Below are 142,598 nucleotides of genomic sequence, written 5' to 3'. Positions count from 1 at the left end.
ATTTGCCAGGCCTCAGCAGATTTAAAACTCACTTTGGCCATCTATTCCAAGGACATTTCACTCATGTGGCTCACTTGATTGCAGCACGTTTCACATTCACGGGTGACCTGTGTGATAGCCTCCGTGGTCAGGCCGACCCCTCAATCACAAGCTCGTCTGTAGGTTGCATTTTTTCCTAGATGCCCGCATGGTTCATGGGCCCATGAGGCTGTAAAGAGTTCACACTTCTTCTCCCAGTCTAAGTCTACCTGAGCTATTTCAATTTTGGCAGCCTTAGCTGGCTGTTCATTCTTCTGATGTTCCTCAGTGGCACGACTTTGGGGCATGTAAGCATCTACGGGACGTTCCTTCAGAGCCATCGTTTCTACCCGTGCAGTGATGTCCTGCCACAACACAGCAGCCCACATGGGTTTAGCCCTGCACTGCCAATCGGTCTTCTTCCATTGCTGTAGCCACCTTCATAGGGCATTAGCCACCATCCAGGAGTCAGTACAGAGATACAGCAGAGGCCACTTTTCTTCTCCTTCAGCGGCCTCAACGACTCATTGTGTGGGACTCCACACAGCAGCTTTCCACCTCTGATGGTTTCCTACCACAAGGCAGGATCCGTCAGAAAAGAGAGCATGGCCTCTTTCATCTTCTGATAACTCATTATATGGTGGTGCTTCTTGAGCACGAGTGACCTTTCAAAGAAATTCTCCAAAACCTCTGCCTTTTTTCATGGATTCTCGGGCAATTGGGTTCCCCCAGTCAAGCTCGTTGTGTGATCAGTGCTGCTACCCACCCACTTACTCCACGCAGCACTGTTTGCACAATGTGTCAAAAGGATGCTTCCTTTGAACATCTAGTGTAGCACAGGAAATTGCAGCGCCAAGAGGAGACACGCTTCTTTCCCAACAACAACTGAGGATGCTCAAACCCCCTCATATGCTGCTAATATTTCTTTTTCAGAGGGAGTGTAGTGGGCCTTCTGATCCTCAATGACCCCGGCTCCAAAACCTTAATGGTCCACCTCGGCTTTCTCTTGATGTTCTTTGCCAGAAGCTCCAAGTGAGATCATGCTATCCAGCTGCAGTGTAGAGTATATTTTGCAGGGCTGGTCCAGTCTGAACAGGCCCAAGAGCTACCACAAAAGCTACTTCCCTGTTTGATCTGCTCAAAGGCCTGTTGTTGCTCAAGGCCCCATCCAAAATGGTTCTTCTGGGTCACTCAATAGAGGGGCCTCACAAGCTGACTGTAACGTGGAATATGCATTCTCCAGAACCCCAGGCGGCCTACGAAAGCCTGTGTTTCCGTCTTCTTAGCTGGTGAAGACATAGTTGCTATCTTGTTAACCACATCCATAGGCACACGACGACGGCCACCCCACCATTTGTGCGCCCAAAAACTGGATGTCCCGTGCAGGTCCCTTGACCTTGCTTTTCTTTATGGCAAACCCAGCTATCAGAACATTCTGAACTATTCTTTTTCCCTTCTCAAACACTTCTTCTGCCTCACTGCCCCACACAATGATGTCATGAACGTATTGTAGATGTTGCGGGGCATCATCCATTTCCAGTACACTTTGGATCAGTCCATGAGAGATGGTAGGGCTGTGTTTCCACCCCCGGGGCAGTCGATTCCAGGTGTATTGGACACCCCGCCACATGAAAGCAAACTGTGGTCCGCACTCTGCTGTCAAAGGAATTGAGAAAAATGCATCGGCAATGCCAAGTGCAGCATACCACCTGGCTGCCTTTGACTCCAGTTCATATTAGAGCTCTAACATGTCCAGTACAGCAGCACTCAGTGGGGGCGTTACTTCATTCAGGCCACAGTGGTCTACTGTTAACCTCCACCCTCCATCAGACTTTGGCACTGGCCACATGGCACTACTAAAAGGTGAGTGAGTCTTGCTGATCACTCCTTGGCTCTCCTCACCCACCTTTTCTTTCTCACTTCTGGGGGCCATTACTGTAGTTATTGTTTGGGTCCCTATCTCAGCCATAGTGTCCTCAAATGCAGTTTGGGTCCCTGCCTCAGCCACACTCTTCTGACAGTACTGAACTGTGGCTCAATAGGCATAGGCCAGGCCCTCGTACAGGGCAAGAAGCTGCTGGGTTTCATCAGGGTAGGTAAGGCACCCTTCTATCAGGTGACGCGTCAGTTTGCCAGGCTTCTTTACCTATTTAGGTGTAGAGTCCCAGGCAAGGGGAGGTCATAACCACTCTAGGAACCTGCTCAAATCCTTGCACACGCACTGCCATCCAGCGAGCTGCCGCTTCAGGGCACATTTCAGTACCTCCTCACCTACAGTTTGTTTTGTCTCACAGCAGGATGACACCAGATTCCACAAACCCCATAGGGTGCCAACAGTATTAGTTAATAGTAAAAATAGTATTCAACAGCTTACATAAGGATGAACAAGGAATGCGGCAGCCTGCATTCTAAAACAATCTACATCAGTCCCAGATAGGGAGAGTGAGTCCCTCATTGTCCCCAGAAAGTAGCTCCCCTAGCACAACAAAGCCATCAATGTCACAGCAAAGCACAGAGCCACTGTTTGTAGTAACATGTTCCCAAACTCAACAAAACAAAGAGATAAGCAGCGTACCTGACAAACTCCATGTCCCGCACAGGAGCTTGCTACTCAATAACTACTATTACTATACCATGCAAGATATATAAGGGCCAGTGTCTCAGCCCACGTTAGGAACCAAAAAGGACTGGTGTGGGTTTATCTTGGCTGGATGCCAGGTGTTCACCAAACAACTCTATCACTCCTCCTTCCCAGCTGGACAGGAGAGATGAAAAACAACTTGCAGACTGAGATAAGGTTGTTTACTAAAGCAAAAGTGAATGTTTGTGCGTGAACAAGGAGAGGGAAAAAAACCAAATTGATTGTCTAGTTTCGATCAGCAAGTACTGTCTAGACACTTCCTGGGAAGCAGGGCTTCCGCACATGTACCAGTTTCTCTGGAAGGCAAACACTGTAAATAAGAAATGCTCCCCTTTCCCCCTCCTTTACTTCGCTTTTATTTCTGAGCTGACATCATATGGTATGGAATATCCCTCTGACCAGTTTGGGTCAGCTGTCCTGGTTGTAACTCCTCCTAGGATCTTGCCCACCCCCAGCCAGCTGATGCTGGGGCAGAATGTTGGAGAGACAGCACTGATGCTGTGCCAACACTGCTCAGCAGTAGCCAAAACACTGGTGTGTTATCAACACCTTTCTAGCTACCAATGCAAAGCACGGTGTGGGAAAATGACTGGGGACCCTGTGGACCCGTAACTGGGGATTCAATTAGAGGAAACTTAGGAGTTATATTAACATCCTTACAGGCGTTATAACAGTACGGGAATTATAGGGTAAATCACAGTTGCTGCTCCCTGGATGGAATGCAGTTGGCATGACTTGAAACCTATTCCGTGATGATTCCCCATACACACGCACCTGCTAATGGGGATGGAATGGAGGGTGGAGCGGAGCAAAGGCCAGGCTCTGCAGAAATCCTTGCGGGGAAGGGAACTCGATGGTACTTTGCAGCTGATAATCCGCATACCACCTGTCAGCCACGGGAGATAGGGGAAGATGTCTTACTGCTGAGCCAGCAACTGTGGTGAAATCTCTCTCCTTCGATGAACTTGCTTCGTTAAAGACCAATAATAATATTAACGCACACCTCCATCCCAAAGTTACCCACCTCCAAAGTGCGACCACCCCTCACTGGGCATGCGCTCTATATTCTTTCTGACTGTACCTTTAAAAGCAAAGCAAGAGAATTTTACACCAATCAGTAACAAAGGTATGCATGAATAGAGTCACTCAAGCTCCACCTAAACACACAGAAATACTATAAAAATAAGTCGAGAATGGGGAAAAGTTAGGGAAGACTCCATCGACTCCATCGTAGCTGCTGGGATCAGTTGATGGGCTGAACCTGTCTTCTCCCTCATAGAGATGCCTATTGGATAAGAATCATACTCTATGCATGCGGAACATTTTATTGGGGATTAGAGCTTCTCTGCATATTCCTTCAAATATATTTTTGCAGACAGACACTATTACTGACAATCTTTGAACCTTAACCTGTCACAACTTATATTAACAAAGAGTGTTCTTCCATAAACTGCTAGCGTGAATCCTTGGCGGACGCTACCAGTCGTCAGCGGCAGGTAACACAATAGGTAAAGGGGAAGACCTGCTGAGGGGCCTCCCTTACACTGTTGGTGTGTTTCCCTAAGTCAGTCGAACCACCCTCTGATCCAGTACGACTGCTCAGCGAAGGATCCCCCCAACGGGACGCTGACAGACTGGTCGGGCACAACGGCCGCGGCTTTCCCGAAACACAGACAAATTAAACACTAAAGACTGAGTAAATCTCCCCACACTAAGGGTCGAGGAAGCCTCCCTTTTTCACGTGACCCACGGCACTGTGAGAGCTGCTATGGGGAAATGAACTCCATCTTGGCAACACCCAGACCAGCATCATTGGGGCCTGATTCTCAGCTGTCCTCTGCTGCTGAAATTGCAGTTATAGAAGACGGATTGGTACCTGCCCTTCACTCAAATCAACATTCAGCCCCTAATTCATCTTCCTGTTCCTAAAATCTCTAAACCACCAACCCCCTTCTACATGGAAGAATATGCCTTTTAGGCTTTATGATGTCAGACCTTGGCTGGCCGCCAGGGGCCCAACCAGCTGTTCTCTCACCACCCCTCCTCAATAGGACAGGAGGAGAAAATAAGATGAAAAAGTTCCTTCGGGACATAGCCACCTGCCAGATCTAAGGGCAGCAGGGAAATACCTGCCCCAGACAGCGCTTTACCCTTTCTTAAATATGCTTACACAGGGGTGCCACCAGCTCTGCTGAGTTGCTCAGCTTTGGCTCTCAGGGAGTCTGGTGCCTAGTTGGTGAAAACTAGCTGTGTCTCACACAGAGCAGACCCTGGCCTCTTCTCACAGAGCCCATGCCTGCAGGCCAAGCTCTGTGTCCAGTTCTGGTCCCCAGACTTCAATAAAAAGAGGCGGACAGACTGGAGAGGGTCCCAAGGAGGGCCACAAAGATGCTCAAAGGGCTGGAGAACCTGCTTTTGCTGATACCTTTCCCGGCGATTCTTTAAGCGACCTAAAACACCCACTTGCACCAATTGGCATAGTCGGAGGGATGGCAAGAGATATCACTGAATACTTACAGAAGCAAGGAATAAGCCTAAGTCCTAAATACGCGGACAAATGGGCTCAGCATGATCCAAAAGCTGTGGAGGAACATCTGAAAGCAGACAGGGGCTGCATGAAGGCTAGCAATGACAAAGGAATTAGATGCAAAATGTTACGCACCTGCCTAGGCTCAAGGAGAACCTCCTCACAGTATTCTAGTACTTCAGGGGAGCCACATGGAGAAGACAAGGGACAATGGGCACAAGTTGCACCAGTCCCCGTTGCTGGAGGTTTTCAAGATGCGATTGGACGGGGTGCTAAATAATCTCATCTAGGCTCCCTTTCCCGCAAAAGGCTGCACCAGATGATCTTGCGAGGTCCCTTCACACCTGGGCTGGTCTAGGAACCTACAACTCTCCAGCGGATCTGGGTTTCATAACCCTTGGCTCTCTTCGGCTTGGAGCTAAGCATCCAAAACCTTGCCTGCGAGGCGAGACATAAAATTCCACCAGGTGCCAGAGACTTCTAAAACCTATGGCAATCACCCAGCATGCTGGTTCAAATGTAAACCGTCAGGAGAAATCAACCCCACACATCTGCCTCAAGAGAGATTACAGGTCGGAGTTACAATTTACTAAACAGGTTACAATAAATACAACGATACAGAGAGAACTGGTTTTAACCCACAGAGTATAAACTGGCACCCTGCTGGTCAGAGTGATGGTCACAGTCCTGTTGAAGTAGTGGTCGCAGTCCTGTTGAAGTAGTGGTCCTCCTTCGGATCTGTCGAGTGGTGGTGCCCAAAGTCCCCAAACCCAAAGATATCTATATCTATATATCTATATAGATATAGATATATAGATATAGATATATAAGCACAGGTTCAAGTGGGAATGCTCAGTACCTCCCCCAGGACAGGGAGTTTCACAGTGGAGGAATGTAATACTGTGAGTCATGGGATATTTTGGGAGTCTTTGATGGTCTAAGTCACTGCAGCTGCCTATGATCCTAGTGCCATTGAGTCCATTATGGCCCATTAGCAGAGATGACCCCTCAGGCTGGGTGGGAATGTGCTGGTGCTTCCCCAGAGGAAGCACTTATCATGGCTAAGTCGTTTGTGTGAAGAAAAACACTACCCTGCCTGGGAAGGGTTGCCTCTTCCCCCTTATCTCATTTAACACCCATCTTGTAGCCTCAGGTGTTGGGTGTATAATAGGCAGCTACTGCAAGTGATCCATCGTTAGCAGGTCATCAGGAATGACACAGAGGGTGGTACAATACAGTTGGCTTACATGCACACAGTGCTAAACTGGCACCCTACTTATGTAACCAGGACACCCAGGTGCAACAGGAGGTAGATGCTTCCAACACAGTGCACCATGCTGAATCCACCCTTGGAAAGCACGCATGTAGCCTCACACACAGTATCTTCTACACTTTTAGCAGCAGCCTACATAGGGGCTTTCTGTACGTTGGCGTACCACTGCCAAAGAGCTAAGACTTTGCTTCCTACAAGACGCGAGAGACTGCTAAGCAGCGCTTCCAGCTTCACGCTTCAAACAAACAGGCAAATCATCATCTATCTCTGAAATGCTGTTATCTGGCTGAAACATTCCACATACTTGCATTTCGGGGAGACACCGTTTGAACTTGCAGAACTACTTCCCCTCAGTAAGACGCGCAAGACGGAGATGATATCCCCATGACAAATCTTTATTGTGCAACTGCTGCTCAAAGCTTTTGTTACCTTCCACAGACGCACGGCAAAAGAAAAATTACACATCAAAAGCCGCTAGATTGATGGGCAACAGACGAAATCCATTCAGCGGCGATTTGTACACGTGCAGCAACTCTTGCGGTGCCAAAAACTTAGCCAGGCGGCCAGCCCAACTGACCGCCACCCAGAACGGGTAGATGCATGCGAGAGACAGACTGCCCACCCTCGGGCCCTTCATCCACAACCATCCGGAATCCATTGGTCAGGCCCAGGTGAGCAACACACATCTCGCCAACAATCACGACATGCCCAAGAAGCTGGAGAAGGAAGTACAAACCCATAAATAAGTAAAATAAAAAGAATGAAGGAACAAGAGGGGAGAGAGCAGGAAGGGAAGGAATGAGAGCAGAGAACCACCCAGAGAAAGCAGCTAGCCAATTCCTAGCAGTTCAACCATTGCATGGCCAAATTAACGGCCGTCCAAACACTGGCAACTAAAGCTTTCCAAGCAAAGCTACAAAGACCAATTATGCACGCTATAGGGGCAAAAGAGAGCTAGGCAATTTTTCTCAAGATAGACACCAAAGGACTACAAAACAGCCACAGAAGCTGACTATGTCTCCGCGTTAAAGCCCCCATTGTGTCTTCAGGCAACATAACCAATCCGGCTGGAAAATAAACTTTTGGCTGCCTTTTGCATGGGTTTACAGTGTCTTTGAACATGGCTTTCACAGCTTAAAGCAAAACATCCAGCACCTCTCAACCAGCTTTGCCCTTCCTTGCCCCGGACCTGCCAAAAACCCCAAGCCCTCTTCTCCATGTTAGAAGGACTACTACTCTGACTCTAAACCACGACAATAGGCACCAGACTGCACTCCAAAACAACATGGCGCTTTGCACCAGAAGTACACACCCAGGGACCAGCACTGCTTTATCGCACTGCTTTTAGTCAAAAAGCTCAACTCCATTACAAGCCAGAGACAAGAGATGATAGCGCCAGAAAACCCAAAGTAGCCTACTGTGCCCTATCAAGGGGGAAAGGGGGGATGGGAAAGAGTCTAGTAAATGAGGAACTATCTACAGGTACAGTTTAGCACACAGAAAACTCCCACAGTACTTACAGATTCACCAGAATCTCCTGCTCCAGACAACTCGATAATTGGCTCCTTAGGCATGACTAGGAAAAGTGTCGCGTCTAGGGGCAAAACGATCAAGGAACGAATGGCACTGGAGGAAGAGTAAACACTTAAAACATAACCGGCTTCAGAGAAAGGCAATAGCTTATGCAAACCCATCTGCCCCGCTGAACTCCTACAGAAGCAGATTACCAGATACCCCAAAGACAAGCCAGAACATTGATTTTTCCTGCATGATTATTATGCTTTCTGTACCCAAAATACAGTATATTTACAGAGCCCCCTCTAGAAGTGAGATTCGTCATGCAAGACCATGGGGGAAGGAGACAGGCCACTATTTGCGATTAACAAGCTCCAGTATGTTTTAGTTGGGACCGATCCTTTCCTGAGCAGTTTTTCTACTGGATGTGGTCCACGCAGAGACTGAAGACAAATGGCTTAACTGAATCAGCAAAGAGTTTAGTGAAGTGGAAGAGCAGCGGCCATTCATTTCCCACAGGACAGGGAGCTCAAGCATCGAACACACGCATAATGCCAGGAAGCCTGCAAGTGCATGGGACGAGTCTGTCTTCTATACTGCATGCAAACCCTACCTTCAAAAGCAGAAAGAATCCCTAACTGCTAACTTTCAGCATTTTAGGAACTAAATCACATGGGATATTACCTTAAAGTTAACATCCCATAGGCAACGCCTGCATTGTTTTTCCCCCGGTCTAAGCAGCTCACTCCAGTTTCCAGTACCAACACTCGTGACCCTTGCAAGCATGCTGTTATCACGGTCTTATTTCCCCACAGAAACGAGTTCTGGAAAGCTATTGAAGCCTGCAGGATGACCACCTCGTAATTTTTTTGCTTTTTTTTTTTTTTTAATTAGAGAAAGATGTAATTCCTTGCCCTCATAATCCAGTTTGGGGGATGCTGTTAGGAGACACATTGAGACCAAGTTACCGTCGGAGGTCCTTCTCTACGCGCGCACACACGACACGGTGGGGGTGGGATACGAGGCGAGTCCGGACAACACCTGCAACCCAGTACGCCCGCGGCAGCCGGAGGGGTGGGGGTGCGGCACAGAACAAGCTATGGGGACGGTGCAGTAGAGAGCGCCACAACCCAGAGAGGCCCCGTCCGTCCCGCGTCCCTGCACCCACCCACCCGCAGCAGCAGCGCCGCCGCGCGCCCTGCCGCGCGCCCGGGTACCGCGCACCGGGTGTCCTCGGCTCAGATGCCCGCAAGCGCGGGAGGAGGGGGAAGGGAAGAGGAACCGCGCACAGAGAGCAAAGCCGAGGCTACCTCCTAGTCCTCGTCGCTGACGAGACCACAGAAACGCCTTGCCGATAATCTTTCCGAAGACGGTAGTGGCGCCACCAGGGCGAGAGGCCAGCACCCCGATACTCTCGTCAGCCAAGGACAACGCCCGTGTCCGCCCCGACACTTCCTCCACTAAGCCCGGCCCTCCGCGGCGCCCATTGGGCCGACGGATCGTGGCCCGCGTCTCCATTTGCTGTCCCGCCTGTCTCTTTCGCTTTTCCCCGCCCCCTTGGCGAGTCCTCTCTCGTCGACCTGGGGCCCTCGGGGCGCCGAGGGACCTGCCCCGTGTAGTGCTGCGACCCTGAGGGCGGGCTACGAGGTCGCAGAAGAGGCTGTAGTAGCTACAAACACTATTTCTTGTTATTTGTTACCGCATCAAGTCCACCCCAAAGGTGCCTGTGCCTTTTTGGTGCTGCTCCCTTCAGTCAAATGACTGCTTTGGCCAGGGCAGGGCAGGCCTGCCCTTAACTTCTCGGGACATTTTGAAAAACCAACAGAAGTTGCTCTACACTGTTTGCTGAAAGCCCCACTTCCATTGCAGACGTTTCTAAGCTGCACGTCTCCTGGAAGCAAATAAAATACAAAGCGTGCGTTCGGCACTGCTGGCTTGAGGGTTCAAGATAGTAGGATTTGCGTTAGGCTGGATAGGAGGCTTTTAGAAAAATAGGCAGCGCCCTCAAATCTGCCCAAGGGTGGTCTGCTGTGCCCTGCAGCTCCGGGCACAGTGAGCACCTTGAATGGCCCACACATCTATCTTGTAACATATATAAACCCTGCTTTCCTCGATATTGGGCTAAGGAGATCCTTGGCCGCCTTTGCGGCAAGGGCACGTCGTCCTATTTTGCAAAGCTGCTTTCCAGCCGATCGACCTCCAGCATGTACTGGTGCATGGCGTTGTGCCTCCCCAGGTGCAGGACTTGTGTATCCACAGGTTCCTCGGGTGGTCTCAAAACAGATTGTTTCCTATGATGGAAGGGACTTTGGTCCCCAAGTCCCTGCCTTGAGGTTCAGGGTCTCAAGAGGTTTGGTAACCGTGCCAGTGAAAACAGAGGAAAACGACTCGCCGAGTATCACAGCCTTCTCCATGTTACTGGCCACTAGACCTCCTGGCTTATTTATCAGCGGGGGCAGGGGGGGAGGGAGGAAGGGAATGTGGGTTGGCGTACGCTTTCTTTAGCCTTATTTTTCTGACCAATGCACCTGTGGAAGCCCATCTTATGATTCTTTACATCCCCTGCCAAATTCAGCTCCAGCTTTGCCTTAGCTTTTCTGATCCCATCCCTACAGACCTGGGCGGCATCTTTAGATTCTTCCCAGAATGCGTGTCCCTGCTTCCAATACCTATGCATGTCCACTTCATGCTTCAGCTCAACCAGAAGAGAAGGCCCTTACTCAGCAACGCTCATGTCCCGCCTAACTTGCCTGATGTCTTACGTCGACCTCATCCTCTTAATCTGGTGGCCTATAGTAGATACCAAACACAAGGTTGGCTTCTTTTGTTGGCTTGTGTGGGATGATGACCATGGAGTCAGGAAAGGGCTAAGGCTTACTATATATGGCCTAAACCGTGTACCCTCCACATTATCTTTCCTGATGGAGATCCACATAGCTGACGTCAAGAAAGGACAATATGGCCGAAGGAGGAGTTCATGGGCAGCTAGGAAAGCCGTTTCTTGGCTCTGATGAACGGCATGAAATGGAAAGAAGTCTTAAGAGCGGAACTCTGAAGGACACCAAGGCCAAAGAAGTAACCTTTGCCCGATTAAGGGTCATTTAAGTATTAAAATGCACACTCATGCATATGCTAATAAGCTTACTGAAGTACATGCTACCACGTATATGATTATATTACTCAGCTCTCCAATTAGATCTTGCTATACGTAAGGAGGAGAAGATTGGGCTGTATATAAGGAGGGTAGAAATTTCAGCTAGGTAGCAGGAATTCCCAAGAGATGTCAGAGACAGTTGCCGGTCTGTTCTCTTCTCCCTCCTCCAAAGCGGGGACGCCCTCTTGGGAAGCTTCTGCATACCATTGCTATTATTAGTATTGCATGGGTTAGCATGATGTTATTAGACTTCTACCACAGCTAGTGCATTTCTCAATGGCAGTTCCAAATCTCTAGTTCTGTAACTTCAGAAAATCACTCTATTCCTGAATCTGCGCTCACAAAGGTTCTTAGAGAACGCAACCAGATTCACAGTGCTGAACTGGTTGTAACCGGAAATTAGGCCTAACCCCACCCGGTCCCTCTGATGTCTGAGGAGCAGCTGGAGTGCAAGGGGCTTTATTTTCTGCCAAGTTTCTTACTCTTAACGCAACAGCTTGGCCTCTAATTTTCACCCATAAGCTCTCAACCTGTTCATCGCTGTCTTTCAAAGACAGCTCTGTACAGAAAATCCCTCTTATTTTGAGTTCACACAGAGGACCACCTCTGCCTCTCCTTCCTTCTGACCACTTTATAGCCATTGACTGGGGAGCTCCAGTCATTGAGTTGTCCCAGCACATTTTTACTCTCGTGATTACATTGTTAGCTTTCCGGCTGCCCAGTGGTTTCCAGCTCCTCTTGCTGGTGCCCACAGAGTCGTTCTATCACTCCCCCTTCTCAGCTTGACACAGAGAGAAAATAAGATGGAAAACAACTCACAGGGTGAGATAGGGCAGTTTACTAAAGGAAAAGAGAAAGTTTTCGCACAAAAAAGGAAACAGGAAAAACAAATATATCCTCTGGTTCCCATCAGCAAGCACTGTCCGACCACTTTCCAAGAAGCAGGGCTTCAGCACAGGTAGGGGTTGCTCCGAAAGGCAAACGCTGTAAATAACTAATGTGCCCCCTTTCCCCCTCCTTAACTTAGCTTTTATTTCTGAGCTGAAGTCATATGGTACAGAATAGCCCTCTGGCCAGTTTGGGTCACCTGGTCTAGTGGTGTCTCCTGCCAGGATCTTGCCCACTCCCAGCCTACTTATTGGGGGCAGAATGTTGGAGAGGCAGCGCTGACGCTGTGCCAACATTGCCCGGCAGTAGCCAAAACACTGATGTGTTATCAACACCTTTCTAGATACAAATGCAAAGCATGGCACTGTTGGACGCTATGGGGAAAGTGAACTCCATCTCAGCCACAGCCAGTACAGTCTCCACCCCTTACTTCGCACCATTTGCATCATACTCAGATCCCACAGAATTTTTTATATATATATCTATATCTGGCTTCTAATTCTTCCATTGTATTTATGTCATGACTGAAATCCCTTCTTACCAACACTTACAACTTAAACTCCATGCTTAAACCATCTTTATGTCCAACACACGTATACATTTTCATTAACTACCGTCCCCCTTCCTTTCAAAGACAGATATTAGTTTCCCATTTGATGGGTTTCTTCCAGCCCTCCAGATGTTTAAAAAACAGGCTGTGACTTGGGCTCCATTCCATCAAGATGGGTGCTCGGGACAGAAGCGACACACTCGACCGTTCGGCACCGACACCGGCCCTGCCTGGGCTATCCTCGCACTCTCCTCGCTCCTCGTAAAATTCACTCATCGTCGGTTCATGTCACTCCTGCTACTTTACTTCCTGCAACATACAGTTTGCACTCATTACTTTTCCCCCAAGGTTAAATCTCCTTGAGGCACACGCCGGGTCTCCCCATCCTTCTGCACTACCCACCAAGTACACCCAGGTCCTTGAGCAAAGACAATCCCATTAATAGGTTTGCCTTTTCCCATGGGAGGAGAATTCCACAGCCACTTCCCTGTGTGTAGTATGGGGACCTTATCTCCTCCCACAGTATGTAGTGGTTTTGTTTGGGCAGGACCAGGGCGGTTAGCAGATCTTCTGGTGTTAACCAGCCAAGTGGCTTCTGCTAAATTTGCATCCCAATGCTTCCATGCCCGATTGCCTAACCCTCTTGACATAGTCATCAGCAGTCCATCATACCTCTCAATCTTTCCAGAGGCTTGTGGGTGATAAGGGATGTGATATATCTACTCAATGCATGTTTCTTTGCCTAAGAGTTTATGAGGTTATTTCATAAATGAGTGTCTTGGGTTCAATGCAAGATGTATTCTATTCCCATCTGTTGAAACTGGTTGGGGAGGTGTTTCTTTCTTTATCTCTTCTATGACCCATTCCTCATGGCTCCGGGGGGAAGGGGGCAGGTGTCTTCTGTTAATGGGCCAGCTGTTAAAACCAGGTGGGGCAGTGTTCCTATCTCTTCCCTGACCCATCCTCCTTCCAGGGGGATATCTGCTGTTAATGAGCCATTAAGGCTCACTGCATGACTGATAAAATGGCATCATCCCATTGTGAGATGCTCCACCCAGTGGGAGGAGCCAAGCTTTCCTACCTGGATAAAACCTGAGATTCAGAACACCAGGACAGCCTGTTTTCCACTGGCTTCCCAGAGGAAGACCAGACTCATCTCGCCACCGCTGGATCCTTCCACGGGATCATCTCTACTCCAACAGAACCACATCTGTCACTCCAGGAGGACTTAATTGGACTGCTACCAACACCCTGACCAACAGGGTGTCAGGTCGTGTTCTGACTCTGCCAGTGTTTTTCTTTTTTGTTCGTTTGCTTTTTTGTACTACTTCGTTTTTAATATTCCTAGTAAAGAACTGTTATTCCTATTCCCATATCTTTGCCTGAAAGCTCCTTAATTTCAAAATTAAAATAATTCAGAGCGAGGGGGTTTACATTCCCCATTCCAAGGGAAGCTCCGGCTTTTCCCTGGCAGACACCTGTCTTTCCAAACTAAGACAAGGAGACTCATTGATTCCATTCTTTCTGGGGTACCATGTCACCACAAAATGTCTCTCTTAAGGCCTAAGACAGCGTTTCGAGCAATAGCATGGTTTACAGGGTATTTTTACAGCCAACCAGTAGTTGCCTCTACCACGATGAGCATGTAAGCTCTTGCCTTGGTGTGTTCATGGCAGTGGTCCAATATAGTCAATTTGCCAGGCCTCAGCAGATTTAAAACTCACTTTGGCCATCTATTCCAAGGACATTTCACTCATGTGGCTCACTTGATTGCAGCACGTTTCACATTCACGGGTGACCTGTGTGATAGCCTCCGTGGTCAGGCCGACCCCTCAATCACAAGCTCGTCTGTAGGTTGCATTTTTTCCTAGATGCCCGCATGGTTCATGGGCCCATGAGGCTGTAAAGAGTTCACACTTCTTCTCCCAGTCTAAGTCTACCTGAGCTATTTCAATTTTGGCAGCCTTAGCTGGCTGTTCATTCTTCTGATGTTCCTCAGTGGCACGACTTTGGGGCATGTAAGCATCTACGGGACGTTCCTTCAGAGCCATCGTTTCTACCCGTGCAGTGATGTCCTGCCACAACACAGCAGCCCACATGGGTTTAGCCCTGCACTGCCAATCGGTCTTCTTCCATTGCTGTAGCCACCTTCATAGGGCATTAGCCACCATCCAGGAGTCAGTACAGAGATACAGCAGAGGCCACTTTTCTTCTCCTTCAGCGGCCTCAACGACTCATTGTGTGGGACTCCACACAGCAGCTTTCCACCTCTGATGGTTTCCTACCACAAGGCAGGATCCGTCAGAAAAGAGAGCATGGCCTCTTTCATCTTCTGATAACTCATTATATGGTGGTGCTTCTTGAGCACGAGTGACCTTTCAAAGAAATTCTCCAAAACCTCTGCCTTTTTTCATGGATTCTCGGGCAATTGGGTTCCCCCAGTCAAGCTCGTTGTGTGATCAGTGCTGCTACCCACCCACTTACTCCACGCAGCACTGTTTGCACGATGTGTCAAAAGGATGCTTCCTTTGAACATCTAGTGTAGCACAGGAAATTGCAGCGCCAAGAGGAGACACGCTTCTTTCCCAACAACAACTGAGGATGCTCAAACCCCCTCATATGCTGCTAATATTTCTTTTTCAGAGGGAGTGTAGTGGGCCTTCTGATCCTCAATGACCCCGGCTCCAAAACCTTAATGGTCCACCTCGGCTTTCTCTTGATGTTCTTTGCCAGAAGCTCCAAGTGAGATCATGCTATCCAGCTGCAGTGTAGAGTATATTTTGCAGGGCTGGTCCAGTCTGAACAGGCCCAAGAGCTACCACAAAAGCTACTTCCCTGTTTGATCTGCTCAAAGGCCTGTTGTTGCTCAAGGCCCCATCCAAAATGGTTCTTCTGGGTCACTCAATAGAGGGGCCTCACAAGCTGACTGTAACGTGGAATATGCATTCTCCAGAACCCCAGGCGGCCTACGAAAGCCTGTGTTTCCGTCTTCTTAGCTGGTGAAGACATAGTTGCTATCTTGTTAACCACATCCATAGGCACACGACGACGGCCACCCCACCATTTGTGCGCCCAAAAACTGGATGTCCCGTGCAGGTCCCTTGACCTTGCTTTTCTTTATGGCAAACCCAGCTATCAGAACATTCTGAACTATTCTTTTTCCCTTCTCAAACACTTCTTCTGCCTCACTGCCCCACACAATGATGTCATGAACGTATTGTAGATGTTGCGGGGCATCATCCATTTCCAGTACACTTTGGATCAGTCCATGAGAGATGGTAGGGCTGTGTTTCCACCCCCGGGGCAGTCGATTCCAGGTGTATTGGACACCCCGCCACATGAAAGCAAACTGTGGTCCGCACTCTGCTGTCAAAGGAATTGAGAAAAATGCATCGGCAATGCCAAGTGCAGCATACCACCTGGCTGCCTTTGACTCCAGTTCATATTAGAGCTCTAACATGTCCAGTACAGCAGCACTCAGTGGGGGCGTTACTTCATTCAGGCCACAATGGTCTACTGTTAACCTCCACCCTCCATCAGACTTTGGCACTGGCCACATGGCACTACTAAAAGGTGAGTGAGTCTTGCTGATCGCTCCTTGGCTCTCCTCACCCACCTTTTCTTTCTCACTTCTGGGGGCCATTACTGTAGTTATTGTTTGGGTCCCTATCTCAGCCATAGTGTCCTCAAATGCAGTTTGGGTCCCTGCCTCAGCCACACTCTTCTGACAGTACTGAACTGTGGCTCAATAGGCATAGGCCAGGCCCTCGTACAGGGCAAGAAGCTGCTGGGTTTCATCAGGGTAGGTAAGGCACCCTTCTATCAGGTGACGCGTCAGTTTGCCAGGCTTCTTTACCTATTTAGGTGTAGAGTCCCAGGCAAGGGGAGGTCATAACCACTCTAGGAACCTGCTCAAATCCTTGCACACGCACTGCCATCCAGCGAGCTGCCGCTTCAGGGCACATTTCAGTACCTCCTCACCTACAGTTTGTTTTGTCTCACAGCAGGATGACACCAGATTCCACAAACCCCATAGGGTGCCAACAGTATTAGTTAATAGTAAAAATAGTATTCAACAGCTTACATAAGGATGAACAAGGAATGCGGCAGCCTGCATTCTAAAACAATCTACATCAGTCCCAGATAGGGAGAGTGAGTCCCTCATTGTCCCCAGAAAGTAGCTCCCCTAGCACAACAAAGCCATCAATGTCACAGCAAAGCACAGAGCCACTGTTTGTAGTAACATGTTCCCAAACTCAACAAAACAAAGAGATAAGCAGCGTACCTGACAAACTCCATGTCCCGCACAGGAGCTTGCTACTCAATAACTACTATTACTATACCATGCAAGATATATAAGGGCCAGTGTCTCAGCCCACGTTAGGAACCAAAAAGGACTGGTGTGGGTTTATCTTGGCTGGATGCCAGGTGTTCACCAAACAACTCTATCACTCCTCCTTCCCAGCTGGACAGGAGAGATGAAAAACAACTTGCAGACTGAGATAAGGTTGTTTACTAAAGCAAAAGTGAATGTTTGTGCGTGAACAAGGAGAGGGAAAAAAACCAAATTGATTGTCTAGTTTCGATCAGCAAGTACTGTCTAGACACTTCCTGGGAAGCAGGGCTTCCGCACATGTACCAGTTTCTCTGGAAGGCAAACACTGTAAATAAGAAATGCTCCCCTTTCCCCCTCCTTTACTTCGCTTTTATTTCTGAGCTGACATCATATGGTATGGAATATCCCTCTGACCAGTTTGGGTCAGCTGTCCTGGTTGTAACTCCTCCTAGGATCTTGCCCACCCCCAGCCAGCTGATGCTGGGGCAGAATGTTGGAGAGACAGCACTGATGCTGTGCCAACACTGCTCAGCAGTAGCCAAAACACTGGTGTGTTATCAACACCTTTCTAGCTACCAATGCAAAGCACGGTGTGGGAAAATGACTGGGGACCCTGTGGACCCGTAACTGGGGATTCAATTAGAGGAAACTTAGGAGTTATATTAACATCCTTACAGGCGTTATAACAGTACGGGAATTATAGGGTAAATCACAGTTGCTGCTCCCTGGATGGAATGCAGTTGGCATGACTTGAAACCTATTCCGTGATGATTCCCCATACACACGCACCTGCTAATGGGGATGGAATGGAGGGTGGAGCGGAGCAAAGGCCAGGCTCTGCAGAAATCCTTGCGGGGAAGGGAACTCGATGGTACTTTGCAGCTGATAATCCGCATACCACCTGTCAGCCACGGGAGATAGGGGAAGATGTCTTACTGCTGAGCCAGCAACTGTGGTGAAATCTCTCTCCTTCGATGAACTTGCTTCGTTAAAGACCAATAATAATATTAACGCACACCTCCATCCCAAAGTTACCCACCTCCAAAGTGCGACCACCCCTCACTGGGCATGCGCTCTATATTCTTTCTGACTGTACCTTTAAAAGCAAAGCAAGAGAATTTTACACCAATCAGTAACAAAGGTATGCATGAATAGAGTCACTCAAGCTCCACCTAAACACACAGAAATACTATAAAAATAAGTCGAGAATGGGGAAAAGTTAGGGAAGACTCCATCGACTCCATCGTAGCTGCTGGGATCAGTTGATGGGCTGAACCTGTCTTCTCCCTCATAGAGATGCCTATTGGATAAGAATCATACTCTATGCATGCGGAACATTTTATTGGGGATTAGAGCTTCTCTGCATATTCCTTCAAATATATTTTTGCAGACAGACACTATCACTGACAATCTTTGAACCTTAACCTGTCACAACTTATATTAACAAAGAGTGTTCTTCCATAAACTGCTAGCGTGAATCCTTGGCGGACGCTACCAGTCGTCAGCGGCAGGTAACACAATAGGTAAAGGGGAAGACCTGCTGAGGGGCCTCCCTTACACTGTTGGTGTGTTTCCCTAAGTCAGTCGAACCACCCTCTGATCCAGTACGACTGCTCAGCGAAGGATCCCCCCAACGGGACGCTGACAGACTGGTCGGGCACAACGGCCGCGGCTTTCCCGAAACACAGACAAATTAAACACTAAAGACTGAGTAAATCTCCCCACACTAAGGGTCGAGGAAGCCTCCCTTTTTCACGTGACCCACGGCACTGTGAGAGCTGCTATGGGGAAATGAACTCCATCTTGGCAACACCCAGACCAGCATCATTGGGGCCTGATTCTCAGCTGTCCTCTGCTGCTGAAATTGCAGTTATAGAAGACGGATTGGTACCTGCCCTTCACTCAAATCAACATTCAGCCCCTAATTCATCTTCCTGTTCCTAAAATCTCTAAACCACCAACCCCCTTCTACATGGAAGAATATGCCTTTTAGGCTTTATGATGTCAGACCTTGGCTGGCCGCCAGGGGCCCAACCAGCTGTTCTCTCACCACCCCTCCTCAATAGGACAGGAGGAGAAAATAAGATGAAAAAGTTCCTTCGGGACATAGCCACCTGCCAGATCTAAGGGCAGCAGGGAAATACCTGCCCCAGACAGCGCTTTACCCTTTCTTAAATATGCTTACACAGGGGTGCCACCAGCTCTGCTGAGTTGCTCAGCTTTGGCTCTCAGGGAGTCTGGTGCCTAGTTGGTGAAAACTAGCTGTGTCTCACACAGAGCAGACCCTGGCCTCTTCTCACAGAGGCCATGCCTGCAGGCCAAGCTCTGTGTCCAGTTCTGGTCCCCAGACTTCAATAAAAAGAGGCGGACAGACTGGAGAGGGTCCCAAGGAGGGCCACAAAGATGCTCAAAGGGCTGGAGAACCTGCTTTTGCTGATACCTTTCCCGGCGATTCTTTAAGCGACCTAAAACACCCACTTGCACCAATTGGCATAGTCGGAGGGACGGCAAGAGATATCACTGAATACTTACAGAAGCAAGGAATAAGCCTAAGTCCTAAATACGCGGACAAATGGGCTCAGCATGATCCAAAAGCTGTGGAGGAACATCTGAAAGCAGACAGGGGCTGCATGAAGGCTAGCAATGACAAAGGAATTAGATGCAAAATGTTACGCACCTGCCTAGGCTCAAGGAGAACCTCCTCACAGTATTCTAGTACTTCAGGGGAGCCACATGGAGAAGACAAGGGACAATGGGCACAAGTTGCACCAGTCCCCGTTGCTGGAGGTTTTCAAGATGCGATTGGACGGGGTGCTAAATAATCTCATCTAGGCTCCCTTTCCCGCAAAAGGCTGCACCAGATGATCTTGCGAGGTCCCTTCACACCTGGGCTGGTCTAGGAACCTACAACTCTCCAGCGGATCTGGGTTTCATAACCCTTGGCTCTCTTCGGCTTGGAGCTAAGCATCCAAAACCTTGCCTGCGAGGCGAGACATAAAATTCCACCAGGTGCCAGAGACTTCTAAAACCTATGGCAATCACCCAGCATGCTGGTTCAAATGTAAACCGTCAGGAGAAATCAACCCCACACATCTGCCTCAAGAGAGATTACAGGTCGGAGTTACAATTTACTAAACAGGTTACAATAAATACAACGATACAGAGAGAACTGGTTTTAACCCACAGAGTATAAACTGGCACCCTGCTGGTCAGAGTGATGGTCACAGTCCTGTTGAAGTAGTGGTCGCAGTCCTGTTGAAGTAGTGGTCCTCCTTCGGATCTGTCGAGTGGTGGTGCCCAAAGTCCCCAAACCCAAAGATATCTATATCTATATATCTATATAGATATAGATATATAGATATAGATATATAAGCACAGGTTCAAGTGGGAATGCTCAGTACCTCCCCCAGGACAGGGAGTTTCACAGTGGAGGAATGTAATACTGTGAGTCATGGGATATTTTGGGAGTCTTTGATGGTCTAAGTCACTGCAGCTGCCTATGATCCTAGTGCCATTGAGTCCATTATGGCCCATTAGCAGAGATGACCCCTCAGGCTGGGTGGGAATGTGCTGGTGCTTCCCCAGAGGAAGCACTTATCATGGCTAAGTCGTTTGTGTGAAGAAAAACACTACCCTGCCTGGGAAGGGTTGCCTCTTCCCCCTTATCTCATTTAACACCCATCTTGTAGCCTCAGGTGTTGGGTGTATAATAGGCAGCTACTGCAAGTGATCCATCGTTAGCAGGTCATCAGGAATGACACAGAGGGTGGTACAATACAGTTGGCTTACATGCACACAGTGCTAAACTGGCACCCTACTTATGTAACCAGGACACCCAGGTGCAACAGGAGGTAGATGCTTCCAACACAGTGCACCATGCTGAATCCACCCTTGGAAAGCACGCATGTAGCCTCACACACAGTATCTTCTACACTTTTAGCAGCAGCCTACATAGGGGCTTTCTGTACGTTGGCGTACCACTGCCAAAGAGCTAAGACTTTGCTTCCTACAAGACGCGAGAGACTGCTAAGCAGCGCTTCCAGCTTCACGCTTCAAACAAACAGGCAAATCATCATCTATCTCTGAAATGCTGTTATCTGGCTGAAACATTCCACATACTTGCATTTCGGGGAGACACCGTTTGAACTTGCAGAACTACTTCCCCTCAGTAAGACGCGCAAGACGGAGATGATATCCCCATGACAAATCTTTATTGTGCAACTGCTGCTCAAAGCTTTTGTTACCTTCCACAGACGCACGGCAAAAGAAAAATTACACATCAAAAGCCGCTAGATTGATGGGCAACAGACGAAATCCATTCAGCGGCGATTTGTACACGTGCAGCAACTCTTGCGGTGCCAAAAACTTAGCCAGGCGGCCAGCCCAACTGACCGCCACCCAGAACGGGTAGATGCATGCGAGAGACAGACTGCCCACCCTCGGGCCCTTCATCCACAACCATCCGGAATCCATTGGTCAGGCCCAGGTGAGCAACACACATCTCGCCAACAATCACGACATGCCCAAGAAGCTGGAGAAGGAAGTACAAACCCATAAATAAGTAAAATAAAAAGAATGAAGGAACAAGAGGGGAGAGAGCAGGAAGGGAAGGAATGAGAGCAGAGAACCACCCAGAGAAAGCAGCTAGCCAATTCCTAGCAGTTCAACCATTGCATGGCCAAATTAACGGCCGTCCAAACACTGGCAACTAAAGCTTTCCAAGCAAAGCTACAAAGACCAATTATGCACGCTATAGGGGCAAAAGAGAGCTAGGCAATTTTTCTCAAGATAGACACCAAAGGACTACAAAACAGCCACAGAAGCTGACACTGTCTCCGCGTTAAAGCCCCCATTGTGTCTTCAGGCAACATAACCAATCCGGCTGGAAAATAAACTTTTGGCTGCCTTTTGCGTGGGTTTACAGTGTCTTTGAACATGGCTTTCACAGCTTAAAGCAAAACATCCAGCACCTCTCAACCAGCTTTGCCCTTCCTTGCCCCGGACCTGCCAAAAACCCCAAGCCCTCTTCTCCATGTTAGAAGGACTACTACTCTGACTCTAAACCACGACAATAGGCACCAGACTGCACTCCAAAACAACATGGCGCTTTGCACCAGAAGTACACACCCAGGGACCAGCACTGCTTTATCGCACTGCTTTTAGTCAAAAAGCTCAACTCCATTACAAGCCAGAGGCAAGAGATGATAGCGCCAGAAAACCCAAAGTAGCCTACTGTGCCCTATCAAGGGGGAAAGGGGGGATGGGAAAGAGTCTAGTAAATGAGGAACTATCTACAGGTACAGTTTAGCACACAGAAAACTCCCACAGTACTTACAGATTCACCAGAATCTCCTGCTCCAGACAACTCGATAATTGGCTCCTTAGGCATGACTAGGAAAAGTGTCGCGTCTAGGGGCAAAACGATCAAGGAACGAATGGCACTGGAGGAAGAGTAAACACTTAAAACATAACCGGCTTCAGAGAAAGGCAATAGCTTATGCAAACCCATCTGCCCCGCTGAACTCCTACAGAAGCAGATTACCAGATACCCCAAAGACAAGCCAGAACATTGATTTTTCCTGCATGATTATTATGCTTTCTGTACCCAAAATACAGTATATTTACAGAGCCCCCTCTAGAAGTGAGATTCGTCATGCAAGACCATGGGGGAAGGAGACAGGCCACTACTTGCGATTAACAAGCTCCAGTATGTTTTAGTTGGGACCGATCCTTTCCTGAGCAGTTTTTCTACTGGATGTGGTCCACGCAGAGACTGAAGACAAATGGCTTAACTGAATCAGCAAAGAGTTTAGTGAAGTGGAAGAGCAGCGGCCATTCATTTCCCACAGGACAGGGAGCTCAAGCATCGAACACACGCATAATGCCAGGAAGCCTGCAAGTGCATGGGACGAGTCTGTCTTCTATACTGCATGCAAACCCTACCTTCAAAAGCAGAAAGAATCCCTAACTGCTAACTTTCAGCATTTTAGGAACTAAATCACATGGGATATTACCTTAAAGTTAACATCCCATAGGCAACGCCTGCATTGTTTTTCCCCCGGTCTAAGCAGCTCACTCCAGTTTCCAGTACCAACACTCGTGACCCTTGCAAGCATGCTGTTATCACGGTCTTATTTCCCCAAAGAAACGAGTTCTGGAAAGCTATTGAAGCCTGCAGGATGGCCACCTCGTAATTTTTTTTCTTTTTTTTTTTTTTTAATTAGAGAAAGATGTAATTCCTTGCCCTCATAATCCAGTTTGGGGGATGCTGTTAGGAGACACATTGAGACCAAGTTACCGTCGGAGGTCCTTCTCTACGCGCGCACACACGACACGGTGGGGGTGGGATACGAGGCGAGTCCGGACAACACCTGCAACCCAGTACGCCCGCGGCAGCCGGAGGGGTGGGGGTGCGGCACAGAACAAGCTATGGGGACGGTGCAGTAGAGAGCGCCACAACCCAGAGAGGCCCCGTCCGTCCCGCGTCCCTGCACCCACCCACCCGCAGCAGCAGCGCCGCCGCGCGCCCTGCCGCGCGCCCGGGTACCGCGCACCGGGTGTCCTCGGCTCAGATGCCCGCAAGCGCGGGAGGAGGGGGAAGGGAAGAGGAACCGCGCACAGAGAGCAAAGCCGAGGCTACCTCCTAGTCCTCGTCGCTGACGAGACCACAGAAACGCCTTGCCGATAATCTTTCCGAAGACGGTAGTGGCGCCACCAGGGCGAGAGGCCAGCACCCCGATACTCTCGTCAGCCAAGGACAACGCCCGTGTCCGCCCCGACACTTCCTCCACTAAGCCCGGCCCTCCGCGGCGCCCATTGGGCCGACGGATCGTGGCCCGCGTCTCCATTTGCTGTCCCGCCTGTCTCTTTCGCTTTTCCCCGCCCCCTTGGCGAGTCCTCTCTCGTCGACCTGGGGCCCTCGGGGCGCCGAGGGACCTGCCCCGTGTAGTGCTGCGACCCTGAGGGCGGGCTACGAGGTCGCAGAAGAGGCTGTAGTAGCTACAAACACTATTTCTTATTATTTGTTACCGCATCAAGTCCACCCCAAAGGTGCCTGTGCCTTTTTGGTGCTGCTCCCTTCAGTCAAATGACTGCTTTGGCCAGGGCAGGGCAGGCCTGCCCTTAACTTCTCGGGACATTTTGAAAAACCAACAGAAGTTGCTCTACACTGTTTGCTGAAAGCCCCACTTCCATTGCAGACGTTTCTAAGCTGCACGTCTCCTGGAAGCAAATAAAATACAAAGCGTGCGTTCGGCACTGCTGGCTTGAGGGTTCAAGATAGTAGGATTTGCGTTAGGCTGGATAGGAGGCTTTTAGAAAAATAGGCAGCGCCCTCAAATCTGCCCAAGGGTGGTCTGCTGTGCCCTGCAGCTCCGGGCACAGTGAGCACCTTGAATGGCCCACACATCTATCTTGTAACATATATAAACCCTGCTTTCCTCGATATTGGGCTAAGGAGATCCTTGGCCGCCTTTGCGGCAAGGGCACGTCGTCCTATTTTGCAAAGCTGCTTTCCAGCCGATCGACCTCCAGCATGTACTGGTGCATGGCGTTGTGCCTCCCCAGGTGCAGGACTTGTGTATCCACAGGTTCCTCGGGTGGTCTCAAAACAGATTGTTTCCTATGATGGAAGGGACTTTGTTCCCCAAGTCCCTGCCTTGAGGTTCAGGGTCTCAAGAGGTTTGGTAACCGTGCCAGTGAAAACAGAGGAAAACGACTCGCCGAGTATCACAGCCTTCTCCATGTTACTGGCCACTAGACCTCCTGGCTTATTTATCAGCGGGGGCAGGGGGGGAGGGAGGAAGGGAATGTGGGTTGGCGTACGCTTTCTTTAGCCTTATTTTTCTGACCAATGCACCTGTGGAAGCCCATCTTATGATTCTTTACATCCCCTGCCAAATTCAGCTCCAGCTTTGCCTTAGCTTTTCTGATCCCATCCCTACAGACCTGGGCGGCATCTTTAGATTCTTCCCAGAATGCGTGTCCCTGCTTCCAATACCTATGCATGTCCACTTCATGCTTCAGCTCAACCAGAAGAGAAGGCCCTTACTCAGCAACGCTCATGTCCCGCCTAACTTGCCTGATGTCTTACGTCGACCTCATCCTCTTAATCTGGTGGCCTATAGTAGATACCAAACACAAGGTTGGCTTCTTTTGTTGGCTTGTGTGGGATGATGACCATGGAGTCAGGAAAGGGCTAAGGCTTACTATATATGGCCTAAACCGTGTACCCTCCACATTATCTTTCCTGATGGAGATCCACATAGCTGACGTCAAGAAAGGACAATATGGCCGAAGGAGGAGTTCATGGGCAGCTAGGAAAGCCGTTTCTTGGCTCTGATGAACGGCATGAAATGGAAAGAAGTCTTAAGAGCGGAACTCTGAAGGACACCAAGGCCAAAGAAGTAACCTTTGCCCGATTAAGGGTCATTTAAGTATTAAAATGCACACTCATGCATATGCTAATAAGCTTACTGAAGTACATGCTACCACGTATATGATTATATTACTCAGCTCTCCAATTAGATCTTGCTATACGTAAGGAGGAGAAGATTGGGCTGTATATAAGGAGGGTAGAAATTTCAGCTAGGTAGCAGGAATTCCCAAGAGATGTCAGAGACAGTTGCCGGTCTGTTCTCTTCTCCCTCCTCCAAAGCGGGGACGCCCTCTTGGGAAGCTTCTGCATACCATTGCTATTATTAGTATTGCATGGGTTAGCATGATGTTATTAGACTTCTACCACAGCTAGTGCATTTCTCAATGGCAGTTCCAAATCTCTAGTTCTGTAACTTCAGAAAATCACTCTATTCCTGAATCTGCGCTCACAAAGGTTCTTAGAGAACGCAACCAGATTCACAGTGCTGAACTGGTTGTAACCGGAAATTAGGCCTAACCCCACCCGGTCCCTCTGATGTCTGAGGAGCAGCTGGAGTGCAAGGGGCTTTATTTTCTGCCAAGTTTCTTACTCTTAACGCAACAGCTTGGCCTCTAATTTTCACCCATAAGCTCTCAACCTGTTCATCGCTGTCTTTCAAAGACAGCTCTGTACAGAAAATCCCTCTTATTTTGAGTTCACACAGAGGACCACCTCTGCCTCTCCTTCCTTCTGACCACTTTATAGCCATTGACTGGGGAGCTCCAGTCATTGAGTTGTCCCAGCACATTTTTACTCTCGTGATTACATTGTTAGCTTTCCGGCTGCCCAGTGGTTTCCAGCTCCTCTTGCTGGTGCCCACAGAGTCGTTCTATCACTCCCCCTTCTCAGCTTGACACAGAGAGAAAATAAGATGGAAAACAACTCACAGGGTGAGATAGGGCAGTTTACTAAAGGAAAAGAGAAAGTTTTCGCACAAAAAAGGAAACAGGAAAAACAAATATATCCTCTGGTTCCCATCAGCAAGCACTGTCCGACCACTTTCCAAGAAGCAGGGCTTCAGCACAGGTAGGGGTTGCTCCGAAAGGCAAACGCTGTAAATAACTAATGTGCCCCCTTTCCCCCTCCTTAACTTAGCTTTTATTTCTGAGCTGAAGTCATATGGTACAGAATAGCCCTCTGGCCAGTTTGGGTCACCTGGTCTAGTGGTGTCTCCTGCCAGGATCTTGCCCACTCCCAGCCTACTTATTGGGGGCAGAATGTTGGAGAGGCAGCGCTGACGCTGTGCCAACATTGCCCGGCAGTAGCCAAAACACTGATGTGTTATCAACACCTTTCTAGATACAAATGCAAAGCATGGCACTGTTGGACGCTATGGGGAAAGTGAACTCCATCTCAGCCACAGCCAGTACAGTCTCCACCCCTTACTTCGCACCATTTGCATCATACTCAGATCCCACAGAATTTTTTATATATATATCTATATCTGGCTTCTAATTCTTCCATTGTATTTATGTCATGACTGAAATCCCTTCTTACCAACACTTACAACTTAAACTCCATGCTTAAACCATCTTTATGTCCAACACACGTATACATTTTCATTAACTACCGTCCCCCTTCCTTTCAAAGACAGATATTAGTTTCCCATTTGATGGGTTTCTTCCAGCCCTCCAGATGTTTAAAAAACAGGCTGTGACTTGGGCTCCATTCCATCAAGATGGGTGCTCGGGACAGAAGCGACACACTCGACCGTTCGGCACCGACACCGGCCCTGCCTGGGCTATCCTCGCACTCTCCTCGCTCCTCGTAAAATTCACTCATCGTCGGTTCATGTCACTCCTGCTACTTTACTTCCTGCAACATACAGTTTGCACTCATTACTTTTCCCCCAAGGTTAAATCTCCTTGAGGCACACGCCGGGTCTCCCCATCCTTCTGCACTACCCACCAAGTACACCCAGGTCCTTGAGCAAAGACAATCCCATTAATAGGTTTGCCTTTTCCCATGGGAGGAGAATTCCACAGCCACTTCCCTGTGTGTAGTATGGGGACCTTATCTCCTCCCACAGTATGTAGTGGTTTTGTTTGGGCAGGACCAGGGCGGTTAGCAGATCTTCTGGTGTTAACCAGCCAAGTGGCTTCTGCTAAATTTGCATCCCAATGCTTCCATGCCCGATTGCCTAACCCTCTTGACATAGTCATCAGCAGTCCATCATACCTCTCAATCTTTCCAGAGGCTTGTGGGTGATAAGGGATGTGATATATCTACTCAATGCATGTTTCTTTGCCTAAGAGTTTATGAGGTTATTTCATAAATGAGTGTCTTGGGTTCAATGCAAGATGTATTCTATTCCCATCTGTTGAAACTGGTTGGGGAGGTGTTTCTTTCTTTATCTCTTCTATGACCCATTCCTCATGGCTCCGGGGGGAAGGGGGCAGGTGTCTTCTGTTAATGGGCCAGCTGTTAAAACCAGGTGGGGCAGTGTTCCTATCTCTTCCCTGACCCATCCTCCTTCCAGGGGGATATCTGCTGTTAATGAGCCATTAAGGCTCACTGCATGACTGATAAAATGGCATCATCCCATTGTGAGATGCTCCACCCAGTGGGAGGAGCCAAGCTTTCCTACCTGGATAAAACCTGAGATTCAGAACACCAGGACAGCCTGTTTTCCACTGGCTTCCCAGAGGAAGACCAGACTCATCTCGCCACCGCTGGATCCTTCCACGGGATCATCTCTACTCCAACAGAACCACATCTGTCACTCCAGGAGGACTTAATTGGACTGCTACCAACACCCTGACCAACAGGGTGTCAGGTCGTGTTCTGACTCTGCCAGTGTTTTTCTTTTTTGTTCGTTTGCTTTTTTGTACTACTTCGTTTTTAATATTCCTAGTAAAGAACTGTTATTCCTATTCCCATATCTTTGCCTGAAAGCTCCTTAATTTCAAAATTAAAATAATTCAGAGCGAGGGGGTTTACATTCCCCATTCCAAGGGAAGCTCCGGCTTTTCCCTGGCAGACACCTGTCTTTCCAAACTAAGACAAGGAGACTCATTGATTCCATTCTTTCTGGGGTACCATGTCACTACAAAATGTCTCTCTTAAGGCCTAAGACAGCGTTTCGAGCAATAGCATGGTTTACAGGGTATTTTTACAGCCAACCAGTAGTTGCCTCTACCACGATGAGCATGTAAGCTCTTGCCTTGGTGTGTTCATGGCAGTGGTCCAATATAGTCAATTTGCCAGGCCTCAGCAGATTTAAAACTCACTTTGGCCATCTATTCCAAGGACATTTCACTCATGTGGCTCACTTGATTGCAGCACGTTTCACATTCACGGGTGACCTGTGTGATAGCCTCCGTGGTCAGGCCGACCCCTCAATCACAAGCTCGTCTGTAGGTTGCATTTTTTCCTAGATGCCCGCATGGTTCATGGGCCCATGAGGCTGTAAAGAGTTCACACTTCTTCTCCCAGTCTAAGTCTACCTGAGCTATTTCAATTTTGGCAGCCTTAGCTGGCTGTTCATTCTTCTGATGTTCCTCAGTGGCACGACTTTGGGGCATGTAAGCATCTACGGGACGTTCCTTCAGAGCCATCGTTTCTACCCGTGCAGTGATGTCCTGCCACAACACAGCAGCCCACATGGGTTTAGCCCTGCACTGCCAATCGGTCTTCTTCCATTGCTGTAGCCACCTTCATAGGGCATTAGCCACCATCCAGGAGTCAGTACAGAGATACAGCAGAGGCCACTTTTCTTCTCCTTCAGCGGCCTCAACGACTCATTGTGTGGGACTCCACACAGCAGCTTTCCACCTCTGATGGTTTCCTACCACAAGGCAGGATCTGTCAGAAAAGAGAGCATGGCCTCTTTCATCTTCTGATAACTCATTATATGGTGGTGCTTCTTGAGCACGAGTGACCTTTCAAAGAAATTCTCCAAAACCTCTGCCTTTTTTCATGGATTCTCGGGCAATTGGGTTCCCCCAGTCAAGCTCGTTGTGTGATCAGTGCTGCTACCCACCCACTTACTCCACGCAGCACTGTTTGCACGATGTGTCAAAAGGATGCTTCCTTTGAACATCTAGTGTAGCACAGGAAATTGCAGCGCCAAGAGGAGACACGCTTCTTTCCCAACAACAACTGAGGATGCTCAAACCCCCTCATATGCTGCTAATATTTCTTTTTCAGAGGGAGTGTAGTGGGCCTTCTGATCCTCAATGACCCCGGCTCCAAAACCTTAATGGTCCACCTCGGCTTTCTCTTGATGTTCTTTGCCAGAAGCTCCAAGTGAGATCATGCTATCCAGCTGCAGTGTAGAGTATATTTTGCAGGGCTGGTCCAGTCTGAACAGGCCCAAGAGCTACCACAAAAGCTACTTCCCTGTTTGATCTGCTCAAAGGCCTGTTGTTGCTCAAGGCCCCATCCAAAATGGTTCTTCTTCTGGGTCACTCAATAGAGGGGCCTCACAAGCTGACTGTAACGTGGAATATGCATTCTCCAGAACCCCAGGCGGCCTACGAAAGCCTGTGTTTCCATCATCTTAGCTGGTGAAGACATAGTTGCTATCTTGTTAACCACATCCATAGGCACACGACGACGGCCACCCCACCATTTGTGCGCCCAAAAACTGGATGTCCCGTGCAGGTCCCTTGACCTTGCTTTTCTTTATGGCAAACCCAGCTATCAGAACATTCTGAACTATTCTTTTTCCCTTCTCAAACACTTCTTCTGCCTCACTGCCCCACACAATGATGTCATGAACGTATTGTAGATGTTGCGGGGCATCATCCATTTCCAGTACACTTTGGATCAGTCCATGAGAGATGGTAGGGCTGTGTTTCCACCCCCGGGGCAGTCGATTCCAGGTGTATTGGACACCCCGCCACATGAAAGCAAACTGTGGTCCGCACTCTGCTGTCAAAGGAATTGAGAAAAATGCATCGGCAATGCCAAGTGCAGCATACCACCTGGCTGCCTTTGACTCCAGTTCATATTAGAGCTCTAACATGTCCAGTACAGCAGCACTCAGTGGGGGCGTTACTTCATTCAGGCCACAATGGTCTACTGTTAACCTCCACCCTCCATCAGACTTTGGCACTGGCCACATGGCACTACTAAAAGGTGAGTGAGTCTTGCTGATCGCTCCTTGGCTCTCCTCACCCACCTTTTCTTTCTCACTTCTGGGGGCCATTACTGTAGTTATTGTTTGGGTCCCTATCTCAGCCATAGTGTCCTCAAATGCAGTTTGGGTCCCTGCCTCAGCCACACTCTTCTGACAGTACTGAACTGTGGCTCAATAGGCATAGGCCAGGCCCTCGTACAGGGCAAGAAGCTGCTGGGTTTCATCAGGGTAGGTAAGGCACCCTTCTATCAGGTGACGCGTCAGTTTGCCAGGCTTCTTTACCTATTTAGGTGTAGAGTCCCAGGCAAGGGGAGGTCATAACCACTCTAGGAACCTGCTCAAATCCTTGCACACGCACTGCCATCCAGCGAGCTGCCGCTTCAGGGCACATTTCAGTACCTCCTCACCTACAGTTTGTTTTGTCTCACAGCAGGATGACACCAGATTCCACAAACCCCATAGGGTGCCAACAGTATTAGTTAATAGTAAAAATAGTATTCAACAGCTTACATAAGGATGAACAAGGAATGCGGCAGCCTGCATTCTAAAACAATCTACATCAGTCCCAGATAGGGAGAGTGAGTCCCTCATTGTCCCCAGAAAGTAGCTCCCCTAGCACAACAAAGCCATCAATGTCACAGCAAAGCACAGAGCCACTGTTTGTAGTAACATGTTCCCAAACTCAACAAAACAAAGAGATAAGCAGCGTACCTGACAAACTCCATGTCCCGCACAGGAGCTTGCTACTCAATAACTACTATTACTATACCATGCAAGATATATAAGGGCCAGTGTCTCAGCCCACGTTAGGAACCAAAAAGGACTGGTGTGGGTTTATCTTGGCTGGATGCCAGGTGTTCACCAAACAACTCTATCACTCCTCCTTCCCAGCTGGACAGGAGAGATGAAAAACAACTTGCAGACTGAGATAAGGTTGTTTACTAAAGCAAAAGTGAATGTTTGTGCGTGAACAAGGAGAGGGAAAAAAACCAAATTGATTGTCTAGTTTCGATCAGCAAGTACTGTCTAGACACTTCCTGGGAAGCAGGGCTTCCGCACATGTACCAGTTTCTCTGGAAGGCAAACACTGTAAATAAGAAATGCTCCCCTTTCCCCCTCCTTTACTTCGCTTTTATTTCTGAGCTGACATCATATGGTATGGAATATCCCTCTGACCAGTTTGGGTCAGCTGTCCTGGTTGTAACTCCTCCTAGGATCTTGCCCACCCCCAGCCAGCTGATGCTGGGGCAGAATGTTGGAGAGACAGCACTGATGCTGTGCCAACACTGCTCAGCAGTAGCCAAAACACTGGTGTGTTATCAACACCTTTCTAGCTACCAATGCAAAGCACGGTGTGGGAAAATGACTGGGGACCCTGTGGACCCGTAACTGGGGATTCAATTAGAGGAAACTTAGGAGTTATATTAACATCCTTACAGGCGTTATAACAGTACGGGAATTATAGGGTAAATCACAGTTGCTGCTCCCTGGATGGAATGCAGTTGGCATGACTTGAAACCTATTCCGTGATGATTCCCCATACACACGCACCTGCTAATGGGGATGGAATGGAGGGTGGAGCGGAGCAAAGGCCAGGCTCTGCAGAAATCCTTGCGGGGAAGGGAACTCGATGGTACTTTGCAGCTGATAATCCGCATACCACCTGTCAGCCACGGGAGATAGGGGAAGATGTCTTACTGCTGAGCCAGCAACTGTGGTGAAATCTCTCTCCTTCGATGAACTTGCTTCGTTAAAGACCAATAATAATATTAACGCACACCTCCATCCCAAAGTTACCCACCTCCAAAGTGCGACCACCCCTCACTGGGCATGCGCTCTATATTCTTTCTGACTGTACCTTTAAAAGCAAAGCAAGAGAATTTTACACCAATCAGTAACAAAGGTATGCATGAATAGAGTCACTCAAGCTCCACCTAAACACACAGAAATACTATAAAAATAAGTCGAGAATGGGGAAAAGTTAGGGAAGACTCCATCGACTCCATCGTAGCTGCTGGGATCAGTTGATGGGCTGAACCTGTCTTCTCCCTCATAGAGATGCCTATTGGATAAGAATCATACTCTATGCATGCGGAACATTTTATTGGGGATTAGAGCTTCTCTGCATATTCCTTCAAATATATTTTTGCAGACAGACACTATCACTGACAATCTTTGAACCTTAACCTGTCACAACTTATATTAACAAAGAGTGTTCTTCCATAAACTGCTAGCGTGAATCCTTGGCGGACGCTACCAGTCGTCAGCGGCAGGTAACACAATAGGTAAAGGGGAAGACCTGCTGAGGGGCCTCCCTTACACTGTTGGTGTGTTTCCCTAAGTCAGTCGAACCACCCTCTGATCCAGTACGACTGCTCAGCGAAGGATCCCCCCAACGGGACGCTGACAGACTGGTCGGGCACAACGGCCGCGGCTTTCCCGAAACACAGACAAATTAAACACTAAAGACTGAGTAAATCTCCCCACACTAAGGGTCGAGGAAGCCTCCCTTTTTCACGTGACCCACGGCACTGTGAGAGCTGCTATGGGGAAATGAACTCCATCTTGGCAACACCCAGACCAGCATCATTGGGGCCTGATTCTCAGCTGTCCTCTGCTGCTGAAATTGCAGTTATAGAAGACGGATTGGTACCTGCCCTTCACTCAAATCAACATTCAGCCCCTAATTCATCTTCCTGTTCCTAAAATCTCTAAACCACCAACCCCCTTCTACATGGAAGAATATGCCTTTTAGGCTTTATGATGTCAGACCTTGGCTGGCCGCCAGGGGCCCAACCAGCTGTTCTCTCACCACCCCTCCTCAATAGGACAGGAGGAGAAAATAAGATGAAAAAGTTCCTTCGGGACATAGCCACCTGCCAGATCTAAGGGCAGCAGGGAAATACCTGCCCCAGACAGCGCTTTACCCTTTCTTAAATATGCTTACACAGGGGTGCCACCAGCTCTGCTGAGTTGCTCAGCTTTGGCTCTCAGGGAGTCTGGTGCCTAGTTGGTGAAAACTAGCTGTGTCTCACACAGAGCAGACCCTGGCCTCTTCTCACAGAGGCCATGCCTGCAGGCCAAGCTCTGTGTCCAGTTCTGGTCCCCAGACTTCAATAAAAAGAGGCGGACAGACTGGAGAGGGTCCCAAGGAGGGCCACAAAGATGCTCAAAGGGCTGGAGAACCTGCTTTTGCTGATACCTTTCCCGGCGATTCTTTAAGCGACCTAAAACACCCACTTGCACCAATTGGCATAGTCGGAGGGACGGCAAGAGATATCACTGAATACTTACAGAAGCAAGGAATAAGCCTAAGTCCTAAATACGCGGACAAATGGGCTCAGCATGATCCAAAAGCTGTGGAGGAACATCTGAAAGCAGACAGGGGCTGCATGAAGGCTAGCAATGACAAAGGAATTAGATGCAAAATGTTACGCACCTGCCTAGGCTCAAGGAGAACCTCCTCACAGTATTCTAGTACTTCAGGGGAGCCACATGGAGAAGACAAGGGACAATGGGCACAAGTTGCACCAGTCCCCGTTGCTGGAGGTTTTCAAGATGCGATTGGACGGGGTGCTAAATAATCTCATCTAGGCTCCCTTTCCCGCAAAAGGCTGCACCAGATGATCTTGCGAGGTCCCTTCACACCTGGGCTGGTCTAGGAACCTACAACTCTCCAGCGGATCTGGGTTTCATAACCCTTGGCTCTCTTCGGCTTGGAGCTAAGCATCCAAAACCTTGCCTGCGAGGCGAGACATAAAATTCCACCAGGTGCCAGAGACTTCTAAAACCTATGGCAATCACCCAGCATGCTGGTTCAAATGTAAACCGTATGGAGAAATCAACCCCACACATCTGCCTCAAGAGAGATTACAGGTCGGAGTTACAATTTACTAAACAGGTTACAATAAATACAACGATACAGAGAGAACTGGTTTTAACCCACAGAGTATAAACTGGCACCCTGCTGGTCAGAGTGATGGTCACAGTCCTGTTGAAGTAGTGGTCGCAGTCCTGTTGAAGTAGTGGTCCTCCTTCGGATCTGTCGAGTGGTGGTGCCCAAAGTCCCCAAACCCAAAGATATCTATATCTATATATCTATATAGATATAGATATATAGATATAGATATATAAGCACAGGTTCAAGTGGGAATGCTCAGTACCTCCCCCAGGACAGGGAGTTTCACAGTGGAGGAATGTAATACTGTGAGTCATGGGATATTTTGGGAGTCTTTGATGGTCTAAGTCACTGCAGCTGCCTATGATCCTAGTGCCATTGAGTCCATTATGGCCCATTAGCAGAGATGACCCCTCAGGCTGGGTGGGAATGTGCTGGTGCTTCCCCAGAGGAAGCACTTATCATGGCTAAGTCGTTTGTGTGAAGAAAAACACTACCCTGCCTGGGAAGGGTTGCCTCTTCCCCCTTATCTCATTTAACACCCATCTTGTAGCCTCAGGTGTTGGGTGTATAATAGGCAGCTACTGCAAGTGATCCATCGTTAGCAGGTCATCAGGAATGACACAGAGGGTGGTACAATACAGTTGGCTTACATGCACACAGTGCTAAACTGGCACCCTACTTATGTAACCAGGACACCCAGGTGCAACAGGAGGTAGATGCTTCCAACACAGTGCACCATGCTGAATCCACCCTTGGAAAGCACGCATGTAGCCTCACACACAGTATCTTCTACACTTTTAGCAGCAGCCTACATAGGGGCTTTCTGTACGTTGGCGTACCACTGCCAAAGAGCTAAGACTTTGCTTCCTACAAGACGCGAGAGACTGCTAAGCAGCGCTTCCAGCTTCACGCTTCAAACAAACAGGCAAATCATCATCTATCTCTGAAATGCTGTTATCTGGCTGAAACATTCCACATACTTGCATTTCGGTGAGACACCGTTTGAACTTGCAGAACTACTTCCCCTCAGTAAGACGCGCAAGACGGAGATGATATCCCCATGACAAATCTTTATTGTGCAACTGCTGCTCAAAGCTTTTGTTACCTTCCACAGACGCACGGCAAAAGAAAAATTACACATCAAAAGCCGCTAGATTGATGGGCAACAGACGAAATCCATTCAGCGGCGATTTGTACACGTGCAGCAACTCTTGCGGTGCCAAAATCTTAGCCAGGCGGCCAGCCCAACTGACCGCCACCCAGAACGGGTAGATGCATGCGAGAGACAGACTGCCCACCCTCGGGCCCTTCATCCACAACCATCCGGAATCCATTGGTCAGGCCCAGGTGAGCAACACACATCTCGCCAACAATCACGACATGCCCAAGAAGCTGGAGAAGGAAGTACAAACCCATAAATAAGTAAAATAAAAAGAATAAAGGAACAAGAGGGGAGAGAGCAGGAAGGGAAGGAATGAGAGCAGAGAACCACCCAGAGAAAGCAGCTAGCCAATTCCTAGCAGTTCAACCATTGCATGGCCAAATTAACGGCCGTCCAAACACTGGCAACTAAAGCTTTCCAAGCAAAGCTACAAAGACCAATTATGCACGCTATAGGGGCAAAAGAGAGCTAGGCAATTTTTCTCAAGATAGACACCAAAGGACTACAAAACAGCCACAGAAGCTGACACTGTCTCCGCGTTAAAGCCCCCATTGTGTCTTCAGGCAACATAACCAATCCGGCTGGAAAATAAACTTTTGGCTGCCTTTTGCGTGGGTTTACAGTGTCTTTGAACATGGCTTTCACAGCTTAAAGCAAAACATCCAGCACCTCTCAACCAGCTTTGCCCTTCCTTGCCCCGGACCTGCCAAAAACCCCAAGCCCTCTTCTCCATGTTAGAAGGACTACTACTCTGACTCTAAACCACGACAATAGGCACCAGACTGCACTCCAAAACAACATGGCGCTTTGCACCAGAAGTACACACCCAGGGACCAGCACTGCTTTATCGCACTGCTTTTAGTCAAAAAGCTCAACTCCATTACAAGCCAGAGGCAAGAGATGATAGCGCCAGAAAACCCAAAGTAGCCTACTGTGCCCTATCAAGGGGGAAAGGGGGGATGGGAAAGAGTCTAGTAAATGAGGAACTATCTACAGGTACAGTTTAGCACACAGAAAACTCCCACAGTACTTACAGATTCACCAGAATCTCCTGCTCCAGACAACTCGATAATTGGCTCCTTAGGCATGACTAGGAAAAGTGTCGCGTCTAGGGGCAAAACGATCAAGGAACGAATGGCACTGGAGGAAGAGTAAACACTTAAAACATAACCGGCTTCAGAGAAAGGCAATAGCTTATGCAAACCCATCTGCCCCGCTGAACTCCTACAGAAGCAGATTACCAGATACCCCAAAGACAAGCCAGAACATTGATTTTTCCTGCATGATTATTATGCTTTCTGTACCCAAAATACAGTATATTTACAGAGCCCCCTCTAGAAGTGAGATTCGTCATGCAAGACCATGGGGGAAGGAGACAGGCCACTACTTGCGATTAACAAGCTCCAGTATGTTTTAGTTGGGACCGATCCTTTCCTGAGCAGTTTTTCTACTGGATGTGGTCCACGCAGAGACTGAAGACAAATGGCTTAACTGAATCAGCAAAGAGTTTAGTGAAGTGGAAGAGCAGCGGCCATTCATTTCCCACAGGACAGGGAGCTCAAGCATCGAACACACGCATAATGCCAGGAAGCCTGCAAGTGCATGGGACGAGTCTGTCTTCTATACTGCATGCAAACCCTACCTTCAAAAGCAGAAAGAATCCCTAACTGCTAACTTTCAGCATTTTAGGAACTAAATCACATGGGATATTACCTTAAAGTTAACATCCCATAGGCAACGCCTGCATTGTTTTTCCCCCGGTCTAAGCAGCTCACTCCAGTTTCCAGTACCAACACTCGTGACCCTTGCAAGCATGCTGTTATCACGGTCTTATTTCCCCACAGAAACGAGTTCTGGAAAGCTATTGAAGCCTGCAGGATGACCACCTCGTAATTTTTTTGCTTTTTTTTTTTTTTAATTAGAGAAAGATGTAATTCCTTGCCCTCATAATCCAGTTTGGGGGATGCTGTTAGGAGACACATTGAGACCAAGTTACCGTCGGAGGTCCTTCTCTACGCGCGCACACACGACACGGTGGGGGTGGGATACGAGGCGAGTCCGGACAACACCTGCAACCCAGTACGCCCGCGGCAGCCGGAGGGGTGGGGGTGCGGCACAGAACAAGCTATGGGGACGGTGCAGTAGAGAGCGCCACAACCCAGAGAGGCCCCGTCCGTCCCGCGTCCCTGCACCCACCCACCCGCAGCAGCAGCGCCGCCGCGCGCCCTGCCGCGCGCCCGGGTACCGCGCACCGGGTGTCCTCGGCTCAGATGCCCGCAAGCGCGGGAGGAGGGGGAAGGGAAGAGGAACCGCGCACAGAGAGCAAAGCCGAGGCTACCTCCTAGTCCTCGTCGCTGACGAGACCACAGAAACGCCTTGCCGATAATCTTTCCGAAGACGGTAGTGGCGCCACCAGGGCGAGAGGCCAGCACCCCGATACTCTCGTCAGCCAAGGACAACGCCCGTGTCCGCCCCGACACTTCCTCCACTAAGCCCGGCCCTCCGCGGCGCCCATTGGGCCGACGGATCGTGGCCCGCGTCTCCATTTGCTGTCCCGCCTGTCTCTTTCGCTTTTCCCCGCCCCCTTGGCGAGTCCTCTCTCGTCGACCTGGGGCCCTCGGGGCGCCGAGGGACCTGCCCCGTGTAGTGCTGCGACCCTGAGGGCGGGCTACGAGGTCGCAGAAGAGGCTGTAGTAGCTACAAACACTATTTCTTATTATTTGTTACCGCATCAAGTCCACCCCAAAGGTGCCTGTGCCTTTTTGGTGCTGCTCCCTTCAGTCAAATGACTGCTTTGGCCAGGGCAGGGCAGGCCTGCCCTTAACTTCTCGGGACATTTTGAAAAACCAACAGAAGTTGCTCTACACTGTTTGCTGAAAGCCCCACTTCCATTGCAGACGTTTCTAAGCTGCACGTCTCCTGGAAGCAAATAAAATACAAAGCGTGCGTTCGGCACTGCTGGCTTGAGGGTTCAAGATAGTAGGATTTGCGTTAGGCTGGATAGGAGGCTTTTAGAAAAATAGGCAGCGCCCTCAAATCTGCCCAAGGGTGGTCTGCTGTGCCCTGCAGCTCCGGGCACAGTGAGCACCTTGAATGGCCCACACATCTATCTTGTAACATATATAAACCCTGCTTTCCTCGATATTGGGCTAAGGAGATCCTTGGCCGCCTTTGCGGCAAGGGCACGTCGTCCTATTTTGCAAAGCTGCTTTCCAGCCGATCGACCTCCAGCATGTACTGGTGCATGGCGTTGTGCCTCCCCAGGTGCAGGACTTGTGTATCCACAGGTTCCTCGGGTGGTCTCAAAACAGATTGTTTCCTATGATGGAAGGGACTTTGTTCCCCAAGTCCCTGCCTTGAGGTTCAGGGTCTCAAGAGGTTTGGTAACCGTGCCAGTGAAAACAGAGGAAAACGACTCGCCGAGTATCACAGCCTTCTCCATGTTACTGGCCACTAGACCTCCTGGCTTATTTATCAGCGGGGGCAGGGGGGGAGGGAGGAAGGGAATGTGGGTTGGCGTACGCTTTCTTTAGCCTTATTTTTCTGACCAATGCACCTGTGGAAGCCCATCTTATGATTCTTTACATCCCCTGCCAAATTCAGCTCCAGCTTTGCCTTAGCTTTTCTGATCCCATCCCTACAGACCTGGGCGGCATCTTTAGATTCTTCCCAGAATGCGTGTCCCTGCTTCCAATACCTATGCATGTCCACTTCATGCTTCAGCTCAACCAGAAGAGAAGGCCCTTACTCAGCAACGCTCATGTCCCGCCTAACTTGCCTGATGTCTTACGTCGACCTCATCCTCTTAATCTGGTGGCCTATAGTAGATACCAAACACAAGGTTGGCTTCTTTTGTTGGCTTGTGTGGGATGATGACCATGGAGTCAGGAAAGGGCTAAGGCTTACTATATATGGCCTAAACCGTGTACCCTCCACATTATCTTTCCTGATGGAGATCCACATAGCTGACGTCAAGAAAGGACAATATGGCCGAAGGAGGAGTTCATGGGCAGCTAGGAAAGCCGTTTCTTGGCTCTGATGAACGGCATGAAATGGAAAGAAGTCTTAAGAGCGGAACTCTGAAGGACACCAAGGCCAAAGAAGTAACCTTTGCCCGATTAAGGGTCATTTAAGTATTAAAATGCACACTCATGCATATGCTAATAAGCTTACTGAAGTACATGCTACCACGTATATGATTATATTACTCAGCTCTCCAATTAGATCTTGCTATACGTAAGGAGGAGAAGATTGGGCTGTATATAAGGAGGGTAGAAATTTCAGCTAGGTAGCAGGAATTCCCAAGAGATGTCAGAGACAGTTGCCGGTCTGTTCTCTTCTCCCTCCTCCAAAGCGGGGACGCCCTCTTGGGAAGCTTCTGCATACCATTGCTATTATTAGTATTGCATGGGTTAGCATGATGTTATTAGACTTCTACCACAGCTAGTGCATTTCTCAATGGCAGTTCCAAATCTCTAGTTCTGTAACTTCAGAAAATCACTCTATTCCTGAATCTGCGCTCACAAAGGTTCTTAGAGAACGCAACCAGATTCACAGTGCTGAACTGGTTGTAACCGGAAATTAGGCCTAACCCCACCCGGTCCCTCTGATGTCTGAGGAGCAGCTGGAGTGCAAGGGGCTTTATTTTCTGCCAAGTTTCTTACTCTTAACGCAACAGCTTGGCCTCTAATTTTCACCCATAAGCTCTCAACCTGTTCATCGCTGTCTTTCAAAGACAGCTCTGTACAGAAAATCCCTCTTATTTTGAGTTCACACAGAGGACCACCTCTGCCTCTCCTTCCTTCTGACCACTTTATAGCCATTGACTGGGGAGCTCCAGTCATTGAGTTGTCCCAGCACATTTTTACTCTCGTGATTACATTGTTAGCTTTCCGGCTGCCCAGTGGTTTCCAGCTCCTCTTGCTGGTGCCCACAGAGTCGTTCTATCACTCCCCCTTCTCAGCTTGACACAGAGAGAAAATAAGATGGAAAACAACTCACAGGGTGAGATAGGGCAGTTTACTAAAGGAAAAGAGAAAGTTTTCGCACAAAAAAGGAAACAGGAAAAACAAATATATCCTCTGGTTCCCATCAGCAAGCACTGTCCGACCACTTTCCAAGAAGCAGGGCTTCAGCACAGGTAGGGGTTGCTCCGAAAGGCAAACGCTGTAAATAACTAATGTGCCCCCTTTCCCCCTCCTTAACTTAGCTTTTATTTCTGAGCTGAAGTCATATGGTACAGAATAGCCCTCTGGCCAGTTTGGGTCACCTGGTCTAGTGGTGTCTCCTGCCAGGATCTTGCCCACTCCCAGCCTACTTATTGGGGGCAGAATGTTGGAGAGGCAGCGCTGACGCTGTGCCAACATTGCCCGGCAGTAGCCAAAACACTGATGTGTTATCAACACCTTTCTAGATACAAATGCAAAGCATGGCACTGTTGGACGCTATGGGGAAAGTGAACTCCATCTCAGCCACAGCCAGTACAGTCTCCACCCCTTACTTCGCACCATTTGCATCATACTCAGATCCCACAGAATTTTTTATATATATATCTATATCTGGCTTCTAATTCTTCCATTGTATTTATGTCATGACTGAAATCCCTTCTTACCAACACTTACAACTTAAACTCCATGCTTAAACCATCTTTATGTCCAACACACGTATACATTTTCATTAACTACCGTCCCCCTTCCTTTCAAAGACAGATATTAGTTTCCCATTTGATGGGTTTCTTCCAGCCCTCCAGATGTTTAAAAAACAGGCTGTGACTTGGGCTCCATTCCATCAAGATGGGTGCTCGGGACAGAAGCGACACACTCGACCGTTCGGCACCGACACCGGCCCTGCCTGGGCTATCCTCGCACTCTCCTCGCTCCTCGTAAAATTCACTCATCGTCGGTTCATGTCACTCCTGCTACTTTACTTCCTGCAACATACAGTTTGCACTCATTACTTTTCCCCCAAGGTTAAATCTCCTTGAGGCACACGCCGGGTCTCCCCATCCTTCTGCACTACCCACCAAGTACACCCAGGTCCTTGAGCAAAGACAATCCCATTAATAGGTTTGCCTTTTCCCATGGGAGGAGAATTCCACAGCCACTTCCCTGTGTGTAGTATGGGGACCTTATCTCCTCCCACAGTATGTAGTGGTTTTGTTTGGGCAGGACCAGGGCGGTTAGCAGATCTTCTGGTGTTAACCAGCCAAGTGGCTTCTGCTAAATTTGCATCCCAATGCTTCCATGCCCGATTGCCTAACCCTCTTGACATAGTCATCAGCAGTCCATCATACCTCTCAATCTTTCCAGAGGCTTGTGGGTGATAAGGGATGTGATATATCTACTCAATGCATGTTTCTTTGCCTAAGAGTTTATGAGGTTATTTCATAAATGAGTGTCTTGGGTTCAATGCAAGATGTATTCTATTCCCATCTGTTGAAACTGGTTGGGGAGGTGTTTCTTTCTTTATCTCTTCTATGACCCATTCCTCATGGCTCCGGGGGGAAGGGGGCAGGTGTCTTCTGTTAATGGGCCAGCTGTTAAAACCAGGTGGGGCAGTGTTCCTATCTCTTCCCTGACCCATCCTCCTTCCAGGGGGATATCTGCTGTTAATGAGCCATTAAGGCTCACTGCATGACTGATAAAATGGCATCATCCCATTGTGAGATGCTCCACCCAGTGGGAGGAGCCAAGCTTTCCTACCTGGATAAAACCTGAGATTCAGAACACCAGGACAGCCTGTTTTCCACTGGCTTCCCAGAGGAAGACCAGACTCATCTCGCCACCGCTGGATCCTTCCACGGGATCATCTCTACTCCAACAGAACCACATCTGTCACTCCAGGAGGACTTAATTGGACTGCTACCAACACCCTGACCAACAGGGTGTCAGGTCGTGTTCTGACTCTGCCAGTGTTTTTCTTTTTTGTTCGTTTGCTTTTTTGTACTACTTCGTTTTTAATATTCCTAGTAAAGAACTGTTATTCCTATTCCCATATCTTTGCCTGAAAGCTCCTTAATTTCAAAATTAAAATAATTCAGAGCGAGGGGGTTTACATTCCCCATTCCAAGGGAAGCTCCGGCTTTTCCCTGGCAGACACCTGTCTTTCCAAACTAAGACAAGGAGACTCATTGATTCCATTCTTTCTGGGGTACCATGTCACTACAAAATGTCTCTCTTAAGGCCTAAGACAGCGTTTCGAGCAATAGCATGGTTTACAGGGTATTTTTACAGCCAACCAGTAGTTGCCTCTACCACGATGAGCATGTAAGCTCTTGCCTTGGTGTGTTCATGGCAGTGGTCCAATATAGTCAATTTGCCAGGCCTCAGCAGATTTAAAACTCACTTTGGCCATCTATTCCAAGGACATTTCACTCATGTGGCTCACTTGATTGCAGCACGTTTCACATTCACGGGTGACCTGTGTGATAGCCTCCGTGGTCAGGCCGACCCCTCAATCACAAGCTCGTCTGTAGGTTGCATTTTTTCCTAGATGCCCGCATGGTTCATGGGCCCATGAGGCTGTAAAGAGTTCACACTTCTTCTCCCAGTCTAAGTCTACCTGAGCTATTTCAATTTTGGCAGCCTTAGCTGGCTGTTCATTCTTCTGATGTTCCTCAGTGGCACGACTTTGGGGCATGTAAGCATCTACGGGACGTTCCTTCAGAGCCATCGTTTCTACCCGTGCAGTGATGTCCTGCCACAACACAGCAGCCCACATGGGTTTAGCCCTGCACTGCCAATCGGTCTTCTTCCATTGCTGTAGCCACCTTCATAGGGCATTAGCCACCATCCAGGAGTCAGTACAGAGATACAGCAGAGGCCACTTTTCTTCTCCTTCAGCGGCCTCAACGACTCATTGTGTGGGACTCCACACAGCAGCTTTCCACCTCTGATGGTTTCCTACCACAAGGCAGGATCCGTCAGAAAAGAGAGCATGGCCTCTTTCATCTTCTGATAACTCATTATATGGTGGTGCTTCTTGAGCACGAGTGACCTTTCAAAGAAATTCTCCAAAACCTCTGCCTTTTTTCATGGATTCTCGGGCAATTGGGTTCCCCCAGTCAAGCTCGTTGTGTGATCAGTGCTGCTACCCACCCACTTACTCCACGCAGCACTGTTTGCACGATGTGTCAAAAGGATGCTTCCTTTGAACATCTAGTGTAGCACAGGAAATTGCAGCGCCAAGAGGAGACACGCTTCTTTCCCAACAACAACTGAGGATGCTCAAACCCCCTCATATGCTGCTAATATTTCTTTTTCAGAGGGAGTGTAGTGGGCCTTCTGATCCTCAATGACCCCGGCTCCAAAACCTTAATGGTCCACCTCGGCTTTCTCTTGATGTTCTTTGCCAGAAGCTCCAAGTGAGATCATGCTATCCAGCTGCAGTGTAGAGTATATTTTGCAGGGCTGGTCCAGTCTGAACAGGCCCAAGAGCTACCACAAAAGCTACTTCCCTGTTTGATCTGCTCAAAGGCCTGTTGTTGCTCAAGGCCCCATCCAAAATGGTTCTTCTGGGTCACTCAATAGAGGGGCCTCACAAGCTGACTGTAACGTGGAATATGCATTCTCCAGAACCCCAGGCGGCCTACGAAAGCCTGTGTTTCCATCATCTTAGCTGGTGAAGACATAGTTGCTATCTTGTTAACCACATCCATAGGCACACGACGACGGCCACCCCACCATTTGTGCGCCCAAAAACTGGATGTCCCGTGCAGGTCCCTTGACCTTGCTTTTCTTTATGGCAAACCCAGCTATCAGAACATTCTGAACTATTCTTTTTCCCTTCTCAAACACTTCTTCTGCCTCACTGCCCCACACAATGATGTCATGAACGTATTGTAGATGTTGCGGGGCATCATCCATTTCCAGTACACTTTGGATCAGTCCATGAGAGATGGTAGGGCTGTGTTTCCACCCCCGGGGCAGTCGATTCCAGGTGTATTGGACACCCCGCCACATGAAAGCAAACTGTGGTCCGCACTCTGCTGTCAAAGGAATTGAGAAAAATGCATCGGCAATGCCAAGTGCAGCATACCACCTGGCTGCCTTTGACTCCAGTTCATATTAGAGCTCTAACATGTCCAGTACAGCAGCACTCAGTGGGGGCGTTACTTCATTCAGGCCACAATGGTCTACTGTTAACCTCCACCCTCCATCAGACTTTGGCACTGGCCACATGGCACTACTAAAAGGTGAGTGAGTCTTGCTGATCGCTCCTTGGCTCTCCTCACCCACCTTTTCTTTCTCACTTCTGGGGGCCATTACTGTAGTTATTGTTTGGGTCCCTATCTCAGCCATAGTGTCCTCAAATGCAGTTTGGGTCCCTGCCTCAGCCACACTCTTCTGACAGTACTGAACTGTGGCTCAATAGGCATAGGCCAGGCCCTCGTACAGGGCAAGAAGCTGCTGGGTTTCATCAGGGTAGGTAAGGCACCCTTCTATCAGGTGACGCGTCAGTTTGCCAGGCTTCTTTACCTATTTAGGTGTAGAGTCCCAGGCAAGGGGAGGTCATAACCACTCTAGGAACCTGCTCAAATCCTTGCACACGCACTGCCATCCAGCGAGCTGCCGCTTCAGGGCACATTTCAGTACCTCCTCACCTACAGTTTGTTTTGTCTCACAGCAGGATGACACCAGATTCCACAAACCCCATAGGGTGCCAACAGTATTAGTTAATAGTAAAAATAGTATTCAACAGCTTACATAAGGATGAACAAGGAATGCGGCAGCCTGCATTCTAAAACAATCTACATCAGTCCCAGATAGGGAGAGTGAGTCCCTCATTGTCCCCAGAAAGTAGCTCCCCTAGCACAACAAAGCCATCAATGTCACAGCAAAGCACAGAGCCACTGTTTGTAGTAACATGTTCCCAAACTCAACAAAACAAAGAGATAAGCAGCGTACCTGACAAACTCCATGTCCCGCACAGGAGCTTGCTACTCAATAACTACTATTACTATACCATGCAAGATATATAAGGGCCAGTGTCTCAGCCCACGTTAGGAACCAAAAAGGACTGGTGTGGGTTTATCTTGGCTGGATGCCAGGTGTTCACCAAACAACTCTATCACTCCTCCTTCCCAGCTGGACAGGAGAGATGAAAAACAACTTGCAGACTGAGATAAGGTTGTTTACTAAAGCAAAAGTGAATGTTTGTGCGTGAACAAGGAGAGGGAAAAAAACCAAATTGATTGTCTAGTTTCGATCAGCAAGTACTGTCTAGACACTTCCTGGGAAGCAGGGCTTCCGCACATGTACCAGTTTCTCTGGAAGGCAAACACTGTAAATAAGAAATGCTCCCCTTTCCCCCTCCTTTACTTCGCTTTTATTTCTGAGCTGACATCATATGGTATGGAATATCCCTCTGACCAGTTTGGGTCAGCTGTCCTGGTTGTAACTCCTCCTAGGATCTTGCCCACCCCCAGCCAGCTGATGCTGGGGCAGAATGTTGGAGAGACAGCACTGATGCTGTGCCAACACTGCTCAGCAGTAGCCAAAACACTGGTGTGTTATCAACACCTTTCTAGCTACCAATGCAAAGCACGGTGTGGGAAAATGACTGGGGACCCTGTGGACCCGTAACTGGGGATTCAATTAGAGGAAACTTAGGAGTTATATTAACATCCTTACAGGCGTTATAACAGTACGGGAATTATAGGGTAAATCACAGTTGCTGCTCCCTGGATGGAATGCAGTTGGCATGACTTGAAACCTATTCCGTGATGATTCCCCATACACACGCACCTGCTAATGGGGATGGAATGGAGGGTGGAGCGGAGCAAAGGCCAGGCTCTGCAGAAATCCTTGCGGGGAAGGGAACTCGATGGTACTTTGCAGCTGATAATCCGCATACCACCTGTCAGCCACGGGAGATAGGGGAAGATGTCTTACTGCTGAGCCAGCAACTGTGGTGAAATCTCTCTCCTTCGATGAACTTGCTTCGTTAAAGACCAATAATAATATTAACGCACACCTCCATCCCAAAGTTACCCACCTCCAAAGTGCGACCACCCCTCACTGGGCATGCGCTCTATATTCTTTCTGACTGTACCTTTAAAAGCAAAGCAAGAGAATTTTACACCAATCAGTAACAAAGGTATGCATGAATAGAGTCACTCAAGCTCCACCTAAACACACAGAAATACTATAAAAATAAGTCGAGAATGGGGAAAAGTTAGGGAAGACTCCATCGACTCCATCGTAGCTGCTGGGATCAGTTGATGGGCTGAACCTGTCTTCTCCCTCATAGAGATGCCTATTGGATAAGAATCATACTCTATGCATGCGGAACATTTTATTGGGGATTAGAGCTTCTCTGCATATTCCTTCAAATATATTTTTGCAGACAGACACTATCACTGACAATCTTTGAACCTTAACCTGTCACAACTTATATTAACAAAGAGTGTTCTTCCATAAACTGCTAGCGTGAATCCTTGGCGGACGCTACCAGTCGTCAGCGGCAGGTAACACAATAGGTAAAGGGGAAGACCTGCTGAGGGGCCTCCCTTACACTGTTGGTGTGTTTCCCTAAGTCAGTCGAACCACCCTCTGATCCAGTACGACTGCTCAGCGAAGGATCCCCCCAACGGGACGCTGACAGACTGGTCGGGCACAACGGCCGCGGCTTTCCCGAAACACAGACAAATTAAACACTAAAGACTGAGTAAATCTCCCCACACTAAGGGTCGAGGAAGCCTCCCTTTTTCACGTGACCCACGGCACTGTGAGAGCTGCTATGGGGAAATGAACTCCATCTTGGCAACACCCAGACCAGCATCATTGGGGCCTGATTCTCAGCTGTCCTCTGCTGCTGAAATTGCAGTTATAGAAGACGGATTGGTACCTGCCCTTCACTCAAATCAACATTCAGCCCCTAATTCATCTTCCTGTTCCTAAAATCTCTAAACCACCAACCCCCTTCTACATGGAAGAATATGCCTTTTAGGCTTTATGATGTCAGACCTTGGCTGGCCGCCAGGGGCCCAACCAGCTGTTCTCTCACCACCCCTCCTCAATAGGACAGGAGGAGAAAATAAGATGAAAAAGTTCCTTCGGGACATAGCCACCTGCCAGATCTAAGGGCAGCAGGGAAATACCTGCCCCAGACAGCGCTTTACCCTTTCTTAAATATGCTTACACAGGGGTGCCACCAGCTCTGCTGAGTTGCTCAGCTTTGGCTCTCAGGGAGTCTGGTGCCTAGTTGGTGAAAACTAGCTGTGTCTCACACAGAGCAGACCCTGGCCTCTTCTCACAGAGGCCATGCCTGCAGGCCAAGCTCTGTGTCCAGTTCTGGTCCCCAGACTTCAATAAAAAGAGGCGGACAGACTGGAGAGGGTCCCAAGGAGGGCCACAAAGATGCTCAAAGGGCTGGAGAACCTGCTTTTGCTGATACCTTTCCCGGCGATTCTTTAAGCGACCTAAAACACCCACTTGCACCAATTGGCATAGTCGGAGGGACGGCAAGAGATATCACTGAATACTTACAGAAGCAAGGAATAAGCCTAAGTCCTAAATACGCGGACAAATGGGCTCAGCATGATCCAAAAGCTGTGGAGGAACATCTGAAAGCAGACAGGGGCTGCATGAAGGCTAGCAATGACAAAGGAATTAGATGCAAAATGTTACGCACCTGCCTAGGCTCAAGGAGAACCTCCTCACAGTATTCTAGTACTTCAGGGGAGCCACATGGAGAAGACAAGGGACAATGGGCACAAGTTGCACCAGTCCCCGTTGCTGGAGGTTTTCAAGATGCGATTGGACGGGGTGCTAAATAATCTCATCTAGGCTCCCTTTCCCGCAAAAGGCTGCACCAGATGATCTTGCGAGGTCCCTTCACACCTGGGCTGGTCTAGGAACCTACAACTCTCCAGCGGATCTGGGTTTCATAACCCTTGGCTCTCTTCGGCTTGGAGCTAAGCATCCAAAACCTTGCCTGCGAGGCGAGACATAAAATTCCACCAGGTGCCAGAGACTTCTAAAACCTATGGCAATCACCCAGCATGCTGGTTCAAATGTAAACCGTATGGAGAAATCAACCCCACACATCTGCCTCAAGAGAGATTACAGGTCGGAGTTACAATTTACTAAACAGGTTACAATAAATACAACGATACAGAGAGAACTGGTTTTAACCCACAGAGTATAAACTGGCACCCTGCTGGTCAGAGTGATGGTCACAGTCCTGTTGAAGTAGTGGTCGCAGTCCTGTTGAAGTAGTGGTCCTCCTTCGGATCTGTCGAGTGGTGGTGCCCAAAGTCCCCAAACCCAAAGATATCTATATCTATATATCTATATAGATATAGATATATAGATATAGATATATAAGCACAGGTTCAAGTGGGAATGCTCAGTACCTCCCCCAGGACAGGGAGTTTCACAGTGGAGGAATGTAATACTGTGAGTCATGGGATATTTTGGGAGTCTTTGATGGTCTAAGTCACTGCAGCTGCCTATGATCCTAGTGCCATTGAGTCCATTATGGCCCATTAGCAGAGATGACCCCTCAGGCTGGGTGGGAATGTGCTGGTGCTTCCCCAGAGGAAGCACTTATCATGGCTAAGTCGTTTGTGTGAAGAAAAACACTACCCTGCCTGGGAAGGGTTGCCTCTTCCCCCTTATCTCATTTAACACCCATCTTGTAGCCTCAGGTGTTGGGTGTATAATAGGCAGCTACTGCAAGTGATCCATCGTTAGCAGGTCATCAGGAATGACACAGAGGGTGGTACAATACAGTTGGCTTACATGCACACAGTGCTAAACTGGCACCCTACTTATGTAACCAGGACACCCAGGTGCAACAGGAGGTAGATGCTTCCAACACAGTGCACCATGCTGAATCCACCCTTGGAAAGCACGCATGTAGCCTCACACACAGTATCTTCTACACTTTTAGCAGCAGCCTACATAGGGGCTTTCTGTACGTTGGCGTACCACTGCCAAAGAGCTAAGACTTTGCTTCCTACAAGACGCGAGAGACTGCTAAGCAGCGCTTCCAGCTTCACGCTTCAAACAAACAGGCAAATCATCATCTATCTCTGAAATGCTGTTATCTGGCTGAAACATTCCACATACTTGCATTTCGGTGAGACACCGTTTGAACTTGCAGAACTACTTCCCCTCAGTAAGACGCGCAAGACGGAGATGATATCCCCATGACAAATCTTTATTGTGCAACTGCTGCTCAAAGCTTTTGTTACCTTCCACAGACGCACGGCAAAAGAAAAATTACACATCAAAAGCCGCTAGATTGATGGGCAACAGACGAAATCCATTCAGCGGCGATTTGTACACGTGCAGCAACTCTTGCGGTGCCAAAATCTTAGCCAGGCGGCCAGCCCAACTGACCGCCACCCAGAACGGGTAGATGCATGCGAGAGACAGACTGCCCACCCTCGGGCCCTTCATCCACAACCATCCGGAATCCATTGGTCAGGCCCAGGTGAGCAACACACATCTCGCCAACAATCACGACATGCCCAAGAAGCTGGAGAAGGAAGTACAAACCCATAAATAAGTAAAATAAAAAGAATAAAGGAACAAGAGGGGAGAGAGCAGGAAGGGAAGGAATGAGAGCAGAGAACCACCCAGAGAAAGCAGCTAGCCAATTCCTAGCAGTTCAACCATTGCATGGCCAAATTAACGGCCGTCCAAACACTGGCAACTAAAGCTTTCCAAGCAAAGCTACAAAGACCAATTATGCACGCTATAGGGGCAAAAGAGAGCTAGGCAATTTTTCTCAAGATAGACACCAAAGGACTACAAAACAGCCACAGAAGCTGACACTGTCTCCGCGTTAAAGCCCCCATTGTGTCTTCAGGCAACATAACCAATCCGGCTGGAAAATAAACTTTTGGCTGCCTTTTGCGTGGGTTTACAGTGTCTTTGAACATGGCTTTCACAGCTTAAAGCAAAACATCCAGCACCTCTCAACCAGCTTTGCCCTTCCTTGCCCCGGACCTGCCAAAAACCCCAAGCCCTCTTCTCCATGTTAGAAGGACTACTACTCTGACTCTAAACCACGACAATAGGCACCAGACTGCACTCCAAAACAACATGGCGCTTTGCACCAGAAGTACACACCCAGGGACCAGCACTGCTTTATCGCACTGCTTTTAGTCAAAAAGCTCAACTCCATTACAAGCCAGAGGCAAGAGATGATAGCGCCAGAAAACCCAAAGTAGCCTACTGTGCCCTATCAAGGGGGAAAGGGGGGATGGGAAAGAGTCTAGTAAATGAGGAACTATCTACAGGTACAGTTTAGCACACAGAAAACTCCCACAGTACTTACAGATTCACCAGAATCTCCTGCTCCAGACAACTCGATAATTGGCTCCTTAGGCATGACTAGGAAAAGTGTCGCGTCTAGGGGCAAAACGATCAAGGAACGAATGGCACTGGAGGAAGAGTAAACACTTAAAACATAACCGGCTTCAGAGAAAGGCAATAGCTTATGCAAACCCATCTGCCCCGCTGAACTCCTACAGAAGCAGATTACCAGATACCCCAAAGACAAGCCAGAACATTGATTTTTCCTGCATGATTATTATGCTTTCTGTACCCAAAATACAGTATATTTACAGAGCCCCCTCTAGAAGTGAGATTCGTCATGCAAGACCATGGGGGAAGGAGACAGGCCACTACTTGCGATTAACAAGCTCCAGTATGTTTTAGTTGGGACCGATCCTTTCCTGAGCAGTTTTTCTACTGGATGTGGTCCACGCAGAGACTGAAGACAAATGGCTTAACTGAATCAGCAAAGAGTTTAGTGAAGTGGAAGAGCAGCGGCCATTCATTTCCCACAGGACAGGGAGCTCAAGCATCGAACACACGCATAATGCCAGGAAGCCTGCAAGTGCATGGGACGAGTCTGTCTTCTATACTGCATGCAAACCCTACCTTCAAAAGCAGAAAGAATCCCTAACTGCTAACTTTCAGCATTTTAGGAACTAAATCACATGGGATATTACCTTAAAGTTAACATCCCATAGGCAACGCCTGCATTGTTTTTCCCCCGGTCTAAGCAGCTCACTCCAGTTTCCAGTACCAACACTCGTGACCCTTGCAAGCATGCTGTTATCACGGTCTTATTTCCCCACAGAAACGAGTTCTGGAAAGCTATTGAAGCCTGCAGGATGACCACCTCGTAATTTTTTTGCTTTTTTTTTTTTTTAATTAGAGAAAGATGTAATTCCTTGCCCTCATAATCCAGTTTGGGGGATGCTGTTAGGAGACACATTGAGACCAAGTTACCGTCGGAGGTCCTTCTCTACGCGCGCACACACGACACGGTGGGGGTGGGATACGAGGCGAGTCCGGACAACACCTGCAACCCAGTACGCCCGCGGCAGCCGGAGGGGTGGGGGTGCGGCACAGAACAAGCTATGGGGACGGTGCAGTAGAGAGCGCCACAACCCAGAGAGGCCCCGTCCGTCCCGCGTCCCTGCACCCACCCACCCGCAGCAGCAGCGCCGCCGCGCGCCCTGCCGCGCGCCCGGGTACCGCGCACCGGGTGTCCTCGGCTCAGATGCCCGCAAGCGCGGGAGGAGGGGGAAGGGAAGAGGAACCGCGCACAGAGAGCAAAGCCGAGGCTACCTCCTAGTCCTCGTCGCTGACGAGACCACAGAAACGCCTTGCCGATAATCTTTCCGAAGACGGTAGTGGCGCCACCAGGGCGAGAGGCCAGCACCCCGATACTCTCGTCAGCCAAGGACAACGCCCGTGTCCGCCCCGACACTTCCTCCACTAAGCCCGGCCCTCCGCGGCGCCCATTGGGCCGACGGATCGTGGCCCGCGTCTCCATTTGCTGTCCCGCCTGTCTCTTTCGCTTTTCCCCGCCCCCTTGGCGAGTCCTCTCTCGTCGACCTGGGGCCCTCGGGGCGCCGAGGGACCTGCCCCGTGTAGTGCTGCGACCCTGAGGGCGGGCTACGAGGTCGCAGAAGAGGCTGTAGTAGCTACAAACACTATTTCTTATTATTTGTTACCGCATCAAGTCCACCCCAAAGGTGCCTGTGCCTTTTTGGTGCTGCTCCCTTCAGTCAAATGACTGCTTTGGCCAGGGCAGGGCAGGCCTGCCCTTAACTTCTCGGGACATTTTGAAAAACCAACAGAAGTTGCTCTACACTGTTTGCTGAAAGCCCCACTTCCATTGCAGACGTTTCTAAGCTGCACGTCTCCTGGAAGCAAATAAAATACAAAGCGTGCGTTCGGCACTGCTGGCTTGAGGGTTCAAGATAGTAGGATTTGCGTTAGGCTGGATAGGAGGCTTTTAGAAAAATAGGCAGCGCCCTCAAATCTGCCCAAGGGTGGTCTGCTGTGCCCTGCAGCTCCGGGCACAGTGAGCACCTTGAATGGCCCACACATCTATCTTGTAACATATATAAACCCTGCTTTCCTCGATATTGGGCTAAGGAGATCCTTGGCCGCCTTTGCGGCAAGGGCACGTCGTCCTATTTTGCAAAGCTGCTTTCCAGCCGATCGACCTCCAGCATGTACTGGTGCATGGCGTTGTGCCTCCCCAGGTGCAGGACTTGTGTATCCACAGGTTCCTCGGGTGGTCTCAAAACAGATTGTTTCCTATGATGGAAGGGACTTTGTTCCCCAAGTCCCTGCCTTGAGGTTCAGGGTCTCAAGAGGTTTGGTAACCGTGCCAGTGAAAACAGAGGAAAACGACTCGCCGAGTATCACAGCCTTCTCCATGTTACTGGCCACTAGACCTCCTGGCTTATTTATCAGCGGGGGCAGGGGGGGAGGGAGGAAGGGAATGTGGGTTGGCGTACGCTTTCTTTAGCCTTATTTTTCTGACCAATGCACCTGTGGAAGCCCATCTTATGATTCTTTACATCCCCTGCCAAATTCAGCTCCAGCTTTGCCTTAGCTTTTCTGATCCCATCCCTACAGACCTGGGCGGCATCTTTAGATTCTTCCCAGAATGCGTGTCCCTGCTTCCAATACCTATGCATGTCCACTTCATGCTTCAGCTCAACCAGAAGAGAAGGCCCTTACTCAGCAACGCTCATGTCCCGCCTAACTTGCCTGATGTCTTACGTCGACCTCATCCTCTTAATCTGGTGGCCTATAGTAGATACCAAACACAAGGTTGGCTTCTTTTGTTGGCTTGTGTGGGATGATGACCATGGAGTCAGGAAAGGGCTAAGGCTTACTATATATGGCCTAAACCGTGTACCCTCCACATTATCTTTCCTGATGGAGATCCACATAGCTGACGTCAAGAAAGGACAATATGGCCGAAGGAGGAGTTCATGGGCAGCTAGGAAAGCCGTTTCTTGGCTCTGATGAACGGCATGAAATGGAAAGAAGTCTTAAGAGCGGAACTCTGAAGGACACCAAGGCCAAAGAAGTAACCTTTGCCCGATTAAGGGTCATTTAAGTATTAAAATGCACACTCATGCATATGCTAATAAGCTTACTGAAGTACATGCTACCACGTATATGATTATATTACTCAGCTCTCCAATTAGATCTTGCTATACGTAAGGAGGAGAAGATTGGGCTGTATATAAGGAGGGTAGAAATTTCAGCTAGGTAGCAGGAATTCCCAAGAGATGTCAGAGACAGTTGCCGGTCTGTTCTCTTCTCCCTCCTCCAAAGCGGGGACGCCCTCTTGGGAAGCTTCTGCATACCATTGCTATTATTAGTATTGCATGGGTTAGCATGATGTTATTAGACTTCTACCACAGCTAGTGCATTTCTCAATGGCAGTTCCAAATCTCTAGTTCTGTAACTTCAGAAAATCACTCTATTCCTGAATCTGCGCTCACAAAGGTTCTTAGAGAACGCAACCAGATTCACAGTGCTGAACTGGTTGTAACCGGAAATTAGGCCTAACCCCACCCGGTCCCTCTGATGTCTGAGGAGCAGCTGGAGTGCAAGGGGCTTTATTTTCTGCCAAGTTTCTTACTCTTAACGCAACAGCTTGGCCTCTAATTTTCACCCATAAGCTCTCAACCTGTTCATCGCTGTCTTTCAAAGACAGCTCTGTACAGAAAATCCCTCTTATTTTGAGTTCACACAGAGGACCACCTCTGCCTCTCCTTCCTTCTGACCACTTTATAGCCATTGACTGGGGAGCTCCAGTCATTGAGTTGTCCCAGCACATTTTTACTCTCGTGATTACATTGTTAGCTTTCCGGCTGCCCAGTGGTTTCCAGCTCCTCTTGCTGGTGCCCACAGAGTCGTTCTATCACTCCCCCTTCTCAGCTTGACACAGAGAGAAAATAAGATGGAAAACAACTCACAGGGTGAGATAGGGCAGTTTACTAAAGGAAAAGAGAAAGTTTTCGCACAAAAAAGGAAACAGGAAAAACAAATATATCCTCTGGTTCCCATCAGCAAGCACTGTCCGACCACTTTCCAAGAAGCAGGGCTTCAGCACAGGTAGGGGTTGCTCCGAAAGGCAAACGCTGTAAATAACTAATGTGCCCCCTTTCCCCCTCCTTAACTTAGCTTTTATTTCTGAGCTGAAGTCATATGGTACAGAATAGCCCTCTGGCCAGTTTGGGTCACCTGGTCTAGTGGTGTCTCCTGCCAGGATCTTGCCCACTCCCAGCCTACTTATTGGGGGCAGAATGTTGGAGAGGCAGCGCTGACGCTGTGCCAACATTGCCCGGCAGTAGCCAAAACACTGATGTGTTATCAACACCTTTCTAGATACAAATGCAAAGCATGGCACTGTTGGACGCTATGGGGAAAGTGAACTCCATCTCAGCCACAGCCAGTACAGTCTCCACCCCTTACTTCGCACCATTTGCATCATACTCAGATCCCACAGAATTTTTTATATATATATCTATATCTGGCTTCTAATTCTTCCATTGTATTTATGTCATGACTGAAATCCCTTCTTACCAACACTTACAACTTAAACTCCATGCTTAAACCATCTTTATGTCCAACACACGTATACATTTTCATTAACTACCGTCCCCCTTCCTTTCAAAGACAGATATTAGTTTCCCATTTGATGGGTTTCTTCCAGCCCTCCAGATGTTTAAAAAACAGGCTGTGACTTGGGCTCCATTCCATCAAGATGGGTGCTCGGGACAGAAGCGACACACTCGACCGTTCGGCACCGACACCGGCCCTGCCTGGGCTATCCTCGCACTCTCCTCGCTCCTCGTAAAATTCACTCATCGTCGGTTCATGTCACTCCTGCTACTTTACTTCCTGCAACATACAGTTTGCACTCATTACTTTTCCCCCAAGGTTAAATCTCCTTGAGGCACACGCCGGGTCTCCCCATCCTTCTGCACTACCCACCAAGTACACCCAGGTCCTTGAGCAAAGACAATCCCATTAATAGGTTTGCCTTTTCCCATGGGAGGAGAATTCCACAGCCACTTCCCTGTGTGTAGTATGGGGACCTTATCTCCTCCCACAGTATGTAGTGGTTTTGTTTGGGCAGGACCAGGGCGGTTAGCAGATCTTCTGGTGTTAACCAGCCAAGTGGCTTCTGCTAAATTTGCATCCCAATGCTTCCATGCCCGATTGCCTAACCCTCTTGACATAGTCATCAGCAGTCCATCATACCTCTCAATCTTTCCAGAGGCTTGTGGGTGATAAGGGATGTGATATATCTACTCAATGCATGTTTCTTTGCCTAAGAGTTTATGAGGTTATTTCATAAATGAGTGTCTTGGGTTCAATGCAAGATGTATTCTATTCCCATCTGTTGAAACTGGTTGGGGAGGTGTTTCTTTCTTTATCTCTTCTATGACCCATTCCTCATGGCTCCGGGGGGAAGGGGGCAGGTGTCTTCTGTTAATGGGCCAGCTGTTAAAACCAGGTGGGGCAGTGTTCCTATCTCTTCCCTGACCCATCCTCCTTCCAGGGGGATATCTGCTGTTAATGAGCCATTAAGGCTCACTGCATGACTGATAAAATGGCATCATCCCATTGTGAGATGCTCCACCCAGTGGGAGGAGCCAAGCTTTCCTACCTGGATAAAACCTGAGATTCAGAACACCAGGACAGCCTGTTTTCCACTGGCTTCCCAGAGGAAGACCAGACTCATCTCGCCACCGCTGGATCCTTCCACGGGATCATCTCTACTCCAACAGAACCACATCTGTCACTCCAGGAGGACTTAATTGGACTGCTACCAACACCCTGACCAACAGGGTGTCAGGTCGTGTTCTGACTCTGCCAGTGTTTTTCTTTTTTGTTCGTTTGCTTTTTTGTACTACTTCGTTTTTAATATTCCTAGTAAAGAACTGTTATTCCTATTCCCATATCTTTGCCTGAAAGCTCCTTAATTTCAAAATTAAAATAATTCAGAGCGAGGGGGTTTACATTCCCCATTCCAAGGGAAGCTCCGGCTTTTCCCTGGCAGACACCTGTCTTTCCAAACTAAGACAAGGAGACTCATTGATTCCATTCTTTCTGGGGTACCATGTCACTACAAAATGTCTCTCTTAAGGCCTAAGACAGCGTTTCGAGCAATAGCATGGTTTACAGGGTATTTTTACAGCCAACCAGTAGTTGCCTCTACCACGATGAGCATGTAAGCTCTTGCCTTGGTGTGTTCATGGCAGTGGTCCAATATAGTCAATTTGCCAGGCCTCAGCAGATTTAAAACTCACTTTGGCCATCTATTCCAAGGACATTTCACTCATGTGGCTCACTTGATTGCAGCACGTTTCACATTCACGGGTGACCTGTGTGATAGCCTCCGTGGTCAGGCCGACCCCTCAATCACAAGCTCGTCTGTAGGTTGCATTTTTTCCTAGATGCCCGCATGGTTCATGGGCCCATGAGGCTGTAAAGAGTTCACACTTCTTCTCCCAGTCTAAGTCTACCTGAGCTATTTCAATTTTGGCAGCCTTAGCTGGCTGTTCATTCTTCTGATGTTCCTCAGTGGCACGACTTTGGGGCATGTAAGCATCTACGGGACGTTCCTTCAGAGCCATCGTTTCTACCCGTGCAGTGATGTCCTGCCACAACACAGCAGCCCACATGGGTTTAGCCCTGCACTGCCAATCGGTCTTCTTCCATTGCTGTAGCCACCTTCATAGGGCATTAGCCACCATCCAGGAGTCAGTACAGAGATACAGCAGAGGCCACTTTTCTTCTCCTTCAGCGGCCTCAACGACTCATTGTGTGGGACTCCACACAGCAGCTTTCCACCTCTGATGGTTTCCTACCACAAGGCAGGATCCGTCAGAAAAGAGAGCATGGCCTCTTTCATCTTCTGATAACTCATTATATGGTGGTGCTTCTTGAGCACGAGTGACCTTTCAAAGAAATTCTCCAAAACCTCTGCCTTTTTTCATGGATTCTCGGGCAATTGGGTTCCCCCAGTCAAGCTCGTTGTGTGATCAGTGCTGCTACCCACCCACTTACTCCACGCAGCACTGTTTGCACGATGTGTCAAAAGGATGCTTCCTTTGAACATCTAGTGTAGCACAGGAAATTGCAGCGCCAAGAGGAGACACGCTTCTTTCCCAACAACAACTGAGGATGCTCAAACCCCCTCATATGCTGCTAATATTTCTTTTTCAGAGGGAGTGTAGTGGGCCTTCTGATCCTCAATGACCCCGGCTCCAAAACCTTAATGGTCCACCTCGGCTTTCTCTTGATGTTCTTTGCCAGAAGCTCCAAGTGAGATCATGCTATCCAGCTGCAGTGTAGAGTATATTTTGCAGGGCTGGTCCAGTCTGAACAGGCCCAAGAGCTACCACAAAAGCTACTTCCCTGTTTGATCTGCTCAAAGGCCTGTTGTTGCTCAAGGCCCCATCCAAAATGGTTCTTCTGGGTCACTCAATAGAGGGGCCTCACAAGCTGACTGTAACGTGGAATATGCATTCTCCAGAACCCCAGGCGGCCTACGAAAGCCTGTGTTTCCATCATCTTAGCTGGTGAAGACATAGTTGCTATCTTGTTAACCACATCCATAGGCACACGACGACGGCCACCCCACCATTTGTGCGCCCAAAAACTGGATGTCCCGTGCAGGTCCCTTGACCTTGCTTTTCTTTATGGCAAACCCAGCTATCAGAACATTCTGAACTATTCTTTTTCCCTTCTCAAACACTTCTTCTGCCTCACTGCCCCACACAATGATGTCATGAACGTATTGTAGATGTTGCGGGGCATCATCCATTTCCAGTACACTTTGGATCAGTCCATGAGAGATGGTAGGGCTGTGTTTCCACCCCCGGGGCAGTCGATTCCAGGTGTATTGGACACCCCGCCACATGAAAGCAAACTGTGGTCCGCACTCTGCTGTCAAAGGAATTGAGAAAAATGCATCGGCAATGCCAAGTGCAGCGTACCACCTGGCTGCCTTTGACTCCAGTTCATATTAGAGCTCTAACATGTCCAGTACAGCAGCACTCAGTGGGGGCGTTACTTCATTCAGGCCACAATGGTCTACTGTTAACCTCCACCCTCCATCAGACTTTGGCACTGGCCACATGGCACTACTAAAAGGTGAGTGAGTCTTGCTGATCGCTCCTTGGCTCTCCTCACCCACCTTTTCTTTCTCACTTCTGGGGGCCATTACTGTAGTTATTGTTTGGGTCCCTATCTCAGCCATAGTGTCCTCAAATGCAGTTTGGGTCCCTGCCTCAGCCACACTCTTCTGACAGTACTGAACTGTGGCTCAATAGGCATAGGCCAGGCCCTCGTACAGGGCAAGAAGCTGCTGGGTTTCATCAGGGTAGGTAAGGCACCCTTCTATCAGGTGACGCGTCAGTTTGCCAGGCTTCTTTACCTATTTAGGTGTAGAGTCCCAGGCAAGGGGAGGTCATAACCACTCTAGGAACCTGCTCAAATCCTTGCACACGCACTGCCATCCAGCGAGCTGCCGCTTCAGGGCACATTTCAGTACCTCCTCACCTACAGTTTGTTTTGTCTCACAGCAGGATGACACCAGATTCCACAAACCCCATAGGGTGCCAACAGTATTAGTTAATAGTAAAAATAGTATTCAACAGCTTACATAAGGATGAACAAGGAATGCGGCAGCCTGCATTCTAAAACAATCTACATCAGTCCCAGATAGGGAGAGTGAGTCCCTCATTGTCCCCAGAAAGTAGCTCCCCTAGCACAACAAAGCCATCAATGTCACAGCAAAGCACAGAGCCACTGTTTGTAGTAACATGTTCCCAAACTCAACAAAACAAAGAGATAAGCAGCGTACCTGACAAACTCCATGTCCCGCACAGGAGCTTGCTACTCAATAACTACTATTACTATACCATGCAAGATATATAAGGGCCAGTGTCTCAGCCCACGTTAGGAACCAAAAAGGACTGGTGTGGGTTTATCTTGGCTGGATGCCAGGTGTTCACCAAACAACTCTATCACTCCTCCTTCCCAGCTGGACAGGAGAGATGAAAAACAACTTGCAGACTGAGATAAGGTTGTTTACTAAAGCAAAAGTGAATGTTTGTGCGTGAACAAGGAGAGGGAAAAAAACCAAATTGATTGTCTAGTTTCGATCAGCAAGTACTGTCTAGACACTTCCTGGGAAGCAGGGCTTCCGCACATGTACCAGTTTCTCTGGAAGGCAAACACTGTAAATAAGAAATGCTCCCCTTTCCCCCTCCTTTACTTCGCTTTTATTTCTGAGCTGACATCATATGGTATGGAATATCCCTCTGACCAGTTTGGGTCAGCTGTCCTGGTTGTAACTCCTCCTAGGATCTTGCCCACCCCCAGCCAGCTGATGCTGGGGCAGAATGTTGGAGAGACAGCACTGATGCTGTGCCAACACTGCTCAGCAGTAGCCAAAACACTGGTGTGTTATCAACACCTTTCTAGCTACCAATGCAAAGCACGGTGTGGGAAAATGACTGGGGACCCTGTGGACCCGTAACTGGGGATTCAATTAGAGGAAACTTAGGAGTTATATTAACATCCTTACAGGCGTTATAACAGTACGGGAATTATAGGGTAAATCACAGTTGCTGCTCCCTGGATGGAATGCAGTTGGCATGACTTGAAACCTATTCCGTGATGATTCCCCATACACACGCACCTGCTAATGGGGATGGAATGGAGGGTGGAGCGGAGCAAAGGCCAGGCTCTGCAGAAATCCTTGCGGGGAAGGGAACTCGATGGTACTTTGCAGCTGATAATCCGCATACCACCTGTCAGCCACGGGAGATAGGGGAAGATGTCTTACTGCTGAGCCAGCAACTGTGGTGAAATCTCTCTCCTTCGATGAACTTGCTTCGTTAAAGACCAATAATAATATTAACGCACACCTCCATCCCAAAGTTACCCACCTCCAAAGTGCGACCACCCCTCACTGGGCATGCGCTCTATATTCTTTCTGACTGTACCTTTAAAAGCAAAGCAAGAGAATTTTACACCAATCAGTAACAAAGGTATGCATGAATAGAGTCACTCAAGCTCCACCTAAACACACAGAAATACTATAAAAATAAGTCGAGAATGGGGAAAAGTTAGGGAAGACTCCATCGACTCCATCGTAGCTGCTGGGATCAGTTGATGGGCTGAACCTGTCTTCTCCCTCATAGAGATGCCTATTGGATAAGAATCATACTCTATGCATGCGGAACATTTTATTGGGGATTAGAGCTTCTCTGCATATTCCTTCAAATATATTTTTGCAGACAGACACTATCACTGACAATCTTTGAACCTTAACCTGTCACAACTTATATTAACAAAGAGTGTTCTTCCATAAACTGCTAGCGTGAATCCTTGGCGGACGCTACCAGTCGTCAGCGGCAGGTAACACAATAGGTAAAGGGGAAGACCTGCTGAGGGGCCTCCCTTACACTGTTGGTGTGTTTCCCTAAGTCAGTCGAACCACCCTCTGATCCAGTACGACTGCTCAGCGAAGGATCCCCCCAACGGGACGCTGACAGACTGGTCGGGCACAACGGCCGCGGCTTTCCCGAAACACAGACAAATTAAACACTAAAGACTGAGTAAATCTCCCCACACTAAGGGTCGAGGAAGCCTCCCTTTTTCACGTGACCCACGGCACTGTGAGAGCTGCTATGGGGAAATGAACTCCATCTTGGCAACACCCAGACCAGCATCATTGGGGCCTGATTCTCAGCTGTCCTCTGCTGCTGAAATTGCAGTTATAGAAGACGGATTGGTACCTGCCCTTCACTCAAATCAACATTCAGCCCCTAATTCATCTTCCTGTTCCTAAAATCTCTAAACCACCAACCCCCTTCTACATGGAAGAATATGCCTTTTAGGCTTTATGATGTCAGACCTTGGCTGGCCGCCAGGGGCCCAACCAGCTGTTCTCTCACCACCCCTCCTCAATAGGACAGGAGGAGAAAATAAGATGAAAAAGTTCCTTCGGGACATAGCCACCTGCCAGATCTAAGGGCAGCAGGGAAATACCTGCCCCAGACAGCGCTTTACCCTTTCTTAAATATGCTTACACAGGGGTGCCACCAGCTCTGCTGAGTTGCTCAGCTTTGGCTCTCAGGGAGTCTGGTGCCTAGTTGGTGAAAACTAGCTGTGTCTCACACAGAGCAGACCCTGGCCTCTTCTCACAGAGGCCATGCCTGCAGGCCAAGCTCTGTGTCCAGTTCTGGTCCCCAGACTTCAATAAAAAGAGGCGGACAGACTGGAGAGGGTCCCAAGGAGGGCCACAAAGATGCTCAAAGGGCTGGAGAACCTGCTTTTGCTGATACCTTTCCCGGCGATTCTTTAAGCGACCTAAAACACCCACTTGCACCAATTGGCATAGTCGGAGGGACGGCAAGAGATATCACTGAATACTTACAGAAGCAAGGAATAAGCCTAAGTCCTAAATACGCGGACAAATGGGCTCAGCATGATCCAAAAGCTGTGGAGGAACATCTGAAAGCAGACAGGGGCTGCATGAAGGCTAGCAATGACAAAGGAATTAGATGCAAAATGTTACGCACCTGCCTAGGCTCAAGGAGAACCTCCTCACAGTATTCTAGTACTTCAGGGGAGCCACATGGAGAAGACAAGGGACAATGGGCACAAGTTGCACCAGTCCCCGTTGCTGGAGGTTTTCAAGATGCGATTGGACGGGGTGCTAAATAATCTCATCTAGGCTCCCTTTCCCGCAAAAGGCTGCACCAGATGATCTTGCGAGGTCCCTTCACACCTGGGCTGGTCTAGGAACCTACAACTCTCCAGCGGATCTGGGTTTCATAACCCTTGGCTCTCTTCGGCTTGGAGCTAAGCATCCAAAACCTTGCCTGCGAGGCGAGACATAAAATTCCACCAGGTGCCAGAGACTTCTAAAACCTATGGCAATCACCCAGCATGCTGGTTCAAATGTAAACCGTATGGAGAAATCAACCCCACACATCTGCCTCAAGAGAGATTACAGGTCGGAGTTACAATTTACTAAACAGGTTACAATAAATACAACGATACAGAGAGAACTGGTTTTAACCCACAGAGTATAAACTGGCACCCTGCTGGTCAGAGTGATGGTCACAGTCCTGTTGAAGTAGTGGTCGCAGTCCTGTTGAAGTAGTGGTCCTCCTTCGGATCTGTCGAGTGGTGGTGCCCAAAGTCCCCAAACCCAAAGATATCTATATCTATATATCTATATAGATATAGATATATAGATATAGATATATAAGCACAGGTTCAAGTGGGAATGCTCAGTACCTCCCCCAGGACAGGGAGTTTCACAGTGGAGGAATGTAATACTGTGAGTCATGGGATATTTTGGGAGTCTTTGATGGTCTAAGTCACTGCAGCTGCCTATGATCCTAGTGCCATTGAGTCCATTATGGCCCATTAGCAGAGATGACCCCTCAGGCTGGGTGGGAATGTGCTGGTGCTTCCCCAGAGGAAGCACTTATCATGGCTAAGTCGTTTGTGTGAAGAAAAACACTACCCTGCCTGGGAAGGGTTGCCTCTTCCCCCTTATCTCATTTAACACCCATCTTGTAGCCTCAGGTGTTGGGTGTATAATAGGCAGCTACTGCAAGTGATCCATCGTTAGCAGGTCATCAGGAATGACACAGAGGGTGGTACAATACAGTTGGCTTACATGCACACAGTGCTAAACTGGCACCCTACTTATGTAACCAGGACACCCAGGTGCAACAGGAGGTAGATGCTTCCAACACAGTGCACCATGCTGAATCCACCCTTGGAAAGCACGCATGTAGCCTCACACACAGTATCTTCTACACTTTTAGCAGCAGCCTACATAGGGGCTTTCTGTACGTTGGCGTACCACTGCCAAAGAGCTAAGACTTTGCTTCCTACAAGACGCGAGAGACTGCTAAGCAGCGCTTCCAGCTTCACGCTTCAAACAAACAGGCAAATCATCATCTATCTCTGAAATGCTGTTATCTGGCTGAAACATTCCACATACTTGCATTTCGGTGAGACACCGTTTGAACTTGCAGAACTACTTCCCCTCAGTAAGACGCGCAAGACGGAGATGATATCCCCATGACAAATCTTTATTGTGCAACTGCTGCTCAAAGCTTTTGTTACCTTCCACAGACGCACGGCAAAAGAAAAATTACACATCAAAAGCCGCTAGATTGATGGGCAACAGACGAAATCCATTCAGCGGCGATTTGTACACGTGCAGCAACTCTTGCGGTGCCAAAATCTTAGCCAGGCGGCCAGCCCAACTGACCGCCACCCAGAACGGGTAGATGCATGCGAGAGACAGACTGCCCACCCTCGGGCCCTTCATCCACAACCATCCGGAATCCATTGGTCAGGCCCAGGTGAGCAACACACATCTCGCCAACAATCACGACATGCCCAAGAAGCTGGAGAAGGAAGTACAAACCCATAAATAAGTAAAATAAAAAGAATAAAGGAACAAGAGGGGAGAGAGCAGGAAGGGAAGGAATGAGAGCAGAGAACCACCCAGAGAAAGCAGCTAGCCAATTCCTAGCAGTTCAACCATTGCATGGCCAAATTAACGGCCGTCCAAACACTGGCAACTAAAGCTTTCCAAGCAAAGCTACAAAGACCAATTATGCACGCTATAGGGGCAAAAGAGAGCTAGGCAATTTTTCTCAAGATAGACACCAAAGGACTACAAAACAGCCACAGAAGCTGACACTGTCTCCGCGTTAAAGCCCCCATTGTGTCTTCAGGCAACATAACCAATCCGGCTGGAAAATAAACTTTTGGCTGCCTTTTGCGTGGGTTTACAGTGTCTTTGAACATGGCTTTCACAGCTTAAAGCAAAACATCCAGCACCTCTCAACCAGCTTTGCCCTTCCTTGCCCCGGACCTGCCAAAAACCCCAAGCCCTCTTCTCCATGTTAGAAGGACTACTACTCTGACTCTAAACCACGACAATAGGCACCAGACTGCACTCCAAAACAACATGGCGCTTTGCACCAGAAGTACACACCCAGGGACCAGCACTGCTTTATCGCACTGCTTTTAGTCAAAAAGCTCAACTCCATTACAAGCCAGAGGCAAGAGATGATAGCGCCAGAAAACCCAAAGTAGCCTACTGTGCCCTATCAAGGGGGAAAGGGGGGATGGGAAAGAGTCTAGTAAATGAGGAACTATCTACAGGTACAGTTTAGCACACAGAAAACTCCCACAGTACTTACAGATTCACCAGAATCTCCTGCTCCAGACAACTCGATAATTGGCTCCTTAGGCATGACTAGGAAAAGTGTCGCGTCTAGGGGCAAAACGATCAAGGAACGAATGGCACTGGAGGAAGAGTAAACACTTAAAACATAACCGGCTTCAGAGAAAGGCAATAGCTTATGCAAACCCATCTGCCCCGCTGAACTCCTACAGAAGCAGATTACCAGATACCCCAAAGACAAGCCAGAACATTGATTTTTCCTGCATGATTATTATGCTTTCTGTACCCAAAATACAGTATATTTACAGAGCCCCCTCTAGAAGTGAGATTCGTCATGCAAGACCATGGGGGAAGGAGACAGGCCACTACTTGCGATTAACAAGCTCCAGTATGTTTTAGTTGGGACCGATCCTTTCCTGAGCAGTTTTTCTACTGGATGTGGTCCACGCAGAGACTGAAGACAAATGGCTTAACTGAATCAGCAAAGAGTTTAGTGAAGTGGAAGAGCAGCGGCCATTCATTTCCCACAGGACAGGGAGCTCAAGCATCGAACACACGCATAATGCCAGGAAGCCTGCAAGTGCATGGGACGAGTCTGTCTTCTATACTGCATGCAAACCCTACCTTCAAAAGCAGAAAGAATCCCTAACTGCTAACTTTCAGCATTTTAGGAACTAAATCACATGGGATATTACCTTAAAGTTAACATCCCATAGGCAACGCCTGCATTGTTTTTCCCCCGGTCTAAGCAGCTCACTCCAGTTTCCAGTACCAACACTCGTGACCCTTGCAAGCATGCTGTTATCACGGTCTTATTTCCCCACAGAAACGAGTTCTGGAAAGCTATTGAAGCCTGCAGGATGACCACCTCGTAATTTTTTTGCTTTTTTTTTTTTTTAATTAGAGAAAGATGTAATTCCTTGCCCTCATAATCCAGTTTGGGGGATGCTGTTAGGAGACACATTGAGACCAAGTTACCGTCGGAGGTCCTTCTCTACGCGCGCACACACGACACGGTGGGGGTGGGATACGAGGCGAGTCCGGACAACACCTGCAACCCAGTACGCCCGCGGCAGCCGGAGGGGTGGGGGTGCGGCACAGAACAAGCTATGGGGACGGTGCAGTAGAGAGCGCCACAACCCAGAGAGGCCCCGTCCGTCCCGCGTCCCTGCACCCACCCACCCGCAGCAGCAGCGCCGCCGCGCGCCCTGCCGCGCGCCCGGGTACCGCGCACCGGGTGTCCTCGGCTCAGATGCCCGCAAGCGCGGGAGGAGGGGGAAGGGAAGAGGAACCGCGCACAGAGAGCAAAGCCGAGGCTACCTCCTAGTCCTCGTCGCTGACGAGACCACAGAAACGCCTTGCCGATAATCTTTCCGAAGACGGTAGTGGCGCCACCAGGGCGAGAGGCCAGCACCCCGATACTCTCGTCAGCCAAGGACAACGCCCGTGTCCGCCCCGACACTTCCTCCACTAAGCCCGGCCCTCCGCGGCGCCCATTGGGCCGACGGATCGTGGCCCGCGTCTCCATTTGCTGTCCCGCCTGTCTCTTTCGCTTTTCCCCGCCCCCTTGGCGAGTCCTCTCTCGTCGACCTGGGGCCCTCGGGGCGCCGAGGGACCTGCCCCGTGTAGTGCTGCGACCCTGAGGGCGGGCTACGAGGTCGCAGAAGAGGCTGTAGTAGCTACAAACACTATTTCTTGTTATTTGTTACCGCATCAAGTCCACCCCAAAGGTGCCTGTGCCTTTTTGGTGCTGCTCCCTTCAGTCAAATGACTGCTTTGGCCAGGGCAGGGCAGGCCTGCCCTTAACTTCTCGGGACATTTTGAAAAACCAACAGAAGTTGCTCTACACTGTTTGCTGAAAGCCCCACTTCCATTGCAGACGTTTCTAAGCTGCACGTCTCCTGGAAGCAAATAAAATACAAAGCGTGCGTTCGGCACTGCTGGCTTGAGGGTTCAAGATAGTAGGATTTGCGTTAGGCTGGATAGGAGGCTTTTAGAAAAATAGGCAGCGCCCTCAAATCTGCCCAAGGGTGGTCTGCTGTGCCCTGCAGCTCCGGGCACAGTGAGCACCTTGAATGGCCCACACATCTATCTTGTAACATATATAAACCCTGCTTTCCTCGATATTGGGCTAAGGAGATCCTTGGCCGCCTTTGCGGCAAGGGCACGTCGTCCTATTTTGCAAAGCTGCTTTCCAGCCGATCGACCTCCAGCATGTACTGGTGCATGGCGTTGTGCCTCCCCAGGTGCAGGACTTGTGTATCCACAGGTTCCTCGGGTGGTCTCAAAACAGATTGTTTCCTATGATGGAAGGGACTTTGTTCCCCAAGTCCCTGCCTTGAGGTTCAGGGTCTCAAGAGGTTTGGTAACCGTGCCAGTGAAAACAGAGGAAAACGACTCGCCGAGTATCACAGCCTTCTCCATGTTACTGGCCACTAGACCTCCTGGCTTATTTATCAGCGGGGGCAGGGGGGGAGGGAGGAAGGGAATGTGGGTTGGCGTACGCTTTCTTTAGCCTTATTTTTCTGACCAATGCACCTGTGGAAGCCCATCTTATGATTCTTTACATCCCCTGCCAAATTCAGCTCCAGCTTTGCCTTAGCTTTTCTGATCCCATCCCTACAGACCTGGGCGGCATCTTTAGATTCTTCCCAGAATGCGTGTCCCTGCTTCCAATACCTATGCATGTCCACTTCATGCTTCAGCTCAACCAGAAGAGAAGGCCCTTACTCAGCAACGCTCATGTCCCGCCTAACTTGCCTGATGTCTTACGTCGACCTCATCCTCTTAATCTGGTGGCCTATAGTAGATACCAAACACAAGGTTGGCTTCTTTTGTTGGCTTGTGTGGGATGATGACCATGGAGTCAGGAAAGGGCTAAGGCTTACTATATATGGCCTAAACCGTGTACCCTCCACATTATCTTTCCTGATGGAGATCCACATAGCTGACGTCAAGAAAGGACAATATGGCCGAAGGAGGAGTTCATGGGCAGCTAGGAAAGCCGTTTCTTGGCTCTGATGAACGGCATGAAATGGAAAGAAGTCTTAAGAGCGGAACTCTGAAGGACACCAAGGCCAAAGAAGTAACCTTTGCCCGATTAAGGGTCATTTAAGTATTAAAATGCACACTCATGCATATGCTAATAAGCTTACTGAAGTACATGCTACCACGTATATGATTATATTACTCAGCTCTCCAATTAGATCTTGCTATACGTAAGGAGGAGAAGATTGGGCTGTATATAAGGAGGGTAGAAATTTCAGCTAGGTAGCAGGAATTCCCAAGAGATGTCAGAGACAGTTGCCGGTCTGTTCTCTTCTCCCTCCTCCAAAGCGGGGACGCCCTCTTGGGAAGCTTCTGCATACCATTGCTATTATTAGTATTGCATGGGTTAGCATGATGTTATTAGACTTCTACCACAGCTAGTGCATTTCTCAATGGCAGTTCCAAATCTCTAGTTCTGTAACTTCAGAAAATCACTCTATTCCTGAATCTGCGCTCACAAAGGTTCTTAGAGAACGCAACCAGATTCACAGTGCTGAACTGGTTGTAACCGGAAATTAGGCCTAACCCCACCCGGTCCCTCTGATGTCTGAGGAGCAGCTGGAGTGCAAGGGGCTTTATTTTCTGCCAAGTTTCTTACTCTTAACGCAACAGCTTGGCCTCTAATTTTCACCCATAAGCTCTCAACCTGTTCATCGCTGTCTTTCAAAGACAGCTCTGTACAGAAAATCCCTCTTATTTTGAGTTCACACAGAGGACCACCTCTGCCTCTCCTTCCTTCTGACCACTTTATAGCCATTGACTGGGGAGCTCCAGTCATTGAGTTGTCCCAGCACATTTTTACTCTCGTGATTACATTGTTAGCTTTCCGGCTGCCCAGTGGTTTCCAGCTCCTCTTGCTGGTGCCCACAGAGTCGTTCTATCACTCCCCCTTCTCAGCTTGACACAGAGAGAAAATAAGATGGAAAACAACTCACAGGGTGAGATAGGGCAGTTTACTAAAGGAAAAGAGAAAGTTTTCGCACAAAAAAGGAAACAGGAAAAACAAATATATCCTCTGGTTCCCATCAGCAAGCACTGTCCGACCACTTTCCAAGAAGCAGGGCTTCAGCACAGGTAGGGGTTGCTCCGAAAGGCAAACGCTGTAAATAACTAATGTGCCCCCTTTCCCCCTCCTTAACTTAGCTTTTATTTCTGAGCTGAAGTCATATGGTACAGAATAGCCCTCTGGCCAGTTTGGGTCACCTGGTCTAGTGGTGTCTCCTGCCAGGATCTTGCCCACTCCCAGCCTACTTATTGGGGGCAGAATGTTGGAGAGGCAGCGCTGACGCTGTGCCAACATTGCCCGGCAGTAGCCAAAACACTGATGTGTTATCAACACCTTTCTAGATACAAATGCAAAGCATGGCACTGTTGGACGCTATGGGGAAAGTGAACTCCATCTCAGCCACAGCCAGTACAGTCTCCACCCCTTACTTCGCACCATTTGCATCATACTCAGATCCCACAGAATTTTTTATATATATATCTATATCTGGCTTCTAATTCTTCCATTGTATTTATGTCATGACTGAAATCCCTTCTTACCAACACTTACAACTTAAACTCCATGCTTAAACCATCTTTATGTCCAACACACGTATACATTTTCATTAACTACCGTCCCCCTTCCTTTCAAAGACAGATATTAGTTTCCCATTTGATGGGTTTCTTCCAGCCCTCCAGATGTTTAAAAAACAGGCTGTGACTTGGGCTCCATTCCATCAAGATGGGTGCTCGGGACAGAAGCGACACACTCGACCGTTCGGCACCGACACCGGCCCTGCCTGGGCTATCCTCGCACTCTCCTCGCTCCTCGTAAAATTCACTCATCGTCGGTTCATGTCACTCCTGCTACTTTACTTCCTGCAACATACAGTTTGCACTCATTACTTTTCCCCCAAGGTTAAATCTCCTTGAGGCACACGCCGGGTCTCCCCATCCTTCTGCACTACCCACCAAGTACACCCAGGTCCTTGAGCAAAGACAATCCCATTAATAGGTTTGCCTTTTCCCATGGGAGGAGAATTCCACAGCCACTTCCCTGTGTGTAGTATGGGGACCTTATCTCCTCCCACAGTATGTAGTGGTTTTGTTTGGGCAGGACCAGGGCGGTTAGCAGATCTTCTGGTGTTAACCAGCCAAGTGGCTTCTGCTAAATTTGCATCCCAATGCTTCCATGCCCGATTGCCTAACCCTCTTGACATAGTCATCAGCAGTCCATCATACCTCTCAATCTTTCCAGAGGCTTGTGGGTGATAAGGGATGTGATATATCTACTCAATGCATGTTTCTTTGCCTAAGAGTTTATGAGGTTATTTCATAAATGAGTGTCTTGGGTTCAATGCAAGATGTATTCTATTCCCATCTGTTGAAACTGGTTGGGGAGGTGTTTCTTTCTTTATCTCTTCTATGACCCATTCCTCATGGCTCCGGGGGGAAGGGGGCAGGTGTCTTCTGTTAATGGGCCAGCTGTTAAAACCAGGTGGGGCAGTGTTCCTATCTCTTCCCTGACCCATCCTCCTTCCAGGGGGATATCTGCTGTTAATGAGCCATTAAGGCTCACTGCATGACTGATAAAATGGCATCATCCCATTGTGAGATGCTCCACCCAGTGGGAGGAGCCAAGCTTTCCTACCTGGATAAAACCTGAGATTCAGAACACCAGGACAGCCTGTTTTCCACTGGCTTCCCAGAGGAAGACCAGACTCATCTCGCCACCGCTGGATCCTTCCACGGGATCATCTCTACTCCAACAGAACCACATCTGTCACTCCAGGAGGACTTAATTGGACTGCTACCAACACCCTGACCAACAGGGTGTCAGGTCGTGTTCTGACTCTGCCAGTGTTTTTCTTTTTTGTTCGTTTGCTTTTTTGTACTACTTCGTTTTTAATATTCCTAGTAAAGAACTGTTATTCCTATTCCCATATCTTTGCCTGAAAGCTCCTTAATTTCAAAATTAAAATAATTCAGAGCGAGGGGGTTTACATTCCCCATTCCAAGGGAAGCTCCGGCTTTTCCCTGGCAGACACCTGTCTTTCCAAACTAAGACAAGGAGACTCATTGATTCCATTCTTTCTGGGGTACCATGTCACTACAAAATGTCTCTCTTAAGGCCTAAGACAGCGTTTCGAGCAATAGCATGGTTTACAGGGTATTTTTACAGCCAACCAGTAGTTGCCTCTACCACGATGAGCATGTAAGCTCTTGCCTTGGTGTGTTCATGGCAGTGGTCCAATATAGTCAATTTGCCAGGCCTCAGCAGATTTAAAACTCACTTTGGCCATCTATTCCAAGGACATTTCACTCATGTGGCTCACTTGATTGCAGCACGTTTCACATTCACGGGTGACCTGTGTGATAGCCTCCGTGGTCAGGCCGACCCCTCAATCACAAGCTCGTCTGTAGGTTGCATTTTTTCCTAGATGCCCGCATGGTTCATGGGCCCATGAGGCTGTAAAGAGTTCACACTTCTTCTCCCAGTCTAAGTCTACCTGAGCTATTTCAATTTTGGCAGCCTTAGCTGGCTGTTCATTCTTCTGATGTTCCTCAGTGGCACGACTTTGGGGCATGTAAGCATCTACGGGACGTTCCTTCAGAGCCATCGTTTCTACCCGTGCAGTGATGTCCTGCCACAACACAGCAGCCCACATGGGTTTAGCCCTGCACTGCCAATCGGTCTTCTTCCATTGCTGTAGCCACCTTCATAGGGCATTAGCCACCATCCAGGAGTCAGTACAGAGATACAGCAGAGGCCACTTTTCTTCTCCTTCAGCGGCCTCAACGACTCATTGTGTGGGACTCCACACAGCAGCTTTCCACCTCTGATGGTTTCCTACCACAAGGCAGGATCTGTCAGAAAAGAGAGCATGGCCTCTTTCATCTTCTGATAACTCATTATATGGTGGTGCTTCTTGAGCACGAGTGACCTTTCAAAGAAATTCTCCAAAACCTCTGCCTTTTTTCATGGATTCTCGGGCAATTGGGTTCCCCCAGTCAAGCTCGTTGTGTGATCAGTGCTGCTACCCACCCACTTACTCCACGCAGCACTGTTTGCACGATGTGTCAAAAGGATGCTTCCTTTGAACATCTAGTGTAGCACAGGAAATTGCAGCGCCAAGAGGAGACACGCTTCTTTCCCAACAACAACTGAGGATGCTCAAACCCCCTCATATGCTGCTAATATTTCTTTTTCAGAGGGAGTGTAGTGGGCCTTCTGATCCTCAATGACCCCGGCTCCAAAACCTTAATGGTCCACCTCGGCTTTCTCTTGATGTTCTTTGCCAGAAGCTCCAAGTGAGATCATGCTATCCAGCTGCAGTGTAGAGTATATTTTGCAGGGCTGGTCCAGTCTGAACAGGCCCAAGAGCTACCACAAAAGCTACTTCCCTGTTTGATCTGCTCAAAGGCCTGTTGTTGCTCAAGGCCCCATCCAAAATGGTTCTTCTTCTGGGTCACTCAATAGAGGGGCCTCACAAGCTGACTGTAACGTGGAATATGCATTCTCCAGAACCCCAGGCGGCCTACGAAAGCCTGTGTTTCCATCATCTTAGCTGGTGAAGACATAGTTGCTATCTTGTTAACCACATCCATAGGCACACGACGACGGCCACCCCACCATTTGTGCGCCCAAAAACTGGATGTCCCGTGCAGGTCCCTTGACCTTGCTTTTCTTTATGGCAAACCCAGCTATCAGAACATTCTGAACTATTCTTTTTCCCTTCTCAAACACTTCTTCTGCCTCACTGCCCCACACAATGATGTCATGAACGTATTGTAGATGTTGCGGGGCATCATCCATTTCCAGTACACTTTGGATCAGTCCATGAGAGATGGTAGGGCTGTGTTTCCACCCCCGGGGCAGTCGATTCCAGGTGTATTGGACACCCCGCCACATGAAAGCAAACTGTGGTCCGCACTCTGCTGTCAAAGGAATTGAGAAAAATGCATCGGCAATGCCAAGTGCAGCATACCACCTGGCTGCCTTTGACTCCAGTTCATATTAGAGCTCTAACATGTCCAGTACAGCAGCACTCAGTGGGGGCGTTACTTCATTCAGGCCACAATGGTCTACTGTTAACCTCCACCCTCCATCAGACTTTGGCACTGGCCACATGGCACTACTAAAAGGTGAGTGAGTCTTGCTGATCGCTCCTTGGCTCTCCTCACCCACCTTTTCTTTCTCACTTCTGGGGGCCATTACTGTAGTTATTGTTTGGGTCCCTATCTCAGCCATAGTGTCCTCAAATGCAGTTTGGGTCCCTGCCTCAGCCACACTCTTCTGACAGTACTGAACTGTGGCTCAATAGGCATAGGCCAGGCCCTCGTACAGGGCAAGAAGCTGCTGGGTTTCATCAGGGTAGGTAAGGCACCCTTCTATCAGGTGACGCGTCAGTTTGCCAGGCTTCTTTACCTATTTAGGTGTAGAGTCCCAGGCAAGGGGAGGTCATAACCACTCTAGGAACCTGCTCAAATCCTTGCACACGCACTGCCATCCAGCGAGCTGCCGCTTCAGGGCACATTTCAGTACCTCCTCACCTACAGTTTGTTTTGTCTCACAGCAGGATGACACCAGATTCCACAAACCCCATAGGGTGCCAACAGTATTAGTTAATAGTAAAAATAGTATTCAACAGCTTACATAAGGATGAACAAGGAATGCGGCAGCCTGCATTCTAAAACAATCTACATCAGTCCCAGATAGGGAGAGTGAGTCCCTCATTGTCCCCAGAAAGTAGCTCCCCTAGCACAACAAAGCCATCAATGTCACAGCAAAGCACAGAGCCACTGTTTGTAGTAACATGTTCCCAAACTCAACAAAACAAAGAGATAAGCAGCGTACCTGACAAACTCCATGTCCCGCACAGGAGCTTGCTACTCAATAACTACTATTACTATACCATGCAAGATATATAAGGGCCAGTGTCTCAGCCCACGTTAGGAACCAAAAAGGACTGGTGTGGGTTTATCTTGGCTGGATGCCAGGTGTTCACCAAACAACTCTATCACTCCTCCTTCCCAGCTGGACAGGAGAGATGAAAAACAACTTGCAGACTGAGATAAGGTTGTTTACTAAAGCAAAAGTGAATGTTTGTGCGTGAACAAGGAGAGGGAAAAAAACCAAATTGATTGTCTAGTTTCGATCAGCAAGTACTGTCTAGACACTTCCTGGGAAGCAGGGCTTCCGCACATGTACCAGTTTCTCTGGAAGGCAAACACTGTAAATAAGAAATGCTCCCCTTTCCCCCTCCTTTACTTCGCTTTTATTTCTGAGCTGACATCATATGGTATGGAATATCCCTCTGACCAGTTTGGGTCAGCTGTCCTGGTTGTAACTCCTCCTAGGATCTTGCCCACCCCCAGCCAGCTGATGCTGGGGCAGAATGTTGGAGAGACAGCACTGATGCTGTGCCAACACTGCTCAGCAGTAGCCAAAACACTGGTGTGTTATCAACACCTTTCTAGCTACCAATGCAAAGCACGGTGTGGGAAAATGACTGGGGACCCTGTGGACCCGTAACTGGGGATTCAATTAGAGGAAACTTAGGAGTTATATTAACATCCTTACAGGCGTTATAACAGTACGGGAATTATAGGGTAAATCACAGTTGCTGCTCCCTGGATGGAATGCAGTTGGCATGACTTGAAACCTATTCCGTGATGATTCCCCATACACACGCACCTGCTAATGGGGATGGAATGGAGGGTGGAGCGGAGCAAAGGCCAGGCTCTGCAGAAATCCTTGCGGGGAAGGGAACTCGATGGTACTTTGCAGCTGATAATCCGCATACCACCTGTCAGCCACGGGAGATAGGGGAAGATGTCTTACTGCTGAGCCAGCAACTGTGGTGAAATCTCTCTCCTTCGATGAACTTGCTTCGTTAAAGACCAATAATAATATTAACGCACACCTCCATCCCAAAGTTACCCACCTCCAAAGTGCGACCACCCCTCACTGGGCATGCGCTCTATATTCTTTCTGACTGTACCTTTAAAAGCAAAGCAAGAGAATTTTACACCAATCAGTAACAAAGGTATGCATGAATAGAGTCACTCAAGCTCCACCTAAACACACAGAAATACTATAAAAATAAGTCGAGAATGGGGAAAAGTTAGGGAAGACTCCATCGACTCCATCGTAGCTGCTGGGATCAGTTGATGGGCTGAACCTGTCTTCTCCCTCATAGAGATGCCTATTGGATAAGAATCATACTCTATGCATGCGGAACATTTTATTGGGGATTAGAGCTTCTCTGCATATTCCTTCAAATATATTTTTGCAGACAGACACTATCACTGACAATCTTTGAACCTTAACCTGTCACAACTTATATTAACAAAGAGTGTTCTTCCATAAACTGCTAGCGTGAATCCTTGGCGGACGCTACCAGTCGTCAGCGGCAGGTAACACAATAGGTAAAGGGGAAGACCTGCTGAGGGGCCTCCCTTACACTGTTGGTGTGTTTCCCTAAGTCAGTCGAACCACCCTCTGATCCAGTACGACTGCTCAGCGAAGGATCCCCCCAACGGGACGCTGACAGACTGGTCGGGCACAACGGCCGCGGCTTTCCCGAAACACAGACAAATTAAACACTAAAGACTGAGTAAATCTCCCCACACTAAGGGTCGAGGAAGCCTCCCTTTTTCACGTGACCCACGGCACTGTGAGAGCTGCTATGGGGAAATGAACTCCATCTTGGCAACACCCAGACCAGCATCATTGGGGCCTGATTCTCAGCTGTCCTCTGCTGCTGAAATTGCAGTTATAGAAGACGGATTGGTACCTGCCCTTCACTCAAATCAACATTCAGCCCCTAATTCATCTTCCTGTTCCTAAAATCTCTAAACCACCAACCCCCTTCTACATGGAAGAATATGCCTTTTAGGCTTTATGATGTCAGACCTTGGCTGGCCGCCAGGGGCCCAACCAGCTGTTCTCTCACCACCCCTCCTCAATAGGACAGGAGGAGAAAATAAGATGAAAAAGTTCCTTCGGGACATAGCCACCTGCCAGATCTAAGGGCAGCAGGGAAATACCTGCCCCAGACAGCGCTTTACCCTTTCTTAAATATGCTTACACAGGGGTGCCACCAGCTCTGCTGAGTTGCTCAGCTTTGGCTCTCAGGGAGTCTGGTGCCTAGTTGGTGAAAACTAGCTGTGTCTCACACAGAGCAGACCCTGGCCTCTTCTCACAGAGGCCATGCCTGCAGGCCAAGCTCTGTGTCCAGTTCTGGTCCCCAGACTTCAATAAAAAGAGGCGGACAGACTGGAGAGGGTCCCAAGGAGGGCCACAAAGATGCTCAAAGGGCTGGAGAACCTGCTTTTGCTGATACCTTTCCCGGCGATTCTTTAAGCGACCTAAAACACCCACTTGCACCAATTGGCATAGTCGGAGGGACGGCAAGAGATATCACTGAATACTTACAGAAGCAAGGAATAAGCCTAAGTCCTAAATACGCGGACAAATGGGCTCAGCATGATCCAAAAGCTGTGGAGGAACATCTGAAAGCAGACAGGGGCTGCATGAAGGCTAGCAATGACAAAGGAATTAGATGCAAAATGTTACGCACCTGCCTAGGCTCAAGGAGAACCTCCTCACAGTATTCTAGTACTTCAGGGGAGCCACATGGAGAAGACAAGGGACAATGGGCACAAGTTGCACCAGTCCCCGTTGCTGGAGGTTTTCAAGATGCGATTGGACGGGGTGCTAAATAATCTCATCTAGGCTCCCTTTCCCGCAAAAGGCTGCACCAGATGATCTTGCGAGGTCCCTTCACACCTGGGCTGGTCTAGGAACCTACAACTCTCCAGCGGATCTGGGTTTCATAACCCTTGGCTCTCTTCGGCTTGGAGCTAAGCATCCAAAACCTTGCCTGCGAGGCGAGACATAAAATTCCACCAGGTGCCAGAGACTTCTAAAACCTATGGCAATCACCCAGCATGCTGGTTCAAATGTAAACCGTATGGAGAAATCAACCCCACACATCTGCCTCAAGAGAGATTACAGGTCGGAGTTACAATTTACTAAACAGGTTACAATAAATACAACGATACAGAGAGAACTGGTTTTAACCCACAGAGTATAAACTGGCACCCTGCTGGTCAGAGTGATGGTCACAGTCCTGTTGAAGTAGTGGTCGCAGTCCTGTTGAAGTAGTGGTCCTCCTTCGGATCTGTCGAGTGGTGGTGCCCAAAGTCCCCAAACCCAAAGATATCTATATCTATATATCTATATAGATATAGATATATAGATATAGATATATAAGCACAGGTTCAAGTGGGAATGCTCAGTACCTCCCCCAGGACAGGGAGTTTCACAGTGGAGGAATGTAATACTGTGAGTCATGGGATATTTTGGGAGTCTTTGATGGTCTAAGTCACTGCAGCTGCCTATGATCCTAGTGCCATTGAGTCCATTATGGCCCATTAGCAGAGATGACCCCTCAGGCTGGGTGGGAATGTGCTGGTGCTTCCCCAGAGGAAGCACTTATCATGGCTAAGTCGTTTGTGTGAAGAAAAACACTACCCTGCCTGGGAAGGGTTGCCTCTTCCCCCTTATCTCATTTAACACCCATCTTGTAGCCTCAGGTGTTGGGTGTATAATAGGCAGCTACTGCAAGTGATCCATCGTTAGCAGGTCATCAGGAATGACACAGAGGGTGGTACAATACAGTTGGCTTACATGCACACAGTGCTAAACTGGCACCCTACTTATGTAACCAGGACACCCAGGTGCAACAGGAGGTAGATGCTTCCAACACAGTGCACCATGCTGAATCCACCCTTGGAAAGCACGCATGTAGCCTCACACACAGTATCTTCTACACTTTTAGCAGCAGCCTACATAGGGGCTTTCTGTACGTTGGCGTACCACTGCCAAAGAGCTAAGACTTTGCTTCCTACAAGACGCGAGAGACTGCTAAGCAGCGCTTCCAGCTTCACGCTTCAAACAAACAGGCAAATCATCATCTATCTCTGAAATGCTGTTATCTGGCTGAAACATTCCACATACTTGCATTTCGGTGAGACACCGTTTGAACTTGCAGAACTACTTCCCCTCAGTAAGACGCGCAAGACGGAGATGATATCCCCATGACAAATCTTTATTGTGCAACTGCTGCTCAAAGCTTTTGTTACCTTCCACAGACGCACGGCAAAAGAAAAATTACACATCAAAAGCCGCTAGATTGATGGGCAACAGACGAAATCCATTCAGCGGCGATTTGTACACGTGCAGCAACTCTTGCGGTGCCAAAATCTTAGCCAGGCGGCCAGCCCAACTGACCGCCACCCAGAACGGGTAGATGCATGCGAGAGACAGACTGCCCACCCTCGGGCCCTTCATCCACAACCATCCGGAATCCATTGGTCAGGCCCAGGTGAGCAACACACATCTCGCCAACAATCACGACATGCCCAAGAAGCTGGAGAAGGAAGTACAAACCCATAAATAAGTAAAATAAAAAGAATAAAGGAACAAGAGGGGAGAGAGCAGGAAGGGAAGGAATGAGAGCAGAGAACCACCCAGAGAAAGCAGCTAGCCAATTCCTAGCAGTTCAACCATTGCATGGCCAAATTAACGGCCGTCCAAACACTGGCAACTAAAGCTTTCCAAGCAAAGCTACAAAGACCAATTATGCACGCTATAGGGGCAAAAGAGAGCTAGGCAATTTTTCTCAAGATAGACACCAAAGGACTACAAAACAGCCACAGAAGCTGACACTGTCTCCGCGTTAAAGCCCCCATTGTGTCTTCAGGCAACATAACCAATCCGGCTGGAAAATAAACTTTTGGCTGCCTTTTGCGTGGGTTTACAGTGTCTTTGAACATGGCTTTCACAGCTTAAAGCAAAACATCCAGCACCTCTCAACCAGCTTTGCCCTTCCTTGCCCCGGACCTGCCAAAAACCCCAAGCCCTCTTCTCCATGTTAGAAGGACTACTACTCTGACTCTAAACCACGACAATAGGCACCAGACTGCACTCCAAAACAACATGGCGCTTTGCACCAGAAGTACACACCCAGGGACCAGCACTGCTTTATCGCACTGCTTTTAGTCAAAAAGCTCAACTCCATTACAAGCCAGAGGCAAGAGATGATAGCGCCAGAAAACCCAAAGTAGCCTACTGTGCCCTATCAAGGGGGAAAGGGGGGATGGGAAAGAGTCTAGTAAATGAGGAACTATCTACAGGTACAGTTTAGCACACAGAAAACTCCCACAGTACTTACAGATTCACCAGAATCTCCTGCTCCAGACAACTCGATAATTGGCTCCTTAGGCATGACTAGGAAAAGTGTCGCGTCTAGGGGCAAAACGATCAAGGAACGAATGGCACTGGAGGAAGAGTAAACACTTAAAACATAACCGGCTTCAGAGAAAGGCAATAGCTTATGCAAACCCATCTGCCCCGCTGAACTCCTACAGAAGCAGATTACCAGATACCCCAAAGACAAGCCAGAACATTGATTTTTCCTGCATGATTATTATGCTTTCTGTACCCAAAATACAGTATATTTACAGAGCCCCCTCTAGAAGTGAGATTCGTCATGCAAGACCATGGGGGAAGGAGACAGGCCACTACTTGCGATTAACAAGCTCCAGTATGTTTTAGTTGGGACCGATCCTTTCCTGAGCAGTTTTTCTACTGGATGTGGTCCACGCAGAGACTGAAGACAAATGGCTTAACTGAATCAGCAAAGAGTTTAGTGAAGTGGAAGAGCAGCGGCCATTCATTTCCCACAGGACAGGGAGCTCAAGCATCGAACACACGCATAATGCCAGGAAGCCTGCAAGTGCATGGGACGAGTCTGTCTTCTATACTGCATGCAAACCCTACCTTCAAAAGCAGAAAGAATCCCTAACTGCTAACTTTCAGCATTTTAGGAACTAAATCACATGGGATATTACCTTAAAGTTAACATCCCATAGGCAACGCCTGCATTGTTTTTCCCCCGGTCTAAGCAGCTCACTCCAGTTTCCAGTACCAACACTCGTGACCCTTGCAAGCATGCTGTTATCACGGTCTTATTTCCCCACAGAAACGAGTTCTGGAAAGCTATTGAAGCCTGCAGGATGACCACCTCGTAATTTTTTTGCTTTTTTTTTTTTTTAATTAGAGAAAGATGTAATTCCTTGCCCTCATAATCCAGTTTGGGGGATGCTGTTAGGAGACACATTGAGACCAAGTTACCGTCGGAGGTCCTTCTCTACGCGCGCACACACGACACGGTGGGGGTGGGATACGAGGCGAGTCCGGACAACACCTGCAACCCAGTACGCCCGCGGCAGCCGGAGGGGTGGGGGTGCGGCACAGAACAAGCTATGGGGACGGTGCAGTAGAGAGCGCCACAACCCAGAGAGGCCCCGTCCGTCCCGCGTCCCTGCACCCACCCACCCGCAGCAGCAGCGCCGCCGCGCGCCCTGCCGCGCGCCCGGGTACCGCGCACCGGGTGTCCTCGGCTCAGATGCCCGCAAGCGCGGGAGGAGGGGGAAGGGAAGAGGAACCGCGCACAGAGAGCAAAGCCGAGGCTACCTCCTAGTCCTCGTCGCTGACGAGACCACAGAAACGCCTTGCCGATAATCTTTCCGAAGACGGTAGTGGCGCCACCAGGGCGAGAGGCCAGCACCCCGATACTCTCGTCAGCCAAGGACAACGCCCGTGTCCGCCCCGACACTTCCTCCACTAAGCCCGGCCCTCCGCGGCGCCCATTGGGCCGACGGATCGTGGCCCGCGTCTCCATTTGCTGTCCCGCCTGTCTCTTTCGCTTTTCCCCGCCCCCTTGGCGAGTCCTCTCTCGTCGACCTGGGGCCCTCGGGGCGCCGAGGGACCTGCCCCGTGTAGTGCTGCGACCCTGAGGGCGGGCTACGAGGTCGCAGAAGAGGCTGTAGTAGCTACAAACACTATTTCTTATTATTTGTTACCGCATCAAGTCCACCCCAAAGGTGCCTGTGCCTTTTTGGTGCTGCTCCCTTCAGTCAAATGACTGCTTTGGCCAGGGCAGGGCAGGCCTGCCCTTAACTTCTCGGGACATTTTGAAAAACCAACAGAAGTTGCTCTACACTGTTTGCTGAAAGCCCCACTTCCATTGCAGACGTTTCTAAGCTGCACGTCTCCTGGAAGCAAATAAAATACAAAGCGTGCGTTCGGCACTGCTGGCTTGAGGGTTCAAGATAGTAGGATTTGCGTTAGGCTGGATAGGAGGCTTTTAGAAAAATAGGCAGCGCCCTCAAATCTGCCCAAGGGTGGTCTGCTGTGCCCTGCAGCTCCGGGCACAGTGAGCACCTTGAATGGCCCACACATCTATCTTGTAACATATATAAACCCTGCTTTCCTCGATATTGGGCTAAGGAGATCCTTGGCCGCCTTTGCGGCAAGGGCACGTCGTCCTATTTTGCAAAGCTGCTTTCCAGCCGATCGACCTCCAGCATGTACTGGTGCATGGCGTTGTGCCTCCCCAGGTGCAGGACTTGTGTATCCACAGGTTCCTCGGGTGGTCTCAAAACAGATTGTTTCCTATGATGGAAGGGACTTTGTTCCCCAAGTCCCTGCCTTGAGGTTCAGGGTCTCAAGAGGTTTGGTAACCGTGCCAGTGAAAACAGAGGAAAACGACTCGCCGAGTATCACAGCCTTCTCCATGTTACTGGCCACTAGACCTCCTGGCTTATTTATCAGCGGGGGCAGGGGGGGAGGGAGGAAGGGAATGTGGGTTGGCGTACGCTTTCTTTAGCCTTATTTTTCTGACCAATGCACCTGTGGAAGCCCATCTTATGATTCTTTACATCCCCTGCCAAATTCAGCTCCAGCTTTGCCTTAGCTTTTCTGATCCCATCCCTACAGACCTGGGCGGCATCTTTAGATTCTTCCCAGAATGCGTGTCCCTGCTTCCAATACCTATGCATGTCCACTTCATGCTTCAGCTCAACCAGAAGAGAAGGCCCTTACTCAGCAACGCTCATGTCCCGCCTAACTTGCCTGATGTCTTACGTCGACCTCATCCTCTTAATCTGGTGGCCTATAGTAGATACCAAACACAAGGTTGGCTTCTTTTGTTGGCTTGTGTGGGATGATGACCATGGAGTCAGGAAAGGGCTAAGGCTTACTATATATGGCCTAAACCGTGTACCCTCCACATTATCTTTCCTGATGGAGATCCACATAGCTGACGTCAAGAAAGGACAATATGGCCGAAGGAGGAGTTCATGGGCAGCTAGGAAAGCCGTTTCTTGGCTCTGATGAACGGCATGAAATGGAAAGAAGTCTTAAGAGCGGAACTCTGAAGGACACCAAGGCCAAAGAAGTAACCTTTGCCCGATTAAGGGTCATTTAAGTATTAAAATGCACACTCATGCATATGCTAATAAGCTTACTGAAGTACATGCTACCACGTATATGATTATATTACTCAGCTCTCCAATTAGATCTTGCTATACGTAAGGAGGAGAAGATTGGGCTGTATATAAGGAGGGTAGAAATTTCAGCTAGGTAGCAGGAATTCCCAAGAGATGTCAGAGACAGTTGCCGGTCTGTTCTCTTCTCCCTCCTCCAAAGCGGGGACGCCCTCTTGGGAAGCTTCTGCATACCATTGCTATTATTAGTATTGCATGGGTTAGCATGATGTTATTAGACTTCTACCACAGCTAGTGCATTTCTCAATGGCAGTTCCAAATCTCTAGTTCTGTAACTTCAGAAAATCACTCTATTCCTGAATCTGCGCTCACAAAGGTTCTTAGAGAACGCAACCAGATTCACAGTGCTGAACTGGTTGTAACCGGAAATTAGGCCTAACCCCACCCGGTCCCTCTGATGTCTGAGGAGCAGCTGGAGTGCAAGGGGCTTTATTTTCTGCCAAGTTTCTTACTCTTAACGCAACAGCTTGGCCTCTAATTTTCACCCATAAGCTCTCAACCTGTTCATCGCTGTCTTTCAAAGACAGCTCTGTACAGAAAATCCCTCTTATTTTGAGTTCACACAGAGGACCACCTCTGCCTCTCCTTCCTTCTGACCACTTTATAGCCATTGACTGGGGAGCTCCAGTCATTGAGTTGTCCCAGCACATTTTTACTCTCGTGATTACATTGTTAGCTTTCCGGCTGCCCAGTGGTTTCCAGCTCCTCTTGCTGGTGCCCACAGAGTCGTTCTATCACTCCCCCTTCTCAGCTTGACACAGAGAGAAAATAAGATGGAAAACAACTCACAGGGTGAGATAGGGCAGTTTACTAAAGGAAAAGAGAAAGTTTTCGCACAAAAAAGGAAACAGGAAAAACAAATATATCCTCTGGTTCCCATCAGCAAGCACTGTCCGACCACTTTCCAAGAAGCAGGGCTTCAGCACAGGTAGGGGTTGCTCCGAAAGGCAAACGCTGTAAATAACTAATGTGCCCCCTTTCCCCCTCCTTAACTTAGCTTTTATTTCTGAGCTGAAGTCATATGGTACAGAATAGCCCTCTGGCCAGTTTGGGTCACCTGGTCTAGTGGTGTCTCCTGCCAGGATCTTGCCCACTCCCAGCCTACTTATTGGGGGCAGAATGTTGGAGAGGCAGCGCTGACGCTGTGCCAACATTGCCCGGCAGTAGCCAAAACACTGATGTGTTATCAACACCTTTCTAGATACAAATGCAAAGCATGGCACTGTTGGACGCTATGGGGAAAGTGAACTCCATCTCAGCCACAGCCAGTACAGTCTCCACCCCTTACTTCGCACCATTTGCATCATACTCAGATCCCACAGAATTTTTTATATATATATCTATATCTGGCTTCTAATTCTTCCATTGTATTTATGTCATGACTGAAATCCCTTCTTACCAACACTTACAACTTAAACTCCATGCTTAAACCATCTTTATGTCCAACACACGTATACATTTTCATTAACTACCGTCCCCCTTCCTTTCAAAGACAGATATTAGTTTCCCATTTGATGGGTTTCTTCCAGCCCTCCAGATGTTTAAAAAACAGGCTGTGACTTGGGCTCCATTCCATCAAGATGGGTGCTCGGGACAGAAGCGACACACTCGACCGTTCGGCACCGACACCGGCCCTGCCTGGGCTATCCTCGCACTCTCCTCGCTCCTCGTAAAATTCACTCATCGTCGGTTCATGTCACTCCTGCTACTTTACTTCCTGCAACATACAGTTTGCACTCATTACTTTTCCCCCAAGGTTAAATCTCCTTGAGGCACACGCCGGGTCTCCCCATCCTTCTGCACTACCCACCAAGTACACCCAGGTCCTTGAGCAAAGACAATCCCATTAATAGGTTTGCCTTTTCCCATGGGAGGAGAATTCCACAGCCACTTCCCTGTGTGTAGTATGGGGACCTTATCTCCTCCCACAGTATGTAGTGGTTTTGTTTGGGCAGGACCAGGGCGGTTAGCAGATCTTCTGGTGTTAACCAGCCAAGTGGCTTCTGCTAAATTTGCATCCCAATGCTTCCATGCCCGATTGCCTAACCCTCTTGACATAGTCATCAGCAGTCCATCATACCTCTCAATCTTTCCAGAGGCTTGTGGGTGATAAGGGATGTGATATATCTACTCAATGCATGTTTCTTTGCCTAAGAGTTTATGAGGTTATTTCATAAATGAGTGTCTTGGGTTCAATGCAAGATGTATTCTATTCCCATCTGTTGAAACTGGTTGGGGAGGTGTTTCTTTCTTTATCTCTTCTATGACCCATTCCTCATGGCTCCGGGGGGAAGGGGGCAGGTGTCTTCTGTTAATGGGCCAGCTGTTAAAACCAGGTGGGGCAGTGTTCCTATCTCTTCCCTGACCCATCCTCCTTCCAGGGGGATATCTGCTGTTAATGAGCCATTAAGGCTCACTGCATGACTGATAAAATGGCATCATCCCATTGTGAGATGCTCCACCCAGTGGGAGGAGCCAAGCTTTCCTACCTGGATAAAACCTGAGATTCAGAACACCAGGACAGCCTGTTTTCCACTGGCTTCCCAGAGGAAGACCAGACTCATCTCGCCACCGCTGGATCCTTCCACGGGATCATCTCTACTCCAACAGAACCACATCTGTCACTCCAGGAGGACTTAATTGGACTGCTACCAACACCCTGACCAACAGGGTGTCAGGTCGTGTTCTGACTCTGCCAGTGTTTTTCTTTTTTGTTCGTTTGCTTTTTTGTACTACTTCGTTTTTAATATTCCTAGTAAAGAACTGTTATTCCTATTCCCATATCTTTGCCTGAAAGCTCCTTAATTTCAAAATTAAAATAATTCAGAGCGAGGGGGTTTACATTCCCCATTCCAAGGGAAGCTCCGGCTTTTCCCTGGCAGACACCTGTCTTTCCAAACTAAGACAAGGAGACTCATTGATTCCATTCTTTCTGGGGTACCATGTCACTACAAAATGTCTCTCTTAAGGCCTAAGACAGCGTTTCGAGCAATAGCATGGTTTACAGGGTATTTTTACAGCCAACCAGTAGTTGCCTCTACCACGATGAGCATGTAAGCTCTTGCCTTGGTGTGTTCATGGCAGTGGTCCAATATAGTCAATTTGCCAGGCCTCAGCAGATTTAAAACTCACTTTGGCCATCTATTCCAAGGACATTTCACTCATGTGGCTCACTTGATTGCAGCACGTTTCACATTCACGGGTGACCTGTGTGATAGCCTCCGTGGTCAGGCCGACCCCTCAATCACAAGCTCGTCTGTAGGTTGCATTTTTTCCTAGATGCCCGCATGGTTCATGGGCCCATGAGGCTGTAAAGAGTTCACACTTCTTCTCCCAGTCTAAGTCTACCTGAGCTATTTCAATTTTGGCAGCCTTAGCTGGCTGTTCATTCTTCTGATGTTCCTCAGTGGCACGACTTTGGGGCATGTAAGCATCTACGGGACGTTCCTTCAGAGCCATCGTTTCTACCCGTGCAGTGATGTCCTGCCACAACACAGCAGCCCACATGGGTTTAGCCCTGCACTGCCAATCGGTCTTCTTCCATTGCTGTAGCCACCTTCATAGGGCATTAGCCACCATCCAGGAGTCAGTACAGAGATACAGCAGAGGCCACTTTTCTTCTCCTTCAGCGGCCTCAACGACTCATTGTGTGGGACTCCACACAGCAGCTTTCCACCTCTGATGGTTTCCTACCACAAGGCAGGATCCGTCAGAAAAGAGAGCATGGCCTCTTTCATCTTCTGATAACTCATTATATGGTGGTGCTTCTTGAGCACGAGTGACCTTTCAAAGAAATTCTCCAAAACCTCTGCCTTTTTTCATGGATTCTCGGGCAATTGGGTTCCCCCAGTCAAGCTCGTTGTGTGATCAGTGCTGCTACCCACCCACTTACTCCACGCAGCACTGTTTGCACGATGTGTCAAAAGGATGCTTCCTTTGAACATCTAGTGTAGCACAGGAAATTGCAGCGCCAAGAGGAGACACGCTTCTTTCCCAACAACAACTGAGGATGCTCAAACCCCCTCATATGCTGCTAATATTTCTTTTTCAGAGGGAGTGTAGTGGGCCTTCTGATCCTCAATGACCCCGGCTCCAAAACCTTAATGGTCCACCTCGGCTTTCTCTTGATGTTCTTTGCCAGAAGCTCCAAGTGAGATCATGCTATCCAGCTGCAGTGTAGAGTATATTTTGCAGGGCTGGTCCAGTCTGAACAGGCCCAAGAGCTACCACAAAAGCTACTTCCCTGTTTGATCTGCTCAAAGGCCTGTTGTTGCTCAAGGCCCCATCCAAAATGGTTCTTCTGGGTCACTCAATAGAGGGGCCTCACAAGCTGACTGTAACGTGGAATATGCATTCTCCAGAACCCCAGGCGGCCTACGAAAGCCTGTGTTTCCATCATCTTAGCTGGTGAAGACATAGTTGCTATCTTGTTAACCACATCCATAGGCACACGACGACGGCCACCCCACCATTTGTGCGCCCAAAAACTGGATGTCCCGTGCAGGTCCCTTGACCTTGCTTTTCTTTATGGCAAACCCAGCTATCAGAACATTCTGAACTATTCTTTTTCCCTTCTCAAACACTTCTTCTGCCTCACTGCCCCACACAATGATGTCATGAACGTATTGTAGATGTTGCGGGGCATCATCCATTTCCAGTACACTTTGGATCAGTCCATGAGAGATGGTAGGGCTGTGTTTCCACCCCCGGGGCAGTCGATTCCAGGTGTATTGGACACCCCGCCACATGAAAGCAAACTGTGGTCCGCACTCTGCTGTCAAAGGAATTGAGAAAAATGCATCGGCAATGCCAAGTGCAGCATACCACCTGGCTGCCTTTGACTCCAGTTCATATTAGAGCTCTAACATGTCCAGTACAGCAGCACTCAGTGGGGGCGTTACTTCATTCAGGCCACAATGGTCTACTGTTAACCTCCACCCTCCATCAGACTTTGGCACTGGCCACATGGCACTACTAAAAGGTGAGTGAGTCTTGCTGATCGCTCCTTGGCTCTCCTCACCCACCTTTTCTTTCTCACTTCTGGGGGCCATTACTGTAGTTATTGTTTGGGTCCCTATCTCAGCCATAGTGTCCTCAAATGCAGTTTGGGTCCCTGCCTCAGCCACACTCTTCTGACAGTACTGAACTGTGGCTCAATAGGCATAGGCCAGGCCCTCGTACAGGGCAAGAAGCTGCTGGGTTTCATCAGGGTAGGTAAGGCACCCTTCTATCAGGTGACGCGTCAGTTTGCCAGGCTTCTTTACCTATTTAGGTGTAGAGTCCCAGGCAAGGGGAGGTCATAACCACTCTAGGAACCTGCTCAAATCCTTGCACACGCACTGCCATCCAGCGAGCTGCCGCTTCAGGGCACATTTCAGTACCTCCTCACCTACAGTTTGTTTTGTCTCACAGCAGGATGACACCAGATTCCACAAACCCCATAGGGTGCCAACAGTATTAGTTAATAGTAAAAATAGTATTCAACAGCTTACATAAGGATGAACAAGGAATGCGGCAGCCTGCATTCTAAAACAATCTACATCAGTCCCAGATAGGGAGAGTGAGTCCCTCATTGTCCCCAGAAAGTAGCTCCCCTAGCACAACAAAGCCATCAATGTCACAGCAAAGCACAGAGCCACTGTTTGTAGTAACATGTTCCCAAACTCAACAAAACAAAGAGATAAGCAGCGTACCTGACAAACTCCATGTCCCGCACAGGAGCTTGCTACTCAATAACTACTATTACTATACCATGCAAGATATATAAGGGCCAGTGTCTCAGCCCACGTTAGGAACCAAAAAGGACTGGTGTGGGTTTATCTTGGCTGGATGCCAGGTGTTCACCAAACAACTCTATCACTCCTCCTTCCCAGCTGGACAGGAGAGATGAAAAACAACTTGCAGACTGAGATAAGGTTGTTTACTAAAGCAAAAGTGAATGTTTGTGCGTGAACAAGGAGAGGGAAAAAAACCAAATTGATTGTCTAGTTTCGATCAGCAAGTACTGTCTAGACACTTCCTGGGAAGCAGGGCTTCCGCACATGTACCAGTTTCTCTGGAAGGCAAACACTGTAAATAAGAAATGCTCCCCTTTCCCCCTCCTTTACTTCGCTTTTATTTCTGAGCTGACATCATATGGTATGGAATATCCCTCTGACCAGTTTGGGTCAGCTGTCCTGGTTGTAACTCCTCCTAGGATCTTGCCCACCCCCAGCCAGCTGATGCTGGGGCAGAATGTTGGAGAGACAGCACTGATGCTGTGCCAACACTGCTCAGCAGTAGCCAAAACACTGGTGTGTTATCAACACCTTTCTAGCTACCAATGCAAAGCACGGTGTGGGAAAATGACTGGGGACCCTGTGGACCCGTAACTGGGGATTCAATTAGAGGAAACTTAGGAGTTATATTAACATCCTTACAGGCGTTATAACAGTACGGGAATTATAGGGTAAATCACAGTTGCTGCTCCCTGGATGGAATGCAGTTGGCATGACTTGAAACCTATTCCGTGATGATTCCCCATACACACGCACCTGCTAATGGGGATGGAATGGAGGGTGGAGCGGAGCAAAGGCCAGGCTCTGCAGAAATCCTTGCGGGGAAGGGAACTCGATGGTACTTTGCAGCTGATAATCCGCATACCACCTGTCAGCCACGGGAGATAGGGGAAGATGTCTTACTGCTGAGCCAGCAACTGTGGTGAAATCTCTCTCCTTCGATGAACTTGCTTCGTTAAAGACCAATAATAATATTAACGCACACCTCCATCCCAAAGTTACCCACCTCCAAAGTGCGACCACCCCTCACTGGGCATGCGCTCTATATTCTTTCTGACTGTACCTTTAAAAGCAAAGCAAGAGAATTTTACACCAATCAGTAACAAAGGTATGCATGAATAGAGTCACTCAAGCTCCACCTAAACACACAGAAATACTATAAAAATAAGTCGAGAATGGGGAAAAGTTAGGGAAGACTCCATCGACTCCATCGTAGCTGCTGGGATCAGTTGATGGGCTGAACCTGTCTTCTCCCTCATAGAGATGCCTATTGGATAAGAATCATACTCTATGCATGCGGAACATTTTATTGGGGATTAGAGCTTCTCTGCATATTCCTTCAAATATATTTTTGCAGACAGACACTATCACTGACAATCTTTGAACCTTAACCTGTCACAACTTATATTAACAAAGAGTGTTCTTCCATAAACTGCTAGCGTGAATCCTTGGCGGACGCTACCAGTCGTCAGCGGCAGGTAACACAATAGGTAAAGGGGAAGACCTGCTGAGGGGCCTCCCTTACACTGTTGGTGTGTTTCCCTAAGTCAGTCGAACCACCCTCTGATCCAGTACGACTGCTCAGCGAAGGATCCCCCCAACGGGACGCTGACAGACTGGTCGGGCACAACGGCCGCGGCTTTCCCGAAACACAGACAAATTAAACACTAAAGACTGAGTAAATCTCCCCACACTAAGGGTCGAGGAAGCCTCCCTTTTTCACGTGACCCACGGCACTGTGAGAGCTGCTATGGGGAAATGAACTCCATCTTGGCAACACCCAGACCAGCATCATTGGGGCCTGATTCTCAGCTGTCCTCTGCTGCTGAAATTGCAGTTATAGAAGACGGATTGGTACCTGCCCTTCACTCAAATCAACATTCAGCCCCTAATTCATCTTCCTGTTCCTAAAATCTCTAAACCACCAACCCCCTTCTACATGGAAGAATATGCCTTTTAGGCTTTATGATGTCAGACCTTGGCTGGCCGCCAGGGGCCCAACCAGCTGTTCTCTCACCACCCCTCCTCAATAGGACAGGAGGAGAAAATAAGATGAAAAAGTTCCTTCGGGACATAGCCACCTGCCAGATCTAAGGGCAGCAGGGAAATACCTGCCCCAGACAGCGCTTTACCCTTTCTTAAATATGCTTACACAGGGGTGCCACCAGCTCTGCTGAGTTGCTCAGCTTTGGCTCTCAGGGAGTCTGGTGCCTAGTTGGTGAAAACTAGCTGTGTCTCACACAGAGCAGACCCTGGCCTCTTCTCACAGAGGCCATGCCTGCAGGCCAAGCTCTGTGTCCAGTTCTGGTCCCCAGACTTCAATAAAAAGAGGCGGACAGACTGGAGAGGGTCCCAAGGAGGGCCACAAAGATGCTCAAAGGGCTGGAGAACCTGCTTTTGCTGATACCTTTCCCGGCGATTCTTTAAGCGACCTAAAACACCCACTTGCACCAATTGGCATAGTCGGAGGGACGGCAAGAGATATCACTGAATACTTACAGAAGCAAGGAATAAGCCTAAGTCCTAAATACGCGGACAAATGGGCTCAGCATGATCCAAAAGCTGTGGAGGAACATCTGAAAGCAGACAGGGGCTGCATGAAGGCTAGCAATGACAAAGGAATTAGATGCAAAATGTTACGCACCTGCCTAGGCTCAAGGAGAACCTCCTCACAGTATTCTAGTACTTCAGGGGAGCCACATGGAGAAGACAAGGGACAATGGGCACAAGTTGCACCAGTCCCCGTTGCTGGAGGTTTTCAAGATGCGATTGGACGGGGTGCTAAATAATCTCATCTAGGCTCCCTTTCCCGCAAAAGGCTGCACCAGATGATCTTGCGAGGTCCCTTCACACCTGGGCTGGTCTAGGAACCTACAACTCTCCAGCGGATCTGGGTTTCATAACCCTTGGCTCTCTTCGGCTTGGAGCTAAGCATCCAAAACCTTGCCTGCGAGGCGAGACATAAAATTCCACCAGGTGCCAGAGACTTCTAAAACCTATGGCAATCACCCAGCATGCTGGTTCAAATGTAAACCGTATGGAGAAATCAACCCCACACATCTGCCTCAAGAGAGATTACAGGTCGGAGTTACAATTTACTAAACAGGTTACAATAAATACAACGATACAGAGAGAACTGGTTTTAACCCACAGAGTATAAACTGGCACCCTGCTGGTCAGAGTGATGGTCACAGTCCTGTTGAAGTAGTGGTCGCAGTCCTGTTGAAGTAGTGGTCCTCCTTCGGATCTGTCGAGTGGTGGTGCCCAAAGTCCCCAAACCCAAAGATATCTATATCTATATATCTATATAGATATAGATATATAGATATAGATATATAAGCACAGGTTCAAGTGGGAATGCTCAGTACCTCCCCCAGGACAGGGAGTTTCACAGTGGAGGAATGTAATACTGTGAGTCATGGGATATTTTGGGAGTCTTTGATGGTCTAAGTCACTGCAGCTGCCTATGATCCTAGTGCCATTGAGTCCATTATGGCCCATTAGCAGAGATGACCCCTCAGGCTGGGTGGGAATGTGCTGGTGCTTCCCCAGAGGAAGCACTTATCATGGCTAAGTCGTTTGTGTGAAGAAAAACACTACCCTGCCTGGGAAGGGTTGCCTCTTCCCCCTTATCTCATTTAACACCCATCTTGTAGCCTCAGGTGTTGGGTGTATAATAGGCAGCTACTGCAAGTGATCCATCGTTAGCAGGTCATCAGGAATGACACAGAGGGTGGTACAATACAGTTGGCTTACATGCACACAGTGCTAAACTGGCACCCTACTTATGTAACCAGGACACCCAGGTGCAACAGGAGGTAGATGCTTCCAACACAGTGCACCATGCTGAATCCACCCTTGGAAAGCACGCATGTAGCCTCACACACAGTATCTTCTACACTTTTAGCAGCAGCCTACATAGGGGCTTTCTGTACGTTGGCGTACCACTGCCAAAGAGCTAAGACTTTGCTTCCTACAAGACGCGAGAGACTGCTAAGCAGCGCTTCCAGCTTCACGCTTCAAACAAACAGGCAAATCATCATCTATCTCTGAAATGCTGTTATCTGGCTGAAACATTCCACATACTTGCATTTCGGTGAGACACCGTTTGAACTTGCAGAACTACTTCCCCTCAGTAAGACGCGCAAGACGGAGATGATATCCCCATGACAAATCTTTATTGTGCAACTGCTGCTCAAAGCTTTTGTTACCTTCCACAGACGCACGGCAAAAGAAAAATTACACATCAAAAGCCGCTAGATTGATGGGCAACAGACGAAATCCATTCAGCGGCGATTTGTACACGTGCAGCAACTCTTGCGGTGCCAAAATCTTAGCCAGGCGGCCAGCCCAACTGACCGCCACCCAGAACGGGTAGATGCATGCGAGAGACAGACTGCCCACCCTCGGGCCCTTCATCCACAACCATCCGGAATCCATTGGTCAGGCCCAGGTGAGCAACACACATCTCGCCAACAATCACGACATGCCCAAGAAGCTGGAGAAGGAAGTACAAACCCATAAATAAGTAAAATAAAAAGAATAAAGGAACAAGAGGGGAGAGAGCAGGAAGGGAAGGAATGAGAGCAGAGAACCACCCAGAGAAAGCAGCTAGCCAATTCCTAGCAGTTCAACCATTGCATGGCCAAATTAACGGCCGTCCAAACACTGGCAACTAAAGCTTTCCAAGCAAAGCTACAAAGACCAATTATGCACGCTATAGGGGCAAAAGAGAGCTAGGCAATTTTTCTCAAGATAGACACCAAAGGACTACAAAACAGCCACAGAAGCTGACACTGTCTCCGCGTTAAAGCCCCCATTGTGTCTTCAGGCAACATAACCAATCCGGCTGGAAAATAAACTTTTGGCTGCCTTTTGCGTGGGTTTACAGTGTCTTTGAACATGGCTTTCACAGCTTAAAGCAAAACATCCAGCACCTCTCAACCAGCTTTGCCCTTCCTTGCCCCGGACCTGCCAAAAACCCCAAGCCCTCTTCTCCATGTTAGAAGGACTACTACTCTGACTCTAAACCACGACAATAGGCACCAGACTGCACTCCAAAACAACATGGCGCTTTGCACCAGAAGTACACACCCAGGGACCAGCACTGCTTTATCGCACTGCTTTTAGTCAAAAAGCTCAACTCCATTACAAGCCAGAGGCAAGAGATGATAGCGCCAGAAAACCCAAAGTAGCCTACTGTGCCCTATCAAGGGGGAAAGGGGGGATGGGAAAGAGTCTAGTAAATGAGGAACTATCTACAGGTACAGTTTAGCACACAGAAAACTCCCACAGTACTTACAGATTCACCAGAATCTCCTGCTCCAGACAACTCGATAATTGGCTCCTTAGGCATGACTAGGAAAAGTGTCGCGTCTAGGGGCAAAACGATCAAGGAACGAATGGCACTGGAGGAAGAGTAAACACTTAAAACATAACCGGCTTCAGAGAAAGGCAATAGCTTATGCAAACCCATCTGCCCCGCTGAACTCCTACAGAAGCAGATTACCAGATACCCCAAAGACAAGCCAGAACATTGATTTTTCCTGCATGATTATTATGCTTTCTGTACCCAAAATACAGTATATTTACAGAGCCCCCTCTAGAAGTGAGATTCGTCATGCAAGACCATGGGGGAAGGAGACAGGCCACTACTTGCGATTAACAAGCTCCAGTATGTTTTAGTTGGGACCGATCCTTTCCTGAGCAGTTTTTCTACTGGATGTGGTCCACGCAGAGACTGAAGACAAATGGCTTAACTGAATCAGCAAAGAGTTTAGTGAAGTGGAAGAGCAGCGGCCATTCATTTCCCACAGGACAGGGAGCTCAAGCATCGAACACACGCATAATGCCAGGAAGCCTGCAAGTGCATGGGACGAGTCTGTCTTCTATACTGCATGCAAACCCTACCTTCAAAAGCAGAAAGAATCCCTAACTGCTAACTTTCAGCATTTTAGGAACTAAATCACATGGGATATTACCTTAAAGTTAACATCCCATAGGCAACGCCTGCATTGTTTTTCCCCCGGTCTAAGCAGCTCACTCCAGTTTCCAGTACCAACACTCGTGACCCTTGCAAGCATGCTGTTATCACGGTCTTATTTCCCCACAGAAACGAGTTCTGGAAAGCTATTGAAGCCTGCAGGATGACCACCTCGTAATTTTTTTGCTTTTTTTTTTTTTTAATTAGAGAAAGATGTAATTCCTTGCCCTCATAATCCAGTTTGGGGGATGCTGTTAGGAGACACATTGAGACCAAGTTACCGTCGGAGGTCCTTCTCTACGCGCGCACACACGACACGGTGGGGGTGGGATACGAGGCGAGTCCGGACAACACCTGCAACCCAGTACGCCCGCGGCAGCCGGAGGGGTGGGGGTGCGGCACAGAACAAGCTATGGGGACGGTGCAGTAGAGAGCGCCACAACCCAGAGAGGCCCCGTCCGTCCCGCGTCCCTGCACCCACCCACCCGCAGCAGCAGCGCCGCCGCGCGCCCTGCCGCGCGCCCGGGTACCGCGCACCGGGTGTCCTCGGCTCAGATGCCCGCAAGCGCGGGAGGAGGGGGAAGGGAAGAGGAACCGCGCACAGAGAGCAAAGCCGAGGCTACCTCCTAGTCCTCGTCGCTGACGAGACCACAGAAACGCCTTGCCGATAATCTTTCCGAAGACGGTAGTGGCGCCACCAGGGCGAGAGGCCAGCACCCCGATACTCTCGTCAGCCAAGGACAACGCCCGTGTCCGCCCCGACACTTCCTCCACTAAGCCCGGCCCTCCGCGGCGCCCATTGGGCCGACGGATCGTGGCCCGCGTCTCCATTTGCTGTCCCGCCTGTCTCTTTCGCTTTTCCCCGCCCCCTTGGCGAGTCCTCTCTCGTCGACCTGGGGCCCTCGGGGCGCCGAGGGACCTGCCCCGTGTAGTGCTGCGACCCTGAGGGCGGGCTACGAGGTCGCAGAAGAGGCTGTAGTAGCTACAAACACTATTTCTTATTATTTGTTACCGCATCAAGTCCACCCCAAAGGTGCCTGTGCCTTTTTGGTGCTGCTCCCTTCAGTCAAATGACTGCTTTGGCCAGGGCAGGGCAGGCCTGCCCTTAACTTCTCGGGACATTTTGAAAAACCAACAGAAGTTGCTCTACACTGTTTGCTGAAAGCCCCACTTCCATTGCAGACGTTTCTAAGCTGCACGTCTCCTGGAAGCAAATAAAATACAAAGCGTGCGTTCGGCACTGCTGGCTTGAGGGTTCAAGATAGTAGGATTTGCGTTAGGCTGGATAGGAGGCTTTTAGAAAAATAGGCAGCGCCCTCAAATCTGCCCAAGGGTGGTCTGCTGTGCCCTGCAGCTCCGGGCACAGTGAGCACCTTGAATGGCCCACACATCTATCTTGTAACATATATAAACCCTGCTTTCCTCGATATTGGGCTAAGGAGATCCTTGGCCGCCTTTGCGGCAAGGGCACGTCGTCCTATTTTGCAAAGCTGCTTTCCAGCCGATCGACCTCCAGCATGTACTGGTGCATGGCGTTGTGCCTCCCCAGGTGCAGGACTTGTGTATCCACAGGTTCCTCGGGTGGTCTCAAAACAGATTGTTTCCTATGATGGAAGGGACTTTGTTCCCCAAGTCCCTGCCTTGAGGTTCAGGGTCTCAAGAGGTTTGGTAACCGTGCCAGTGAAAACAGAGGAAAACGACTCGCCGAGTATCACAGCCTTCTCCATGTTACTGGCCACTAGACCTCCTGGCTTATTTATCAGCGGGGGCAGGGGGGGAGGGAGGAAGGGAATGTGGGTTGGCGTACGCTTTCTTTAGCCTTATTTTTCTGACCAATGCACCTGTGGAAGCCCATCTTATGATTCTTTACATCCCCTGCCAAATTCAGCTCCAGCTTTGCCTTAGCTTTTCTGATCCCATCCCTACAGACCTGGGCGGCATCTTTAGATTCTTCCCAGAATGCGTGTCCCTGCTTCCAATACCTATGCATGTCCACTTCATGCTTCAGCTCAACCAGAAGAGAAGGCCCTTACTCAGCAACGCTCATGTCCCGCCTAACTTGCCTGATGTCTTACGTCGACCTCATCCTCTTAATCTGGTGGCCTATAGTAGATACCAAACACAAGGTTGGCTTCTTTTGTTGGCTTGTGTGGGATGATGACCATGGAGTCAGGAAAGGGCTAAGGCTTACTATATATGGCCTAAACCGTGTACCCTCCACATTATCTTTCCTGATGGAGATCCACATAGCTGACGTCAAGAAAGGACAATATGGCCGAAGGAGGAGTTCATGGGCAGCTAGGAAAGCCGTTTCTTGGCTCTGATGAACGGCATGAAATGGAAAGAAGTCTTAAGAGCGGAACTCTGAAGGACACCAAGGCCAAAGAAGTAACCTTTGCCCGATTAAGGGTCATTTAAGTATTAAAATGCACACTCATGCATATGCTAATAAGCTTACTGAAGTACATGCTACCACGTATATGATTATATTACTCAGCTCTCCAATTAGATCTTGCTATACGTAAGGAGGAGAAGATTGGGCTGTATATAAGGAGGGTAGAAATTTCAGCTAGGTAGCAGGAATTCCCAAGAGATGTCAGAGACAGTTGCCGGTCTGTTCTCTTCTCCCTCCTCCAAAGCGGGGACGCCCTCTTGGGAAGCTTCTGCATACCATTGCTATTATTAGTATTGCATGGGTTAGCATGATGTTATTAGACTTCTACCACAGCTAGTGCATTTCTCAATGGCAGTTCCAAATCTCTAGTTCTGTAACTTCAGAAAATCACTCTATTCCTGAATCTGCGCTCACAAAGGTTCTTAGAGAACGCAACCAGATTCACAGTGCTGAACTGGTTGTAACCGGAAATTAGGCCTAACCCCACCCGGTCCCTCTGATGTCTGAGGAGCAGCTGGAGTGCAAGGGGCTTTATTTTCTGCCAAGTTTCTTACTCTTAACGCAACAGCTTGGCCTCTAATTTTCACCCATAAGCTCTCAACCTGTTCATCGCTGTCTTTCAAAGACAGCTCTGTACAGAAAATCCCTCTTATTTTGAGTTCACACAGAGGACCACCTCTGCCTCTCCTTCCTTCTGACCACTTTATAGCCATTGACTGGGGAGCTCCAGTCATTGAGTTGTCCCAGCACATTTTTACTCTCGTGATTACATTGTTAGCTTTCCGGCTGCCCAGTGGTTTCCAGCTCCTCTTGCTGGTGCCCACAGAGTCGTTCTATCACTCCCCCTTCTCAGCTTGACACAGAGAGAAAATAAGATGGAAAACAACTCACAGGGTGAGATAGGGCAGTTTACTAAAGGAAAAGAGAAAGTTTTCGCACAAAAAAGGAAACAGGAAAAACAAATATATCCTCTGGTTCCCATCAGCAAGCACTGTCCGACCACTTTCCAAGAAGCAGGGCTTCAGCACAGGTAGGGGTTGCTCCGAAAGGCAAACGCTGTAAATAACTAATGTGCCCCCTTTCCCCCTCCTTAACTTAGCTTTTATTTCTGAGCTGAAGTCATATGGTACAGAATAGCCCTCTGGCCAGTTTGGGTCACCTGGTCTAGTGGTGTCTCCTGCCAGGATCTTGCCCACTCCCAGCCTACTTATTGGGGGCAGAATGTTGGAGAGGCAGCGCTGACGCTGTGCCAACATTGCCCGGCAGTAGCCAAAACACTGATGTGTTATCAACACCTTTCTAGATACAAATGCAAAGCATGGCACTGTTGGACGCTATGGGGAAAGTGAACTCCATCTCAGCCACAGCCAGTACAGTCTCCACCCCTTACTTCGCACCATTTGCATCATACTCAGATCCCACAGAATTTTTTATATATATATCTATATCTGGCTTCTAATTCTTCCATTGTATTTATGTCATGACTGAAATCCCTTCTTACCAACACTTACAACTTAAACTCCATGCTTAAACCATCTTTATGTCCAACACACGTATACATTTTCATTAACTACCGTCCCCCTTCCTTTCAAAGACAGATATTAGTTTCCCATTTGATGGGTTTCTTCCAGCCCTCCAGATGTTTAAAAAACAGGCTGTGACTTGGGCTCCATTCCATCAAGATGGGTGCTCGGGACAGAAGCGACACACTCGACCGTTCGGCACCGACACCGGCCCTGCCTGGGCTATCCTCGCACTCTCCTCGCTCCTCGTAAAATTCACTCATCGTCGGTTCATGTCACTCCTGCTACTTTACTTCCTGCAACATACAGTTTGCACTCATTACTTTTCCCCCAAGGTTAAATCTCCTTGAGGCACACGCCGGGTCTCCCCATCCTTCTGCACTACCCACCAAGTACACCCAGGTCCTTGAGCAAAGACAATCCCATTAATAGGTTTGCCTTTTCCCATGGGAGGAGAATTCCACAGCCACTTCCCTGTGTGTAGTATGGGGACCTTATCTCCTCCCACAGTATGTAGTGGTTTTGTTTGGGCAGGACCAGGGCGGTTAGCAGATCTTCTGGTGTTAACCAGCCAAGTGGCTTCTGCTAAATTTGCATCCCAATGCTTCCATGCCCGATTGCCTAACCCTCTTGACATAGTCATCAGCAGTCCATCATACCTCTCAATCTTTCCAGAGGCTTGTGGGTGATAAGGGATGTGATATATCTACTCAATGCATGTTTCTTTGCCTAAGAGTTTATGAGGTTATTTCATAAATGAGTGTCTTGGGTTCAATGCAAGATGTATTCTATTCCCATCTGTTGAAACTGGTTGGGGAGGTGTTTCTTTCTTTATCTCTTCTATGACCCATTCCTCATGGCTCCGGGGGGAAGGGGGCAGGTGTCTTCTGTTAATGGGCCAGCTGTTAAAACCAGGTGGGGCAGTGTTCCTATCTCTTCCCTGACCCATCCTCCTTCCAGGGGGATATCTGCTGTTAATGAGCCATTAAGGCTCACTGCATGACTGATAAAATGGCATCATCCCATTGTGAGATGCTCCACCCAGTGGGAGGAGCCAAGCTTTCCTACCTGGATAAAACCTGAGATTCAGAACACCAGGACAGCCTGTTTTCCACTGGCTTCCCAGAGGAAGACCAGACTCATCTCGCCACCGCTGGATCCTTCCACGGGATCATCTCTACTCCAACAGAACCACATCTGTCACTCCAGGAGGACTTAATTGGACTGCTACCAACACCCTGACCAACAGGGTGTCAGGTCGTGTTCTGACTCTGCCAGTGTTTTTCTTTTTTGTTCGTTTGCTTTTTTGTACTACTTCGTTTTTAATATTCCTAGTAAAGAACTGTTATTCCTATTCCCATATCTTTGCCTGAAAGCTCCTTAATTTCAAAATTAAAATAATTCAGAGCGAGGGGGTTTACATTCCCCATTCCAAGGGAAGCTCCGGCTTTTCCCTGGCAGACACCTGTCTTTCCAAACTAAGACAAGGAGACTCATTGATTCCATTCTTTCTGGGGTACCATGTCACTACAAAATGTCTCTCTTAAGGCCTAAGACAGCGTTTCGAGCAATAGCATGGTTTACAGGGTATTTTTACAGCCAACCAGTAGTTGCCTCTACCACGATGAGCATGTAAGCTCTTGCCTTGGTGTGTTCATGGCAGTGGTCCAATATAGTCAATTTGCCAGGCCTCAGCAGATTTAAAACTCACTTTGGCCATCTATTCCAAGGACATTTCACTCATGTGGCTCACTTGATTGCAGCACGTTTCACATTCACGGGTGACCTGTGTGATAGCCTCCGTGGTCAGGCCGACCCCTCAATCACAAGCTCGTCTGTAGGTTGCATTTTTTCCTAGATGCCCGCATGGTTCATGGGCCCATGAGGCTGTAAAGAGTTCACACTTCTTCTCCCAGTCTAAGTCTACCTGAGCTATTTCAATTTTGGCAGCCTTAGCTGGCTGTTCATTCTTCTGATGTTCCTCAGTGGCACGACTTTGGGGCATGTAAGCATCTACGGGACGTTCCTTCAGAGCCATCGTTTCTACCCGTGCAGTGATGTCCTGCCACAACACAGCAGCCCACATGGGTTTAGCCCTGCACTGCCAATCGGTCTTCTTCCATTGCTGTAGCCACCTTCATAGGGCATTAGCCACCATCCAGGAGTCAGTACAGAGATACAGCAGAGGCCACTTTTCTTCTCCTTCAGCGGCCTCAACGACTCATTGTGTGGGACTCCACACAGCAGCTTTCCACCTCTGATGGTTTCCTACCACAAGGCAGGATCCGTCAGAAAAGAGAGCATGGCCTCTTTCATCTTCTGATAACTCATTATATGGTGGTGCTTCTTGAGCACGAGTGACCTTTCAAAGAAATTCTCCAAAACCTCTGCCTTTTTTCATGGATTCTCGGGCAATTGGGTTCCCCCAGTCAAGCTCGTTGTGTGATCAGTGCTGCTACCCACCCACTTACTCCACGCAGCACTGTTTGCACGATGTGTCAAAAGGATGCTTCCTTTGAACATCTAGTGTAGCACAGGAAATTGCAGCGCCAAGAGGAGACACGCTTCTTTCCCAACAACAACTGAGGATGCTCAAACCCCCTCATATGCTGCTAATATTTCTTTTTCAGAGGGAGTGTAGTGGGCCTTCTGATCCTCAATGACCCCGGCTCCAAAACCTTAATGGTCCACCTCGGCTTTCTCTTGATGTTCTTTGCCAGAAGCTCCAAGTGAGATCATGCTATCCAGCTGCAGTGTAGAGTATATTTTGCAGGGCTGGTCCAGTCTGAACAGGCCCAAGAGCTACCACAAAAGCTACTTCCCTGTTTGATCTGCTCAAAGGCCTGTTGTTGCTCAAGGCCCCATCCAAAATGGTTCTTCTGGGTCACTCAATAGAGGGGCCTCACAAGCTGACTGTAACGTGGAATATGCATTCTCCAGAACCCCAGGCGGCCTACGAAAGCCTGTGTTTCCATCATCTTAGCTGGTGAAGACATAGTTGCTATCTTGTTAACCACATCCATAGGCACACGACGACGGCCACCCCACCATTTGTGCGCCCAAAAACTGGATGTCCCGTGCAGGTCCCTTGACCTTGCTTTTCTTTATGGCAAACCCAGCTATCAGAACATTCTGAACTATTCTTTTTCCCTTCTCAAACACTTCTTCTGCCTCACTGCCCCACACAATGATGTCATGAACGTATTGTAGATGTTGCGGGGCATCATCCATTTCCAGTACACTTTGGATCAGTCCATGAGAGATGGTAGGGCTGTGTTTCCACCCCCGGGGCAGTCGATTCCAGGTGTATTGGACACCCCGCCACATGAAAGCAAACTGTGGTCCGCACTCTGCTGTCAAAGGAATTGAGAAAAATGCATCGGCAATGCCAAGTGCAGCGTACCACCTGGCTGCCTTTGACTCCAGTTCATATTAGAGCTCTAACATGTCCAGTACAGCAGCACTCAGTGGGGGCGTTACTTCATTCAGGCCACAATGGTCTACTGTTAACCTCCACCCTCCATCAGACTTTGGCACTGGCCACATGGCACTACTAAAAGGTGAGTGAGTCTTGCTGATCGCTCCTTGGCTCTCCTCACCCACCTTTTCTTTCTCACTTCTGGGGGCCATTACTGTAGTTATTGTTTGGGTCCCTATCTCAGCCATAGTGTCCTCAAATGCAGTTTGGGTCCCTGCCTCAGCCACACTCTTCTGACAGTACTGAACTGTGGCTCAATAGGCATAGGCCAGGCCCTCGTACAGGGCAAGAAGCTGCTGGGTTTCATCAGGGTAGGTAAGGCACCCTTCTATCAGGTGACGCGTCAGTTTGCCAGGCTTCTTTACCTATTTAGGTGTAGAGTCCCAGGCAAGGGGAGGTCATAACCACTCTAGGAACCTGCTCAAATCCTTGCACACGCACTGCCATCCAGCGAGCTGCCGCTTCAGGGCACATTTCAGTACCTCCTCACCTACAGTTTGTTTTGTCTCACAGCAGGATGACACCAGATTCCACAAACCCCATAGGGTGCCAACAGTATTAGTTAATAGTAAAAATAGTATTCAACAGCTTACATAAGGATGAACAAGGAATGCGGCAGCCTGCATTCTAAAACAATCTACATCAGTCCCAGATAGGGAGAGTGAGTCCCTCATTGTCCCCAGAAAGTAGCTCCCCTAGCACAACAAAGCCATCAATGTCACAGCAAAGCACAGAGCCACTGTTTGTAGTAACATGTTCCCAAACTCAACAAAACAAAGAGATAAGCAGCGTACCTGACAAACTCCATGTCCCGCACAGGAGCTTGCTACTCAATAACTACTATTACTATACCATGCAAGATATATAAGGGCCAGTGTCTCAGCCCACGTTAGGAACCAAAAAGGACTGGTGTGGGTTTATCTTGGCTGGATGCCAGGTGTTCACCAAACAACTCTATCACTCCTCCTTCCCAGCTGGACAGGAGAGATGAAAAACAACTTGCAGACTGAGATAAGGTTGTTTACTAAAGCAAAAGTGAATGTTTGTGCGTGAACAAGGAGAGGGAAAAAAACCAAATTGATTGTCTAGTTTCGATCAGCAAGTACTGTCTAGACACTTCCTGGGAAGCAGGGCTTCCGCACATGTACCAGTTTCTCTGGAAGGCAAACACTGTAAATAAGAAATGCTCCCCTTTCCCCCTCCTTTACTTCGCTTTTATTTCTGAGCTGACATCATATGGTATGGAATATCCCTCTGACCAGTTTGGGTCAGCTGTCCTGGTTGTAACTCCTCCTAGGATCTTGCCCACCCCCAGCCAGCTGATGCTGGGGCAGAATGTTGGAGAGACAGCACTGATGCTGTGCCAACACTGCTCAGCAGTAGCCAAAACACTGGTGTGTTATCAACACCTTTCTAGCTACCAATGCAAAGCACGGTGTGGGAAAATGACTGGGGACCCTGTGGACCCGTAACTGGGGATTCAATTAGAGGAAACTTAGGAGTTATATTAACATCCTTACAGGCGTTATAACAGTACGGGAATTATAGGGTAAATCACAGTTGCTGCTCCCTGGATGGAATGCAGTTGGCATGACTTGAAACCTATTCCGTGATGATTCCCCATACACACGCACCTGCTAATGGGGATGGAATGGAGGGTGGAGCGGAGCAAAGGCCAGGCTCTGCAGAAATCCTTGCGGGGAAGGGAACTCGATGGTACTTTGCAGCTGATAATCCGCATACCACCTGTCAGCCACGGGAGATAGGGGAAGATGTCTTACTGCTGAGCCAGCAACTGTGGTGAAATCTCTCTCCTTCGATGAACTTGCTTCGTTAAAGACCAATAATAATATTAACGCACACCTCCATCCCAAAGTTACCCACCTCCAAAGTGCGACCACCCCTCACTGGGCATGCGCTCTATATTCTTTCTGACTGTACCTTTAAAAGCAAAGCAAGAGAATTTTACACCAATCAGTAACAAAGGTATGCATGAATAGAGTCACTCAAGCTCCACCTAAACACACAGAAATACTATAAAAATAAGTCGAGAATGGGGAAAAGTTAGGGAAGACTCCATCGACTCCATCGTAGCTGCTGGGATCAGTTGATGGGCTGAACCTGTCTTCTCCCTCATAGAGATGCCTATTGGATAAGAATCATACTCTATGCATGCGGAACATTTTATTGGGGATTAGAGCTTCTCTGCATATTCCTTCAAATATATTTTTGCAGACAGACACTATCACTGACAATCTTTGAACCTTAACCTGTCACAACTTATATTAACAAAGAGTGTTCTTCCATAAACTGCTAGCGTGAATCCTTGGCGGACGCTACCAGTCGTCAGCGGCAGGTAACACAATAGGTAAAGGGGAAGACCTGCTGAGGGGCCTCCCTTACACTGTTGGTGTGTTTCCCTAAGTCAGTCGAACCACCCTCTGATCCAGTACGACTGCTCAGCGAAGGATCCCCCCAACGGGACGCTGACAGACTGGTCGGGCACAACGGCCGCGGCTTTCCCGAAACACAGACAAATTAAACACTAAAGACTGAGTAAATCTCCCCACACTAAGGGTCGAGGAAGCCTCCCTTTTTCACGTGACCCACGGCACTGTGAGAGCTGCTATGGGGAAATGAACTCCATCTTGGCAACACCCAGACCAGCATCATTGGGGCCTGATTCTCAGCTGTCCTCTGCTGCTGAAATTGCAGTTATAGAAGACGGATTGGTACCTGCCCTTCACTCAAATCAACATTCAGCCCCTAATTCATCTTCCTGTTCCTAAAATCTCTAAACCACCAACCCCCTTCTACATGGAAGAATATGCCTTTTAGGCTTTATGATGTCAGACCTTGGCTGGCCGCCAGGGGCCCAACCAGCTGTTCTCTCACCACCCCTCCTCAATAGGACAGGAGGAGAAAATAAGATGAAAAAGTTCCTTCGGGACATAGCCACCTGCCAGATCTAAGGGCAGCAGGGAAATACCTGCCCCAGACAGCGCTTTACCCTTTCTTAAATATGCTTACACAGGGGTGCCACCAGCTCTGCTGAGTTGCTCAGCTTTGGCTCTCAGGGAGTCTGGTGCCTAGTTGGTGAAAACTAGCTGTGTCTCACACAGAGCAGACCCTGGCCTCTTCTCACAGAGGCCATGCCTGCAGGCCAAGCTCTGTGTCCAGTTCTGGTCCCCAGACTTCAATAAAAAGAGGCGGACAGACTGGAGAGGGTCCCAAGGAGGGCCACAAAGATGCTCAAAGGGCTGGAGAACCTGCTTTTGCTGATACCTTTCCCGGCGATTCTTTAAGCGACCTAAAACACCCACTTGCACCAATTGGCATAGTCGGAGGGACGGCAAGAGATATCACTGAATACTTACAGAAGCAAGGAATAAGCCTAAGTCCTAAATACGCGGACAAATGGGCTCAGCATGATCCAAAAGCTGTGGAGGAACATCTGAAAGCAGACAGGGGCTGCATGAAGGCTAGCAATGACAAAGGAATTAGATGCAAAATGTTACGCACCTGCCTAGGCTCAAGGAGAACCTCCTCACAGTATTCTAGTACTTCAGGGGAGCCACATGGAGAAGACAAGGGACAATGGGCACAAGTTGCACCAGTCCCCGTTGCTGGAGGTTTTCAAGATGCGATTGGACGGGGTGCTAAATAATCTCATCTAGGCTCCCTTTCCCGCAAAAGGCTGCACCAGATGATCTTGCGAGGTCCCTTCACACCTGGGCTGGTCTAGGAACCTACAACTCTCCAGCGGATCTGGGTTTCATAACCCTTGGCTCTCTTCGGCTTGGAGCTAAGCATCCAAAACCTTGCCTGCGAGGCGAGACATAAAATTCCACCAGGTGCCAGAGACTTCTAAAACCTATGGCAATCACCCAGCATGCTGGTTCAAATGTAAACCGTATGGAGAAATCAACCCCACACATCTGCCTCAAGAGAGATTACAGGTCGGAGTTACAATTTACTAAACAGGTTACAATAAATACAACGATACAGAGAGAACTGGTTTTAACCCACAGAGTATAAACTGGCACCCTGCTGGTCAGAGTGATGGTCACAGTCCTGTTGAAGTAGTGGTCGCAGTCCTGTTGAAGTAGTGGTCCTCCTTCGGATCTGTCGAGTGGTGGTGCCCAAAGTCCCCAAACCCAAAGATATCTATATCTATATATCTATATAGATATAGATATATAGATATAGATATATAAGCACAGGTTCAAGTGGGAATGCTCAGTACCTCCCCCAGGACAGGGAGTTTCACAGTGGAGGAATGTAATACTGTGAGTCATGGGATATTTTGGGAGTCTTTGATGGTCTAAGTCACTGCAGCTGCCTATGATCCTAGTGCCATTGAGTCCATTATGGCCCATTAGCAGAGATGACCCCTCAGGCTGGGTGGGAATGTGCTGGTGCTTCCCCAGAGGAAGCACTTATCATGGCTAAGTCGTTTGTGTGAAGAAAAACACTACCCTGCCTGGGAAGGGTTGCCTCTTCCCCCTTATCTCATTTAACACCCATCTTGTAGCCTCAGGTGTTGGGTGTATAATAGGCAGCTACTGCAAGTGATCCATCGTTAGCAGGTCATCAGGAATGACACAGAGGGTGGTACAATACAGTTGGCTTACATGCACACAGTGCTAAACTGGCACCCTACTTATGTAACCAGGACACCCAGGTGCAACAGGAGGTAGATGCTTCCAACACAGTGCACCATGCTGAATCCACCCTTGGAAAGCACGCATGTAGCCTCACACACAGTATCTTCTACACTTTTAGCAGCAGCCTACATAGGGGCTTTCTGTACGTTGGCGTACCACTGCCAAAGAGCTAAGACTTTGCTTCCTACAAGACGCGAGAGACTGCTAAGCAGCGCTTCCAGCTTCACGCTTCAAACAAACAGGCAAATCATCATCTATCTCTGAAATGCTGTTATCTGGCTGAAACATTCCACATACTTGCATTTCGGTGAGACACCGTTTGAACTTGCAGAACTACTTCCCCTCAGTAAGACGCGCAAGACGGAGATGATATCCCCATGACAAATCTTTATTGTGCAACTGCTGCTCAAAGCTTTTGTTACCTTCCACAGACGCACGGCAAAAGAAAAATTACACATCAAAAGCCGCTAGATTGATGGGCAACAGACGAAATCCATTCAGCGGCGATTTGTACACGTGCAGCAACTCTTGCGGTGCCAAAATCTTAGCCAGGCGGCCAGCCCAACTGACCGCCACCCAGAACGGGTAGATGCATGCGAGAGACAGACTGCCCACCCTCGGGCCCTTCATCCACAACCATCCGGAATCCATTGGTCAGGCCCAGGTGAGCAACACACATCTCGCCAACAATCACGACATGCCCAAGAAGCTGGAGAAGGAAGTACAAACCCATAAATAAGTAAAATAAAAAGAATAAAGGAACAAGAGGGGAGAGAGCAGGAAGGGAAGGAATGAGAGCAGAGAACCACCCAGAGAAAGCAGCTAGCCAATTCCTAGCAGTTCAACCATTGCATGGCCAAATTAACGGCCGTCCAAACACTGGCAACTAAAGCTTTCCAAGCAAAGCTACAAAGACCAATTATGCACGCTATAGGGGCAAAAGAGAGCTAGGCAATTTTTCTCAAGATAGACACCAAAGGACTACAAAACAGCCACAGAAGCTGACACTGTCTCCGCGTTAAAGCCCCCATTGTGTCTTCAGGCAACATAACCAATCCGGCTGGAAAATAAACTTTTGGCTGCCTTTTGCGTGGGTTTACAGTGTCTTTGAACATGGCTTTCACAGCTTAAAGCAAAACATCCAGCACCTCTCAACCAGCTTTGCCCTTCCTTGCCCCGGACCTGCCAAAAACCCCAAGCCCTCTTCTCCATGTTAGAAGGACTACTACTCTGACTCTAAACCACGACAATAGGCACCAGACTGCACTCCAAAACAACATGGCGCTTTGCACCAGAAGTACACACCCAGGGACCAGCACTGCTTTATCGCACTGCTTTTAGTCAAAAAGCTCAACTCCATTACAAGCCAGAGGCAAGAGATGATAGCGCCAGAAAACCCAAAGTAGCCTACTGTGCCCTATCAAGGGGGAAAGGGGGGATGGGAAAGAGTCTAGTAAATGAGGAACTATCTACAGGTACAGTTTAGCACACAGAAAACTCCCACAGTACTTACAGATTCACCAGAATCTCCTGCTCCAGACAACTCGATAATTGGCTCCTTAGGCATGACTAGGAAAAGTGTCGCGTCTAGGGGCAAAACGATCAAGGAACGAATGGCACTGGAGGAAGAGTAAACACTTAAAACATAACCGGCTTCAGAGAAAGGCAATAGCTTATGCAAACCCATCTGCCCCGCTGAACTCCTACAGAAGCAGATTACCAGATACCCCAAAGACAAGCCAGAACATTGATTTTTCCTGCATGATTATTATGCTTTCTGTACCCAAAATACAGTATATTTACAGAGCCCCCTCTAGAAGTGAGATTCGTCATGCAAGACCATGGGGGAAGGAGACAGGCCACTACTTGCGATTAACAAGCTCCAGTATGTTTTAGTTGGGACCGATCCTTTCCTGAGCAGTTTTTCTACTGGATGTGGTCCACGCAGAGACTGAAGACAAATGGCTTAACTGAATCAGCAAAGAGTTTAGTGAAGTGGAAGAGCAGCGGCCATTCATTTCCCACAGGACAGGGAGCTCAAGCATCGAACACACGCATAATGCCAGGAAGCCTGCAAGTGCATGGGACGAGTCTGTCTTCTATACTGCATGCAAACCCTACCTTCAAAAGCAGAAAGAATCCCTAACTGCTAACTTTCAGCATTTTAGGAACTAAATCACATGGGATATTACCTTAAAGTTAACATCCCATAGGCAACGCCTGCATTGTTTTTCCCCCGGTCTAAGCAGCTCACTCCAGTTTCCAGTACCAACACTCGTGACCCTTGCAAGCATGCTGTTATCACGGTCTTATTTCCCCACAGAAACGAGTTCTGGAAAGCTATTGAAGCCTGCAGGATGACCACCTCGTAATTTTTTTGCTTTTTTTTTTTTTTAATTAGAGAAAGATGTAATTCCTTGCCCTCATAATCCAGTTTGGGGGATGCTGTTAGGAGACACATTGAGACCAAGTTACCGTCGGAGGTCCTTCTCTACGCGCGCACACACGACACGGTGGGGGTGGGATACGAGGCGAGTCCGGACAACACCTGCAACCCAGTACGCCCGCGGCAGCCGGAGGGGTGGGGGTGCGGCACAGAACAAGCTATGGGGACGGTGCAGTAGAGAGCGCCACAACCCAGAGAGGCCCCGTCCGTCCCGCGTCCCTGCACCCACCCACCCGCAGCAGCAGCGCCGCCGCGCGCCCTGCCGCGCGCCCGGGTACCGCGCACCGGGTGTCCTCGGCTCAGATGCCCGCAAGCGCGGGAGGAGGGGGAAGGGAAGAGGAACCGCGCACAGAGAGCAAAGCCGAGGCTACCTCCTAGTCCTCGTCGCTGACGAGACCACAGAAACGCCTTGCCGATAATCTTTCCGAAGACGGTAGTGGCGCCACCAGGGCGAGAGGCCAGCACCCCGATACTCTCGTCAGCCAAGGACAACGCCCGTGTCCGCCCCGACACTTCCTCCACTAAGCCCGGCCCTCCGCGGCGCCCATTGGGCCGACGGATCGTGGCCCGCGTCTCCATTTGCTGTCCCGCCTGTCTCTTTCGCTTTTCCCCGCCCCCTTGGCGAGTCCTCTCTCGTCGACCTGGGGCCCTCGGGGCGCCGAGGGACCTGCCCCGTGTAGTGCTGCGACCCTGAGGGCGGGCTACGAGGTCGCAGAAGAGGCTGTAGTAGCTACAAACACTATTTCTTGTTATTTGTTACCGCATCAAGTCCACCCCAAAGGTGCCTGTGCCTTTTTGGTGCTGCTCCCTTCAGTCAAATGACTGCTTTGGCCAGGGCAGGGCAGGCCTGCCCTTAACTTCTCGGGACATTTTGAAAAACCAACAGAAGTTGCTCTACACTGTTTGCTGAAAGCCCCACTTCCATTGCAGACGTTTCTAAGCTGCACGTCTCCTGGAAGCAAATAAAATACAAAGCGTGCGTTCGGCACTGCTGGCTTGAGGGTTCAAGATAGTAGGATTTGCGTTAGGCTGGATAGGAGGCTTTTAGAAAAATAGGCAGCGCCCTCAAATCTGCCCAAGGGTGGTCTGCTGTGCCCTGCAGCTCCGGGCACAGTGAGCACCTTGAATGGCCCACACATCTATCTTGTAACATATATAAACCCTGCTTTCCTCGATATTGGGCTAAGGAGATCCTTGGCCGCCTTTGCGGCAAGGGCACGTCGTCCTATTTTGCAAAGCTGCTTTCCAGCCGATCGACCTCCAGCATGTACTGGTGCATGGCGTTGTGCCTCCCCAGGTGCAGGACTTGTGTATCCACAGGTTCCTCGGGTGGTCTCAAAACAGATTGTTTCCTATGATGGAAGGGACTTTGTTCCCCAAGTCCCTGCCTTGAGGTTCAGGGTCTCAAGAGGTTTGGTAACCGTGCCAGTGAAAACAGAGGAAAACGACTCGCCGAGTATCACAGCCTTCTCCATGTTACTGGCCACTAGACCTCCTGGCTTATTTATCAGCGGGGGCAGGGGGGGAGGGAGGAAGGGAATGTGGGTTGGCGTACGCTTTCTTTAGCCTTATTTTTCTGACCAATGCACCTGTGGAAGCCCATCTTATGATTCTTTACATCCCCTGCCAAATTCAGCTCCAGCTTTGCCTTAGCTTTTCTGATCCCATCCCTACAGACCTGGGCGGCATCTTTAGATTCTTCCCAGAATGCGTGTCCCTGCTTCCAATACCTATGCATGTCCACTTCATGCTTCAGCTCAACCAGAAGAGAAGGCCCTTACTCAGCAACGCTCATGTCCCGCCTAACTTGCCTGATGTCTTACGTCGACCTCATCCTCTTAATCTGGTGGCCTATAGTAGATACCAAACACAAGGTTGGCTTCTTTTGTTGGCTTGTGTGGGATGATGACCATGGAGTCAGGAAAGGGCTAAGGCTTACTATATATGGCCTAAACCGTGTACCCTCCACATTATCTTTCCTGATGGAGATCCACATAGCTGACGTCAAGAAAGGACAATATGGCCGAAGGAGGAGTTCATGGGCAGCTAGGAAAGCCGTTTCTTGGCTCTGATGAACGGCATGAAATGGAAAGAAGTCTTAAGAGCGGAACTCTGAAGGACACCAAGGCCAAAGAAGTAACCTTTGCCCGATTAAGGGTCATTTAAGTATTAAAATGCACACTCATGCATATGCTAATAAGCTTACTGAAGTACATGCTACCACGTATATGATTATATTACTCAGCTCTCCAATTAGATCTTGCTATACGTAAGGAGGAGAAGATTGGGCTGTATATAAGGAGGGTAGAAATTTCAGCTAGGTAGCAGGAATTCCCAAGAGATGTCAGAGACAGTTGCCGGTCTGTTCTCTTCTCCCTCCTCCAAAGCGGGGACGCCCTCTTGGGAAGCTTCTGCATACCATTGCTATTATTAGTATTGCATGGGTTAGCATGATGTTATTAGACTTCTACCACAGCTAGTGCATTTCTCAATGGCAGTTCCAAATCTCTAGTTCTGTAACTTCAGAAAATCACTCTATTCCTGAATCTGCGCTCACAAAGGTTCTTAGAGAACGCAACCAGATTCACAGTGCTGAACTGGTTGTAACCGGAAATTAGGCCTAACCCCACCCGGTCCCTCTGATGTCTGAGGAGCAGCTGGAGTGCAAGGGGCTTTATTTTCTGCCAAGTTTCTTACTCTTAACGCAACAGCTTGGCCTCTAATTTTCACCCATAAGCTCTCAACCTGTTCATCGCTGTCTTTCAAAGACAGCTCTGTACAGAAAATCCCTCTTATTTTGAGTTCACACAGAGGACCACCTCTGCCTCTCCTTCCTTCTGACCACTTTATAGCCATTGACTGGGGAGCTCCAGTCATTGAGTTGTCCCAGCACATTTTTACTCTCGTGATTACATTGTTAGCTTTCCGGCTGCCCAGTGGTTTCCAGCTCCTCTTGCTGGTGCCCACAGAGTCGTTCTATCACTCCCCCTTCTCAGCTTGACACAGAGAGAAAATAAGATGGAAAACAACTCACAGGGTGAGATAGGGCAGTTTACTAAAGGAAAAGAGAAAGTTTTCGCACAAAAAAGGAAACAGGAAAAACAAATATATCCTCTGGTTCCCATCAGCAAGCACTGTCCGACCACTTTCCAAGAAGCAGGGCTTCAGCACAGGTAGGGGTTGCTCCGAAAGGCAAACGCTGTAAATAACTAATGTGCCCCCTTTCCCCCTCCTTAACTTAGCTTTTATTTCTGAGCTGAAGTCATATGGTACAGAATAGCCCTCTGGCCAGTTTGGGTCACCTGGTCTAGTGGTGTCTCCTGCCAGGATCTTGCCCACTCCCAGCCTACTTATTGGGGGCAGAATGTTGGAGAGGCAGCGCTGACGCTGTGCCAACATTGCCCGGCAGTAGCCAAAACACTGATGTGTTATCAACACCTTTCTAGATACAAATGCAAAGCATGGCACTGTTGGACGCTATGGGGAAAGTGAACTCCATCTCAGCCACAGCCAGTACAGTCTCCACCCCTTACTTCGCACCATTTGCATCATACTCAGATCCCACAGAATTTTTTATATATATATCTATATCTGGCTTCTAATTCTTCCATTGTATTTATGTCATGACTGAAATCCCTTCTTACCAACACTTACAACTTAAACTCCATGCTTAAACCATCTTTATGTCCAACACACGTATACATTTTCATTAACTACCGTCCCCCTTCCTTTCAAAGACAGATATTAGTTTCCCATTTGATGGGTTTCTTCCAGCCCTCCAGATGTTTAAAAAACAGGCTGTGACTTGGGCTCCATTCCATCAAGATGGGTGCTCGGGACAGAAGCGACACACTCGACCGTTCGGCACCGACACCGGCCCTGCCTGGGCTATCCTCGCACTCTCCTCGCTCCTCGTAAAATTCACTCATCGTCGGTTCATGTCACTCCTGCTACTTTACTTCCTGCAACATACAGTTTGCACTCATTACTTTTCCCCCAAGGTTAAATCTCCTTGAGGCACACGCCGGGTCTCCCCATCCTTCTGCACTACCCACCAAGTACACCCAGGTCCTTGAGCAAAGACAATCCCATTAATAGGTTTGCCTTTTCCCATGGGAGGAGAATTCCACAGCCACTTCCCTGTGTGTAGTATGGGGACCTTATCTCCTCCCACAGTATGTAGTGGTTTTGTTTGGGCAGGACCAGGGCGGTTAGCAGATCTTCTGGTGTTAACCAGCCAAGTGGCTTCTGCTAAATTTGCATCCCAATGCTTCCATGCCCGATTGCCTAACCCTCTTGACATAGTCATCAGCAGTCCATCATACCTCTCAATCTTTCCAGAGGCTTGTGGGTGATAAGGGATGTGATATATCTACTCAATGCATGTTTCTTTGCCTAAGAGTTTATGAGGTTATTTCATAAATGAGTGTCTTGGGTTCAATGCAAGATGTATTCTATTCCCATCTGTTGAAACTGGTTGGGGAGGTGTTTCTTTCTTTATCTCTTCTATGACCCATTCCTCATGGCTCCGGGGGGAAGGGGGCAGGTGTCTTCTGTTAATGGGCCAGCTGTTAAAACCAGGTGGGGCAGTGTTCCTATCTCTTCCCTGACCCATCCTCCTTCCAGGGGGATATCTGCTGTTAATGAGCCATTAAGGCTCACTGCATGACTGATAAAATGGCATCATCCCATTGTGAGATGCTCCACCCAGTGGGAGGAGCCAAGCTTTCCTACCTGGATAAAACCTGAGATTCAGAACACCAGGACAGCCTGTTTTCCACTGGCTTCCCAGAGGAAGACCAGACTCATCTCGCCACCGCTGGATCCTTCCACGGGATCATCTCTACTCCAACAGAACCACATCTGTCACTCCAGGAGGACTTAATTGGACTGCTACCAACACCCTGACCAACAGGGTGTCAGGTCGTGTTCTGACTCTGCCAGTGTTTTTCTTTTTTGTTCGTTTGCTTTTTTGTACTACTTCGTTTTTAATATTCCTAGTAAAGAACTGTTATTCCTATTCCCATATCTTTGCCTGAAAGCTCCTTAATTTCAAAATTAAAATAATTCAGAGCGAGGGGGTTTACATTCCCCATTCCAAGGGAAGCTCCGGCTTTTCCCTGGCAGACACCTGTCTTTCCAAACTAAGACAAGGAGACTCATTGATTCCATTCTTTCTGGGGTACCATGTCACTACAAAATGTCTCTCTTAAGGCCTAAGACAGCGTTTCGAGCAATAGCATGGTTTACAGGGTATTTTTACAGCCAACCAGTAGTTGCCTCTACCACGATGAGCATGTAAGCTCTTGCCTTGGTGTGTTCATGGCAGTGGTCCAATATAGTCAATTTGCCAGGCCTCAGCAGATTTAAAACTCACTTTGGCCATCTATTCCAAGGACATTTCACTCATGTGGCTCACTTGATTGCAGCACGTTTCACATTCACGGGTGACCTGTGTGATAGCCTCCGTGGTCAGGCCGACCCCTCAATCACAAGCTCGTCTGTAGGTTGCATTTTTTCCTAGATGCCCGCATGGTTCATGGGCCCATGAGGCTGTAAAGAGTTCACACTTCTTCTCCCAGTCTAAGTCTACCTGAGCTATTTCAATTTTGGCAGCCTTAGCTGGCTGTTCATTCTTCTGATGTTCCTCAGTGGCACGACTTTGGGGCATGTAAGCATCTACGGGACGTTCCTTCAGAGCCATCGTTTCTACCCGTGCAGTGATGTCCTGCCACAACACAGCAGCCCACATGGGTTTAGCCCTGCACTGCCAATCGGTCTTCTTCCATTGCTGTAGCCACCTTCATAGGGCATTAGCCACCATCCAGGAGTCAGTACAGAGATACAGCAGAGGCCACTTTTCTTCTCCTTCAGCGGCCTCAACGACTCATTGTGTGGGACTCCACACAGCAGCTTTCCACCTCTGATGGTTTCCTACCACAAGGCAGGATCCGTCAGAAAAGAGAGCATGGCCTCTTTCATCTTCTGATAACTCATTATATGGTGGTGCTTCTTGAGCACGAGTGACCTTTCAAAGAAATTCTCCAAAACCTCTGCCTTTTTTCATGGATTCTCGGGCAATTGGGTTCCCCCAGTCAAGCTCGTTGTGTGATCAGTGCTGCTACCCACCCACTTACTCCACGCAGCACTGTTTGCACGATGTGTCAAAAGGATGCTTCCTTTGAACATCTAGTGTAGCACAGGAAATTGCAGCGCCAAGAGGAGACACGCTTCTTTCCCAACAACAACTGAGGATGCTCAAACCCCCTCATATGCTGCTAATATTTCTTTTTCAGAGGGAGTGTAGTGGGCCTTCTGATCCTCAATGACCCCGGCTCCAAAACCTTAATGGTCCACCTCGGCTTTCTCTTGATGTTCTTTGCCAGAAGCTCCAAGTGAGATCATGCTATCCAGCTGCAGTGTAGAGTATATTTTGCAGGGCTGGTCCAGTCTGAACAGGCCCAAGAGCTACCACAAAAGCTACTTCCCTGTTTGATCTGCTCAAAGGCCTGTTGTTGCTCAAGGCCCCATCCAAAATGGTTCTTCTGGGTCACTCAATAGAGGGGCCTCACAAGCTGACTGTAACGTGGAATATGCATTCTCCAGAACCCCAGGCGGCCTACGAAAGCCTGTGTTTCCATCATCTTAGCTGGTGAAGACATAGTTGCTATCTTGTTAACCACATCCATAGGCACACGACGACGGCCACCCCACCATTTGTGCGCCCAAAAACTGGATGTCCCGTGCAGGTCCCTTGACCTTGCTTTTCTTTATGGCAAACCCAGCTATCAGAACATTCTGAACTATTCTTTTTCCCTTCTCAAACACTTCTTCTGCCTCACTGCCCCACACAATGATGTCATGAACGTATTGTAGATGTTGCGGGGCATCATCCATTTCCAGTACACTTTGGATCAGTCCATGAGAGATGGTAGGGCTGTGTTTCCACCCCCGGGGCAGTCGATTCCAGGTGTATTGGACACCCCGCCACATGAAAGCAAACTGTGGTCCGCACTCTGCTGTCAAAGGAATTGAGAAAAATGCATCGGCAATGCCAAGTGCAGCGTACCACCTGGCTGCCTTTGACTCCAGTTCATATTAGAGCTCTAACATGTCCAGTACAGCAGCACTCAGTGGGGGCGTTACTTCATTCAGGCCACAATGGTCTACTGTTAACCTCCACCCTCCATCAGACTTTGGCACTGGCCACATGGCACTACTAAAAGGTGAGTGAGTCTTGCTGATCGCTCCTTGGCTCTCCTCACCCACCTTTTCTTTCTCACTTCTGGGGGCCATTACTGTAGTTATTGTTTGGGTCCCTATCTCAGCCATAGTGTCCTCAAATGCAGTTTGGGTCCCTGCCTCAGCCACACTCTTCTGACAGTACTGAACTGTGGCTCAATAGGCATAGGCCAGGCCCTCGTACAGGGCAAGAAGCTGCTGGGTTTCATCAGGGTAGGTAAGGCACCCTTCTATCAGGTGACGCGTCAGTTTGCCAGGCTTCTTTACCTATTTAGGTGTAGAGTCCCAGGCAAGGGGAGGTCATAACCACTCTAGGAACCTGCTCAAATCCTTGCACACGCACTGCCATCCAGCGAGCTGCCGCTTCAGGGCACATTTCAGTACCTCCTCACCTACAGTTTGTTTTGTCTCACAGCAGGATGACACCAGATTCCACAAACCCCATAGGGTGCCAACAGTATTAGTTAATAGTAAAAATAGTATTCAACAGCTTACATAAGGATGAACAAGGAATGCGGCAGCCTGCATTCTAAAACAATCTACATCAGTCCCAGATAGGGAGAGTGAGTCCCTCATTGTCCCCAGAAAGTAGCTCCCCTAGCACAACAAAGCCATCAATGTCACAGCAAAGCACAGAGCCACTGTTTGTAGTAACATGTTCCCAAACTCAACAAAACAAAGAGATAAGCAGCGTACCTGACAAACTCCATGTCCCGCACAGGAGCTTGCTACTCAATAACTACTATTACTATACCATGCAAGATATATAAGGGCCAGTGTCTCAGCCCACGTTAGGAACCAAAAAGGACTGGTGTGGGTTTATCTTGGCTGGATGCCAGGTGTTCACCAAACAACTCTATCACTCCTCCTTCCCAGCTGGACAGGAGAGATGAAAAACAACTTGCAGACTGAGATAAGGTTGTTTACTAAAGCAAAAGTGAATGTTTGTGCGTGAACAAGGAGAGGGAAAAAAACCAAATTGATTGTCTAGTTTCGATCAGCAAGTACTGTCTAGACACTTCCTGGGAAGCAGGGCTTCCGCACATGTACCAGTTTCTCTGGAAGGCAAACACTGTAAATAAGAAATGCTCCCCTTTCCCCCTCCTTTACTTCGCTTTTATTTCTGAGCTGACATCATATGGTATGGAATATCCCTCTGACCAGTTTGGGTCAGCTGTCCTGGTTGTAACTCCTCCTAGGATCTTGCCCACCCCCAGCCAGCTGATGCTGGGGCAGAATGTTGGAGAGACAGCACTGATGCTGTGCCAACACTGCTCAGCAGTAGCCAAAACACTGGTGTGTTATCAACACCTTTCTAGCTACCAATGCAAAGCACGGTGTGGGAAAATGACTGGGGACCCTGTGGACCCGTAACTGGGGATTCAATTAGAGGAAACTTAGGAGTTATATTAACATCCTTACAGGCGTTATAACAGTACGGGAATTATAGGGTAAATCACAGTTGCTGCTCCCTGGATGGAATGCAGTTGGCATGACTTGAAACCTATTCCGTGATGATTCCCCATACACACGCACCTGCTAATGGGGATGGAATGGAGGGTGGAGCGGAGCAAAGGCCAGGCTCTGCAGAAATCCTTGCGGGGAAGGGAACTCGATGGTACTTTGCAGCTGATAATCCGCATACCACCTGTCAGCCACGGGAGATAGGGGAAGATGTCTTACTGCTGAGCCAGCAACTGTGGTGAAATCTCTCTCCTTCGATGAACTTGCTTCGTTAAAGACCAATAATAATATTAACGCACACCTCCATCCCAAAGTTACCCACCTCCAAAGTGCGACCACCCCTCACTGGGCATGCGCTCTATATTCTTTCTGACTGTACCTTTAAAAGCAAAGCAAGAGAATTTTACACCAATCAGTAACAAAGGTATGCATGAATAGAGTCACTCAAGCTCCACCTAAACACACAGAAATACTATAAAAATAAGTCGAGAATGGGGAAAAGTTAGGGAAGACTCCATCGACTCCATCGTAGCTGCTGGGATCAGTTGATGGGCTGAACCTGTCTTCTCCCTCATAGAGATGCCTATTGGATAAGAATCATACTCTATGCATGCGGAACATTTTATTGGGGATTAGAGCTTCTCTGCATATTCCTTCAAATATATTTTTGCAGACAGACACTATCACTGACAATCTTTGAACCTTAACCTGTCACAACTTATATTAACAAAGAGTGTTCTTCCATAAACTGCTAGCGTGAATCCTTGGCGGACGCTACCAGTCGTCAGCGGCAGGTAACACAATAGGTAAAGGGGAAGACCTGCTGAGGGGCCTCCCTTACACTGTTGGTGTGTTTCCCTAAGTCAGTCGAACCACCCTCTGATCCAGTACGACTGCTCAGCGAAGGATCCCCCCAACGGGACGCTGACAGACTGGTCGGGCACAACGGCCGCGGCTTTCCCGAAACACAGACAAATTAAACACTAAAGACTGAGTAAATCTCCCCACACTAAGGGTCGAGGAAGCCTCCCTTTTTCACGTGACCCACGGCACTGTGAGAGCTGCTATGGGGAAATGAACTCCATCTTGGCAACACCCAGACCTGCATCATTGGGATCTGGCTTCTTAAAGCAGATCCATGACCACAGAAGCCAAAACCTTTAGTACGGCACCAGCTACACAGCCCGGCATTCAGCTATTCAGTCAGTCTTCTCCTCCCTGCACCCCTTCGGTTAGCGTAGGAAGCCATATAACCACACAAAGGAGATCATACGTGGTTCTTTATTTGAGAGCATGGGACACGGGCATGGAATGCCCAAATCTTGTGCCCAAGAATACAGCGTTTATTTGTGATTTTCATAGTTTCAAATTATACATATGTTAACTAACCTCCACCCCTTGATACTGGTTGTTCTATTTCTTAGTTACTATCTTAAATCATACCTACTCTTTACCCTGAGTTATACTTGATTTGGTTAAAACAATGCTTCTGAATTATGTCCTGGGCTGGAGTCACTTTGATTTGATTAAAGCAATAGTATGAAGCTGGTTGCAGAAGCTGACGTTTGTTCCAAGGCGAGCTGTGTAAAGTTGAAGTCATGTGTCTTCTACGTTCCCCCAACTACCCGCAGTTAGCTTAAACAGAAATTATTATTTTAACTCTCCACTATCACTTCCTCAGACCAGACACCAGAAGAGGAGGCCATCACCTGTGCCGCCCATCCTTTTAGCATTGCTCCTACAGACATAATAGACTCCTGGGAGGGCTCTAAGTTGCCTCATCAGACCCTACAGAGAAGAGTAGGAGCAGATGATGATCTCTAGGGTTCACCAGCCTCAGCAGCCTCTCAGTGACACCATGAATGCGAGCTCCTGGTCGGCAGCAGAGTTCTCTGGAGAAATCGTCTGAGTGGGAAATGGGGGTCTCGGTGTTTCTCAGGAGGAAATCTCCAATTACTAATACCTTAATGTGCTTCTCTGGTCCCACGGCTTCTAACGCGGGCAGGTGGTTAGGTCAGCTTTGCATGGTTGGCTTTGTCCTGGCTCTTGTCCATTACTCATGTGCTCTTCAGTCTCCAAACCAGGAGCATCTCGTCTGTTATGTAGGGGCACTTTAGGAGGTGGACGAGTCTTCTTTCTTCTACACACAAGCATGGGGTGTCCATGCCCGGATTTCTTGGCAAATGCAACAGGAGGGGGGGAATGATGCCTTTAATTTTAGCTTTTTTTTTTTTTTTGATGTTGTACTTCATTAGTGTACACCTCTGATCTCCATATAGAGTGTTTGTAAGCTGTCTTCAGTTTTTGATCTGACAAAATAATCCTTTCAGGCCTGGGAACCAAGGGCATTATCTGCTTCAGGCCCTGAAAATTAGAAACAAAAATGAATCGGGGGGGGGGGGGGGGGCAGAGAGGAAGCAAACCATGGGAATATTACCTAATTGCCTGAAGCTATAATGGGACAATTAGCCTCTGATATGCAAATAGGCCAAAATTATATCCATCTGAGAAATTCCCATCTTGGGTGTAGCCTCTGCCAGGGTTTTGTACTGCCCAAGGTGTATGTATTTAAGGCCTTTAATAAATACCTACCTGTTATAGGTTTACAAAGTTTGGGTTTTAGATAAAGTGGATGTAGTTTTCTGTTAGGTCCTGGGGATTGTTTTTCTGATAAGCACCTATCACAGACCATTTTTGAATATTGACTTTTTGTTGGACCATTGAGGAAGCTAGATGTCAGTTTGAGGAATACCCATATAAAATTCTAGGTGAGTCCAAGTCGCCCTTTCTCCTCTTGAAAGAGGTAAAAGGAAGTCCCAGCTGTCTCTCCTTGCGGGGGGGTGTGTGGGGGGGGGGGGGGGGTGGGCAGGACGGCCGAGGCCTGCCCTGGTTCGGGCTTTTCACGGAAAGTTCCCTTGGCCCGGTGACTCCTGAGCCGGGAGAGGGGATGAGAATGTGTCCCCGTCCTGGCCGGATCAGGTTTCTAGCAGCTGTAAACCACCTTGCTGCTTCCCTCTGCTGGGGTGGGGGAGACGGCTCAAGGCCCTGAGCCATTCCACCAGCAGGGGGAGGGGAGCCTGTGCCCTCCGTTGGCAGCTCCAGGCTGAAAGGCCTGACTCATGGAAAAACTCTAAAACTCAGAACCGAAGTGAGTTTTAAAGTAAGTATGTAGTTTATTCAGTGCTGGGCTGAGGAGAACACTCCCTGGGTCCTCATGCCCTTGTCTACTGCCTTCAGAACTCTGGGGTTGTTGCTAGGGAAAACCTTGTGTCATGTGTTATAAATGTGGAATGGTTAATTCATGTTCTTATGATAAATTAGAAATTTATAAAATTGTATAAAGAGATATCAGGTAAAAGTTTATGTTTTAAGAGATTTTGCAGCAGATGGTGAAACTGACCACCCTGAGACAGCCGGTGCCCCCATTCAGAAAAGAACAAAGGAGTTTTCCGGGAAAGCTTGCAGCTGTCTCAAGCACCGGGAGGGGACCTCCGGAGATAATCTGGCACCAGCAACTCACACCTTGGGTGCCAGCTTCACGGACCAACAAGCCACATCTTCAATATCCCGACCACTCATCAACTATAAGGACCTATAGAAATTGGACATTAACATTTGAACTGAGAAAAAGAACTTTTTTCTGCTTGGTCGAGGAGACTCCCGAATTTGTATAGTTAGTGGGGAAACAATGGGAAATATGGGGAAATATTGCCGAGGACGGAATAAAGTGTATAAAAACCAAGCCCCAAACCGGGCGAATTTGTGAACCGTTGGGGGAGATAGCAGGCTGCCAGACCCTGTATCTCATGGTTCACCCTTGACATTTCCCGGGAAAACTCTGTCAAGTTTCTCTGCTGTTGGTGGGTTATCGAAATTCTGTGATTTGATTTGTTATTAATAAACCAAATTATTATTTAAAATTGGAATATCTGATTGGCTTTTATAACATCATGGATGCACTCCTCCTGTTTGAATTAACTGAACTTTGGTCCAGGCAGATGATCAACAAATAGGACTATCCAAATTCATCTTGTGTTAGGCTACTGGTGAGAAACCAGCACCAAATCCAACAAACCATTTTAGCTGGAGGCTGGGTTAATAAGCAGCCAAAACTTCATGAACACAGCAGAAACTATGAGTCAACCATTTGACGCTATTAATATGTGCAGCTGTCAGGGTCAGTTGAGCTCTCCCTCCATAGCAGCTGGCTGCATGGCAGTGATCTCTCCTCGAGTAGGGACACCTCTCAAGATTACCCCTCGAGGCTGAGAGATCCCTTACCTGAAATGCAATAATGTTGTATACCATACTAAGTGTAGCAAATAGCTGTTGACCGACAATCCAGCTATACTTATGAAAAATATTACATACATAAATTTACTGATTAGAATTTAATATACTATTAGATAAGATTATTCTGAGTCACCTCAGACCTTTTTCCTGCAATATCTGGGCAGCATCAAAAGCATTTGTGGTGGGTTGACATTGGGTACATACCGGATGTCCACTGATCTGCTCTATCACTCCCACTTCTCAGCTGGACAGGGGAGAGAAAATAAGATGGAAAATTGCAGGAGCATGAACATCTGTATGACCAACCAATATGATTGAAGCAGAAGCCAATTTATTTTTTACATTAAGCTACAGTTATAGATTCTAAGTTGCTTGTTCACGTGTTCACGCATGTCGGTTTGAAAGACAGGTATCTGCTAGGAAGGGGGCAGGACCTCCCTAGAGATGGAGAATTCAAATCCCCTCCCTCCAAATTATTCTAATTTAGAAAGTTAAAGGGGCTTTCAGGCAAAGGTATGGGGATAGCAATAACAGTTCTTTACTAGTATATATGACAAAACAACAAACAAACAAACAAACAACTACAGCATTAATAGTAAACAGAACCAGGAACCTTGAGGGCTTTCTTTCACAAAAGCCCGGGGCAGTTTGATCTCGGTGCCCCTGCAGGACTCTGAGAGGCCAAGCTGGAACGGTGGAAAGTCCCGGGCTGGTGGATGAGATGAGGAGCTCTGTGCTGGTAGCTGGAGCAGCAGGGGTGTCCCGGCAGGGCTGGGCAATGCAGGGCTACAGAGTAGCAGGAAAGCCTCAAAGCTCCGAAGAAACAGTGGTGGGGGGGGGGGGGAGGGCTGGAGAAAGCAAACTCAGGATTCCTGGGTACACGAGCTGATGACGGTAGATTTCCCAGGACAAGACGGAGTGATGGCTGTGAACTCTTCCTGCAGCGAGGGGCAGCTTGACTGTCCTCCTCGATGTCAAAAAGCAAGAGTGAGCAACTGCCCCCCCAGCTCTGTCTTTTACCTTTCCCAAAGCTGTCGTTATCTCTCCCCTCTGAAGGAAACTCCCTGAGACTCAAAACCAATAGGTGTAGCCTTGTGCTGCCTTGTCCTTCAACTACTGCTTTTGTTCTGGTTAAGTACTGTCGTTAAGGTTTCTTAGCAACTTATGGGAAAAAAATCTGGAAGTGAAAAAGAGGCAAATCTAACCCCCAACAACGCATCATCTCATTGACTGGCTCTCCTTGTCCCCAAGGCAGACACAAAGCCTTCAGGACGCCTAAATGTTCAGAGTCCATCATCATGTTTTGCCTCCTTTATCTAGTGTCATGGGTAGGCACTGGCCAGATGTTAATGCACCCATGAGTATATGTTTTTTCCTTAACAACTATTGTGGGATGTGATCAGGAACAGAGCAGAGCAGGCTTAAATCTTGAAAACAAAAAAACCACCAAAACTTTATTACATTACATAAGAACAGAGACAGAAATAAAAGCTTCTCAGAACATTTCTTCTCCCAGTTTCCACCCACCACACATTACTCTTCACAGACCAAACCTTTGGGTTTTCACCACTCAAAAACAAACCAATCTTCAATTCAGCAAGGGAGAGAGGAGTCTCTCTCGCACCACAGACTGTTCTTCAGAAAACACGGGTCCACCCCTTATGTGTTTTCATGTCACCCCTGGCACCGCCTGGAGAAGTCTGCCAGGGTGACACTCTTTTTCCTATGTCCAGCGCTCTCACCGCTGTCCATAGTCTGAAAGCTGCATACAGGGCTCTTTTAAGGATACTTGCATGCCGAGCTCTCCCCCTTTTTACCCAGGGGCTGAGGTTCCAGGAGCAGGTCTCCCCTGAGGGCAGAGGGCGCCACCTCACCCTCCCCCTCTCTTCTCTGCTCGCTCCACTCTTCAAGTGCCAGTCACTGTAGCAAAAGCAAGGGCAGCTGTATCCACCCAAAATGCAGTTTATGTTCAAAAGAGACTCAAGTTCAGTCTATGGCTGACATTATGCAAGAAAAGTCCAGCTCAAAAAGCTACTCCTCTCATTCTTTGCCCATCGGGTTCCTTCCAATCGTGCTTTATCATCTCGGTCCCAGGCCGCTTCCCTCTCTCCTCCAAAACCACCAGTCATGAGAATCAATGTCTAAGAAAAGTTTCTTTCTGCCAAGCAAGGGTTAACAGTTTTTACCTCCCGGCAGGGTGCAGGCTGAGGCACTCCCAGGCTCGGCAACTCCCACATGGCTGGGCACCTTCTCCCGGAGGGGAGGGGGGGGAGACGGGTGAGCACACACAGAAGGCACTTCCACAGTTTTCCACCCCTCCATCCTGGACGGGGCAGCTCAGTTCCAGTCCTGTCTATTGGCGATTGATGAGAGACGGGAAGACTGATTTGGTGATCAGAATTCGATTTTACTCAGGTTTTCTAAAAGCTTATATACTATTTCAGACAGGTTAATCATTTCTACTACAATAATCAGGTTAAAAATCACACAGAAAACTCATGCATTTTACAACAACTCTTTGCTTGCAGAAGTTGATTGAATCTTCTCTCTTCCCGTAAGCAGGTGTAATCTCATCTCCTGTAATTTTCACAGTTCTGTTGGTTCTTGCCATGGCATCTTGGTTATCAAACTAGATATGCTAATCAAGTCTGTTTGACTCTCTGTCTTGTGTATTCCCAGATCTCCCCCTTCTGTATTAACTAAGAATACCCCCTTGATGGCTTTATTAACTAATCTCTGCACACATTGAAGCAAGCAAGGTATCATAACTAATACAATTATTATTAAAATCATTACATGCATTCTTATCTTAAGAAAATCTTTCAGCTAGGGTGTCAAACTCTAGCTACTAAACAAGTTATCTAGCCAAGATCTAGATTCTACTTTTAGTTTAAACACACTGTAAAATATAAGGAATAATTATAACAATACATAATATAATGTCTAATACAAGAAAGCTTATTTTAACTAAATTTTTAATTTATTTATGGAGTCTTTAGCTTCTTAGGAGTTTATTCAGCTGTTCAAAACTATCATTTGTTTGCAGGTTTTATACTTTCTTATAGGGCTGAGGCTTCACGATTTTGCAACATAAACTGAATTTGTTACTAGGTTAAAAGGAAGAGAAAAATTTTTGAAAAGCTCTGACAGCAGTAGCAAGTTGAATAATTTGACGGGATTTAAGTCTGTCATTGAACAATTTAAGAAACTAAAAACATACAAGGCTTTGTATAATCTTTCAGCATGAGTGTCTCTGGCTCCCCCTTTTTGTTGTAACAGAAGACGTTTGAGAGAGCAATGGGCTCGTTCTATAATTGATTGTCTTGTGGGTGAGTGAGCTATGCTCCTTTTGTGGGTGATACCCCATAATGAGAAGAAGTTTGCAACTCTACGGGAAATATATGCGGGTCTATTATCTGTCTTAATTTGTTGCGGAATTCTTAAGGTGGCAAAGGCAGCAGCGAAATGACGGCAGGCGTCTTTCTTTGTCTCTCTTGTGTGAGCTGAGGCAAACAGAGCACTTGAAAAGGTATCAATAGAAGCATGTACGAATTTCAAGCGGCTGAATTCAGGAATGTGTGTCACATCTGTCTGCTAAATTTGTAGGCTCTGTAGACTTCTTGGGTTGACTCTTGTGTTTACATTAGGAAGTGTGCAACGCTGACAGTCAGGGCATATAGAAATGATATTAGAGGCTTGTGCTGGAGTTAATTTAAAAAGTCTTATTAAAGCTTCAGTATTTTGGTGAAAAAAGGAGTGACTCAGTTTAGCTTGCTCTATTTTGTTAGGTAAAACATGCTGTACTGATAAGGTTAACAGGTTTGCTTGGGCATTATCTTTAGTGAGAAAACTTGGTAGATTGGAATGTGACTTGATATGCATTACAAAGTAAGGAGCTGTCTTCTGGTCTAACAGAGAGACTAGCAGTTTTAACTAGGAAAAAAGAATGTCATTTTTAACATTTTTCAAAACAGAATTTTTTGCTCTCTGTACAATACTTGAAACATATGCGGAGTTAGTAATCAGATTAAAAGGTGTGCTGAATTTCTGAAACACTCTGACAACAGCAGCTAATTCTACTATTTGTGGAGACCCTTTAACTACAGCAATATCAGATTGCTAAGTTCTAGTTTCAGGGTCTCTCTATACAATCACTGATTTACGGGTTTTCTTAGACTCATCTGTGAATATTGTCATAGCTTGCAAGGGAGTTTCACTTCTCTTTGGCTTGGGGATTAAATTAAAAGATGAATTTAATAATTTGTGTTTAGGCGGATGGATAGATATCTGCCTTGGGTAATTTGTTAAAGCAATTTGCAATTTTTCAGACATTTGTAGCAACTAATTTAAATAAAACATTGTGAGAGGTAGATAGATAATATTAAAATCTTTCTCAGCTAAAGAGGTCAGTCTTTGCTGAGCTTTGACAATCAACATGGCTATAAGTTCATCTTGCATGGAAATAGTCTTGGGCATATTATTAGGTAAAAAGACTTATTCGATAATTAGAAGAGGATCTGGTTTTTCTGAGTCTTACTGAAATATTAATGTATAAGGTTGTTTATTAGGATTCAGAATAATTAGCTACAAAGGCAACTCTGGAGCTTACTTAGCTGATTGCCTTTGAGAGATAGCATCAGCTACTTTTTGAAGCGCAATTTGTGTTTCTTTGTTTAAGTGTCTGGGTGATAAGAGGTTAGGCTCTCCTCTTAGGAGGGCAAACAATGGCTCTAAATCTGCATTTGAAATCTCAAGCAAGGGACGGACTTAATTTATTGTTTCTAGCAACTTTTGTGCATCATGTAAAGTTTTGATTTTAGTTGAGATTTGCAAGGGTTGTGTAGAAATAGAATGCATGCTTATTTGCTAGCTCAAATATTTTTAGGGAGATGTCTTTTGAACTAAAAATCAAACTGGTTATCACAATCTTTGTCAAAAGTATGTAAGTTTAACAGGCTATATCTGAGCACTAGAAACAATTCTCAGTAAATATCATGATAGTCAGGAAATTATCATATATCTTTATTCTCAGTGGCAGTAAGCCACTGTGCTCTAATTCTTTAGGTGGATCAAACTTATATACACACATTAATCGTTGAATTTGTGCATTGCTTCTGATGCATCTTGATGGATCACATTAACAGCAAATACTTCGTTTTTTATGAGATGTACAGTACTACAGTATTTCACATTTAACACATTTGCATTCAACTTAGGTTTGATGACAAACTAGACAAGAGAAGGAGAGAAGCAGTTCTGCATTAAGTTCTCACTTAAAGGCTGTAACTATTTGTTTAGAGTTCATCAAGAACAAAAAAGACTGAAAACTTAAAAGAGCTTTTTGCAGTCTTTTCAGAAGGGGTGCTATCTTTGGCTCCCCCTTTCCTGTTAACAACTTAAGAGACATTAATTTACTAATTTTTTTTTATTTTTTTTTTTTTTTTTTTTTTTTTTTTTTTTTTTTTTTTTTTATTTTTTAAGTTTTAAATGACCTCTATACAAAATCTGACTGCATAAAAATTCTCTATTGAGATAGAACATTTCCCCCCCACAAAACTAGAGGCGCAGACAACACAAAAGGACTGACAGTTGCCACCCTCCCTTCAGGCCCTGTGATCTGTACTGGGTTTTGGCTTTGATAGCCTTGACTGTTTCTTCTCACCCTTGAGAGGATCTTGGGGACAGGCCATAGATTTCCTGTAGGGAGACAAAAACTGAGCAATTAGACAATGTTACTGCAGTTCTTGGGGTGGCTGCACATAGGTTGGAGATGGTTTGGTGGATGGGGGCTGGGCTGGCTGGAAGCTGAAGGTTGCTCTTGGTTACTGCGTCTGCTGTGGGACTTGTGTCTGCACTTGTTGCTGTCCTATGCTGTGAGATGATTTGCTGTAAAAGCTGGCTATTTGGTGAAACTTGAAGAGGCATTGATTAGCGAAATAAAGGCAAGGTTTCTGTCTTTAAGGGCTTTCTTTTTTATCTGTAACTAACTGTTATGCTTATTTGAAGCGAGTCAGTCTGGATCATTTTCGGGGCTGGGATCAAAAGACTCTTTGTCACTGCTAAAGTCAGAGTCTCCATAAGCAGTTAGCGTTCGGCGGCTCTGGGGTCGCTGCTGGGATCTCGGTGGGGGTGCAGCTGGCGGCTGGGCTTTATCTTTGGCGTTCGTTGGGGAGGGGGTGCGGACGGGGGACGGGGAGCGGGACTTGGGCAGGTTTCGGTCTGGCACGGCCTCTGGGGCCGTCTCTGCGGTAGCCTCGCAGGCTGCCTCGCTCCCCCCCTCTTTTTTAACTGCTTCTATGACCGCCCTCCATGCAGGAAGCAGGCGCAGCTCTGGCTCGTGGCCAGGCAGCGTAGCTAGGTCGTAGAGCTTTACGCTGACTTTGTCTCAGTAGCGGAGAGTAAGAACAGAGGAAGGGGTGGTATCGGGGAACATGTGTGACACCTATCGTAGGAGCGACTTAAGGTCTTGCTTAAGAATGGGGGATCTATGCTTGCTCAGCAAGCGCTGGATGGTTTTCTTAACGTCTCTCTCGTCGGACAAGTCTTGTCCCATACCTTGAGTTCTCTTGGCTCACCTGTCACGTCTGGCGTACAGATGATTGTAGGCCTAAACACGGTTCTTTCACTGCTACGATCAGTTCTAGGGGCGTCGCCAATTGTTAGCAGACTGCTGGTTCTTCTCCTCACACGGGGCACCAATTATTGGCGATTGATGAGAGACGGGAAGACTGATTTGGTGATCAGAATTCGATTTTACTCAGGTTTTCTAAAAGCTTATATACTATTTCAGACAGGTTAATCATTTCTACTACAATAATCAGGTTAAAAATCACACAGAAAACTCATGCATTTTACAACAACTCTTTGCTTGCAGAAGTTGATTGAATCTTCTCTCTTCCCGTAAGCAGGTGTAATCTCATCTCCTGTAATTTTCACAGTTCTGTTGGTTCTTGCCATGGCATCTTGGTTATCAAACTAGATATGCTAATCAAGTCTATTTGACTCTCTGTCTTGTGTATTCCCAGACTGTCCACTCTCTTCTCCCCCCGGGGGCCCCAGCTTACTTTAGTTCCACCGCGTGGTTGTCCTGAGCCCAGCCACGTGGCTTCCCCCTCCCCCACTCAGCCCAAAGCTGAGCAGGGGTGAGGAGATGTTTCCACTGCTGAAACCAGAACCCAAAAGAGCCGAACCCACCTGGAGTCCTGCTTTTAACTCTTTGTGTCCTCAGAGGCGTGTCCAAACCTCTGAGTGACCAGTTCAGGTGCCAGCAGAAAAGCTGATTACTGATTGGCCTGCCCACATCCCCCTGGAAAAATTCACCTCCTCCTGCAACCATGACATCTAGGTTTCACATTCTTGGTAGTCAGTTTCTCAGGCTCTTAGTTCTTATTTTAGCCTTGTTTTTCTCAGTAACCTTGATGTATTCCTGAGAGTTCTGATAACAAAAACTGCAGGTAGTTTGTTAAGATTACTTACAAACAGTTTGGCAGGTACACAAAGTGGCCTGTTACTCAGATACATTGCTACAGAAAACAACTCACAAGTGTAGAAAAGGGAGTTCACTAAAGGAAAAGAGAAAGTTTGCATGTCAAAAAGCAAAGAGGAAAAAGAAAATAATTCTATGTCCTGGTTCCCATCAGCAGGTTCTCTCCGGCCACTTTTTGGGAAGCAGGGCTTCAGCACGTGTAGCAGTTGCCCCAAAAAGGGAAATGCTGTAAATTACACATGTGCCTCCTTGTCGTGGTTTGAAGGGAAGTGAGTTTTTTTGGAAGTAGTGGTCAAACCAATCAGTCTTTTGGGTCTGAGTATTGGCACCTTTGTTGGCCACTAAGAGGTGGACACGCCTCTGAGGACACGAGGGGTTAAAAGCCGGATTTCCCAGCAGGACTCTCTCTTTCCTGCTCTGCTTTCGGAGAGGGAGCGTCTTCTCCTCTCCCCTGCCTGGGCCTGGATAGGCCGGGTGGGGGAGGGGAGCAAGGTGGGCCTGGCTGAGCAAGGTGGGCCTCGGGGTGGGGAACAGAGGGAGCTGGAGTGGAGCCGGTCCAGCTTCCATCTAGAATGGAGGGGCGGAGGGAGAACTTTGGAGGTGCCTTCCGTCCCCCTCCCTGTCCCATCCCGTTCCCCCCCCTTCCCCCCCCCGGTCCCGTCTCTCTCCTCCCCCCACAGAGAGAAGGTGCCGAGTTGGAGCTGCTTGTGAGAGCTGCAGTGTCTGCGATCGCCTGTGCCTGACCTTGGTGGTGGGAGATAAAAGCTTTTAACTCTTTCTAAGGCAGAAGAGAGGTATCCCTGGACGCTGTATTCTCATAGTTGGTGGTTTTAGAAGAGAGAGGACAGCCTGGGACCGAGAGGGTAATGTGAGATGAAAAGAAGCCCCTTCGATTGCCGGAATGAAGAGGAGTGGCTTATGAGGCTGGACTTTTCTTGCATAATGATAGCCATAGACGGACCCTGGACCCTCCTGACTATAAATAAGACTGTGTTTGGGTGGATGTTTTTGGCTCAAACCCAGAGACGTTCTGGCCTGCTTCGTGGAGCCCCCGGCCCCAGGGGTAAATGGGGGGGACCTGAGTCCCAAAATGAGAAGATGGCTGGTTTTTGGTACTTGGCCAAAACATCCTTAAAAAGAGCCCTGTTGCAGTGCAGGTCCATGGACGGCAGTGAGAGTGCTGGACATGGAAAGGAGGGTGTCACCCTGGCAGACCCCTCGAGGCAGTGCCATGGGTGACGTGGGAACACGGGATGGTGGACCTGTGTTTCCTGTGGGGGGGGGGTGGTCTGTGGTGCGAGAGAGACTCCTCTCGTCCTGGATGGAATGTGGATTGTCTGAATTTTAAAGGATGATGATTTGGATTAGGAACCCAGGGTTGTTGAGGGATTAGGCAAGTAGATGAAGGTAATGTGCTGGAGTCAACTGAGTGAGCATGTATGGAATGGAAATTGGGGGGAGGAGAAGCAGTGTTTTTGGGAGGTTTTCTCTTCTGCTTTTGGGTGGCTGGGTTTTTCTTTCCTTGTCTATTGTCCATTGTTCTGTAGTATAATAAATTGTCTGTCTGTTTCAAGTATTAGGCCTGCTCTGCTCTGTTCTTGACCACATCTCACAGGAGTTCATTAGGTAAAATATACCCTCATGGGTGCATTGGCATTTTGTCTAATGTCAACCCATGACACTCCTCCTTCCTCCTTAGCTTTTATAGCTGAGCTGACATCATATGCTACGAAATATCCCTCTGGCCAGTTTGGGTCAGCTGGCCTAGTTGTGTTGTCTCCCAAGATCTTGCTCGGCCCCAGCCTACTGATGGGGGCACAGTGTTGGAGAGACAGCATCGATGTGCCAAAACTGCTAAGTAGTGACAAAACATTGGTATGTTACCCACACCTTTCTAGCTACCACTGCAAAGCATGGCACTGTGAGGGCCGCTATGAGAAAAATGAACTCCATCTCAGCCATACCAAATACAATCTCCACCCCTTCTGTCATACCATTTGCATCATACTCATATCCTAGAGAATGAGAAGATACATATATAGAGATATATACATATAACTATGCCATTGTATTTATTTGTCATTACTGCAATCCCTTCTTACCAACATTTACAACCTCAACTCCATGCTTAAACACTTTCTATTTGCAACACATAGATGTATACATTTTCATTAATTACTGTCCCCCATCCTTTCACAGACAGATATTATTTTCCCACTTCATGGGCTTCCTCCACTCCTATAGATGTTCAAAAACAGACTGTGACTTGGGCTCTATTCCAGCAAGATGGGTGTTCAGGACAGGAGAAGCAGCATACTTGATCGTTCAGCACTGACTCCAGCCCTGCCTGGGTCATCATCATACTCTCCTCGCAAAACTGACTCTTCGACCATTCATATCACTCCGGCTACTTTACTTCCTGCAACAGACAATTCACATACTCATTATTTTCACCCAAGGTTAAATCTCCTTGAGGCACACACCGGGTCTCCCCATCCTTCTGTTACCCACCAAGTACACCCAGGTCCTTGAGCAAAGAAAATCCCAGAAATGGGTTTGCCTTTTGCTGTCGCTGTGGAGTCAAAGACAGGGATGTGACATCAACATTCTGAGATCATGCAGCAACAGCTTCATTTATTCTCTGGCAGCTCCTTTTATAGGGCTTTCAAATGTCCCGCGCTTACAGACATGATTAGTCAAGGGTCTTAACTCCGCCTAGCTCACTGGCCAATGATATGGGTGCTTCAAAGGGGTCGGTTGAGGTCCTCTGTCTGGGTTTGAATCCAACCTATCGTTATCATATCCAGGGACTTGTTTACTTTGAGCTAGGCTGGTTGAGCTGGTATCTATTAAGTCAACTCATCTGTGCAGATATAGTCCAGCTGTATCTGTTACATTTTTCCATGGGAGAACTTCCCTGTGTATAGTAGAGGGACCTTATCTCCTCCCAGAGTATGTAGTGGTTTTGTTTGGGCAGGACCAGTGCAGTTGGCAGATCTGGTGTTAACCAGCCAAGTGGCTTCTGCTAAATTTGTATCCTAGTGCTTCCATGTGCATGGCCTAACCTGCTTAACAGCAGTCCATCACACCTCTCAATGTTTACGGAGGTCTGCGGGTAATAGGGGTGTGATACATCCACTCAATGCATGTTTCTTTGCCCAAGAGTTTATGAAGTTCTTTCAAAAATGAGCATCATTGTCTGATTCCATTCTTTCTGAGGTAATATGTCGCTACAAAATGCGTCTCTCAAGGCCTAAGATGGTTTTTTGAAGAGCAGCATGGCTTACAGAGTATGTTTCCAGCCAACAAGTAGTTGCCTCTACCATGGTAACTATGTAGCTGTTGCCTTGGTGTGTTCAAGGCAGTTGTCCAGTACAGTCAATTTGCCAGGCCTCACCATATCAAAAACCCAGCCATGTCCCTCTATTCCAAGGAGATCTTACTCATGTGGCTCACTTGATTGCAGCACATATTTCACATTCATGGGTGACTGGCGTGATAGTCTCCATGGTCAGGCTGACCCCTCGATCACAAGCTCGTCTGTAGGTTGCATCTTTTCCTAGATGTCATCATGTTCCATGGGCCCATGGGGCTATAGAGAGTTCACACTTTTTCTCCCAGTCTAAGTCTATTTGATCTATTTCAATTTTGGCAGCCTTAGCTGCCTGTTCATTTTTTGTGATGTTCCTCAGTGGCACGATTTTTGGGCATGTAAGCATCTACGTGACGTTCCTTCAGCGCCATCGTTTCTACCTGTACAGTGCTGTCCTGCCACAACACAGAAGCCCAGATGGGTTTACTCCTGCATTGCCAATTGGTCTTCTTCCATTGCTGTAGCCACCTTCATAGGGCATTAGCCACCATCCAGGAGCCAGTATAGGGACAGAGTACAGGCCACTTTTCTCATTCAGCAATCTTTAAGGCTTAGTGGGATGGCTCTCACTTTTGCAAATTAGCTTGACTTCTCCTTCAGTGGCCTCAATGAACCATTGTGAGGAAGTCCATACAGCAGCTTTCCACTTCCAGTGGTTTCCTACCTGTAGCCAGTCATCATCAGTAAATGGAGGATAGCTTCTTTCATCTTCTGATAACTCATTATATGGTAGTACTTCTCGAGCACGAGTGACCTTCCAAAGCAATGCTCCAAAATCTCTGCCTTCTTTCCAGGATTCCAAATGTGTTGGGGGTTAGGTTTTCTCAAAGGAATTTCTTGCCATTTGTTGTCAAGGAGTTGGTGGGGAAGGGAACTTCTTAGGTTAAATGGCAGACATTAAGAGACAAAAGGAATGGGCAAATACCTTGACATACCACTGAAATGGTTTTGAGGGGAGAGGAATGGGGTTTTTGGCAGTCTCTTAGCTGGGGGTAGTGCAGTCTTTGTCCTGCTTGGAGGGGTTGCAGGAGCTACCAGTTGACTGGGACTTTTCAGCATCTGCCATCACCGGGAGACCTTCACCATCTGCATGGGTGTTTTCAGGGGAAAAGCAGGCCCCCCACCTCCCCCCTCTCTCTGGAGAGAGGGTCCCAGTTGCTGGTTGACTGTAACCTCAGTGGCTGCCATTGCCAGGATATGCACCGGACATGTGAGCGCCCAGGAAACCGACCCCCCCCCCCCCCCCCGCCACACCTTCTCTCTCTTCTTGAGGCCACCATTAACCATTGGGGAGACTCAGGGCTTGCATTGGAGCATCCTCTGAAGCCATGGGGGAGTCACTGTAGCTTCTATGCCTTGCCTGGGCCAACAGTGACCCCTGCCGGTTGTGGTCATAACTACACCAAAGGTGAAATTCCTAAACGGGTGGGAAAACTTCTGTTAATGTTGTAGTTGTTTGTTTTGTTTTATACATATATTTTCCAGTAAAGAACTGTTATTCCTTTTCTCATATTTTTGCCTGGAAGGCCAGTAATTTCAACGTTATAGCAATTTGGAGGGAGGGGGCCATCTTTCCATTCCAGGAAGGTTCACACCTTTTTTGGCAGACATCTGTCTGTTAAACCAGGACATGAATTGGTGCGCAAAGTGGGGCTCTGTAGCAATATACAGCTGGTTTACAGCTGGATATAATTAGTCTGATCATAACAGACCTAATTCGGCTGACCTGGCTTGTTCTTGAAGTCCCTAGGGGGAACAAAGACCTCAGCTTCTCCACCTAAGCTCTGGATGCAGACACACCACTGGCCAGAGATCTGGGCGGTGCAGAGATTCCCAATCAATAGGCTCCCCAAGCCTGGGAAATTCAAATTGGCTATAAAAAGAAGCTTGAAACAAAAAAAGTGAGTTATTGGCTGTTGTTCAGGACTCCAAAGAGGTCTGTGTCATGTGTTTGTCTCCAACCCACAGACCTCGTGCTACACGTGGTGCTCCCACATGAGGTCAACAGCCATCTCTGCATAATAGCAGGGAAGACGAAAAAGTGATGTGGGAGCTGGAAAAAGCAAAAGCTATAAAAAACAACGGCAGAGCTGTTTTGCGGTGGCTAATTGCTCAAACTCAGAATTCTTCTGCACCTACCCCTGAACACAGAAGAAAACAACCTTCGGAGCCATGGAAGGATGGATCTCCGTACAGAGACATAACACCCTTAAGATATGGTCTCCTCTTTTAGAAGAATAGGAGATTGATTACAATCCAGAGGCATTGGAAGATTTACTAACCTGAGCTAAGGACAATGGATTTGATACAACTAAAGAGGCTGCCCTTGATTTGAATAATTGGGCATGAACTGGGCAATTAATAATTAAAGCTGCCTCTAGAGTCGATCAAAAAGCAATTAAAATTACTAAGCCCTGGAATCTTATTTTAGACTTGATGAGACTGTTAAAAACCTATGAAAAAGTGGAAAAATGGATGCCCGAGGAGATGGGGGGGGGGGATGGGGGGGATTGGGGGGGGGATGGGGGGGATGGGGGGGAACCCTGTCGACCTCGAGGGTGGGGTGGCCGGACAAAATTGCTTCCTCACAGGGCAGTGCCACCCTGAATGCCCCCTTCCCATGGAATGAATCCCTTCCCTGGAGAACCGTTTTTCACCCCCTCCCCATGTGGCGGGGCCCCAGTGGGTGATCAACAATGACCCAGATTATGCAATCTACCCATGTGGCCGAGCTCCAGGGCGCAGCGGGATGGGGGGAGGAGGCGTAATCCCGGTACCGACCTGTGCCATGGCAAGAGGTTGTTATCAGTTCATATTATACTATTGGTTTTTTGCAAATATTAAAATGAATACTTTATATATAATATTGGAAAACTTTGGCTGTAATCCTTTGTTTTATGTCTGTCTCCTAATTGGTTTTTTTATTAAACTTTTGTAGTGGTTTCAAGTTCACCTCTGTTTATGTTTACTAAATTAAGTGTAGTAGTCTAAATATCTTTTCTGCTGTGAGATAGGATTAGGGAGGAAAAGGCAAAACAGGCCCAACTTAAAGGTTATAAAGATAGTTTTATTAATACACACTAAAAGGGAAAAAAAATAAAAAAAGGACTTTCAAAACACCTTTCCTCCTCCCTACAAACTGTTCACTTTCCTACAAACAACATAACCTGTAATTTTCAGTCAGTTTCACCATTTAAACGTAATCTTTCAGCACTTTGGGAGAGGAGTCACTCTAGAGTCCCATGGAGACATTTGCTACAAGAAAAAACCAGTCTGGTGGCTCCCAGTGTCACAAATCTGCAACCGCCTGGAATTCCTGCAGATTGTGCAGTCCCATCCATTAGCAGCCTTTCCCCTGGCTACTCATGGGCCTTTCAGCATATTTGGGGGTACTGTTTAAGAATGCTTCTTCTAGTATAAAACAAAGAGTCTCCTATCTCTAAAATCATCTCTATCTCAAAAGAAATAAGAGAACGTCTTTTTACCCTAGGAGCGAAGGGCCTCAAATCACTTTCTCTCTAAAATCATCTCCTTCTCAAAGCTGAGACCTCCTTTTACCCCAGGAGCAAAGGGCTTACTCTGTTCAAAATTCCCAATTAACTCTAAATTATATCAGTCCACAATTTTTGTCTAGAACCAGCATTCTCCCAAACACCATTAATAAGTTACAGGAAATAGTCCATTCTCCATAGTTCACTAGGGAAGTCCAGCCAATAAGGCAACTCCTCACTCCCTTCTTTAAGTAGTCTTTTCACTCTCTCTTCACTAACTGTCATGCTGTATCTTCTCTAAGTTCAATCACTTTGTCCTTTCCTTCTACTCAAAAGGAGGACTGGATTTTAAAAAGTCTCAATCTGTGCCAACAAAGAGTTAACTCTTGCTCAGGTCTACAGAGGGCATCATGGTTCTTCCCAGAGGTGACCGAAGGTGGTAGTGTTGGTGGAGGGTTAAAAAATATAATTTCTGTATAAATTAACTACAGGGTTAAGTTGAGGTATGTGTGGGGGGAGGAAAGTAGAGAATGTACAACTGGAACTTGACGCAGCTCAGCTCGGAACAAGTGTCAGCTTCTGCAAACAGCTCCATGCTATTGTAATGACCGAATCAAGTGTGACTGCAACTCAGGGGATAATTGAGAAGCATTGTTTTAACCAAATCAAGTGTGGATCAGGGTAGAAGCGTAGGTATGATTTAAGATAGTAACTAAGGAATAGGATAATCAGTATCTAGGGGTGGGGGTTAGTTAACATGTGTATAATTTAAACTATAAAAATCACAAATCGACTCTGTATTCCTTGGACATCAGATTTGGGTGTATCATCACCCCTGTGTCCCGCGCACTTGAATAAAGAACCGCATATGATCGCCTTCGTGTGGTTATATATTTTCCTACGCTAACAGTAGGGTCAGGCTTCACTGGGCTGGGCCAGAGTCATTGGGTTCTCGCTACTGCAGGGGGGCACCTGCCTGGCTGCAGTGCCGGTTTTGGTCTCAGCTGCATGATCTCTCAAGCAGGCTGGGCTTTCCTCCCCCTCCTTTTCTTCCTCTGCCCGGGATTCACCGGAGGGGAGAGGGGGGGCTCTACCCTTGCAGCAAAGCAGCAGGGTGTTTTACAGCTGCTGGAAATCTGATCCGGGCTGGGGGCATATTCTCCTCCCCTCCCCTGTCCTGGGAATCACTGGGGCAGATGGGCCTCCCATAAAAGCCCGGGCCCATTTGGCTGGGCGGGCCCATTAGGCTGGGCGGGCCCGGCCCTCCAGGAGCCAGGCACCAGGCCAGCTTACCTCTTCTGAAGCAGGGAGGAAAAACGCAAGTTTCTCAGGATCTCCCAATATTTAACCCTGTAGGTCCACGGAGACGTATCTGTTCTTAATTGGTTCTTCTCTGTAACTGAGACACTAATTTTGAAGCTTTGAGAAAAGCTAAGGTTACAGTTAACAATAGATGTTGCTGATTTAGCTGAAATGAATAGATAAGCTTTGCTGAAATCAGTTAAAAGTTAGAGGATGGTTAGAAGAAACCGGATTTAAGATAAGCTACCCTGGATTTAATAACTCATTGCTTGTCAAACAGAGAAACTAATCAATACAACACCAGACCTCCTGTTTCCAGAAACTCACTGAAATAGTCCTGGAAAACAGGAAACAGGGAGTTCTACCAGCCATCAATCACATCTGCATTGAAAAGGTTGAAAGTTTAGAACAAGGAAGACTCCTTTTACTTCCTCCTTTTGGTGACCACTCCTCAGAAAAGGACCACCGACCCATTTCAGGGAACAAACTACGCATGCTTAATAGTCTTTTTGTCAATTAGCATACGAAGCAGAGAAGAGGAAGTGACAGGGGTATGAATATGCATTTGTATTTTGTGTATTCAACATTTTTGTAAATAAAAGGCTTTGTAATGACCTGTGATCTTTGCAGTGCGCATTAGGGAGCTATCCCACAATAAACATTCACTTTCTAACTTTAACTGTTAGAGAGCCTTTTGTCCGTCACAGTTGAATATTGATATTAGATCTATATTCATATATTAATAAATCATCACTTCCTGAAAACTCACTTCCTGGTCCAAACCACCACAACTTGTAAAATTTTACCAAGTAAGTGAACTTAGTTTTTCACAAGGTGAATGTTATAAATGCCAATACGATATTCCAATTAAAATAATAATTTGGTTTATTAATAAAGATCGAATTACAGAATTTCGATAAACCCACCAACAGCGGAGATACTTGACAGTCTTTTTCCCGGGAAAATGCCAAGGGTGAACCGTGAGATACAGAACCTGGCAGTCTGCTATCTCCCCTATGGTTCACAAATTTGCCCGGTTCGGGGCTTAGTTTTTATACACTTTATTCTGCCCTCGGCAATATTTCCCCATATTTCCCTTTGTTTCCCGGCTAGCTATTGAAATTCAAGGGTTTCTCCGACCAGGCTGGAAAGAGTTCTTTCTTTCAGTTGATATGTTAATGTCCAGTTTCTATAGATCCTTATGGCTGATGAATGGTCGAGATGTGGATGATGATCCTTGGTGATCTGTGAGGGTGTCTTGATGGGTCTCCTCCCGGTGCTCGAGGATGCTGCCGGTTTCCCGTAAACCTATTGTCTCTTTCTGAATGTTTCTCGGGTGGCACCTGCCTTTTCAACATTTGGTTTAGCCAAATGTTACAAGGTGTCCTGAAACTTACATTTTCATATAACACACACAGAGATACAGTTTTATAGTTTTCAATAATATTTCATTAACTATAAGAACATGAATTAATAATTTCACATTTTTCACAGTGAACATGCGCCTGTGCCTGCATGCTGAGCAGAGCCGGAATACCCTGTGCCTGCCCCGCGGGAGTATTGTGTTTAGCCCCCGAGAAGCCCCATCCCGGCGCCGGGAAGAAGCCCCGTTCCTGCCCCACAGAGCCAACAAGCCCACTGCCTGTGCCGCTGGGCTGCCAAGCCGGCCTGGCTCACCCCCGAGCTGCACTGAGCTGCTGTTAAAGCCCAAGCCACTCCGCCATTATGCCATAGCGATTTGCAAGCATGACTCCGCTGCAGACAGTTCCCGAGATTGCCCGCCCACCCTTAGAGCCGCCCACACCTCTCGTCACCATGGAAATGCCCGGATTGCCCCTGCCCGGAGCTGGTTGGCTCAGTTCACAGACCACGCTCACAGCCCTGCCTCTGCTGGCCACACCTGCCTGCCACTGTAACACGGGGGGTGGGGCACGAGATGATGTCACCTCAGATGCCCGGATGTTATTTTACATCATATACGGAAATACACCGGAGCCAGGAAGTGCCAATGCCACCATTCCTGCACCTAGCCCTGCTCCTGCAACCGGTCCTGCTCCTTCCACGGCACCATCGCATTTACAGCCACGAGACACCCACAGAGGGAACCCAAATCCCCACTCTGCCCCCAGCTTTGGAGAACAAGCCCCTGCAAGTCTGCCTCCTTCAGCTCCAGTCGCATCGATGTTCCAGTCAGAAGCCATCCCCACATGTGACCCGGTGTAGCAGTTTCACGTTCGCCAATTCTGATCTTTCCCGGCCAGTGTACCAAATTTGTGATGGTTTTTGTGCCTAGTCTCTTTTCTTTCTGTGAGATAGACTTTTGGGAGGAAAAAGGCAAAACAGGCCCAACTTAAAAGTTGGAAAGATAGTTTTATTAACACACACTAAAGGAAGGGAAAAAAAAAAGAAAAGTTTTGAAATTAAAAAAAAGAAAATTTGAACCCTTTGTTATAAATGTCCAGCCAATTCCAATTAATAAAATATTTTTTATTAATTAAAGAATTACAGAACAAAAATTTTAGGCAAGCCAGGAATTGGAAGTTCAGTGTCAAGACCCGGGATCGGCACTGGGTGAACCTTTGCTACGGCCTCTATCGCACCGTAACTCCCCCTGTTCACGAATTTAGTCCCTTTTGGGTCCCCTTTTATACAGTTTATTTTGCCAGTGGCAGAGTATTTCCCCACAGTTCTTTGTCTTCAGTCCTTCTTCTTCATTTCTGCCGTCTGGTCTGCTGAATAGGGCTTCTGAGGGAAAATGAATATTAAGTCAGTTCCTCAGGAGCATGAATGGGGAGATGAAATCATGAATGAAGAGGCGTTCTCCCCGATCCACATCAACCCTGATAGCTGGGTGATCCACATCAACCCTGATAGCTGGGTGCTTCACAGTTTCACCGCCCTGGAGGACCGATTCTGATCTCGGTCCACCCTCTTTTTCTGGTGTTAATGTTGCACTTCCCGAGTTCCCGGTAGGGGTATTGTTTCTCCTGGATTCCTGGCTTTGGGTGTTGTCCATCCTAAAATTCCTCGGCTTCATTCCCGACCTGCTTGTACATTTTATTTTACAAAACATTTTTTTACATCACATTTTATATACACCATAACCCGAATTATTCCACTGCATTTATCACACTTTCAAAACCCTTCTCCCTTCCCCACAAACTGTTCATTTTCCCACAACCAACATAGAGAGACAAAACTATGATTTTCAGTCAGTTTCACTATTTAAACATAATCTTCCATCACTTTAGGAGAGGAGTCTCTCTTGATGTCCCATGAATTTTCCCACTGTTTTCTTGTGGGTTTTAACTGCCACAAAAAACAGCCGCCCAGTAAAAAACCCTGCTTCTGTGACCCCTCCCATTAGCAGTTTCCCAGGCTGCTTATGGGTCATGGGTCTAGACTTTTGCATATTAAGGTGTCACCTTTTAAAGATGCACAGCTCAAAAGAACAAAGGATTCTTCTTCTCAGGGAACAGAGATATCTTCTCACTTCTTCACCAGCACAATAGACTTATCTCTATCTCTGTTCAAACATCTCATAAGATCAATATTACTTAGTCTATCACACACACCTTTGTTCAAAATCTACACACAAATTTGCACATCTCCCTAAATGCATATCTTCCCATGATTTGAAGGGATATGTTTGTAATAAATGCCAAGCTAATTCCAAATTAATAAATTATTTTATTTATTTTAGAAAAATAATTGGACAAAATTTCGGGTAAGCCAACAATCAAGGAATCAGTGTCGAGTCCCAGGATCGGCACTGGGTGGACCTTAGCTGAGACCTCTATCGCGCCGTAGCCCCCCTGTTCACACTGCTGGTTCCGTGAACCCAGTTTTTATACAGTTGGGACAGAGCATTATTTCATGCTTTCTTTGTCCCTTCAGTTTTCCCTCGTATTCATAGTGGTCCATCCTTGCCGCTTGGTTGGTTGAATCAGCTTTCTTTCGTATTCACGGAGATTCATCTTTGCCATTCGGTCAGTTGAGTAGTCCTTCCTGGGGAGATGAATATTAGGTATGACTTTTGGGAATCACATATTGACATGCGTGTCCCTGGTGGCAGAGCACGGCCCATCTCGGTGGTAATGGTTGGGTCGTTTAAGCTCCATCTGTGTCAGGATCCATCTTCCTCGGACCCCCTCTCCTTTTCTCTTGTAAATTTGGTCGTCTCCAGTTCCGGGCAAGGTTGTTTTCGATTCCGAATCAGTCTACCTCCCTCCCCAGCCTTGTATGATTTTACTGTTTATTTCAAAGGGTATAACTTGATTTTTATTATACATACATTAAAAACATGAATTATCCCACATCATTTATCACGTTAGTCCAATTTCCATGGTTTACATCCAGAGAAGTCCAGTCAGAAGTGTCTTCTTCCAATGATCTTTATCAGTTCTTTCTCTGACTTATCATGCTGTCTCTCTACATGTTCCTTCCTCTCTCTCTCAGGGAAAGGGTTGGAATTCTGAAAGCTTCAGGTTGCCCAAGTCTTCTGTCTCTCGGTTGCAGCTTATGGTGTCAGATTTCAAGGCCGAGCAGAGCTTTGAGCGGCCAAGCAGTCAGGAATCATAAATGCTCATAAATGTCTCTTGCCCAGCCCTGGGTTTTCATGGGGTGAGCCCAGCCTGGAGTTGTCATCAGAAGACACAGACTCCCCTCTCCCCTTCTGGGGGAAGGGCTCAGGGCCAAGGCCAGACCTTGTGCCGGCTCCCCCCCCAGCAGGACAAAGCAGCAGGGTGCCTTACAGCTGCTAAAACCCCAATCCGGCCTGGCTGTGGGCATATTCTCATCCCCTCCCCCAGCCCAGGAGTCACTGGGCCATGCGGACTTCTCGTAAAAAGTCTGAGGCCGGGTAAGCCGGGCGTCCTGCCCCCCTCCCACCCCCCCCCCCCTCAAGGAGTGAGCTAGGACTGCATTCTTACCTCCTTCGAGGCCGGAAGGAAAGAGGAAGTTTCTCAGGATCTCCTGATATTTAACCCTGTAGGTCCACGGAGATGTCTGTTCTTAATTGGTTCTGTTCTAGAACTTCCTGAAAACTCACTTCCTGGTCAAAACTACCACACCCGGTTGTCTTCCGGATGGAGGTAAAGCAGCAAGCGATAACAAGCGGTGATATACAGGAGGCTGAACTAATTTCTGTACCCAAGTATCTACCATCATCAGAAAGCTGGCAGCAGGGGAGGGAGAGATTGCAGCATACCCAGTTATAGGAGATAATG

General features: G+C 48.2%; 6 protein-coding genes and 1 long non-coding RNA gene across 7 annotated transcripts; all 7 read right to left on the bottom strand.

Annotated features, from left to right (window-relative positions):
• Positions 1-35,352: 35,352 nt before the first annotated feature.
• LOC134565021 (uncharacterized) lies at positions 35,353-42,561 on the bottom strand. Its single transcript, XM_063424382.1, has 4 exons — positions 37,803-42,561; positions 37,178-37,430; positions 36,499-36,604; positions 35,353-35,694 (listed from the first exon to the last, which is right to left on the bottom strand). Exons 1-4 carry the CDS (start codon positions 38,008-38,010, stop codon positions 35,530-35,532), a joined length of 732 nt encoding a protein of 243 aa, XP_063280452.1. The 5' UTR covers positions 38,011-42,561; the 3' UTR covers positions 35,353-35,529.
• A 7,048-nt stretch (positions 42,562-49,609) lies between these two features.
• LOC134565026 (uncharacterized) lies at positions 49,610-56,818 on the bottom strand. The gene is made up of 4 exons (XM_063424387.1): positions 52,060-56,818; positions 51,435-51,687; positions 50,756-50,861; positions 49,610-49,951 (listed from the first exon to the last, which is right to left on the bottom strand). Exons 1-4 carry the CDS (start codon positions 52,265-52,267, stop codon positions 49,787-49,789), a joined length of 732 nt encoding a protein of 243 aa, XP_063280457.1. The 5' UTR covers positions 52,268-56,818; the 3' UTR covers positions 49,610-49,786.
• A 7,048-nt stretch (positions 56,819-63,866) lies between these two features.
• LOC134565024 (uncharacterized) lies at positions 63,867-71,074 on the bottom strand. Its single transcript, XM_063424384.1, has 4 exons — positions 66,317-71,074; positions 65,692-65,944; positions 65,013-65,118; positions 63,867-64,208 (listed from the first exon to the last, which is right to left on the bottom strand). Exons 1-4 carry the CDS (start codon positions 66,522-66,524, stop codon positions 64,044-64,046), a joined length of 732 nt encoding a protein of 243 aa, XP_063280454.1. The 5' UTR covers positions 66,525-71,074; the 3' UTR covers positions 63,867-64,043.
• Positions 71,075-78,126: 7,052 nt separating this feature from the next.
• LOC134565025 (uncharacterized) lies at positions 78,127-85,335 on the bottom strand. Its single transcript, XM_063424385.1, has 4 exons — positions 80,577-85,335; positions 79,952-80,204; positions 79,273-79,378; positions 78,127-78,468 (listed from the first exon to the last, which is right to left on the bottom strand). Exons 1-4 carry the CDS (start codon positions 80,782-80,784, stop codon positions 78,304-78,306), a joined length of 732 nt encoding a protein of 243 aa, XP_063280455.1. The 5' UTR covers positions 80,785-85,335; the 3' UTR covers positions 78,127-78,303.
• A 7,048-nt stretch (positions 85,336-92,383) lies between these two features.
• On the bottom strand, positions 92,384-99,592 carry LOC134565027 (uncharacterized). The gene is made up of 4 exons (XM_063424388.1): positions 94,834-99,592; positions 94,209-94,461; positions 93,530-93,635; positions 92,384-92,725 (listed from the first exon to the last, which is right to left on the bottom strand). The coding sequence occupies exons 1-4, from the start codon at positions 95,039-95,041 to the stop codon at positions 92,561-92,563; spliced, it is 732 nt and encodes a 243-aa protein (XP_063280458.1). The 5' UTR covers positions 95,042-99,592; the 3' UTR covers positions 92,384-92,560.
• Positions 99,593-106,640: 7,048 nt separating this feature from the next.
• Positions 106,641-113,848, bottom strand: LOC134565023 (uncharacterized). The gene is made up of 4 exons (XM_063424383.1): positions 109,091-113,848; positions 108,466-108,718; positions 107,787-107,892; positions 106,641-106,982 (listed from the first exon to the last, which is right to left on the bottom strand). The coding sequence occupies exons 1-4, from the start codon at positions 109,296-109,298 to the stop codon at positions 106,818-106,820; spliced, it is 732 nt and encodes a 243-aa protein (XP_063280453.1). The 5' UTR covers positions 109,299-113,848; the 3' UTR covers positions 106,641-106,817.
• A 24,356-nt stretch (positions 113,849-138,204) lies between these two features.
• LOC134565028 (uncharacterized) lies at positions 138,205-142,444 on the bottom strand. The gene is made up of 3 exons (XR_010083755.1): positions 142,302-142,444; positions 139,175-141,920; positions 138,205-138,762 (listed from the first exon to the last, which is right to left on the bottom strand). It is a non-coding gene; the product is annotated as an uncharacterized LOC134565028 (long non-coding RNA).
• Positions 142,445-142,598: the final 154 nt, after the last annotated feature.

The sequence above is a fragment of the Prinia subflava genome (genome assembly GCF_021018805.1).
Source record: "Prinia subflava isolate CZ2003 ecotype Zambia chromosome W unlocalized genomic scaffold, Cam_Psub_1.2 scaffold_31_NEW, whole genome shotgun sequence".
NCBI lineage: Eukaryota > Metazoa > Chordata > Aves > Passeriformes > Cisticolidae > Prinia > Prinia subflava.
Note: the sequence above shows the minus strand (reverse complement) of the source record. Positions and strands in the feature narration are given on the sequence as shown.

Bases quoted from the DNA above. Each gene is read 5' to 3' on its own strand.
- LOC134565021 (XM_063424382.1), bottom strand. From the start codon at position 38,010: ATGGAGACGCGGGCCACGATCCGTCGGCCCAATGGGCGCCGCGGAGGG. The intron at 36,605-37,177 runs GTAATATCCCAT...CTCTTCCTCCAG, and splicing joins TATGGGATGTTAACTTTAAG to TGCCATTCGTTCCTTGATCG. The intron at 35,695-36,498 runs GTAAGTACTGTG...TTCCTTCTCCAG, and splicing joins CAGGAGATTCTGGTGAATCT to CTTCTTGGGCATGTCGTGAT.
- LOC134565026 (XM_063424387.1), bottom strand. From the start codon at position 52,267: ATGGAGACGCGGGCCACGATCCGTCGGCCCAATGGGCGCCGCGGAGGG. The intron at 50,862-51,434 runs GTAATATCCCAT...CTCTTCCTCCAG, and splicing joins TATGGGATGTTAACTTTAAG to TGCCATTCGTTCCTTGATCG. The intron at 49,952-50,755 runs GTAAGTACTGTG...TTCCTTCTCCAG, and splicing joins CAGGAGATTCTGGTGAATCT to CTTCTTGGGCATGTCGTGAT.
- LOC134565024 (XM_063424384.1), bottom strand. From the start codon at position 66,524: ATGGAGACGCGGGCCACGATCCGTCGGCCCAATGGGCGCCGCGGAGGG. The intron at 65,945-66,316 runs GTAGCCTCGGCT...GTCTCCTAACAG, and splicing joins TCAGCGACGAGGACTAGGAG to CATCCCCCAAACTGGATTAT. The intron at 65,119-65,691 runs GTAATATCCCAT...CTCTTCCTCCAG, and splicing joins TATGGGATGTTAACTTTAAG to TGCCATTCGTTCCTTGATCG.
- LOC134565025 (XM_063424385.1), bottom strand. From the start codon at position 80,784: ATGGAGACGCGGGCCACGATCCGTCGGCCCAATGGGCGCCGCGGAGGG. The intron at 80,205-80,576 runs GTAGCCTCGGCT...GTCTCCTAACAG, and splicing joins TCAGCGACGAGGACTAGGAG to CATCCCCCAAACTGGATTAT. The intron at 79,379-79,951 runs GTAATATCCCAT...CTCTTCCTCCAG, and splicing joins TATGGGATGTTAACTTTAAG to TGCCATTCGTTCCTTGATCG.
- LOC134565027 (XM_063424388.1), bottom strand. From the start codon at position 95,041: ATGGAGACGCGGGCCACGATCCGTCGGCCCAATGGGCGCCGCGGAGGG. The intron at 94,462-94,833 runs GTAGCCTCGGCT...GTCTCCTAACAG, and splicing joins TCAGCGACGAGGACTAGGAG to CATCCCCCAAACTGGATTAT. The intron at 92,726-93,529 runs GTAAGTACTGTG...TTCCTTCTCCAG, and splicing joins CAGGAGATTCTGGTGAATCT to CTTCTTGGGCATGTCGTGAT.
- LOC134565023 (XM_063424383.1), bottom strand. From the start codon at position 109,298: ATGGAGACGCGGGCCACGATCCGTCGGCCCAATGGGCGCCGCGGAGGG. The intron at 108,719-109,090 runs GTAGCCTCGGCT...GTCTCCTAACAG, and splicing joins TCAGCGACGAGGACTAGGAG to CATCCCCCAAACTGGATTAT. The intron at 106,983-107,786 runs GTAAGTACTGTG...TTCCTTCTCCAG, and splicing joins CAGGAGATTCTGGTGAATCT to CTTCTTGGGCATGTCGTGAT.